At 38.2% G+C, this 144179-nt stretch overlaps 6 protein-coding genes and 1 long non-coding RNA gene across 10 annotated transcripts; 4 read left to right on the top strand and 3 right to left on the bottom strand.

Moving 5' to 3' along the window:
* Window positions 1-58694: 58694 nt before the first annotated feature.
* Window positions 58695-59529, bottom strand: BORCS7 (BLOC-1 related complex subunit 7). The gene is made up of 2 exons (XM_028308124.1): window positions 59281-59529; window positions 58695-59009 (listed from the first exon to the last, which is right to left on the bottom strand). The coding sequence occupies exons 1-2, from the start codon at window positions 59416-59418 to the stop codon at window positions 58830-58832; spliced, it is 318 nt and encodes a 105-aa protein (XP_028163925.1). The 5' UTR covers window positions 59419-59529; the 3' UTR covers window positions 58695-58829.
* Window positions 59530-60351: 822 nt separating this feature from the next.
* Usp20-33 (Ubiquitin specific protease 20/33) lies at window positions 60352-88537 on the top strand. Of its 2 annotated transcripts, XM_028308115.1 has the most exons (21): window positions 60352-60696; window positions 61366-61485; window positions 63370-63474; window positions 64132-64264; window positions 67115-67277; window positions 68308-68395; window positions 69883-69975; window positions 70911-71013; window positions 71631-71718; window positions 72393-72493; window positions 73627-73759; window positions 74293-74419; window positions 75272-75397; window positions 76368-76483; window positions 80455-80633; window positions 81498-81684; window positions 82219-82332; window positions 82779-82922; window positions 85527-85653; window positions 86248-86376; window positions 87017-88537. In XM_028308115.1, exons 1-21 carry the CDS (start codon window positions 60619-60621, stop codon window positions 87635-87637), a joined length of 3075 nt encoding a protein of 1024 aa, XP_028163916.1. In that variant the 5' UTR covers window positions 60352-60618; the 3' UTR covers window positions 87638-88537. The 2 variants fall into 2 exon arrangements, with proteins under 2 accessions (XP_028163916.1, XP_028163915.1); XM_028308114.1 differs by lacking the exons at window positions 60352-60696; window positions 61366-61485; window positions 63370-63474; window positions 64132-64264 and having other exon boundaries at window positions 67119-67277; window positions 75272-75406.
* Window positions 83563-85125, top strand: LOC114355321 (uncharacterized). The gene is made up of 3 exons (XR_003656096.1): window positions 83563-83631; window positions 83772-84261; window positions 85084-85125. It is a non-coding gene; the product is annotated as an uncharacterized LOC114355321 (long non-coding RNA).
* A 3756-nt stretch (window positions 88538-92293) lies between the features above and the next one.
* LOC114355323 (zinc finger protein 628) lies at window positions 92294-99707 on the bottom strand. The gene has a single exon (XM_028308118.1). The coding sequence runs from the start codon at window positions 99380-99382 to the stop codon at window positions 97862-97864; it is 1521 nt and encodes a 506-aa protein (XP_028163919.1). The 5' UTR covers window positions 99383-99707; the 3' UTR covers window positions 92294-97861.
* A 3434-nt stretch (window positions 99708-103141) lies between these two features.
* EloC (transcription elongation factor elongin C) lies at window positions 103142-106054 on the top strand. 2 transcript variants are annotated; one of them, XM_028308120.1, is made up of 4 exons: window positions 103142-103277; window positions 103690-103791; window positions 104991-105204; window positions 105736-106054. In XM_028308120.1, the coding sequence occupies exons 2-4, from the start codon at window positions 103695-103697 to the stop codon at window positions 105875-105877; spliced, it is 453 nt and encodes a 150-aa protein (XP_028163921.1). In that variant the 5' UTR covers window positions 103142-103277; window positions 103690-103694; the 3' UTR covers window positions 105878-106054. The 2 variants fall into 2 exon arrangements, with proteins under 2 accessions (XP_028163921.1, XP_028163922.1); XM_028308121.1 differs by lacking the exon at window positions 103142-103277 and adding an exon at window positions 103334-103420.
* Window positions 106055-109351: 3297 nt separating this feature from the next.
* Window positions 109352-141601, bottom strand: LOC114355341 (focal adhesion kinase 1-like). Of its 2 annotated transcripts, XM_028308141.1 has the most exons (16): window positions 141455-141601; window positions 140156-140305; window positions 139470-139568; window positions 138693-138825; window positions 137363-137495; window positions 124687-124828; window positions 124067-124205; window positions 123357-123422; window positions 118811-118938; window positions 118043-118188; window positions 115501-115617; window positions 114956-115061; window positions 114489-114559; window positions 113617-113816; window positions 112084-112194; window positions 109352-111502 (listed from the first exon to the last, which is right to left on the bottom strand). In XM_028308141.1, the coding sequence occupies exons 1-16, from the start codon at window positions 141570-141572 to the stop codon at window positions 110893-110895; spliced, it is 2469 nt and encodes an 822-aa protein (XP_028163942.1). In that variant the 5' UTR covers window positions 141573-141601; the 3' UTR covers window positions 109352-110892. The 2 variants fall into 2 exon arrangements, with proteins under 2 accessions (XP_028163942.1, XP_028163940.1); XM_028308139.1 differs by lacking the exon at window positions 123357-123422 and having other exon boundaries at window positions 124001-124205.
* LOC114355340 (uncharacterized) lies at window positions 126155-131452 on the top strand. Its single transcript, XM_028308138.1, has one exon. The coding sequence runs from the start codon at window positions 126318-126320 to the stop codon at window positions 131094-131096; it is 4779 nt and encodes a 1592-aa protein (XP_028163939.1). The 5' UTR covers window positions 126155-126317; the 3' UTR covers window positions 131097-131452.
* Window positions 141602-144179: the final 2578 nt, after the last annotated feature.

The following is a 144179-nucleotide window of genomic DNA, read 5'->3' as shown; positions in this document are numbered from 1 at the left end:
TACACAGGTAGCGTGTGTAAGTAATGATGATGACTTACAGGATTCCTGTTAAAATGACAGAGACAGAAGACCGAAACCTAATTCGAGTACGGTCGCGGTCTCTACCTATCTTTTGTCTCGGTCGCTTGTCTCTATCGAGACGCGAACCGTCACCTTTACATGTTACAAATGTCTGGTCCTACCTTAATACCTTATCTTAACTATAAACAATAGTACCTTTCCAAGTAACAATAGTTGCACTAACTCGTAACAAACCCGCAGACACCCGAGCCTGGTCTAGTCTACTTCTTACGCAATGCTGTGCCAAATCAAGACTTTCACTCCATCGGTTGGGAACTATAATTGGTAATTCATTTTGTACGCACAAACTACTAACCCGGAAAATTGTGTTATCTTTTAAAATTGACCTAGCAAATCTACTTAAACTATTTGTCAATTGAGATTCTAGTAATCGTAGCCCTTCAATTGGAAGGCAGACGTGCTCGGGGCAGGGCACCGACGAGATGGTCAGACGCGGTGAGGAAGACGGTGGGCAGAAATCTACATCGTGCGGTCCACACAGCTTATGACCGCAGTCTGTGGAGGAACACTATATGTGGTCGCGATCCTCATCAGTGAGGAACCGAAGAAGAAGAAGAAGCCCTTCAGTTACCAGCGAATCGAGACACAATAGAAATAAATTGTAACCGCGGTCTCAATCGACCATAACTTGTCATCATCTATCTACGAGTATGAAGAGGAGAATCAGGGACCTCACCATTCTCCTCTTCGTAGATAGATGAAAATAGTCTTTTGTTTTGAGTTTTGACTGACTGAAGCTATGTTCTGCCCTCCTTTAAAAAGGAAAATTCGAGACAGTTGACAGATAACCTCATAAAGGTTGTATGCAGGCCACTACAAACCAGCCAATCTAGAAATCATTGGGAGAGGCCTATATTCAGCAGTGGACGTCCTGTGGCTGAAATAATGATGATGATGATTTTGATATGTGGAGTGTTACAATAAGAATTGGAAGTTCCTAGTGGCTGAAATATTAGACTATTTGAACATCTATAAAACAAACATGATTTAGTTAGTTAAGCCGTTAAACTAAAGATCAGAAGTAATTAATATTATTGGAAGTGATAATTTATAAATTAATCATAAATTGTTATTGATAATCGTATTTATATAATACAAGAATAATGATTGCTTCTAAATGTGTTATAATTTTTCACGATCGAATAGCGCGTTATTGATGTAACTTTACGATCTATGATTCAATGCAACAATTAAGTAAGTTTAGTTCAAAATAATTAAACGGAAAATGAATTTCTCATATTAAATAACTTTGTTAATTCAAAAACATGAAAATAGAGGTTTCAAATCATACTTAATGTTGTACAAATTAAAAACTAAATAAAAGTATGCATTGCAATATTAAATGAATAGGTTTGTAATAAAATGTGAAGTGAATGTGTCTTGCAGTTGCAAACGAAATGGCTTTCGATGAAATAGTTAACTAACTAACTGACATTTAAACGGTTAGGACTTCAACGTTTTATGAGAAAAAGTAATTTCAGTTGATAGGTGGATTAGAGAAGTATTGTTAAAGTTTAACTTTACTGAAATAAGCAAGCTTTCAATAAGTAGGTAAGTAATATTTAGGACTTTGTATATTATGATAACATCTTAGATTAGATTGTTGAAATAGTATTTCTAATTTTAATATAAAAATTCTCTCTCGTGGACTATTTTATTTTTGGACTTGCCCTAAGGGTGACAAACTTTATGAGCCTCCAATATGTGTAGCACAGAAAGAAACACTACATTAAAAAACTGCCCCCCTAGATAAAACGCACTTTTTGATCGAATCGAAAATCGAATCCGTCAAAACTCCATACAAAAAAGGGGCTTTTCGACCACTTTTCGACTGGTTTGCGATTATAATTTGCACTTCGTCTAGACCCACTGCTTTTAGCAATGATAGGATCGATCATCATAATGTGGTCTCCAAAGCACAGATTATAACAGCAGTCTAACTAGAAACAACACTCAAAGTTATTTTATACTATGTATGTACCATAGAAGAACTGAACTCGTAAACTATGGATCAAATATATCTTTTTCTCTATCTTTATTTATCCAAGCCCTTAAATCCCTTTGATCATCCGAATCATATCTCATGTTTAAAAGCACAAAGGAGCAATTTGTCCATTAAAAAGTTATGGCCGCAATATTTTACTTTTAAATTTTCCGCCTGTCAAGCTTTACATTATGAGTTTCGCTGTTTCGCCACGCTTGTCGGACTCGGTGTGAATAAAATTGGCCGCATCAACACTTTCCTACTTTATTTTGTACCTTGAAATCAATAAACAAATAATGGAATTTTCAAGGCATTTACAGGGCAGATAAGTACCATCCTAGACTGCATCGCACTTAACATCAAGTGCGATAGTGGTCAAATACCTGCCTTGTTATGCATAAAAAAATTGGCTTTTGAATTTGTAAAAAATTGGCTTTTGAAGTTGTACTATGCCTAATGTCAAACAAGTTAATACTAATATTACAGTAAATAATGAACGCATTGAACTGATAAACTCTACTGTCTTTCTAGGTATTACCCTAGACTGTAAATTACAATGGGGCCCCCATATTGCTTCCTTGGCGGGAAGACTTAGTTCAGCTGCCTTTGCGGTGAGAAAGATCAGAAACTTGACTGATGTTGAAACAGCAAGGCTTGTATATTTTAGTTATTTTCATAGTATTATGTCTTATGGTCTTTTACTGTGGGGCTCAGCAGCAGACATAGAATCAATTTTCATTTTACAGAAAAGAGCTGTTCGGGCAATATACGGTCTTAAACCACGTGACTCGCTTAGAGAAGTTTTTAAAGAAATCAATATATTGACTGTGGCTTCGCAATACATATTTGATAACATTATGTATGTCCGTAAACATATACATTTATTTACTAAGAAAAGTGACGTCCACTCATTTAACACGAGACATAAGAATAAACTTGCTGTTCCATCATTTAGGTTGCATAAGATAGGTAATTCATTCTTGGGGAAATGTATTACCATATTTAACAAAATACCACACAACCTTGTCGAATTGCCAATAAACAAATTTAAGATACATATAAAAAATACCCTTATGTCCAAAGGGTACTACAAGGTTCGAGACTATATTGATGACAAGGATGCGTGGTCAGTTCAGTCTGCACATATTTGATGTACTTAAATTTGACTATTCTTACCGTTAGATAATTCCTGGCAATAAGTGGTGACTGAGTTTGTTCCGGCGTTTCTTCTCAGCACTTGCCATATGTTTGTCTCGAAGCGCTGGTAGGGCCCAAAAGATAAGGAGACATGTAAAGTGCCCCATAAGGGCTACCTTTTTCTTTTTTTTTATTATTTTCTATTGACGTTCATAAGTGCCACTTGTGGTCTAAACTGAATAAATATTTTTGATTTTGATTTTGATTTTGATTTTGTAAGAGATATGTATCACTTGTTAGATAAATAAATGCTTCTAACTAATGGGAAAATAAAATAATCTTCAAAGTTTCTTTCAGTGCCTACAGTGGCACATATTATTGTGCCTTTTACATGCCAGTGTGTCATCCAGGTCTTCGTTCCAGGAGAACAAGTGACAACCCTCTCTAATACTAGCCAGATTTGTAAAAAAATACTTCTTCATTTTAGTTTTGTATTTAATATTCGGAAGGCCTTCAATGGCAGTGGCACAACAGGGCCATATCATAAGTGTACCAGTGTTTACCGTATCAGACCTTGTACTAATCTTATTGTTACCAAAATCTACAATAACCGAAAGGTAAAGGTGTGCCTGACCGACTCGAGATCCGAGGAACCCTGCTCGACCGAGGAACTTTGGTTCGAACGTCGCCGCTGGACTATCGTGGTGAACCAACTCATAACACATGCATATTTAGCTTATTACGAGGGGCTTACGGGGCTATTAGTAACTTGAGCAATATAAATTGCTAATGTTCTTCACCACATAGTATAAAACAAAGTCGCTTTCCGCTGTCTGTCCCTATGTACGAGTATGCTTAGATCTTTAGAACTACGCAACGGATTTTGATGCGGTTTTTTTCATAGATAGAGTGACTCAAGAGGAAGGTTTATAAGTATAAAACATGCAAATTACAGAAGAAAAAAGCTGGGAAATTTCATTGCAACTGTGCGAAACCGGGGCCGCTAATCTAATAAATATAACACAAAGGTGACTGACTGACTGACTGACATAGTGATCTATCAACGCACAGCCCAAACAACTGGACGGATCGGGCTGAAATTTGGCATGCAGGTAGATGTTATGACGTAGGGGGATCCCCTAAGGGGATCCACGCGTACAAAGATGCGGGCGGCCGCTAGTTTAAAAATAAAAGTTTTCGTTTCCATTTCAATTTTTTATGAATTTTCTGAAGGTTTTCAGTGGCAGGGCTGTGTCGTAAGCGTTGGCCAACGCGCGTGCGCCACGCTCTACCGCGCAGGCTTTGTGCAAGGTATTAGGGTTAACCCGAATATTGCAGTAATGCATTTCACTTTTATTTTGGCTGTTTATGATTTATTGAGTTGGAAGAATCTCTAGTTACTGTAAAAATATTTGCAATGAAACTATAGGTACATATTCAGGTGTAATACTCGTACCTACCTAAATATCATAATTTCTAATTTTGAAAGCTTTCAGCTTAAATATCTAGCATCATATTTGCCTAATCTGCTTAGTTGTAATAAACGCTATTTAATTGATAAATGTAATGTAAGAAATACATTGTTAGAGTAAATCAAATCGCCTCATAATTTACATTAAAGGACAATGACCAAAAGTGGTCCAAATGTCCACCACTAATGGTCATTGTCCTTTACTAGCATTTTTAGTCATTGGTCTCCATACATTTTTGGTCATTGTCCTTTACTAGCTACCCGCCTCGGCTTCCAATTGCTGAAAAATTCTTTATAATACATTGCGTAGTTTAAAAGATATAAATAAGCGCACAGGCAGCGAGAGTGATTTTGTTTTATTATGTTAAGATATGAAATTCTACATCTACTTTACTAATATTTTATTTATGATAATTTAAGTAATTCATAATTTAAATCTTGGCAATTATAATCTAACTAAACGATCCAGAAAGGCATGTTAATATCGCGTTTATGAATATCTTAACCAAATACATGTAACAAGCATGATTTTCTACAATTCAAACAATACGTAATTCGTACGTAACTTTGCAAAAACTTAACTCCACAATGGATGCCATTACGACACTTATTGCATTAGTGTAACGTCGATAATTGACTGATACGTCTAAAGCCAAGATGGTTGGCAACTAAATGTGCGAAAAATAACAAATTGTCTGCCAAGACTTGGCTGGTTTTCGCCCGTATTCACAAACATTACTATGAGGTCTCACAGTGCGCGTGGATGCATAGGGTGACACTCGAACCAATCACAGAGCTCTATTCAACGCTGTGCGTTCGATTTGCTGCTTCACTTAAGCAAGTATCGTTTGTGGATACGGGTGACAGAGCTCTATTCAACGCTGTGCGTTCGTTTTCCTGTGAAGCAACAGCAAACATCGTTTGTAAATACGGGCGTTTGTCTAAAATCCCGTTTTCTGTTTTAGCACGTGTCTCGGACGTGTAAATTGGTTGATTCGATCACGTGTCATTATTATTAGATTGATATTATTTATGATTTCTATTAAAACCTCTTCGAAATGTCTATTCCACTTTGATCACCTGACCTTGATCATCCAGGTGATCAAAGTGGACTTCAAGCGACAATTTGGTGTCCTTTGATCACCTATGGATAAGATGACCTGGGTGATCAAAGTGGACTCCAGTTAAATTATTATTTTAGTTTCCTTTGATCACCTATAAATTAATCACACATCCTCTGAATTGTCGCTTGGAGTCCACTTTGATCACCTGGGTGATCAAAGTCAGATCAAGGTGGAATAGACCTTTTTGAAATAGAAATTTTATATTAAATCGAGACGATAAAATAACAGATGACAGCCAATAGAAATTGGTAGATCACCTAGGTGATCAAAGTGGACTTCTTATCCATGGGTCATCAAAGGACACCAAAGTGTCGCTTGGCGTTCACTTTGATCACCTGGGTGATCCAATCCAGGCGATCATGGTGGAATCGACCTAAAAATCTTTTAGTAACAAAAGTTTTGGATTAAAAGACCTTTTACTATGGAAAATTCTATAGTCTCATAATACTAACTTCATGGCACGGACGACTTCATGGTTGCAGGCATAATGACCATAAGGCAAAGAGCAGCCTTTGGTGTCAATGTATCTTTGTTTTCCTATTAATTCGCTTAGTGATGACTCACTGTCATAGCAAAGTTTTCCATAACACATATCTAGTCATTCGTAGCGAAAACATTAAAAAATAAGCAATAAAATGGTATCTGACCATAACATTTACATTGAATACGCAAAAGTTGCTTTAGTTAAAATATGTATTATAATACGACTCAATTTTACATTATCACATTTTGATTGTAAAAACAAATTTTTTACAAAACATTTTTCATCAAACAAATGAATATTACTGATTAAAGACGATTTATTATAAATTAAAATGTTAATACTTTATTACTAACTCAATATTAAAAGACATATTTGATTAATCGTACTTAAATTATCATTAGAATTTATCGACAAATTGGTAATAAAACAGTTTTATACTTCAAGTCATCATAATTTAAAACTAATATTGGATAAAAGTAGATAATATTGCATATTATATTCATAGAAAACAAGTTTCTACTTAACTCAATAATACTTATGAGAGTAAAATTACTTACGTTTTATTGTTTACCGCCAGATGTTTCATTAGCTTTTGTATAAATTAAAATGTGATGGATTTTTTATTCACAAAATATGACCCTTAGATGTCAATTTGGCTGACCTTAACTTCATTTGAAAGACGCGAACTTACCTGAAAAGAAAAAAAATACGAATAAGTACAAGAAAATTACATAATTTCAATCTTATTTACATAAAACGTCATGCACACGAAAAATAAATAAGTACCTACCTATCTTTTTTTAGTATTCATAGAATCGCGTTTAAATTTTTTTCTTAGTTGCCAGAATGTAATCAATTGAAAAAATTGAAAATGGAATGAAAATGCTATGTAATAATGGCATTTTTTTAAAGAATGAAATAAGGATTTTATCTTTTGCGGCCAGTATTCTTTGGATTAATATAACGTCACCCCCATGAGAGTCATCAGGAACTAAAATCAGACCTCCATTCAACGACCTACCAACCTTCGACAGGTCATCGGTACTCAATAATCGTCATACTGTCAACTTTACGAGGTACAAACAATTCTGAACCTCACTACCTTTGATTTAACGTTAAAATTAATTTTGCATTACAGTCATACGCGTCACCTAAAGCTTTTATACGACTTTGGACTCTTGAGCGGTAGAGTTAAGGACCAAATGGTCATTTTACCACTTCCTGCTTGTGGTCACTTTAAGGCCTTTCTTCCTCGTCAGTTTCTGTGAAACGTGCGGTCCATTGCCACATAATTTACTAATTTTAAAAACAAATTAAATTTCCTCTGATTGTTCTATCTTTGACGACCTCGGAGTAAGTACGCTGCCTTCAAATTGGAAGCTGCGAACTATTGAAGGTGATTGTCATACATAACATAGAGTCATCGTGATCGAATCAGAAATGAAGAGATCCGCAGGAGAACCAAAGTAACCGACATAGCTCGCAGAATTGCTAAATTCAAGTGGTGGTGGGTGGGGCACATAGCTCGTAGAGACGATGGCCGTTGGGGCAGGAAAGTTCTCGAGTGGCGACCACGGGCTGGAAGACGTAGCGTGGGCATGCCTCCTACTAGGTGGACCGACGATCTGGTAAAGGTCGCGGGAAGAGCCTGGATGCGGGCAACGCAGGACCGTTCACTATGGAAAACCTTCGTCCACAAGTGGACGTCATTTGGCTGAAACGAACATAGAGTCATATTAAAATGAAATAAATTGTAAATACCTACCTATACTTTTATCGCGAAATGATGACGTATCGGTGTTATAGTCACATCAGCGTGACAAATTATCGATATGAAGGTCAAAGTACGTGATTTATTTAAAAACTAAAAATGGGGCACGATAATGATTAGTAGATAGCGCAAGTCGTAAAGATAAAAAGATTCATTATTTTGCACATTTGCTCTATAATTCCGGTATTATTATAGAACCATTCCTATATCGTTTATGGCAGGGTTTCCCAAACTATGGGTCGCGAGCAAACATTGAGTGGGCCCTGGCCCTGTCTGTAGGACGACACCCCACCCTAACCATCCAACCGCTGGGCAGCGGGTTTTCCTATAGGTGGGTCCCGAGTTTGGAAACTAGTATTAGACGAGTCATAGCCCAGACAACTTTGGAAACCACTGGTTTATGGTATCGCAAAAGGGGTCTAAGGAACAAAAATAAATATGCGAACATTATGCCTCAACTCATATGGCCAGAGCGTGTGTAGGCCAGATCATCCAGTTGCCTCTGGTAAATTAGAGAGGATCGGCTTCTGCAGTGCAATCTACTCGTAAATAAAATACGTAATGATGATATTAGTCTACTGCTGAGAATGCCCATAGGTACTTTATACTTCTTCTTTTTCTTAGTGGGGCACTCTTGTTTTTAAACTTACCTAACTTTTTAATGAACAAAATTAAAAGTATGAGAAAGTGACTCGTATCTAAACACAACTAAGTTATGTTATGATATTTTATTCATAACGAGTCATCTTTTAATCTTTACACAAATCAAAATGACAATATACATATTATTTATATCATAATCAGGCTAATTATCAACATTATGTTAATATAAAATCAAATCAAAATTAGAGTATGTGTTTGTCTATGCCTTTAAACTTTGACACGTTCGAGTCGATCCGTCTGCCTGACCTTAAACCTAAAATATCGACAAATTCTAAAACAAATCGATTAATCCGTATAATAAAGATCAAACTTGAATATCGATTTAATTTTTACGTAATCAAGAACATTTATCAACGGTATTAAGCCAAAATAGAATTGTTAATTAGATTATAATGAATAAATAATGTGGCTAAATGTCCACAAGTGGAAGTGGGTACAATACTTTGGGTATGGACCGCCCGTGTCTTTGACATGGGCTCATTCAACTGTAGCCACACCTTTATGACAAATGGCCGTATCACATGACATCAACAACATTATCAAAATTTGACATTTAATGAAGACGACAGCCGAACGGTGAAGGTGTCGGACTGACCGACTCGTGATCCGAGGAACGCTGGTTTGATCCGCCCCGCTTAGGGTTGCCAGGTCAATCATAGCTCTCGAGTGAGTACTATCATCATCGGTTGCCTCATCATCAGGATGGCGTGCGCTTGATATTATTCTGTAGCTCGACTTTTGCTTGGCGCGGCAGCCACTTAAAAAGCCTAACAAAAGCCGGACAGGCCGGACAAGCCAATATTTGGCCGGACAAGACCGTTTAAAGCAAAACATGTCCGGCTCCCTAGTCCCGCTCGACTGTTGTGGTGAACCCACTCGTAACCAAACTCGTAACACAAACATATTATTTATTTAGCTTACCACGAGGGGTTAACGGCATTATTTAATTTTGTAACTAAGTTTCTTGCGCTGCTTCTTCTCAGCACTTATTGTCACACATTTATTGTCCTGAAGCAATGGTAGGGTTAAAACTGGGACGTGTAAAAGTGCTTTTTAAAAGCCTACTTTAAAAAAATAAATGAGTTTCATTAGTTTTTTTATGTAATTTGTAGTTACAAATTGCTAATATTGTATTTTTTTATTGTTAATCAGTGACATTCACAGTTTTATTTAGCCAGTCTGTGATCTGGCATTTTTATTTTTATTTCGGTGGGCAGTATCTTTGCCATTGTAACTATAAAAGTTGGGTTTTCCACGACGACGTGATACGAGTATTATGAGTAATTTTAATTATACCTACCTATTAACGATGGACTTTGGCTCCAGGTGTTAGTTGATATTGCATGCCTATGCTTCCTATAGCCAATAAGTAGGTACAATATGAATAATTCCTTGTTAGAAATCTAAAGTATTGTACATTACATACGTCTACATACAGGGTGTAATTAAATCTGGTTGAGATTTTACTGCTTAAATAAATTGGTACCTTTTTAAATGGGACCCACATAATTTTCCCAATTAATTAATTCCCAAAAATGTGATGTAAAGCTACGACAATGCAAGATTACAAACATGCCATCCTTACAATCTTTTTCTATTATAATATTTATATTGGTAAAGATACATCTGTTAACCTAGATATTATGGCAGCATACAATGTTAACTGCATCATTTGACATTTGAAAAAATCTATTATGAAATAACTTTTGACAGCTATGATATTTATTGTTGTTGCACTAATGAGAAACCGATTAATTAATTAATCCATCACGTATTAAGAAACTAATTAGTTTGTTACATCAATTGTTTCACCACTAAATCAGTGTTAAAGTGAACGGACGGTTCAGATCCGGCGGTATGCCCACCTATAACCTCTCACTTAGGGATGCGACGAAAGGTATGTCGATAATATCGAAACCTAATCGATATATTATTATGCTATATACTTCAATGTAGACGTGCGTAATCAAATCAAATCGTTAGTAATCAAAGTAAGATCGATTTTAATTCATTTAAATGTTTTTTTTTTTTCATGTAAAATGTTGCCATTTTTGACTCGAACTGTGAAAAAGTTATCTCATGTAGAGCCAAGCTTCTAACTTTACACGTCCTAACTTTAGAAACTCTACACTTACTCGTTATCAAAATGTGTTGCATAGTTGCCAAATGGGTCACATAAAAATTAGGGATTGATGGTGAAAACGGGCATAATAGTCCGTAAGACCATTGCAAAATTGTCTGCATCAAAATGGCACACGAGCGCAAAAATCAGCCCTGAGCAAGGATCAAAAAATCTAGTAATTATAGATCAACTAGCGGCCACCCGCCCGCGACTTCCTACGCGTGGACCCCTTTTTACCTCCTTAGTGGTTGAATTTTGCAAAATCCTGTCTTAGTCAACACCTACGTACTGAAAGGAACACCTATGCAAAATTTGAGACTTCGTGATGAGTGTGTGGGTCAGTCAGTCAGTGACCTTTCGCTTTTATAAATATAGATAGACACATGTTAGTAGCCTATTATCGATATTGCATGGTCGACAATTTGTCGATATTAGGACAGTACCACTCTCCGATCTCTCATTATATTAAAGGATGATTCTTTTGTGTTTGTGACGCAACAACTGAAAGTGTTCCGCCAAACTGGGACTTTCTTATTTTATAAGGCCCGATGATTCATGTGCAACAAACTATAGTTGCAAAAGCACTCTTAATACAACGTAATAAGATGCAACAACTTGACATGCTTCCTTATGTACAATTGACAGCACATCACACTATCATTTATGTTACAAAATCATACATAAAACAAAATAAGACCTCTGTATTTGGCAATTGAAGCTTCGAGAATGTTAAAGAAATATTTTGACAGTTTTAAATGTCAAAACGAGCATTTTTATCATGCTAAGTAGAATATAAGTGGGCTGTATTTCAAATGTATGATGAAATGTTGAGAAATGAGGATGCATTTATAATTTCTGCATACAATTTAACTTATTATTAAAAAACTGTTTAAGTATTGCTAGAACTTTTTACTTACCCATTATTTTTAGAGTCTGACACGGTTTTGACTTGACCTTGGCCAACAATCTAAGCGAATAGAAAAAAATCTTTTTTTTTTTACCATCAAGCAATATATTTAATGTCTATTTCAGTTTCTTGAACACTCTATATTAATATTATGATTTGTTTTCAGTCGGTACCGTATTTGCGAGTTTCTTAGCCCTAGAGGGCATCTTTGACTCAGCAAAAAAGTATTGAACTTGAGCAAACTGTCTTGCAACCAACTAAAAATAAATATGTACCTAGGCGTAAATATTAACGCTAGCTAACATTGCCTTGTCGAATTATGTCGTTATCCACATTGCTATGAAAAACTGTTAAGCCTAGGATACGCGCCGCGATAAGCTTTTATCACGCTATTTTATATCGATTTCCTCGATAAGCCCATACGTTTGTCGTCTAAAATCATCGATAAGATTCTATCACGGCGCCATCGTAGCCCATGCCCAGCAGGAAATTAAATCATTTTTGTTTTGAAGTTTGAACCAAAGTTGCCCCCTAGGCAAATTACGGTAACTTTAAAATCTAAATCTATCTACTGGACCATTAATTTGGTATTTTTAGACCTGGCCACTAACATTATTGGTTTCCAAGTTATCATGTCACACCCGGAACTACACGAAAGTAAACCTCATAAACCACGGAATTACTAAAACAACGCGAATAACGATCATTGTATGTAAGTAAATAACATCATCCACAAGCGAACTTGAACCTAAATAGCAAGAGCTTAAAGTTCAAAACGGAACGGCGTGAACCACAGGGCTGTCACCTTGAAGCACTATCCGGAATATCGACTAAGACAATGTAATAAATCTTAACTCGTATGTTTGCGATAATATTATTTATGATTTTTTAATATACATAATTTATGTTCGTTAATGCAATTTGCGCGGAAATCAGAGGTGGCAAAAGTATTTTTATCTTTCTCATTTTGGTAGCATATAAATCTTATTTTATACGTATAGAACGTGGTATTTCACGTAAAAAGCTACTATATTATGAGGTGACATAGTAACACATTATATCAATAAATAGCTTAATAGCTCATTGGTTATAGTAGCTCCTCGCTAAATGAAAAGTTCCTAATACTAAAAAAGAAAACTTAACAACAGGTGCTATTGCGGTCAAATACCTACCTGATTTGTCCTGCATAAAAAAAGCGAAAAGTGCCTATTGTCGTTCCTAAATCAATCACTTTTTTAGCTGACTGTGACCCTAATTCTTACTCCATTTTAATTCTAATCTATCATTCAGGCTGAGTTGCACCACCTAACTTTAACGGTAACTATAACGATAAGGTATGGAATTTGACAGATTTTTGACGTTTGTTAAAGTTAAAGTAAGATGGTGCAACCCAGCCTTAGTCTCCATTGCAGGTGCACGACCTTTTCTAATTTTCCAAAGGCAAATGGAGAATTTGGCCTACACTCCCCACGCTGGGCTGAGTTGGGGAGGCCTGGTGTTCGCATAAATAGGTATCCCTTAGTGACCGACATAGCTTGCAGAATTGCTAAAACCAAGTGGCAGTGGGCGGGGCACATAGCTCGTAGAGACGATGGCCGTTGGGGCAGAAAAGTTCTCGAGTGGCGACCACGGGCTAGAAGACGTAGCGTGGGCAGGCCTCCTACTAGGTGGACCGACGATCTCGTAAAGGTCGCGGGAAGAGCCTGGATGCGGGCAGCGCAGGACCGTGCATTGTGGAACACCTTGGAGGAGGCCTTTGTCCAGCAGTGGACGTCATTTGGCTGAAACGAACGAACGAACGAACGAGTGGTATTTTACGACATCCATGGGGAGAGTGGGGGTGGTCCTAATCTATGCTACTATTAAATACCTAACATTTTATTTACAACTAGCTTTTGCCCGCAGCTTCACCCGCGTGAAATTTAGTTTGTCACAGGTCGTCATAAATTATAGACTATATGTTATTCTGGGTTATACACAATAATACTGTAAAGTTTCGTCAAAATCCGTTCAATAGTTTTTGCGTGAAAGAGTAACAAACATCCAGACATCCAAACATCCAAACTTTTCACATTTATAATATTAAAAGTAGGAAGTAGGATTAAAAAAAAATACAAGCTATTTACAGCCTAATAACATTTATCATCTTTTTCATAATTTCAGGCTTGAAAGACCACTGCCGGACGTAATTTAAGGCTCCCCCAAAAACCTCTACAAAATTTCTCGATCTGTTTTTTCATTTCATTCACTTTCATCACTTTGAGCTTTTCGATCCATTCAGCAGGGATTTAATTATGAATCCCATTCATATTCATTAATTAATATTTATTTAATCAAGTCAAATATTTCCTCAACATAATTTAATTTGAGTCTATGAAAGCAAAAGGTAGGTTAATAAACTAACAAATATCAAGGTCGAAAAAGTTTGTCACATTTAAAAAATATTCACTTCTAAATACCAATAAAACTAAATTAACTTTAGTGTTGCCCTATTAATAGTGATGTAACGCTTGCAAACAAGCTCGGTCCAGTCGACTTACGCCTTGTTAAATATTTATACAGCCGGGAAACCGGCCTGAGAGAAAACCAAGGCTTTCCGATGGATTTACGTTCGGTTCTGCGATAAAGTTCGGTTTTAAAAACGTAAGGGCGTTTGGTGAAATTAACTGTTTAATATACAACTCTCGATAATTATTTTCTAAACATTTGGCAATACCTCATCCTTACAAGACACGATATTTTTGGGTTTGACAACTGACAGTTTTTTATAAACGGTTTCTTTCTTTAATTACTTTTGTCAAAAAAGTTTACTAAAGCTGAGTTGCAGCAATTTTTGTATGTCGTTTGACAGATTTCTGAAGTTTGTTAAAGTTAAGTTAGTAAGATTGTGCAAATCAGTCTAACAGTTAAAAGGGCACTTTGAAATAACTGATTGTTGATGAGGTAAGGCCTACAGTGTCTAATACTTCCGTATTGTTGTAAAGTGTTAAATGATTGTATGACATACATTAATAAGTCAAAAACAGATTTTAAACCAATTCAAAGTTAAATCTACCACTTTTAAATGTACTCTATCTTGTCTATTGATTTGTTCATACACTAGCTGACCCGGCGAACTCTGTTCCGCCTTAAGGCAATAAATAAGCCATCGCAATTTTTCCTTATTTGCTCACCGTTTAGACCTACCCTGGACTACGATAAACATTTTAAAACCAAAATCAACTCAATCGGCCCAGCCGTTCTCGAGTTTTAATCAGACTAACGAACAGCAATTCATTTTTATTTATATAGATTAAAGCTTTGACCAAACAGTAATTACAAACAAACTAAGATGCATCTTTATCCAGAGTTCATATCTTGCAACACTCAATAATATCGATAAATCAAACCGTAGAAAATCGATCACAAACGAAAAGATCATTTTGGATCTACAATGCAATCGATTAATTATAAAATTGGACTCTGATGAAATATACGCCGCCGTCGCCAAGTGGTCGGAGATTTTGAAATTAAAATGATCTTATAATGTAAATGTTCCGTATAAAATTAGGTTAATTAAATCATTATTTTTGGTGGTTCTTTATTTTCAGGTTTCGTAAAAATATGTGATCTGTGATTTTTGAAACATAGAGAAACGTTAAAGTAAATACGGACTAAATATAATAAGGGAATATGAATTAGAAGAAATTGTGTCTACTATGTTAACGATATTATATAGACCCTATATTTGCCATCGATTTTGTTGCTAAACTTCATTTTTAATTGATTTTAATGCATATACATTTTCTAAGTTTTTCACTAAATAAGTTTTTGCTTTTAAACCCTTAATTTGCCACACTGGATACGGTCTGCGGTCAGGTCAAAGTCTGACATCCAATGTGGCAAACACTTTATTCTATTATTTATAATTGTATATATTAGTTTCGAATTAAGTTGCCGTACGGTTTTATTGACTTCATTAAAGATCTCCAAAACTCCATGCGAAAGGCACCGGCGAATAGTTCAAAGGTCGCCATACTGGTTTGTCGCGACGCCGTAAAGTATATAAAGTATATAAATAATGTCAATTGGCAAAAAATACCTATTAAGCTTTGGGAACCACAGATGTGTAATCCTCTATTGAATATTGAATACTATGATGCTGTTGGTATACCGGTTTGATATATTAACCCATCGCATGTTGGGTGGTTACTGTCGCCACCATATTTTTTGAAAAAAATAACATTGTAAATGTATGAAAATTTTTCTTCTTCATCGAAAGGGTTAAGCAGTTTCGAGCTTGAAATATACCAGCTCTTTCTGTCTCGTTCACACATAATTATAATCCAGTTTGAACGAAAGAGTCTGGTAGAGTCGTAGTTGAATATGTAGAGCCTCAATATTCATTCAACCAAAGCAAAGTATTGGTTTAGCAATCAGAACCAATGCATATAAACCTGTACACACAGGAGTACAACAAGCTAAACACTTATGTCTCTTATGTCGTTATAAATAGATGCTATTTTGCAATGAAAATCTGATGTGCTATCGTCTGTACAAGAATAAATCAATTTGGCACCTCAATTGAAAAAATCTAATCCAAGCACTCCATCAAAGGTCAGAAATATGTTTTTTTTTACAGTTGTTGACTCTTATGCCCTTGGGATACGATCCAAATATCCGTAAACTATTGGTGCTGACTGTACCGATAGAGTTTATGTCCATCGAAAACGACGTTAAAAGGCAATTCGAAATCTAATTGGTCCTTTCGTGGCTAGTTCAAAAGGTTACGTTACATTCAAGTTTGTCAACGGACTGGTCGCTTGTTGGTTGAATAACATTCGCGTTTGACTACCTAGCATAATATTACGATTCACGATACATTTTTGGATCGATTCTTTAATCGATGTGTTGGCGATTACGAGAAACCGAGATGCTTTAGGTTTTAGGGCCGGTTTTAAAAGGGTTAAAAGGTGAAGCCTTTTTTGAATATTAATAGTTATTATTTTTATTCACAATGAAAATATTCCATACAAGTTTTGCAAAAATGGGTTTTTTACTGACCTTCTTGAGCCATAACTAATTTCATCTCTACATATTTTTTTCACAAAAAAGAGAGCGTTTTGAGTAAAAGGGTATTTTAAATTATCTTTATTATTTAGTCAGTGAATGCAATAGTTTGAAATACCTATTAAAGGAAAGAACTTATAGTGAAGATCTGAAATCATTTTAAGTATGCCTAATAAATTAAAACATCGAAGTTTTCCTAATATCAGCTGTCCATAAAGCCTTTATTGAGACCTGAATGCAATAGTATTTGAGTAATAATTGGTTATTATTAAGATTTTATGGTTTAAATTCTAATCAAACGCAATTAAAGGCATCGTAATTTCATTTCAACACCATAACCCCTGACACAAAATCCCAAATAATCACTAAATCCGTACTTTACCTAGTCTATCGCCATTACCATCAATTTTATGGTTTGTCGTAGGGGGGACCGAGGAGAATTGTAACACAGGAGAGTTGTAACATTGTCGGTTTTTGGAAACCTGTTACACGCAACTCGCAACAGCGCGTATTTGTTAGCTCGAGACTTGAACCAAAACCCGCACTGTTACGAGTTCGTGAGTTAATAATATTAAGCTTCAACCAAACCAACGAGTGCAGATCGCCATCGCCGACGTGATCATAGGCCAATGACAGGTCGCGTTGTATTGGTTGTCTTTAAGAATTCACTATGTCACAATTCTCCTCTGTTACAACTCACCTCGGTCTCCCCTGCCATCGCTAATTTGCTTCATGGTATCCGCAAGCATATTTTAGTAATTAAAAATTAATTAGCATCATCCGAAAAGATCACAGCTCGTTGGCGAAAAATTGCACAATGTCCGATTAATGGTGGAATGGCGTGAAATGACACATTATGATTATTAGTACAGTGTTAATTACAATTCAAAGGTGAACAACCACTTTGTATGAAACGTTGGTAACAGGTACTAAGTACTAGGTTCTTTGTACAACTATGTACAAAACTTATGAAATTTTAAATCTACCTCTCTATAAGTATGGTCTTCTCTGTATGGTCTCTTTTATAAATATCCAAATTTTTCTGAAAATAAACTACTTTAATGAGGCCGCTACCAACCGTGCGATGTGGAAGTCATTGGGGGAGGCCTATGTTCAGCAGTGGACGTCCTGTGGCTGAAATAATGATGATGATGATGAATGACGTTTTGTCTAGGGAACTACCACAATAATTTTTGTACAGGAGACTTCATTAGAAATTGAAACCGATAGAAGGAACATGGAAAAAGAATAAAATGTAATACCTTTTAAATACATAAAACAAAGTTATGATACTCCTATACTCGTACTATAATAGTTTCTGTTTCCTCAAACTAGGGCCAGCGACCAATGATTTTGTTAATAGCTACTTACTATTTAATAATACATTATATTTATATTTTACTGCTCAATAAATCAATTTTAAATAGACGTACTAATCATCTCCAATTTTATTTCATTACAACGCTCCATTCGTTTCTGGGCGTGAATATTAAAACAAATTAATAGAATTAATTAATATTTAATCAATTCATTGTGTTGACAAATCAGTGATTTAACGACATAAATTATCTTCTAAAATGGAATGAACACCCATTTGTATACTACAAGGTCAAAAAATAGTCCGTTAGATATAATAAAGACTTTTTTGTAGAGCTAATTTAAGCAAAAAATAACACTGGCACTTGTAGAATGTCCTAATATTATGTAGAAGTGAAAAAAATAAATGAGTAAAAAACGCTACTACTATCGAGAAAAATATAAACTCAGCATGTAACAGCATATTATTAACATACATATTATGTTGTAGTACCAATAAGCATACCAATGTACAAAACTTCAAAATAAAAACATTGAAATTAGACCCATTAAATTGCTATCTATTCACATTTATTTTAAAGCTTACAATATCCTTAAAGCTATTTTGTAAAACATTTAAGAACTATTTGTTTAAATAATAAATGAGCTCTACATATTATTATTTAATCAAATGAAAATCAGTTTCACAGGTCACACAGTAAAAAAGAAATAGTTCTAATTCCAATAAGATAATTATTTAGTTTGAAGTTTCAAATCATCCTAAGCTATTTCTATTAATTTAAATCCTAGTAGTTCACTGACTCTACTTAATAAAAAAAACTTGAAATTAATAGGTAGCTACGTACTAAATGACAATCAATTTTGACTCTCCTTCTGTTGCTAGGTTTGGACAGGTTTTTCTAAACTATAGAATAACGTAAGCATCTAAACAGCGTGTTTAGAATCAAGAGAATGCAAATTAAGGATGTTTCACTATTATTACCATACATCACATGGCATAAACGTTTTATAAATTCAAATTACATATCATTTATAAGTCACTAATAGTTTATATTATTAACGGCTTTTGTATTGCAAACGTATATGAATTTCCTGAACCTTGCAAATAACAATTATATACTACGACTTAACTTACATACCTATTATTTTCTCGTACAAACAAAATCTAATTACGAAAAAAATAATGTATTCAGTAAAGCCCCATAGTCTATTATAATATTTAAGAATAGGTATCACAAAAAGTAGTTCATTTGGTAGGTGCTACCACTCAATTTGTAATAATATTGGCACTAATTAAAATACAATACTAAATTACAATAATTCTCACGGTATTGTCCTCTATACTCATTTAAAGCGAATAAAAAGTTTGTGTTTATTTTATTATTTTAATCTTCACTTTGACGCTATTAAAAAAATGGAACGTAACTGATATAGCAGTTTAAAAACGTGAAAAAATGCACACTGCTTCTCGATAAGATTATCTGCCGCGCGTTCGTACAGAAACGTCACGTCAAGCTTCATACATTGGGATCTTATGTAGTTGTAATAAATGTTATTTTGTAACTAAAATTTATAGTCAGATGGGCTGTCAACTGTGCAACTGACATTTAACACAGATTTAAATGTTGGACTTAATGCATTTAAATATGTTATTCGCACGTCGCGTAGATAAGGAGATGCACGAGATTTAATGCGATATAAACGTTGATTAAGAGGCACGTTTTTAATCTAGATATTTTGAAATACATATAATATTCATACGGTCACTGGTGCGTCAAAATATTTTATAATTAGGGTTGTCGAAAAATCTCTACATATCATTACAAATACCTAAGTCTAATAGGAAAGCTGTAAAAAAATCCAAAAGCATACGTGCACATTTATTTATGGAACTACTAAACACTGATATTTGTATTTAAAAAAAAGTATTTTATTTTATACTTATTAATTTTATTTCATTTAGCATAATACATTTAAAGGGCCTTCTTCTTTATTGATGTAGGAAGGAAACAACAATAATATAAGAATTACCATCGTAAAATTCTTATTATAGTATATTTTTGGAATAAACGGCTCGAGTATTGATAAAAAGGTATTTCCTTGGAGTATTAGGGGCACCTTTTAAGTTATAAAAACAAAGTCAGGGCTCACTCCGAACTCTACATCAAGTTGTTAAACCTATAAACACATAAAAGTACTTTATTATTATTACAAAATAAAGGAGCTTTATTGGAATGTGGTTCACAAAACAATATTGTTGTGTTTCTTTGCGTAAAAGAACTAAAAATAACACTGATACATTTTTCTTATTTTACTTGGGATCAGTCTGCAAAAATATTATGTTCCAACCGTCAGATAACTTTTACCCAAAGAATAAACTTTGGAGGACATACTTATACGAGTACCTACATAAAGCTGTTTTGATGTTCAACTTATAAAAGCAGTCTTTAACCGATCAAATGCCGAGATTGTCTCGTCAAGCAAGTAGGAGCAAAACTTAAAAAAAAATACTAATAAAAAAAACTTATTTTTTTTATTAGTTAGTCTTTTTTTCATTTAACGATTTGTAAGCACTATTTAAAATCTATACAAATAAAGGAATCTTGACTTTGACTTCGTCCCGATCGGTGCTAAGGCATGCAAAAGGTAAACCCCAATACTAGAAGTCAGATTCATCTATCTCAAAATTCTGTAAGGTTTAATTTTCTTCAAACAAATAAACCAATTACAAACCAGATCTAACATTACACAACGAAGGAAGCTGACCATAAACACAAAACATCCATAACTATTCCGCAACACTTTCAGTTTTCAATGCTGATACTCGGTTTGCGTAATGGCCACCGGACCAGAGATCTGTGATGTATAATAAATAAGATAGCGAGCGCAGATGACGGTAATGGTAGAGATTGGCTTGTTACTTATCACGGTTGTAAGATAGATAGATAGATTAGATACTTTTTTGTACACCACAAAAACTGTGGGTCTAGACAAAGTATACATTTTAATCGCAAACCAGTCGAAAAATGGTCGAAAGGCCTTTTTTTGTATGAAGTTTTGACAGATTCAATTTTCGATTCGATCAAAAAGTGCAACTTGTTTAGAGAGCCAGATGTATCGTAATTTTTTTCTCAAACAAATCCATGAATGCTGGGTTCAAAAATAACAATTACTACCTTTTTCTCGTCTACTACACAATAAAAATAAATATTACAACAAAAACTGATATACCTACCTATCTTATATTTTTTCAAGCAAATCCAGTAGTGCAGTAAATATGATATGACGTTGCATTACAAATAACGATAAGTATTTCTCGTGTACAATATAATATAAAACAAATATTATCAATCATAAATGTACATAAATAAAATTACAAAATAATAAAAAAAATGTAGGATAGTTAAAATGATTTATGATTTCTGACGGACATCGTAACTTTACGATTAAATAAATGCAAACTAATAAACACTGAATCCTTGCTAATCCACAGTTTTATGTGCATTTATGAACAGTAATTTCACTTTGAATGTTTTAATGCCCATAAAGAATAATACACGAGTCACGTTCAAAAGGACATTCAAGTTTGTATCAGACAGAGAAAGGATTTTTGTCGTCATTACGTACGAAATATCTGCATATTATTTGTATGATTATGCACATATTTCGAATACTATACGCCACTCGTGAGAATCTACCTATATTAGCTAAGAAATATATTAGGCACCAGATGGTAAAGCAGAAATAAAAGGGTGCTGATACCTAAACTTTTTGGTATTATTAACTCAATTTTAGTAAATAAAATAATCGAAAAATAGAGTCTTCAACAAAAAAAGAACTCAATTTAGAAAACGTTTCCTGTGCAGGAAGAGACATTGGAAAATTAAGAAACAAACCTAAAAATATAGGTTAAACTCCCAATTTAATCGGCATCCTCTACCAGCCAACGAAGTTAGCAACGCATTCGCAACCTCCTTCCTACACGGTATACAAGTGAAAATGCCAAATGAAAAGGTTACGCAACTCACCGATAGTTTTCAGAGCGAGGGTGAGCCGGGAAACACTACACTTTTCAGCACAATTTATCCATCACTGTGGGAACGCGAGAGAGAAAAGGGGGTGTGTGAGTGAAACAAAAAAAAGCACAGTTTTTTCCGCTGGTCGCCGCGACGCGCGACAGATTTTTTCCAATGGAAAACTGGTGCCGCGCACGCGGTGCGCAGGCGACGGCTAGCGAGCGACTGGCTCGCATAAGCCCCCCACACGGTTAAACATTCGCTTTTGTCGAGTGGGGCGGGCGTATGGGTTTTTTGAAAAACATCGCTTACTTTTCGGGATGCGCCGTTACACAGGACTTCATTTCCGATTTTTTTTTTTGTCTTTTTTAATCTTCATTTGTTTTTAACACAGCCAGACTTTGCTTAATTGAACCGGCCAAACTAGTTAATGTGCTGGCGTTATGTTGAGTGCAAATTACATATTAATATAAGTTAACAGTGACCTTGTTTTAATAAGTTTGACCTATAATCGAAATTATAATTAAATTGGAGTAATTTTCCTAATTATAATTTCTTTTTAATCTCACAAACAATAACTAATAAATAATAAATTGCGCTTATAACATATTCATTTCGTTTTTTGTTATTTTCATTATAGATGTAGTATGTAGAGCGCGAAATATCCCTAGTAAAATGGATTTTCTCGACCCGCCGCACAAAAGACATCAACGACGTACGGCCCTGTGGAGTCCGCTAGAGTGAATAAACTGTTTCGAAAGTTAACACTAAATTAATTAATGATAATTAATTTGTAATGTTTGTTTATGAATTATTAACGCAAGGAATTAATATAAACTAGAAAAGGGTTTAACTTAGATTTTTAGAGAAATAGAAAAAATCCACGGGCTAGAAGACGTAGCGTGGGCAGGCCTCCTACTAGGTGGACCGAAGATCTGGTAAAGGTCGCGGGAAGAGCCTGGATGCGGGCAGCGCAGGACCGTGCATTCACCTTGGAGGAGGCCTTTGTCCAGCAGTGGACGTCATTTGGCTGAAACAAGCGAACTAAAATTTTCATTATTGACATACCTTTATTTGCTTATAAATAGGGTATATTCACATACCCTATTTATAAGCAAATAAAGAATTTGAATTTGAATTAATTGAGGTAAATATCGAAAAAGCATTATGTACCTGGATATTACTGACTTTAAATGACATAAACAATTTCTTTTCCTATTTATTTAACTTATTGCATATTATACTTTCCGTTAAATAGAACAATTTGCATAGGTAAATACAAAAAAATATTTTATTTACAACTGAAGGCACAACTAGTACCTAATAGGTCAGGTCAGATAATGCAAGTCAAATCACTCCTTTGTGTATGATCGACAGTTCGAACAAAGGGTTAAAATTGCGGTAACATTAAAATGCAGCGTTAACCCACTTACCAAAACGGAAACTGTTTTCATGATGTTTGATGTTTTGATAGTTCACTGTATCAAGGGCGTGGTCTTGCCGGAATCGAAAAATATGTAGGGTCAGAGATTTAACTAGACTATAGACACTTGTTGTTAGGCACTCGGTTCATTGTTACACATTATCTCGAATGAAGCTCGACAAAAGATGCTGGATGCGATACAGAGAGCCGAGTAAGGATTTGTTTATCACCAGGACCTCACTAGTAGTCGCAGTAACTGGATCGCGCTGCGCGAGTTCTGTAGTAATTTGTGCAATACATTATAGAATCGTACGATAGTATAATGTAGTGCACAAATTACTAATAGTCCCGTTAGCCCCTCTTACTAGCAAATCTTTCATTCTTAATGAATAAAGTAATTTAATTCCGTGAAGGAGCGCCCCATTTTTTTTAAGGGATGGAGGCAGCAGACGGATTACCTGATGGTAAATGATTACCGTCGCCCAGACACCCACACTCAGGCCCTCTACTACTATTGCGATTGGTATTGATATTGGTGCGATTGTGGTCAAATACCTGCCTTGTTATGCATAAAAAAAAATATTACTCTACTAGACTACTCTAGAAGATTTTCATGCGCGAATAAGTTTTAATTTTTTCTTAGTTTTAGTTAAGTTTGCGCTAAGTTGTAAAAATACCTGTTTATTTTAATAATTTGTAAATAAAAATACTCTTTGCACGAAGTCGCGAGCACAGGGATGTTTATTTAGAACGATAGGTACAATTTGAAAATATTATTTTACAAACATTTTATATCATTATTTTTACATTTAACCCCAATTGCAGTCTATAATGATTTATTATATTTGCTATCGCAAAGGAAGGACATGTTACAAAATAAATCTAAAAACTTTCTAGTCCCAGTCCCTTTCGTAATTAGGATAGGCACTTTGATATATTATATTATGTATTATTGCTAAATCAATATAAATATTTACATCGGTTAAACTACACATGTACTACATGATGAACAAATATTTGTTGTGAAATAAATAGTTTTTAATTGTTTCTATTGATATTTTAAAATTGTTTATTAAAAACTGGCTTCTGCACGCGGCTGTGTCCACATGAATATTTATATGTATATGTAGTTCAAAAATTTTATCGCGTATCCTAAAAGAAACTCCACTATAGTAGAGAAGGCTCATTGTCCAGCAGTGGACTATGTACTTTTAACCTAATTAATGTTATATTCATAATTTCAGATAAGTAGTTGTTACAACCATTCATTTCCTATTTCATTCATTTTAAGTTTTATTTTTGAGTTGACAAAATCTTAAAATACACTTCAAGGTAAATGCTATGGCACAGCCCTACTATACCTTTAATGTATCAAAATTGGTTCAGCCGATTATGCGGGACATTTTAACAGACTGAGTTACTTTCGCGATATAGATTTATAGATTTCATGTTTCAGGGTAACATACTTTTTCGTTAAACAGGTATTATTAGTATTTTAGATTTAGATCACACAGTTAAAAACGGTTACTAAATGATTGATACTTAGGCATTACATAAAAACCTGTTGATAATTACAAAATCCTTTAAAAAATACTAGTTCATATTGCAATAATATACCTATGTGTGTGTTTTGTCAATGATTTATTAATTGTTCATATCCTATTATGTAATGCAAAAACAATAAGTCCAAAATAATTATAAAGGCTGGTGCTCATGCCCTAAAAGAATTCAAACCTAGAACCACAGTTGACATCGTAGTCTACACTAACGACTAACATGTGACTGTCAGAAGAACGATTTGGAATTTACCCGATGGATTAGTTTGGATACCTACCGGCGCTCAATACCAGTAAGGGTGTAATAAGCAGGATAGCACATCAAGTCTTGTGTGTGTCAACCCTGTCAACTGTTCATCGAGCTATCATCAACTGTCTCATGTGACATGTAATCATCATTTCAGCCATAGGACGTCCACTGAACACAAGCCTCCCTCAATAATTTCCATATTGACCGGTTGGTAGCGGCCTATTATATCCAGCACCTTCCTTGCTGCGTTTTCGGGTACGTGGCCTCCACTCCCATCGGTCGTCAGTTCTGCGTACTATATGCCCTAACTACATATTAAATTGCCACGTGACATGCAATACATAACTTGAATTTACCCATCCATGCTAACTGAACTATCCTCACCCAAATGCATGCAAAGAAACCAGAACCCCAGTTATTCTGCACACTACCTAACTCGCAACCCGCATTCCCAATCTTGTTCTTTTAACGAACTAACAAAAGCTGTTGAGTTTTTAGTAACATCTCCATTTACCGTGAAAGTCCGTAACTTTGAAAACTAGTTGAGGATCCTTATAACTAAACAACGAGGGCGAAGTTATCTAATTCGCGTCGCGTGCGCATGTATCGTGATTGTAATGCGTTTTGGAAGTAGGTCGGCGCTTGGTCAAACTAATTTCGGTGCACGTAACGTCACGCGATTTAGTTTGTACATTAACAAGAATTTGTAACCTTTTTGTCCCAAGAGAACGGTTTGAAGGCTGTATATCGGGAAGTTACCAAAGTAACTACATTATATGCGACGTTTTTAGGCACAAATTTGAAGCTACGGGTAATATTTCTATGAAAAACCTTACATGACGACGTGTCGCTATTTATAACGACTAACTACTACGCGGGTCTACGCGCGGACCCCGTTTTACCCCGTTAAGGGTGGAGTTTCGTAAAATCCGTTCTTAGTGAGCTCCTACGTTCTAAAAGGAACCCCCATGCAAAATTTTAGACTCCCAGCACTTGTAGTTTCTGGGATTTCGAGATGAATGAGTCAGTCAGTGACCTTTCGCTTTTATATTAATTTCATACGTAGAAACCAGTAGTGTCGCGACGACATTTCGTCTGCTGCTGCTGCGTGGAGTCGGCTACGAAATTATATCTGTAGCTACGAAAATCTAGAAGAGGATAACTTTTTGATTAGAATTTGGAGATCCTAGACGGGAAACGCAAGTGAGATATTTTTTTTATTTCACACTTATTTACCTACATTTTATTGCATTCATTAACTATTCACTAAAAAGACAATAGCAGTTAATACGTTGTTTAAGTTTTAATACCATTTAAAACAACATACAAAAAAACAAACAACCGTTTACCATATCTATAGGGCCACTTCCGGAAGAAGAGCAAATCGCTAAGTGCCCGTGAAGGCTCCGAAAGCTTCGCACTCACTAGGAAGTTCTAGGAAGTAGGAAGAACGACCGTGGAGAATGCAAGGCTCGGTTCCTAAGCCTAGGGCAGCACAATCGAAGGAAGATGCGACGGATTTACCGGATTTGCGAAGTAATTTTACCTAAAACACATAAAAAGTGCGTGGTTTAATTTGTAACTTTTTCTAATTACAGGCTTATTGTGTTTTGGTGTAAGACCAGTCGTTGTGGGAATTCTTGAGGGAGACCTTTCTCCAGCTATAAACATCGTCCAGGTAATCAGAAGAAGAGAGTTAATCCTGAAAAAAAAAATATGGAAGAAAGGAAGAATAGTAGGTACCCCGATTATGTTAATTGCAATGTCTCCACTTCATTCGCGCTTCATGTCCAGTTGCACTCCAATTTCATTCCAGCTGAGTCGCTGTGAAAATCCAGCTAACTAGTAATCAGAATGAAATTTCTTGAAAAAAAATATTGAAGGAAAAATACCTAAGATTTATATTCCAGGTAATCTAAATTTATGTTTTGCATGCTTATATCAAATCAGCAATGAATCACTTTACCATAAAATATTATACATGCCTAAACAAACAGCAATACATCATAGTATTATGACGATCATTTGACATCACACCCCATTAACATGTCGGTGTCAAAAGTAAATTGCAGAATATAGGAAATAATAACGTATAATAATACCGTAATTAGTTTAAAATAAGGAAGTCTACATAAGATGCTGGGAGCTGTTCACGTAAAAACTATAAAAACAATATGTTGTGTTTTCTTGTGTTATCTTCTTAAACGTGTATAGGTTTAACCCGCGACTTTCTCCACGTTGAATTTTCTTCTCTGCTTATTATAAAGTTGCAAAATCATACAGTTTGTGAGCATACGACTTCTACTAAATTTTACTACAATCTTAGTTAAATCCCTATGTAAATAAGGATTACTATAATTTCAAAACAATACAATTTGTAAAAAATATTCAATATTTGTCAAATTAACCAAAATATTTATTTAATTTACATAAATGTACTCGTATAATTTTATTTATTTATATTTGTATAAGTAGCTAATCCTGAAGCTGAAATGATGAAATACATGTAGTTACTATTATACTAGTTCAGTCGGCTAAACGAAATTGAAATTCCTTACTCTCACTCATTCTTTATTCAATGTTTAAAAGTTAATGCATTTTCAGGATCTTTAAATAGATTTCTCAACCTTGTTACATTTGTTATCTACTTGATATAAACGTTATTATGTGAAATACAAACAAACAGCTTTCCCATTCATATTAGGTATAGAATAACATCTCGGTAAATTCGCAATGAAGCGGAAACAAATGCAAATAAGCTGTTAGCTTTATTAAAACAAATTGCAAATATTATTAAGCTGCCGTTTGACTCATGTTTTATGCATTCTAACATAATTTTAATTGTCAACAGTAAAAATATTTTGATTAATAACTGAATCGAGGAAATATTGTGAATAGATCGGAACCAGTATCTTAGATTTTAAAGTTGAAACTTTAGTTTTATTTTATTGAAACTGTACCTCTAGTACGAAAAACTTTCGAGTTCGTTTCGTTTGCGTATTCAAAGTGTCATCGAAAAATTTTGTATGAAAAATTAAACAGCGCCCCCTAGGGCGGCTATAATATAGGGGGCGCTGTTTAATTTTTCATACAAAATTTTTCGATGACACTTTGAATACGCAAACGAAACGAACTCGAAAGTTTTTCGTACTAGAGGTACTGAGTCTTCGTTTGACGTCAATAATATGTGAAATGAGATCACTCAGATGGGATCATCAGATGGGATTGTAGAGTCATAAAACTTATAAAAAGCCATTATTTTTTTAAACTAGGATTATAAAAAGCACTATGATTGAGTTGAAAGGTACTACAAACTACAAGTGCATCCCCAAAAGGTTTGGGAAGCGTGGGGAATGTAGAACAATGCACCATTTTCCTCTGGTTCTAAACCAAAATAGAGACTAACGCCCGTATACACAAACGATGCTTGCTTAAGTGAAGCAGCAAATCGAAAGCACAGCGTTAAATATAGCTCTGTAATTGGTTCGTGTGTCACCCTGTGCGTCCGGGCGCACAGTGAGACCTCATAGTAATGTTTGTGAATACGGGCGTAAATGACATTACTCAGTTATACATGAACATAGGCAAAAACAAGTTATTTAAAGTCAGTAGAGATGTTAAAACACAAATTCAAACACCTCTACACACAGGACGTTACAAGTGTCTTGATTATTAGTCAATATCAGGAAAAACATGTCATTTGACATGTCAATTTCACGTTATGCAGTGTCATAATCCCTGACATACCTATGTGAAGGCATGTATATTATTATACCTATGTATCGACACTTCGACAGCACATCAACCCACACATTTTTGATGCAAAATCGCTACTATTACAACGATATAAGATCCCACATTGTTTAGCTTGATGTGCTATCATACTCCTCCAAAGATTATCATTATGTTTTTGTATTATAGTTGACATGTACACATCGTTAGTGAGATTATAACATGGTTATATTGAATTTATATTTCCTTGCTAAGGCTAAAACACATAGTGGGTCTTCCTTAATAAAAATTAACAAGAAACCATTTTAAATGAAATCGAAACTTTTACAGGTAATTGAATTAAATGGCAATGCCAGATTTTGTATGGAAGGTGGCGTCTTTTTTTTTCGCGCGGCCATCGACCAAACTTTGTTTTTTGATTACAAAATAGTGTAATAAACCAAACTTACTATGACATGTATACCTCTAAACTCAGTCTGAACTGAGTTACGAGCATTAGTAGTTTAATGATTTTCATACTAGATTTGGTTTTTGCGCGCAAGTTTTGTAAGAAATTGCAACAAAATATTGCGCTATTTTTTTATTGCGCTGATTCTGCTGCATACTGATGTCTGGAGCCTTTAATGGATGGTATTGTTTGTTTACACATACAATGTCATTATTTTGTTGCAATTTCTTACAAAACTTGCGCGCAAACAGCAAATCTAGTATGAAAATCATCAAACTTCTGATGCTCGTAACTCAGTTCAGACTGAGTTTGGAGGTATACATGTCATAATAAGTTTGGTTTATTACACTATTTTGTAATCAAAAAACAATTGTTTTTTGATTACAAAATAGTGTAATAAACCAAACTTACTATGACATGTATACCTCTAAACTCAGTCTGAACTGAGTTACGAGCATTAGAAGTTTAATGATTTTCATACTAGATTTGGTTTTTGCGCGCAAGTTTTGTAAGAAATTGCAACAAAATATTGCGCTATTTTTTTATTGCGCTGATTCTGCTGCATACTGATGTCTGGAGCCTTTAATGGATGGTATTGTTTGTTTACACATACAATGTCATTATTTTGTTGCAATTTCTTACAAAACTTGCGCGCAAACAGCAAATCTAGTATGAAAATCATCAAACTTCTGATGCTCGTAACTCAGTTCAGACTGAGTTTGGAGGTATACATGTCATAATAAGTTTGGTTTATTACACTATTTTGTAATCAAAAAACAAGGTTTGATCGATGGCCGCGCGAAAAAAAAAAGACGCCAATTTTCGGCATTGTCTTTTAAATTATAAGCATTTGAATGTGCATAATTATATTAATTACACACAATTTTTACAAAATCCTTACCTACTTATACATTGTGCAAAAAAAAACAATTTAACTAGGTAGGTACAGTCAATAAAAGGATTCACGAACTCACGATCAGGAAAACCATTATTTGTTTTAAGTTTTAAACAAAACACATTACTTGACTTTATTAACTACATAAGTTTCATTTGAAGCTTTTAGCACTTTTAGGCTGAGTTGCACCGTCTTACTTTAACTTAGACAAACGTCAAACTCCATATAAAAAGCACCGGTTACTGTTATTGTTACGGTTAAAATAAGGAGGTGCAACTCAGCCTTAGTTCAACGGGTGCGTGACAGTTTATATAAGTTTATATGATATAAATTCATTTCAATAACGTTCATATTTTATAATAAACGTATGTTATAATAACACTTGATATAATTTTTTAACATATAATGTTTACTTCATATAATGAATCATTTCTAATAATGTCATTTCAGATACCAATCAAAACGCATAAAGACATTTGATATAAACCTTACTTAATCTAAGACTCATTTGATGTTATTTTGTTTAATATAAATAATATTTCATATAATCATTACATAAAATAAATATTATTTGTTATAACGACTATTTGGTATACTCTTTAATTGATATAATTTCTTATAGTAGGGAATTTAGTGCAAGAACCCCTCCACTTTGGTATAGAAGGCTCATTTTTGCACCAGTTGTTCTTTGGGTGCTCCTGAGTAGATTTCCGTCGGTAGACATCGGGAGCCCCCCCTGTGGTAGCAGGGGGAGGGGGGGCAAGTTTCCTTCTGCCGCGCTTCACTTTAAGGCCCATATCTTCAAAACTATGGGTATTAGGGCAAGTGTGGTGTCATTTTCGGATAATTAAAGGATGGTGAATTTATTTCTAGAACAAACTTTTTGGCTTTTCATACAAAAAAATAGAAATATGGAGTAAAATTCACAAAAACCAAAAAGTATTTTTTTAAATAAACGTCGTTTACTTTTAAACCACTGGAGATAATCTAATAAAAAAAATATTTCCTGAAAGCTACATTTATCAGGATTATAAATATATACCATTGTATGGTACTTTTTTTGAAAACAGTAGGTGAAAAAAAATTTTTCTTCAGGACACAGCGGGCGAATTTTAATGCGCGTCGGAAAAAAATATTTATTTTATCCATGAATTCATACTATTTGGTTCATAAGCAAGTAAAGATTATTATTTAAGAATTTATTTAGAGTTTCTGGCACATCATGCTACCATGATTTGTATTTTTTCTTCAATTAATTTTGAACTCTATGTGTAAGACATAAGGTTGAAAATAGTTTCATTACATTGTATTAATGAAAATATCATAAGAAGAAAGCACTAAATAAAGAACTTGAATATGTCTAAACGTCTAATGATGATTATTATTATTTTAATTAACATTTTTATTTCTACATACTATTATACCAGTGCAGTGATAACGGAAAGGTAAGTGTGAGGAAAGTGAGGATTGATATTATCATAGTACGGGAGATTATTTTTAACACAAAGGCTACGGCTGTGACCATTATAGTTGATTTTTCAGACAGCACCAGCTTCTGCACAACTTCTTGCACTTACATCTCACCATTTCCAGGCAAGCTTCGGCAGCTACTGGCAAATCGGTCCATGTAGCCTAGGCTCCATGTTGCTATCGACACCCAACCAGTCGGATAAAGGGAAGACTGAGTCGGTTGCTTGCAACTGATCCTATACGCGAACCCCTTGATATACTGCCAGTAGCCAATGCTGATACAAAGCTGTCTGGGTTAGTCTATTCTATCTGGGTTATATGTAGGGTCACACCTAAGCGTACTTGTAAGTCAAGACACCTAAGCGTAGTCCACAGCGACCCATTAGGATCTTTATTCTCCCTTTTTTAGTCCCTATCATCCAAAAAATCCTATCCATTAGTTAAGTGAATTAAGCGTCTGAGTGAAAGCCACCTAATAGTCTTCTGATGCCGGATATGCTGACCCAAGCATACCCATCCTTACAGTATTAAGTGTTTCATGGACTCCACATTGTATTCCACATGCTCGAGAGCTTCTGTTGTTAGGCCCATTTTGTGGGACATGTGATTCGTTCCATAATGCCCAGTTTGCGTACCTGTAATTGCTTGGGCATACCGAAAGAAAAGTTTTCTTCATGACCCTGTATTTCCCTTTAGGAATGATTTGGAGAGGCTTATATCGTTGAAGCTTTCCCATTCAGCCCTGTTATTCTTGGATATGGCCATATTATGGCCATGAGGTTTTTAGATAAAGGTACTATCAGTTCTGACCCAATAGGTATCGTCTCTGACCCTTGTCTCGCTAGACTGTCGGCTCTCTCATTGCATTCGATCCGTGTATGTCCAGGTATCCCACATTAGGGACACTTTGTCATGCCTTCAGAGTTTGTTCATCTTTAAGGTTGTATCTNGTTTATTTAAAAAAATACTTTTTGGTTTTTGTGAATTTTACTCCATATTTCTATTTTTTTGTATGAAAAGCCAAAAAGTTTGTTCTAGAAATGAATTCGCCATCCTTTAATTATCCGAAAATGACACCACACTTGCTCTAATATCCATAGTTTTCAAGATATGGGCCTTAAAGTGAAGTGCGGCAGAAGGAAACTTGCCCCCCCTCCCCCTGCTACCACAGGGGGGGCTCCCGATGTCTACCGACGGAAATCTACTCAGGAGCACCCAGAGAACAACTGGTGCAAAAATGAGCCTTCTATACCAAAGTGGAGGGGTCTCCATACAAATCATTGCACTAAATTCCCTACTATGATAGATATAACTTTTAGTATGTTCTTCTTTAGCTTGAGTTATAAATGACGTTAGTGTCAAAAACGAATCGCCGTAAAACCGACTCCACGTAGTCTTGTCTGCCCTACCCCTAGAGTGTAATTTAGAAGCGCGTAGGCACGGAGGGGCGAGGCGGCCCGCGGGCTGAGGAGCAGGTGGCTGGAAGCGAGGCGCCGCGGCTGAGGCTGGCCGGCGGCCAGCAAGCCGAAGACGCGGTGTCGAGCGAAAGCCATCTGCGACGATTAGCACGCGAGGGACCGCCAGAGCCCCGCAGTGCCGGAGCCGTGACAGAAGTCTCAAGTTTTTAGTCAAATTTGCATGCCTGCTTGCTTGCTTGCCTGCTTGCCTGCTTGCATGCTGCATGCCTGCTTGCCTGCTTGCTAGCCTGCTTGCTTGCTTGCCTGTTTGCTTGCCTGCTTGCTTGCCTGCCTGCTTGCTAGCTTGCTTGCTAGCTTGCTTCTTGCCTGCATGCTAGCTTGCTTGCTAGCTTGCTTGCTTGCTCGCTTGCTTGCTTGCTTGTTTGCTAGCTTGCTTGCTGCATGCAATGCTTATTATAAGAATTGAACTTCATATAAAATTATTATTTTTATATGATTTAAGTTTTATAGGAAAAGAATTTTATCTCATTTGATTGTTAGACATTTTATTTTTATATTATTTGAATGTTATTTGTTTTAAATAGTATACATTGTAAGTTTTATAGAAAATATTCATTATATCAAACCATTTTATTAAATATCAGTTGTTAGTTATTTGTCTTAAAATTATTCGTTTTAAAATTATATTATTCGTTTATTATAGTAAATAATTATTATATTAAATGATTTTATATAATTTGATGTTATATCCTCTAAGTATTATATGATATGTAGTTATATCATACATTACACACCCTAGTTCAACAATGTTGAACCAAACTTGACCCTATTGTTTAAAATGCTAGGAGCTATTATAGATTATTGAATATGGCGCAGTGTAAACTGTCCAAGGATATGTATTATTATTAAATTTTTAACATTGATTTGTTATTCGTGAGATCATCACTGTCAATATATCCAAACCTCTCATCTTAATTTACATTTCACTTCCTACATACCCATAAAGGGTCATTTTATTAACATACCAATTAAAACCAATTCCCATCCTCACCGTAAATGGTCAATATATTTTTACATGAACGTCAATATGGTGTGTACTTTTCTTAAAATATTATTAATAAACCGCTTGGTTATTAGTATACTACAATGTACGTTTCCGCACATATCTTCCGAAGCCCGCAGACGCTGGTAACATTGAGTTATAATTATGGGTAATTATTTAAATCTCGATGTATCCTGTCGATGGCAACATATAGTACATTAATCATTTTATAGAAGCCACCTATGACTTGAGGTTGTATGTAAACAAGATGTCGTTGAGCTATGATACTAGCTTCAGCAAGCGGCTTTGCTTGTTACACGGATTTCAGTTGTCACAGAAGATCGAAAATACTTTTCATCCTACCACGATGAAAAAAAATGCCTATTTCATCTCTCCCATCTCTATACTTCTATACTAATATTTTAAATGCGAAAGTAACTCTGTCTGTCTGTCTTGCTTTCACTGCTTTCACGTCTAAACCACTGAACCGATTTTGATGAAATTTGGCATAGATTTATTTATTTTATTTTATTTATTTATTTATTTATTCAGAAACTCAACAGCTGTTTTACAATATTCATGTTAGTTTGATGAGCATTAAATCTAAGCCAATTAAAGAGTTTCATAGCTGCTTAAATAAGTTCGTACATTATTACATTTTATCAGGTAATGAGTACCAATAAACGCTGCATCCTCAACCATAGTTTTAGTCCCGGGAAAGGACATCTTAGGATAGTTTTACAGGTTTTTGAAACGCGTGCGATAAAGTTTTTCTGTGACAGACAAAATTCCACGCGGGCGAAGCCGCGGGCGGAAAGCTAGTATTTAATAAGTTTTCTTAAGCATGCATTAACGCAAAATTATTAAAAGATTAAAAGAAATGTCAAGATATAGAAATGCTACATGCAAAATAAAAATAAAATAATAACGTTACATAACAAAATGATATGTCAAGCAATAATAATGTCATAATAAAAATATGAATTGGATAAATTAACATTACCAATTGGAGTGTATGACGTAGAGTGAAATATACAGATTGTAAAAAGTCGTTAGGTGTACAGTCAGAGGTCATTTTTAGAATACAAATTGGACTATTTGAACCTATGTGAGCTACTTTTTTTTGTTTTTATTAAATAATTTAATTATTCCTAAATGGCCAAAAACGCCCCATTATTTTTCCCACGTGCTTATAACTGATTATAATTATCAAAGTAGTTTAGTTATAAGTTGCCAAAGTTTAACAAAAGCTATAACAAACGCGACTCGACGAAAAATTTAAAACAGGTATTAATTTACATTCAGATACGATATAAGCACTTCAATAAAGCACAATTAAAAAGTTTCACCATAATACATAATTAATACTTACTCGTACCATAACATTACTTGCATTTCGTATCATTTGACATTTCCTATAACTTACGTAATATCGGATATTACGACGATGTCCTCAAGATTGTCCACAAAAAGATCTCCGACCATTACTAGAAAAATACCTAAATGCTTCCATTGTTACAACAAAAACATATGCAGTAGCACTATGTTAAAATACTGAGTAAAAAACAACCATGTTCTTAGAATAGGTCTACGAACTTAGAATTTTATAGAAAATTAATTATTCAAATTCAAATCGGGTACCAATCATAGTCATAACAGACTCTGTGCTGTAATTGGTCTAAGGGAGGATTGATATTCAACCAATGAAAGTCTTTAATCTAGCTTGAAATTCACAACTAAACTGGCTCTCGTATATCTGGCTGGTTGGATAAAAAACAGGACATGGAATTAATGTCATTGGACGAGGAACGCCCGCGTGATATCAATCCTATGTTTAAAAGGTACCTAGTAGGCATTTTTTTTATCCAGAAGGTGGAAACTTTGAGGCTTCCGGAAAGTGATCATCAGGTCGAAGGTGGAAGCGAGCTTCACCCAGAATCCTGAACCACAGAAGAACTGGCTATCTTACGTCTAACTGCCGAAATGTTGACAGTTGTGAGCGAACCCACCGCATATTTTCCTCTGTCCAGTGTTCATGTGATGTGAAGCAAGAGGTTATTAGGGCAAATAAAATCAGTCGCAAATCATATTCACGGCGGCGTAAGCGCATTACCTTGTATTCATGTATTTACAACGACTTTAACCCAAATCTAGCACGTCGCAAATCTGTCCTGCATGTCACAGAGTGACTATGATTCAAGGGGAATTTAGGATTTTATTTGCAACTACCTGACCCGGCGAATTACGTACCACCATATTTTTTCATTTTCTCACCTTTTAAACCTTCCCTGAATTACCACAAACAATTCTAATCCAATATCAGCCTAATCGGTCCAGCTGTTCTCGAGTTTTAGCGAGACTAACGAACAGCGATAGATTTTTAGGGTTCCGTAGTCCTTACAAGGACTGACGTTTCAGATTCTGCAGACAAACTATGTGAATAATAATACCGTTTAGTTTAATATATGTAGATGTGTAAGAATAAACAAATAAAATAAAAATAAATGTTTAGGGATCCCCTTTTTAAATTGTTATCAAATCATCATTTTATCATTTACCAGGTCTTTAGTCTCTGCTGCAGGAGCACGACCCTCTCTAATTTACCAGAGGCAAATGGAAGATTTTATTTCATTTATATTTTTTATTCTAACATTGACCCTAAGTGACTTGCAAATATAGAGTCAATTTGTGTTGAATTATTTTTATTTAATTTTATAATTCATTCAGCTGGAAAAACACCTGAACCTAAAACTTGCCAGAAACGAAAACAATCAACTCGAGTATTACAATGGAACAGTTAGTTAATTATTTGTAGAGCAGATTTGTTCTCTGTTTCTTCTTAAATGTGTTGAAGTAGAAGAATGATTATGGACTCTTCTGGAAAAGTTTGTTTAATATTTAATATTTACCAACCATTAATAAATTCAGTTATGTTTTTTTATGTAAAATTATTATTTTTGTCTCTTTTTAAAATTCAGTCTGTCGGAAAACCAGTTGAACTCTTCGATTCTCTTACTTTTTAGGGTTCCGTAGCCAAATGGCAAAAAACGGAACCCTTATAGATTCGTCATGTCTGTCTGTCCGTCTGTCCGTCCGTATGTCACAGCCATTTTTTAAACTTGATCTAATCCGTCCAAATCCGAAGCCATGGCGACCCTACCCCTGTCCATTGTGTTCCTCGGCCTTAACCCGGTACTATTGGTCGTTAAATACCCGATGCATTATGCATGCCCCGCGGTTTCGTTCACGCGAGTCCTGCGCAAACGCAGCTTCTCTGTAACGATTGACTTTTAAATCGGATTTGCGAAATGTTAATGGTTTTGATGGAAAATGATGAATGGGGAAAGAAACCTTGATAAGTTTCATTCATTGGTCGGAAAGTGTTGAAGAAATAATCGGTCAACAATGATCGTGCAAGAATTATAATTCTTTCATCAGAAACAAATAAGCCTTTAAACATGAACTGCCTACGTAAATACTTTAGTAAAGTTATAGGTATTCATAGATTTTCAATTACTTATCACATTTACCGTAACATACCTATACTACTTATACATATTTTGAAGTTGTCGAAGTGTATTATTATGAACAACTTTAAGTACAGGGAGTTTAGATTTGTCGCATATTTGGGTAAGCTACAACGTATCTATCATGAGTAGAGTCTGATGATTTAAATCCCCCCTGTATATTTAAAATTAATAAAATACAAAAGATTTTACAGATTTTGTATGATTAATTTGCATTCGTAACAATTTTTACGTAGGTACTCTCTTATCATCTTTAATTTTTTTCTAAACTAGCCATGGCCATGACCATATCAACATAATAACATACGGACAACGGCCATTATGTACCTATAGGTATGTATTAAAGGTAAAACTTTTAGAAGGCCGGAACTTCCTCTTATCGGTTTGCTTACCAACATCATATTTGAACTTCAAGAGAATATAAATGTGCAAATACATCGGAGGTCCGATGCGTCATCTGCCCTTAACCTCGCGCGACCGGCTCGAAGGATCTGCTGACAGTGAACTGGCCAAGATCAATGATAAAACTTGTAATGATTATTTGAAGTGGATTTGGCCGAAACCACCACACCTTTATTGATAAGGGCCTTAATTTTATCCTACTAATATTATAAATGCGAAAGTAACTGTCTATCTGTCTGTGTCGTTTTCACGCCTAAACAACTGAACCGATTTTGTTGAAATTTGGCATAGACACAGTTTGAGTCATGGAAAAGAACATAGGATAGTTTTAGCTCCGGTTTTTGAAAAAAAATTTCACTCGGGCGAAGCCACGGGCGAAAAACTTGCATGGATTAAAAGGCATCTGATTCACTAACCATTAGCCTACTTTAAATCTACTTTGTACCGGAGAGACATTACGCCTAAAATGTTATGGTTCATAAGTGCATTAGAGACCAAGTTAGTCTAGTAAGGTAGCATAGTAGTCTAGGCCTTTCCCAAGGATTTCTGCGACTGGTCCTGCGCTGCCTGCATCCCAGTGCTTTCCATGATTCTCATCATCGGTTCACCTAGTGGATAGTCTACGAACACTACGTCTTCCAATCCGTGGTCACTCGACAACTTTTCTATGCAATTATATACTTTTATTTAAAAGCGGATATTAAGCTTGAGAGTCATATGATGGTAACACCACCGTATTGATATCAACACCAGAAGCTTCGCTACATTTCCTACCATTTTCATTGCTACTTCAGTTTCTTCTTCAACCACGTACTCAGCCAGTCAACAACAAAGCAGCTTTTAACGCAGTCTTTAACATACCAATCGTATCAACAGGTCCCCACAATTTCACGGCTGGGGGCCCACACAAGTGGAGCATACTGCATCGTAACGTGGCTGTAACCCGATCTTGCATCACTGCATCGTAACGAGTCACCCGTCGAGGAAGCGACAATCATCTTCGCATGTAACGTTCTGGGCTTGTTTTTAGAGTTGCGTTCTGCATATGAGAACCACTGAAATCAATACAGGGTGCCAGGGAGTTGATGTTCAAAGCTAAAATTTAGATTCCTTACATCAAGGTGTATCTTAAAATATTAGGCCAATAATAAGAAGTAGTTTCCTCATCAGCCAGACAGTTTTGAAAGTTCCAACACCTTGCCAGACATTTTTTTAGGATAGCTGCCAAAGCCACGATGACCCAAACTTCATGATTCACCAACATTCTATCCGGAAGCATACGCTGACAAACTTTCAGCTTTTATAAAATGACGTAGGGTCTGGCGTTCACCAGCTCTTAGTCTATAAGCAAAATCGTAGAACATACATGGGGGAAATTAAGATACACCTTGATGTAAGGAATCTAAATTTTAGCTTTGAACGTGAAACCCAAAAGGTTGAACCCTGGATACATTTTACAGGGTTGGCACCACTAGTGAAGGATAAGCTTATGTTTATACGAATACTTACTGCCACTCTTGATGTAAATTATCGTCGTGCTCGTCTCATTTGCCCCCGGTGGAGTTCGAACCTGCAACCGTTGTGTTGTTGTTGTCTGGTAATAGCAACTGGACAACGCATCATCATCCACTCGCATCAGCCATGCGTAGGTATGCAAAAGGTAGGTACCTCTTTTAACTGTCCTAACTATCTATCATTACTTATTCTTACTTACTTTTTCTGCAGTCAGATAAAAATGACCGGGTGACCAGATATATCGTTATTATTTTTGCCTGACTCAGTGCATCGCAAAAAGTTAAATATCTCGAGGGTCATCCCTGACTCATCGTTGATTACAAAATGATAATTCTGAACCCTTTTTGGTGATCATGCTACGCTTAAAATTCTAAAAACCTGACCGGAGTTCAAATGATTTGCCTCCAGTCAGGTTTTTAGAATTTAAATTCAATTGATTAGGATAAACATGATCTGAACCTTTTCAAATCAGATTTCTAGCAGAAATTATAAACTCTTGTAGAGGTTAATATAAAGATTTAGGTAATACTTATTAATGCAATGATTTTTGAGCTATTCAGTGGGCGATTATCAATAAAACGTCGTTTCAGGTACTTATTGGTGACACAATGACCCCGTTAGTTAAATTAGGAAACTATAGTATGTCTTAGCCCAAATGGCCCTGGGTTCAGGGTTCAACTAGGTCGACGTTTCTTGTAGGTATCTTTTAATACTATACAGGGCGTATAAAACTGGTTGGACTGAAAAAGTGGCAGAAGTGACATTAAACCAATTAAGCCAATTGTTCATGTTTCAGACTGTCGATTCAATTCTTGAAACTCTTGAAGTGTACAACTCAATGAAATCAAATTACTAGTATTCTTTAAAAAAATTGTTTTAACTACATTCGAATTTAATCAATAAATAAATAAATCATGGGTACCTATGTAATACGGTAACAGATCTAATTACTGACTGAGTCAAGCAAGACTTGGATTAGTCTAATTGCTTTATTTAAACCAATCGCAGACTTCATCGGTTTCAATAGAGGTGAATTGGGATAAAACGAAGCAGTCATATCAAAAGTCCCTTTTTCCATAAAATAAATTCATGAGAGAGCTTTGTGTGTCAACACAGTCCTAGTGTGTCCACTTCCTTATGAAAGAACTTATTGACAACAAGTCTCTTATTCACCCTGTATTTCTAATCTACAGCATAAGTTACAAGCATTGTCTACAACCGTTTTAGATACAAAGTAAATCTTGCAAATGCAAGCACGTTAACATAAACATTTCTGTCACTTCCGGGACACGAAGCGCGGACCGCGTGGCGAAAGATGCGCGTACGCAACCAATAAATAATGGCGGAGATAGGTTTAGTGATTAGTGACTTATAAGATAGGAAGCTAGTTTTTGACCGCGGCTTTACCTGCTTAAAAATCGATCTATAGAAAGACTCTATGGCGAGCGTGTCCCTCTTTCAAATACACAGACAAATAAGTAACTTTGTTGAATATTTTAAGCTTTTTCCTATATTTCATCCAAACTAGATCAGTGGTACTTAAGTATGACAGATAATAAGTACCTACCTATTAGCGGCCTCTCTAGATTGAGTTTCAATCTGTCACAGAAAGATAGAGAGATGAATTGTTTATTTGCAAACACAATAACCGTAGCCAGTTATACTTAGTTATGGTTATTTTCATGGTCCACCTACATGGTGGACCGACGACATCGTAAAGGTAGCAGGGAAGCGCTGGACGCAGGCCGCTACCAACGTGGAAAGCATTGGGGGAGGCCTATGTTCAGCAGTGGACGTCCTATGGCTGAAATGATGATGATGATGATGAAACACAATAACACACAGTATGCAAAAAAATAGAAGTCTTTAACTTATGAGTACCTATCCCATATATCAAATTTTCCCTACCTATTTCATGCCTATTCATCTGAATTGGTGCAAAGACAGACACACAAAGTTACTTTCGATTTTATATTATTAATATTAGTTTATTACCTAGGTACATTTCCTTTTATCCAAAGGTTGTATGTGTATGTATATGGTTACTAATGAACATCATAAAGCATAACAAAAGGCTTGAAGGATGTTTGTTGTTTATTTACAGAAATAGCTATAAAGTAACATTAATGTGTTTACTAATCCTAACTTATATGATTACCTGTGCAAGCATTTCCGATGGCAAGTAATTATCTGCTAGTTCTAAGGACTTTATAACCTTCTTCTGCTTGGGGTTTGACAGACTTATTATATTCGTATAGGTCTATGCCGTCTATGGGATTTTTTCATCCTAAGATTATAGTTAAACTTGACCAAATAGGCAATATTATGACCGAACGACTCATCAAGCTAGATAAAGAACCTACGTTATTGTACAGTCAGCGTCAAATAGTTCGTGACATCCAAAGTGGCTAAACAGTTGACAACACAACCTTATTCCACTTGTAACAAAGACGTGTTGCGAACTTGCGTACCTACTTTGGGTGTCAGGAACTTTTTGACGCTGACTGTACCTTATCTAAGACTTTTCGTTATCTAATTCAGTTAATTTGCAACAAGTTGTATTTAAATTCTAATGTACTAGCTACTATACTAATCAAAACCACTGATTTTCACCTAACCTGTCAGGTAACTGCTTTATTTGCCTACGAACACGCTACTACATTAGACATGCCATGCCTTGCTCCTCACACACACAAGTCCCTGTCATACAAGTTATTAACAGTTGCGCACCGGCTGGACGGACTGTGATGCAACCGATGCGCAGACAATAACCTTTCGTTGCGATACACTGGTCTATGTGTCTATGCTAACAGGCATGGCACAATGTTTGGACTTCAAACGTTCAAAGGTATAGGTACTCGTACATACAACTACAAGTAAGTATACTCGTAGTATATACAGTGTGAGTCACGTTAAAGTGTACATATGAAAATAGATGAAACTAGACCTATTTTTATCGACAAAAAAGAGGTCAAAATATTTTTGAGATTTTTTTTTAATTTATTATAGAATTTTTTTTCTTCCAATTACTTATTTTAAAGAAAACGTAATAACTTTTAAACTAAGAGGCATATCCTGATAAAATAAAAACAGTAATAATGCTAAATAACAGAAGATACTAAATAAATACATAAAATACTCAGAAAATGCCAACAAATAATAAAAAATTATACTTTTTGAAAAAAATCTGCTTAAAAATTCGTGTTTTTTTGGTTATTTGATAAATTTCTCCAAAAAATGCCCCTATAACCGGTGGTTTTTATTACTTTGTATTATTCTCTATCGTATTACCTTCGTAAAACCAAAAATCGCATGTCTCTATCCCTATCACAACGTTTGCAATGATCGTTTGAACTAAGCCTCTCCGGGCGCGCCATTCAACGCTTCGTTAACAACAAAACTGAAAATGGCTCTAGATTTGTAATTTTGATAAAGACAAGTTAGATTTCAAATAAAAACAAAAGATTTCGAAGTAAAATAAGCATTTTAGTTAAAATTAAAATTGTCTCTACCTGTAGCGGAGAATAATGTTGTGGCAGGCCTTTGTTCAAACGATCATAGCAAATGTTGTGATAGGGATAGAGACATGCGATTTTTGGTTTTACAAAGGCAATACGGTAGAAAATAATACAAAACCATAAAAACCACCTGTTATAGGGGCATTTTTTGGAGAAATTTATCAAATAACCAAAAAAACACGAATTTTTAAGCAGATTTTTTTCAAAAAGTATAATTTTTTATTATTTGTTGGCATTTTCTGAGTATTTTATGTATTTATTTAGTATCGTCTGTTATTTAGCATTATTACTGTTTTTATTTTATCAGGATATACCTCTTAGTTTAAAAGTTATTACGATTTCTTTAAAATAAGTAATTGGAAGAAAAAAAATTCTATAATAAATTAAAAAAAAATCTCAAAAAAAATTTGACCTATTTTTTGTCGATAAAAATAGGTCTAGTTTCACCTATTTTCATATGTACACTTTAACGTGACTCACACTGTACAGTGTGTCCGGGCTTGTAGTGATCAAACTTTAAGGGCGTAATCTATGGACAATTTTATCGATGAAAATACTTCACATTTGGGGCTTGACCCATTTATCGCAAAATTACAAGGATTTAAGTTTTTAATTTTTAGTTTTCACCGCTTCCTTCAAAAACAAGTGAAAACGTGGGTAGCTTAACATTAATAAGCAAATATTTTATATCATGCGATAGCCAATAAAATTATCTTTCAGTAGAAGTAGATAACAGACACAAGTTTCATACATTCTATGGGAGTAAGAATGGATTTAATTAGAAAAATACAAGTTTTTATTCACTTCTTTTTCAGTTATTTTCCAACACAAGAAAAACCAGGTCGTTAAAGTATGTTTGATTTGCATTGTATTATTAGTGTTTGAACTATTCTACAAAAAAAATGTAAATTTATTAGACTACGTCTATTAGTTTCGACGCAATTGTGGAACAAAGATACCCCTACCGAGCCGGTTCCATAGCGCTGCTAACATGCGAAAATGCACTGCTGAAAGAATCACACAACCTATTCCGACGCGCTATGGAACCGGCTGGGAAGGGGTATCTTTGTTCAACAATTACGTCAAAACTAATAGACGTAGACTAATAAATTTACATTCGTTTTGTAGAATAGCTCAAATAGTAATAATACAATGCAAAAAAAACATACTTTAACGACCTGGTTTTTCTTGTGTTGGAAAAGAACTGAAAAAGAAGTGAAAAAAATCTTGTATTTTTCTAATTAAATCCATTCTTACTCCCATAAAATGTATGAAACTTGTGTCTGTTTTCTATTTCTACTAAAAGATATTTTTATTGGCTATCGCATGATATAAAATATTTGCTTATTAATGTTAAGCTACCCACGCTTTCACTTGTTTTTGAAGGAAGAGGTGAAAACTAAAAATTAAAAATTTAAATTCTTGTAATTTTGCGATAAATGGGTCAGGCCCCAAATTTGAAGTATTTTTATCGATAAAATTGTCCCTAGATTTTGCCCTTAAAGTTTGATCACTACATGCCCGGACACACTGTATATTAGGTATAGGCTATAGTAGGTACAGCACATCGGAGTCTTCCAGTGACTTGGCCCACTTGTGGAAATCCTTGGGGGAGGCCTTTGTCCAGCTGTGGACGTCATTTGGCTGAAACTAACGGACGAAGTTCGTTGGTTCGTTCGTTTCAGCCAAATGACGTCCCACTGCGCTCGATCCTGCGCTGCCCGCATCCAGGCTCTTCCCGCGACCTTTACCAGATCGTCGGTCCACCTAGTAGAGGAGGCCTGCCCACCAGTGGCGTAGCTTGGGGGGGGCAGGGGGGGCCATGGCCCCGGGCGGCATATGAAAGGGGGCGGCGGATAAGAAAAAAAACATTACATGAACAAGAAAAAAAAGGTCGACTATGTCTACGTTGAGACTAACAAATCTAGCTATACTGGCAATTGAAAATGAGATACAATTTGATATCGACGATTGTGTAAAAGATTTTGCTTTGAAAAAAGCACGAAGAGTACATTTTTAATCTATTTTTTTAAGTAATAGTAACAAAAATATTTAAGGAGTTTACTTACCCCTCTAAAACTTGCGCCACAGATAATCTTTCGTGATTTCTCTTGTTACAAACCGAAATAAAAAAGTGGTTTGTAAATAGTTAAAGCCATATCTAAGCTACTTTTAAAACCGTGTATTTATTATATTCTGCAAGTTCGAAATTCAAAATTAGCTAAAATGGTAACTGTTAGCAGTAATTAAATCTGTAACTTGCTGCAAATATCTAATGAATTCAAACAAATTATTTTAAAAAATAGCTTCGATACATAAGGTAAACGGCTACTAGTTCGTGATAGTACGTAAGTTCGTAAGTTTTTTTTCTAGCTCAAATAATAAGCAAATGGAATATTATTTATAAAAATTATTCATTACTACAAAAACTCTATTATTTAAGCTATCTAAAAACCCAAGTACCAACATTGTGGTGCCAAAAATGAGAGCAATACGAAGCTTCAAACTCACAGAGAGCCAAAAACAGCCGTGCGGCTTGCAAAGGTTGCTCTCACCGTAAGGTTAGCGCTCCAACTTCTTAAGCTTATAAAAAGGCGAAGGAACGTCCATTTAAATAAAACTTGTAATAGTGGTTTCATGTGTTTCTTGACAATTGATTTAGCTTAGAAAAAAGTTATATGAAAACGTAGAATTCCTTTAAAATTGCGATTAATTGACTCACGAAATAGCGTACATATTATTTTTCGGGTGTCCCCTATTTCGTGACACTACCGATTCAAGGATATTATGGATAACATTTTGATGCTTGGTTTTTAAATAATTATTTATGATAATTTAAATGTAAGTTATGAAACAAATAATTCATTTATTTAANGTACACTTGTACCTAATCTACTTTGCCAGTCTTTTGCTTTCATTTATTATTAGTCAAACATAACTACGCTATTATAACTTCAAAATATGATTTACTAAAAAAAATGTCAAAATCCTTTGGTAAAGTTCCATACAACTTGATGTGGTACAATTTAGCCGACTAGGTGATAGTGCTTTTAAAAAATCGGTAAAAAATATAGCTTATAAATACCGAAAAATGTTTCAAATAATTGTAATCCACACTAATTTACGCTTCTAAATAATATATTAGAAACACCCTGTGATTAAATTTAACAAAATTACAATCTAAATATGTATTGTCAAAAGTTACTTGAAAACAATGAAAAAATACTTCTCAAAATAAAACACACGTGTTTGTTGTCACGGCAAAAACCACATGGCCGATATTAATTGATTTTAGTTGTGTATCGCTGAGTGTTGCAATTACAGACATTTAATAAATACTTTACGAAATATGAGGGTGGTACAATTTACCCGGCGGTACAATATACCGAACTCTCCCCTATTTCTTGCTTTTTAGTTAACTAATTATTACCTTGATGTTACCACTGAAGGTAGGCAGTACATTGAGACCATATTCTTAATGTATATTATAAAAAAGTTCATCCCCAATTTTCCACCCTTGGGGGTGAAATATTTTCTTCAAATTCACATGAAACCACTCTTTTGATAATACCTATACAACAAAAAAATAATCGTTCAAATTGGTTCATAATCGGCGAAGATATTGCGTATAAAAAAGTTCATCCCCAATTTTCCACCCTTGGGGGTTGTTTTTTTATTATTAAATTTAAATGGGACCACCCTTGAGGTATTACCTATACGCTGAAAAAAGATTTGTTCAAATCGGTTCATAATTGGCGGAGTTATCGCGCCCCCCCCCCTAATTTAGAATGACGTAATATATGGACGGCCCCAAATCAAAATGTTATACTAGACTCACATTATTTCTTATGAATATTTCAGGTAAGCAATATCGTCAATTTCACATAATTATTTTATTCTAATTTTTTTTATCGTTTTTAACTTTATTAAACCTTTAATCATTATTTAAATATCCTAACTGGATGCATAAAACCTTATCCCGAAATAGGGGACATGAGTTCACGAACTTAGAAACAGAGCAAAATTTTGTCACGAAACAGGATCCAAACATGAGGTCCGCAGAAAAATTAATATAAAAAAAAGTTCAAACTGTATAACTATAAATTATGTATTAACTTACTGTCAAAAGACCAAAGTTTAGCATACAAAAGCTTTCATACTGATATCATGCTTGGTTATTTTTAAATAAAATGTTAAAGTCGTAAGAGCCTTAATATACCGAAGTAGGGGGCACTTACCTTATTATACATTTTTCAAACCACTTTTTTAATTTCGGTCTATAACAAAAGTAATCAAGAAAAAATATGGTGGCGCTGGTTAGCTAGGGTAGGTACAACCCTTAATAATATTAAGCNTTGAAAAAAGCACGAAGAGTACATTTTTAATCTATTTTTTTAAGTAATAGTAACAAAAATATTTAAGGAGTTTACTTACCCCTCTAAAACTTGCGCCACAGATAATCTTTCGTGATTTCTCTTGTTACAAACCGAAATAAAAAAGAGGTTTGTAAATAGTTAAAGCCATATCTAAGCTACTTTTAAAACCGTGTATTTATTATATACTGCAAGTTCGAAATTCAAAATTAGCTAAAATGGTAACTGTTAGCAGTAATTAAATCTGTAACTTGCTGCAAATATCTAATGAATTCAAACAAATTATTTAAAAAAATAGCTTCGATACATATTATACATTTTTCAAACCACTTTTTTAATTTCGGTCTATAACAAAAGTAATCAAGGAAAAATATGGTGGCGCTGGTTAGCTAGGGTACAACCCTTAATAATATTAAGCACATAATATGTTATTCCTTCTAATTCAATGAGCACTATTAGTCCAGTAGAATTAGATTTTAAATCGGAAATAATTCCTACAAAAGATTTTATTGCTTTAATGGCTTCAATCATTGGTTGCCCATTAAGACTCTCCTAGGTTTTCGACTTCAACGGAGTTGTGCTTAAGTGGTGGGGGCCCCCGAAAGGGGCGTTTTTTAGGTTTTCCGGTTATACCGCGTAAAGGACTTACCCTATCGAAAAGTGGTCTTTCTGACGGTTAAAGGGTATTTAATCCTGCATTAAATAAGACCAAATTCATATGTTTTGGACAAACCGTTCTCGTGCAAATGTTTACAGTGTGTCCGGGCTTGTAGTGATCAAACTTTAAGGGCGTAATCTATGGACAATTTTATCGATGAAAATACTTCACATTTGGGGCTTGACCCATTTATCGCAAAATTACAAGGATTTAAGTTTTTAATTTTTAGTTTTCACCGCTTCCTTCAAAAACAAGTGAAAACGTGGGTAGCTTAACATTAATAAGCAAATATTTTATATCATGCGATAGCCAATAAAATTATCTTTCAGTAGAAGTAGATAACAGACACAAGTTTCATACATTCTATGGGAGTAAGAATGGATTTAATTAGAAAAATACAAGTTTTTATTCACTTCTTTTTCAGTTATTTTCCAACACAAGAAAAACCAGGTCGTTAAAGTATGTTTGATTTGCATTGTATTATTAGTGTTTGAACTATTCTACAAAAAAAATGTAAATTTATTAGACTACGTCTATTAGTTTCGACGCAATTGTGGAACAAAGATACCCCTACCGAGCCGGTTCCATAGCGCTGCTAACATGCGAAAATGCACTGCTGAAAGAATCACACAACCTATTCCGACGCGCTATGGAACCGGCTGGGAAGGGGTATCTTTGTTCAACAATTACGTCAAAACTAATAGACGTAGACTAATAAATTTACATTCGTTTTGTAGAATAGCTCAAATAGTAATAATACAATGCAAAAAAAACATACTTTAACGACCTGGTTTTTCTTGTGTTGGAAAAGAACTGAAAAAGAAGTGAAAAAAATCTTGTATTTTTCTAATTAAATCCATTCTTACTCCCATAAAATGTATGAAACTTGTGTCTGTTTTCTATTTCTACTAAAAGATATTTTTATTGGCTATCGCATGATATAAAATATTTGCTTATTAATGTTAAGCTACCCACGCTTTCACTTGTTTTTGAAGGAAGAGGTGAAAACTAAAAATTAAAAATTTAAATCCTTGTAATTTTGCGATAAATGGGTCAGGCCCCAAATTTGAAGTATTTTTATCGATAAAATTGTCCCTAGATTTTGCCCTTAAAGTTTGATCACTACATGCCCGGACACACTGTATATATAGCCTTCCTCAATTTATGAGCTATTCAACACAAAAATAATTATTTCAATCAAACTAGTAATTCTTGAGATTAGCGCGTTCAAACAAACAAACAAAATCTCTTCAGCGTTTTAATATGAACTTGTTGTTGTTGATTTTTGGCGTCGAACTTTAGACCAGGCATACGGCTAGGCAACGTAGTCGTGCAGGAGGATACAAGGAAGAGGGGCAGCCACAGTAGGTAACACAGAGTCGTTCAGGTAAGTGCCAGGAAGAGGTGCAGCAACCGCAGTTAAGGAACGGCTGGAACGTACAAGGATAGGCGCATCCAGCTCGTAAGCCTTGATAGGGTTACACTGGTTGAGGCACTCCTTTTAAAGACTTGGAAGGCTGCGGGTAACGAGCCATTGGCCGTGGAGAGGGTCATTAATTATACACATATTTTCTACTTTGCCGAACATTTGCACGAGAACGGTTTGTTCAAAACATATGAATTTGGTCTTATTTAATGCAGGATTAAATGCCCTTCAACCGTCAGGAAGACCACTTTTCGATAGGGTAAGTCATTTACGCGGTATAACCGGAATACCGAAAAAGCGCCCCTTTCGGGGGCCCCCACCACTTAAGCACAACTCCGTCGAAGTCGAAAACCTAGGAGAGTCTTTATGGGCTACTAATGAAGCCATTAAAGCACTAAAATCTTTAGTAGGAATTATTTCCAATTTAATACATTTTTGTGTTTAATTCTACTGGCCTATATATACTACTAGCTGACCCGGCGAACTTTGTTCCGCCTTAATGGCAATAAATAACGGGATAAAAAGTATCCTATGTCCTTCTCCTGGCTCTAAACTACCTCCCTGACAATTTTCAGCTAAATCGGTTCAGCCGTTTTTGAGTTATAAGCGAAGTAACTAACACGACTTTCTTTTTGTATATAGATAATTTAAGATAATATTTACTCTCAATTGACAAATAAATACTTTAATACTTGTTATTATTGTTTATTGTTATACACCTAGTGTTACATAATAAAGCTGAGCTATTTAAGAAAATCAAACTTCCTGTGGGTTTCAAGCAATTGCTTCTCTTTAATGTATTTTCCTTCTGAAGCAGTGCGTGGTAGTTTATTTTGACTTTCAACAAATAAGGTGAATAGTGTACCTGAAGTCCATTCAATATAATATTTAAACTTTAAAATATTTATAATTAAAATAAAGGGCGGCGGATTTCCGGACGGCCCCGGGCGGCGAAAAGCCACGCTACGCCACTGCTGCCCACGCTACGTCTTCCAGCCCGAACGACGGACAAAGTAGGTAGGTACTTCTACATTTGGAAGGCAGAGGTAGGTGTAAGAGAATTTTGTTTTGTACTATCAACACTAGAATTTCCGAAATACCTACTTAAAATCTATTATTTTTTATTATGCGACGAAATAACGCAAATTGAATTAGGTACAAATTCCTAATACAGTTAGCTAGTGTGAGTACGAATGCAACTTCAAAATCAAATATTTCAAAAATTCTTAAGTCGTCTTATCATTTTTTAAGTTCATTTTATTACCCATATTCACATCACGAAGTTTCCAAACAATATCTTACTAATCCCACTTAGTTTAGAATGGCGAACGAAATCTATCTACAAGAGATAAAATTTTCGTAATCATCTTGCACTCTTTCAAAATAACCAACGAAAATAACTTTTTGTAATATTGTTTGAGTAACGAGTGAATGAGACTGTTAAAAGGTCACTAGTTTTACGGTTTGCTAATTACAAATGAAAGACAATAAATGGGTTAAGTAGGTAGGTAGGTAAATATTTTATTTTCAGCGCCACGAAAGGCATGATATAAAAGTTAACCTCTTCAATTTCATTTAATATTCGGCACATTTGACCGTAAAACTTCTAAGTTTTCATGGTTTTACATAGGTATTTTTATCTTTTAAGTTAATTAAGTAATGCCTTCGCAGCGTAGGACGTCCACCCACAAGGTGGACCGACGACCTGATAAAGGTAGCAGGAAGGCGCTGGATGCAGGCCGCTACCAACCTTGCGATGTGGAAGTCATTGGGGGAAGCCTATGTTCAGCAGTGGACGTCCTATAGCTGAAATGATGATGATGATGAAGTAGCTTTGAGACAAATTGTAATTTGTTTCTAGTTCGTAAACCGTAAGAATTTGTTCCTCAAATTTTTTGATATTTCCAAAAAAAAAAACTGTACCTATGGGGCGCGACTTTCACTGGTTGGATTGCAGGAGTAACATATAAAGCCGTAGCAACGATTGAATAACACTATGTAAAGGTCATATTTAAACTTAAAATACTTGCAATAGATTGTAGGGCACCAATCACATATTCAAACACATCTCTCCTTTTCGCTTTAGTGGAAACCGGGCCTTACTGCTCCACAAGCTCTGACCTCTGTCTCAATTGTACGCCGTGCCTCATCGCAATTTCATACAACAGGTGTTTATTTTGCTAGTTCGCTAATTTCGCACTTTCCACAGATAATTATAACTCTTTGTTGCGTAATAGACCCGTCTCCTCTGCAGCATCTGCAGTCACGACCAAAATGTTTCATCTATGCAATAAAGTTATTATTGAATTGTTTGCCACTTCAAACTCAACTCTAACTTGTTCAAAATAAGAGTCAAGAATGTTGGCTGCGACTTTTTGCGAGCATTGTTGTTCTCAGAGCACAAAAGTAGTAAAAATTATATCAAACAGTCAAAGGCAGCCATTGCGCAACCTCGTTCTCAATACGGTAATGGTGGATGTCGCTAAAAAAACGAAAGTAAAGGAATTGGAGCGACCAATGGATACAATGGCATGGCAGACACGATTCTGAGGGAAAAAACGAACACTTCATTTGTTAGATACGAGTATGTTTAGGTATAGTTACACTTCATAATAATATAATATTTGCTAAGTAGGTACTATAGTACTTACCAACCGGCCGCTACCAACCGGGTAACATGGAAAGCATTGAGGGAGGCCTATGTTCAGCAGTGGACGTCCTATGGCTGAGATGATGATGATGATGATGATAGTAGGTACTTACATGAAAAATTAATAAAGAAATTCCTAAAAAATAGGTGTTGCCCACTACACAAAATGTTGGGTCGACAGGAGGTAAGTAGGCGAGTATTTTTGTGAGATTGGAATTCGCTTATTGGACGACAAAACCAATTGCAGTTACAGATTCAAATCCTGCTGGTTTATTCCTGAGAACTGATCGGATAGTTGTATGTTCAATTGTTCATCCAATGAATTAGGTACATAAGTCACATTAGTATTAAATTCAAGCTTAATAATTTAGAGGCCTAATAGTAGGGTTAGAGGCCCAATTGGTAATAAAAACACCTGACATTTTTAGAGATAACTAAGTAGGTATAATATTTTTTATTAGGTCGAAGTACTCTTGAGTTGAGACAAAGATTATAATAAGTACAACCTTTGTTTCAACTCCAATTTTCGAGCAATGAAACTCCTATGAAATGAGGTTGAATTGCCTTGAAGGTTAATGTATCTTATTGCCCATGAAGTTAGAGGTTTATGTTCAGTTGAAAAGCCATGCTGATAGTCTTACAAAGAATGCCAAATTGCCAATAAATACAACATAATATTAATATAGAGCTTGTATTATGAACGATTCCTGAAAAAATACTGAAGCAGTAACACACAGTACAGTGAAAAGTAAGCATAAGTCAGTCAGTCAGTCAGTCATAAAAACCGAAATTCTTAAAATTATAAGCTTCAATTTCAGCTTTTCAGGTAGACTAATTTCAGTTTTTAATCGGGACATCTTCAACATATCTTAATAAGATGTCCTACCTACTCTCGACACTGATTTTCAGATGGATCTTTTACCTCCCCACACGTTATGACTTAAATTATGTAGAGTCAAAGTACCCACCCACAAGTTTTTTACTAAGTAAGTAAGAACTATCATAATTAACGTCACAAGACCCTCTAGTCCAGGGATGGCGAACCAATGGCACGCCACAATATTTAGTGCACGCCCACCTATCGCAAAATTCACTATAAAATAATGTGTTTTATTGTATAAGGGCTATCGTATTTGCCCTCATCAGTTAGTGCCACTGTTGAGTAAGGTCCTGTCATTCGCCAGTGGCACCACTTGTACTATACGGTATAGTATCAAATATCACCTAATGCTATCAATGAGGGGTATAGACTATACCCCTCATTGATAGCATTAGGTGATATTTGATGGCACGTCTAAGACTTTATCAAACATTTTTTCGGAAAAGTGGCACGTTGATACATAAAGGTTCGCCATCCCTGCTCTAGTCTGTCATGAGTCTGTCATGAAGAGATAGCTTTATGAGGTAACCACCTAAATTGTGCCGTCTCTTTTGTGTGTTTACTTCTTTCTCTTAAGAGTGTGGTGTATTAAAGTTGTTTCTACCTACCTATCTAGCCCTGGAGAAGTCGTGGAAATCTTTAGGGGAGAGCTTGTTCAGCAATTGACGTCATTTGGCTGAAACGATCAAACCTAAGATACCTACTTAGCTATAGTGAAGTAGTTGCCTAATCATAACACTTTTTGAAGAATCGTGAAACTTTAAACAGCAGTTTTTTTTACATTTGTAGATTTCTAAAATTGGGCTATTGTAAACAGCCGAAACTCAGGTCCTTTTATCAAAAGCAGTCCAAGGCAGCACGTTTCCAATCCTTTGCAGTAGGGGGCAGAGCAGCTGATAAAAAACATAAACTGACTGAGTTATGAAAATGCATGCCCACGTATCTAGGTCAAAATGGAGCCTTGGAATGATTGAAAATAGTTCGCCCTTTTTTGTTTTAACAGACATACAGGGTGTCCCAAAAACAATGGATAACCCTGTAACCATCGATAGGCTTCACCATGGTCTCCCTAACGTCCAATTTTGACCCCAGTAAAAATATCACCGTTTTCAAGATTTTTAACTTTTTGTGCATTTTTAGAAAATTTCCACCTGCGAATACTTTTTCTCATGCCATTTCTACAAATGAGGATATTTTTCAATCTAGTTTTTTTCCTTATCACAAGGGATAGTTGGGCTATCAAAAGAAAAGATTAAAGTTCAACAAACTAGTTTAAAAGTATGAAAATTTTAAGAAATTGCCGAGAAGAAGAAAAAATTAATTCATTGTCTTGCACTTTTGATCAGCCACCGTGTAAAAAAAATGTAGGAAGACCATCGTGCCCATTACCTTAAAAACTTCCTTGGTTAATTGAGATTCTAAAAAGGTATCACAAGCCTATGTATTCTGTATTATTTTTATCTTATGGCTACTTGAATAGCAACAAGTATGAAAACTGCATAAATGAGTTTTTCTCGTAATAGTTAAACTAGGACTGCATAGTGGCATTAAATACAAATGGATAATTTTTAGCGTAGGAATTTTAATAAAGCAACATTTTATCATCATCATCATCATCATTTCAGCCATAGGACGTCCACTGCTGAACATAGGCCTGTACCCCAATGATTTTCATAATGACCGCTTGGTAGCGGCCTGCATCCAGCACCTTCCTGCTTACCTTTATGAGGTCGTCGGTCCACTTTGTAGGTGGACGTCCTACGATGCGCTTTCCGGTACGTAGCCTCCACTTTAACCCTGCCGCCTCAGTTCTGCAAAATACTGTGCCCTGCCCATTGCCACTTCAGCTTGCTGATCCGTCGAGCTATGTCAGCGACTTTAGTTCGTTTACGGATCTCCTAATTTCTGATACGATTTCGTAAAGAAACCCGAGCACAGCCCCTTCCATAGCACGCTGTCCAAAAAATCCACGTTTCCGAGCAGTGTATTATCACGAGTATCTGTCTATAGGCACATTTATAAGGTTTAAAACAAAAATTAAGTAATCACAAAAACGCAGAACGGACGGCCAATGGGGCAACAGGGTTCAAGTGGAGGCTACGTACCGGAAAGCGCATCGTAGGACGTCCACCTACAAAGTGGACCGACGACCCCATAAAGGTAAGCAGGAAGGTGCTGGATGCAGGCCGCTACCAAGCGGTCATTATGAAAATCATTGGGGTACAGGCCTATGTCCAGCAGTGGACGTCCTATGGCTGAAATGATGATGATGATGATGATAAAATGTTGCTTTATTAAAATTCCTACGCTAAAAATTATCCATTTGTATTTAATGCCACTATGCAGTCCTAGTTTAACTATTACGAGAAAAACTCATTTATGCAGTTTTCATACTTGTTGCTATTCAAGTAGCCATAAGATAAAAATAATACAGAATACATAGGCTTGTGATACCGTTTTAGAATCTCAATTAACCAAGGAAGTTTTTAAGGTAATGGGCACGATGGTCTTCCTACATTTTTTTACACGGTGGCTGATCAAAAGTGCAAGACAATGAATTAATTTTTCCTTCTTCTCGGCAATTTGTTAAAATTTTCATACTTTTAAACTATTTTATTGAACTTTAATCTTTTCTTTTGATAGCCCAACTATCCCTTGTGATAAGTAAAAAAACTAGATTGAAAAATATTCTCATTTGTAAAAATGGCATGAGAAAAAGTAATCGCAGGTGGCAATTTTCTAAAAATGCACAAAAAGTTAAAAATCTTGAAAACGGTGATACAAAATTGGATGTTAGGGAGACCATGGCGAGGCCTATCGATGGTTACAGGGTTATCCATTGTTTTTGGGACATCCTGTATAAAAAGGAGGAGTGGTAAAGGAGGACTTTTAAAAAGGTGGAGTACCGAAAGGAATGTTTCAGAAAACCTAGATAGCTACATATTTTCCTGGTGAGTGAGTTTCTTCCGCCACTTCTTCTTATCACCATGTTGTCCCGAAGTGGTGGTACACAAGCTATATTTGGGACATGTACTGTACAAGTGCCCTGGAAAGGGCTTAAGTAGGTACTGAATAGATTATTTGATTTGTTGATTTGATAAAGACTTGAGTGAACAACTTAAATTATACCTACTCAAAAATCAATTCAAACTCAAGTAAATAATAGCCAAGTAACACCGCACCGATACCACGGTAAAAATATAAGCAAAGGTAGGTTGGTAGGTAGGTAGTTATGTAGTTATCAATCCATGAATTACTTAACTAGATATCACGTTTTATAATCTGCTTGGGTAGGCGTGAGAATAACAAATGATTACGATATAATACTCAGTAAGTACCGTAATACTGTTGCCCACGACTTGGTACGCAGGGCGAAGGTACTTAGTGTACCAATTTTTATTTTGTAAGAGCAACGAATTTTCGTTAACCTTTGAACTGTGATGTGACACGGTCTAATAAAGGTAGGCCTCTACCGTTTCAGTTATTTTGCAACGGAGCGAAGTTGCTATTAGTTATTATAGGTAAGTACTTCGAGTTGCCACTGTGGTCTAGTGGTAAGACCACCTGACTCAGACCCAGAAGTCACGGGTTCTAACTTCTATTCCTAGTGGGGGCAAAATTTTCTCAGTTTTGCTGGTGGTCTAAGTTAGTCTGGCTAGCTACGTCTATTGTAAGTCTTTCGCTATACAAAAATATCAACAGCGTTGTTGTGGTCCGAAAGTCAAAGGAAGGATAGCCAGTTTCTGTGTGGTAGTGGATTTCAGGTGAAGCTCGCTTCCACCTTCAGTCTGATCATCACTTTCCATCACGTGAGATGCAGTCAAGCAAGAGCTTCTTCTTTGGAAAAAAAACTTTCAATATCCTGTTATACTTTTAATTTCATCCGTTGATTCACCAAAACAGCTGTTTGGGTTTTATAGACACCTTACTTTATTAGTAAGCATGGATCTATAAGGTTCTGGCTTTACAACAGGAGTCGCAATGAAGTTCCAAACGAAATTCATAGCTACCTGAAAATATCCAATCTTTCAAAACTCAGTAGATAACTTCTGAGCTATAACTACAACCATAAAACTGTTAATAAATAAGTAGATCAATCAAGACAACCGATTTTATACATAACCGTAGATAATTTGAATTCCTCACTCATAAACCATGCTCTACCTAGCAGCTCCAGTGCTCGTTACTAAACAAAATATCTAGATTTAGTGCAGCCCTCGAGCACTTTCACCAGTGATTAGAAGTAGCTCGTGATCCCATCACTTCCTGGCTACCGACTGAGCAGTCACGAGCGCTTTGTACAGATCTATCTAACTGCTTTACATGTCTGAAATAGCTAAAAGGGATTGTAAAGTTGTTGTTAAATATTAACATTCGTAACGTTTCGCTAATGATATTATTAAGTCATTACTGTAACATAATTATCTAAACTAGAATAACTTAGAACGCAGAGCGCAGTTACAAAACCATTTTAACAGACCAGACCCGTAAATGTTAGGATTAATTCATACTAAGCAATATGTAAGTAGTCATAAAAAATATGCAAGTTTTATTTATCGTACTACGTACCAAATTAATTACATTAACAAAACAAATTAAATAAGAACCACGTTAATTAATAAACAACGCCTGAATTGATAAATTAGCAAAGTCATAGCAACAGACCTGTGCCGCTCTGAAATTAATTGCTCATTCAGCATTTTAACACTACCAGTCTTCCTACTATTTTCAAACGTGTTTCTTGTTTAAATAGCAATTTAAACTTAATTAATTGGTACTAATAATTAATTGTAGGAGGAAGTAAGCTATTTGCTTCTGTTACCGGCCACCGAAATGTAATTTAGCTTAGTTTTGTGACACCGAAACATAAATAACGACGCTGCGGAACGGAACGCCTCCTTTTTTTGTCATGTGTGGTTAGAACATTGGGTTAGAATAAAATGCCGCCTACTGTCTTTCACATTTGTCTGAATGCGCCAATAGAAACTGGCAGTGTTTCTAACAAATAAAGCAACTTATTTAGTAATGATTTGTAAACTTATTTTTGTAATACGTAACCACTGTGGGTTCTTGTGCGGTTGTAATAGGGGCGAGTTTGCAACAAAAATGGGTAACCTCAGGTGCTGTCGTGTGTACTTAATGTATAAAATACAAATAAAAGCGTTATCATTTTCTTATTACTTTATTTTTGTAATAAACAATGTAGCAACATAAGGTACAATATTAAGCAACTTCATAACATATTCAGTTTCAGTAGCATACAGAAAAACTATTTTATTTTATTAATTATTTGCTTAAGTATACGAAATAATAATAAAAATTAAATTAATGTCTTTAGAACTTGCGAATTACCTGACAACAATAAAAATACTGATTCTTTGAGTCAAGCAACGAAAAAACATATTAGTTGCAAATTAGCCTCTATCACAACGAGACAAGACAGTAATTTGTTCAGCTTGATGTGCTGTCGTCAGCAGTACTATAATAGCAAAATGAAAGCCTTAATATTCAACAACATCATCATCTCTGCATAGCAGCGACTTGCTCACTAATCTGCGTGAGCATCTGCGCAGACTTGTGAATGTTCTCGAACTGGTAGCCCATGTGTACGGAGATCAGTTGCATCTTCTTCAAATTCTCTTCTGTGCTTTCCATGAGGTGCTCTGTGGTTACAAACTCCCGCGCTGCTTTGGAAAGGAGCTGGAATCAGAGATATCAAAATTGTAGAGATATATTAAGGACCTTAGAAATATAAATATTGTCTTTTTCTACATCAAATCAAAGTATGTAGGACCTTTTCAAGGTATTTTACGTCTCCTAAATCTAATTGTCCTAACATAAAATTCTATTCTATTTATAAGTAGGTAAATACAAGTGGGCCATTCAGTCAGTAAGTTATGCACTTATAATAAGACATTTTGCAATGTGGTTGTTATAATTAATATTGTTTGACATCCTAAATAATAAATACCTCATTAGATTTTGATCCTCGCTGGATCTGGCGGGCCAGGGATGAAATATTATTCATGTTCACTTGCACTCGCTCAGCTAACCTCTGTTTGGACTCGGCAAAAAGACATCGCGCACTGCTCGACGAAGCAGAAGTCATTGCGAAATTTAATAAGGTTATCGCAGTTTAAATTATATCTTAAAGCCTAATTACGAGGCGAAATTTTAATTAGGAAAATACTTGGTAGGTGCTGACTGACAGGTACACAAATCAAAAGTCAAAACATTACGTCATTTGACATTTGACTGTACATCAAACGTCAATGTCAACGTCAGACGTCAACTTACAAACCTTTTTTTTTAAATGGCAACCACTAACTAGTGCTGCCGATCAACATTAAAAGATCGATAGTATACCGATAGTACTTAAACTATCGATATAGTCCATTTGTATTTTGTATCCATATAATCGATACTACTAATATTGATGAACCTACAATCGATACTACCGATATAATGTGATGTTTTTCGAATTATACTACACTAGCCACCACAGATTAAAATATTTCAAACAAAGGTAAAAGCACACTTATAGATGACCCACGCTGAACTGTCCCGCCAAACTCAATGACAGGGGGGCGCTACCATCGTTCAACTATATGGTTTCCAACATGGCAAAAATCGGAACCAGCGATTCGGTATTGACGGTGGCGCCCCGCTGTCAATGTCATCGATAGGACAGTTCAGTATTTTGGAACTATATCCATATTACAGAGATAATTGATTTATCACAGTTATATTAACGAGATGAAATGTAATCAAACCTTTTTTTTAGGTTATTGGGTTAACCAACTCTACGCTTTGGAATTAATGCAATAAATACAAATGTATTATCATAGTGTACACTAACCTTTACAAAATGTCAAGTGGTAAATAATCACTTATGGCAACACTACTAGTAACACTGAGGCCCCTATTCTGAAATTGTACAAGGGTGAATTTGAATTCCATAAATCGAAATATTTATGTCTCGCTCTATTCAAAAGTAAAAAAGAGAGATAGGCTTACAAATATTATAAACTTAATTCAGACTCTAGGAAAAAAAATACAGAATAGGGAGCTGACTTTTCGCTCGTCACGGAAGGATTTGTGTTGAAGGAAATTTCTGTAATCTAATTCAATTATTAGCCTTTTATTCAAAATGTTTTCATTGTATACTTATTTTCTGTCTCTATTTCATCTGTCCAATAAAATTGTAATGTTTCGGCCCCCTGTGCTTTAAAATAATGTCCATTATTTACAAGACTATTGTGGATCAGTGAAGAGTTGTATTTACGGTTTTAGTTAATTATTAGCGACAATGGATAAAGGAGTGACTTGTGAGCACTTGAATAAGCTCGCGGATGTTTTGGAGAAGGAGTTGTGGCAGTCAAAAGAAGTAAGTGGGACCGATTTTGTTGATTCATAACCTATATCGTAATGTCATTGTAATAATGTAAAGTAATTAACATTCTTTCGTCCAGTTGTGATTGTGCAACTGATAGAGTAAGTACGCTCGTGCGTTTTCCAGCTATGTAACAGTTTATTTATGTATGACATCCTTGCACTACCACCAGCCTACACTTCCTTGTAATTCTTGTAATTCTATGAGGTTTTGTTAACTTTTGTGCATTGTAATAACAAAAAAATCATAAATATTCGATGACTGTTCTGATGTAAATTGGTGCAATATTCAAATTTAGATTCTCTCGAACACTTTTAACATGTCCGTCTAACTTGTAAATTAAACTTCATTAGCCTTGGAATTAATTTCAGAATTTGGCAGTTAATTTTTAAACAAAATTATCTTTCAATTCCATTATAATCTTGAGCCACAGTAATATTCAAATGAGGAATGAGAAAAATTATTCCTTCTCATCATTACATTGATTTCGTTCATATAAAAGGTTCTGTAGCCAATAAAAACCAACCAATCGAGGCAAAGTTGCTTCGGAGGGTTTTTCCGAACTTTTTCCTATCAAACACTTGCAATCTTATTAATCGTAACCTTTATAGAACTTCAGTTTCATGAATAAAGTTAAACGTAAAAGGTGTTGTCGTTTTACAGACATTAACCTGTTTCGACTGCGGTTGTCCGGGTCCCAACTTGTGGATCTGTCTGCAGCCCGATTGTCACCACATTGGTTGCTCGGAAGTGAAGAATGACCACAGCACCATTCATCAAAAGGTAACGTAAAAATATTTTTACAAGACGCATTTCAGAAATCTTGATTGTAGTGATAGAATTTGCCACTACATATTTCTATTATAAAGTGTTTAGCAGCTATTTATTTCATATTTACAGTTGTGTTAATAATTAGTGATTTTTTCAATAAAGATTGTGCAATTATTAATGAGAGCAGTCTTCAGACTTTCAATTAGCCACAAAAAATAATATTTTTCACTTCCAAACAATTTTAAAGTTTCCCTCAAAGAATTTCTTATTTTTGAAGCCAAATCGTTGCTAGCTTTATATGACGTTTTGTAGCATTTCATGCGCAATTAAAAGCAAACAATTAGTTCAACTGAATATTATTGGAACAAAGGTCTTTGTTCCATGAGTAAATTCTTATTTTAGAACTCCTTAGTCACTTAGCTCTTGATATCTGGAATGTTTATAGTACAAAGAGAATAAAAGTTAAAATTATCATTTGAAGAAAAATAAAACAACTGAAACCACGGCTCAATCAAGGTTTAGGTACCTACTTCATACAAGTATGTAAGGGTATAAAAAAAAATTACCTTGTCAATAATTTTGATGACCTACAACTTAGTGTATTAAAAATAATTATTATGAAGCCTATTACGAATACACACATTACACATATCGATTATATTTGAAGGTTACTTCTCTCTTTGTAGTATGTACACAGGATGTTATTGTTTACATTAGTACTAGAGATGAGACGTATTTACTAGAACAGATCCACACACTAGGTATTTTACAGTACTAGGCGGCACCTATTCCAACTTTTTAAATACTTGATCCACCTAGTATTTTATAAATTACACGATTTCCGACCCTATCATCAAAGTAATAGAGGTTATTATTGCGTAATCCGTAGTCGTGTATTACGCGCACCTAGTATTTCTCGCTAAGCTTATGTGCGAACGTAGAGATTCATTCCGTCTCTGTCTGACCAAACAAATTTGAGCGCGACGAAGCAAACGCACACAAGCGTAGTCAAACCATATTCATGTAAATAAGAAAAAATATGTAAATATTTTTATGAAATTGATATCTTTTAAATACGCCAACTTTTAAGTTGACAGTCCTAGAAGCCTGTTGAAGTATGAAGGGAGGAATTATTATTCAATTTCAAATTGCATTATTCATACTACGGTTGTATCTTTTAAAAAAAAAATGTATTTTAAAGTCATATTACGTGGATTAGTCCGCACTAGTCGCGTCAAGTATGCTAAATTACTACGTACTAGGTGGAATAGGTATTTGGATCGAGTATTAATAAATACTAGGAATAGGTGCACCTAGTATCAAATTTACCTAGTATAACCCATCTCTAATTAGTACTATACTAAAATATTGTTCAAAATATGACTTCTTATTACAAATACAAAATATTTTATTTCAATATAAAAGTACTTATATAACATACAGTGTTTGGAGTTTCCTTTTATGCATACAGTAGCTTGTGTTAAGAGCTTTTTATGTTTTCATTTAATTTATTGATGGCTCATTGAGATAAATACAGTGGAATCTTATGTATAAAGGAAGATTTCACTACAAAAATTAATAACCCTCTGTGCTCTCGAATGTACAGATGACAGCACATCAAGCTAAAAACTGTGGTGTCTTATCTCATTGTAATAAAGGCTATTTGGCAACAAAAATGTATAAATCTGATGTGTTCTCGACAGTACTTGACTTGCTCTCAATTTAATTGCATAAAAATAATAAAATAATTATCAAGTAAGCTGCATCATTAAACAAGTATTGCATCCATGATACCACTTTCTCGCAAAAAACTTATCTCAACAAATTATTACTGACTGATATATTATTTACTGTTTTTTTATCAGCCCTTTTAGTTAATCGTTGAATTGTTTTCAGAATTTCCCATCGCACTGCGTGCATATGAACATATCGACTGAGAGGATATGGTGTTACACGTGCGAGAAGGAAGTTCACGTCAGGGCTGCATTAGCACAATCTCTGGTGAGTTATCGACTCGTGAATTACAAATTATGGATCAACAGTAGCAATGCCTTGCAAATTAACAGCAGTTAATAACAAAAGCCCAGTCCAAACTAACTAAACAAAAACCTTGTCTATTACAAACTAAAGCTGAATTACATCACCTTAACTTTAACCGATGTTTTTGTTTGGAGTTTGACAGACTGACATTTGTTATAGTTGAAGTAAGATGGCGCAACCTACGGTTAGTATAGTTTCACCTATCCCAATTTGAGTGTAGAAAAAATTGATTATTTAATATAACTAACAAACCCACAAGCAACAAACACTTTCAGGAAGCTTGTGAAACATCACAAGCTTCCTGAAAGTGACATCATAATAGGGTGCCCGTTAACTAATTTGAAGCTATCTTAAGCTAGTTCAAAATAATTATTTTCCAATTGGGATAATATGGGAAAGCAATTTCTATTACCATTGCTTTTATTATGGCAAGGCCATTCTACAATATATTAAAATATTCTTCATCCTCTTATTTCATTCATGGCCAGGACCTAGGTCTGGGATATTACGGCCCATAGAGTGGCCTCCCCGAAGAATCCCGCCAGAGTCACATATAGTCTTCGTTATAAAATTGAAAACTCTTTTCTTAAAATCTAATTATAATTTCATCTGTTATAGGCAAGCCCAGATACAACGACGATGGAGGGCCCGGGGGCGAGCGCTCGCTTCGGCTCCGTCGGGCTGGCCCCGCCCTCTGAAGATGACCTGGACCCTGAAGATATGGAGTATGACGACGAATCGCGCCCTAGAGGTACAGACTAATCTATACTAATATTATAAGGCTGAAGAGTTTGTATGGTCCGATTTTGTTCCTATTTTATATCTGCAAATTCTGCAATCGACTTGGTTGGGATGTAATCAAATGTTTTGTCTTTATTTTTTAATGTAGGGTAAGGGGTATTTCAGTAAGTTCTCTCCCTCGGTCGTCATTCATTCACATAGATTTCTAGCTCGCACACTCACTGCTGCCGCCAGCGCGCCTGTCGCACAGTCGCGACAGCAATATAATTACGCGCGAGCGATAAGGATAGGTAGCGTGGGGTCATTGGACAAAATTCAACGTGCTCCGCGACCAGACTTTACCAATTATCATGATATAACTCAAGCAGCGCTCCCCGCAGGGCTGGTGGGGCTTCAGAACATGGGCAACACGTGCTACATGAACGCGGCGCTGCAGGCGCTCAGCAACACCGCGCCGCTGACGTCATACTTCCTCGAGCGCGCCGCCGCGGTTACACTTTTATCGAGACATTTTATAAGCCCATACATTTGTCATGTAAAATAGTCGACAAGATTTTATCATGGCGCGTATCCTAGCACGGCTGAGGGCTCATTCCCCGCGGTTGAAATAAAATGTAATGAGGGTTTCCTTAGTTGTTGGCGCCATTACCGAGTAAGGTCCTATTACTTACTTCTGCATAAGACAGTGGAAGCACAGAAGCTGTTGACTATCGCAATAGCAATCGCCAGTCTAGCACCATGGGCGTACCCAGCTTCTGGCTTAGCCCTAGGCCAGGAGCTGGGTAGATTTTTTATGTCAGATGGTTTGACTTAGTTCCTTCAAAGGGACTTCCAGGGGGCTGTCACCCCTCTGGGTACGCCCGTGTCTAGAACCAGTGCGCCAGTGGCGCCAACTGGCGAGCGCAATTAAGGAAACCCTCGTTGCTTCTCTCTATCTCTCATTGTACTCAAATTCACATCACCAGTGGTGCTATAACTCAAGCAGCGCTCCCCGCAGGGCTGGTGGGGCTGCAGAACATGGGCAACACGTGCTACATGAACGCGGCGCTGCAGGCGCTCAGCAACACCGCGCCGCTGACGTCATACTTCCTGGAGTGCGCCGCGGTGGCTGTGCTGGCCGCGGATAGACTTATCGCGGGGTTTTGTCGTTTTCGCACGATAAGCCCATTTGTCGTCTAAAATCGTCGATAAGATTTTATCATGGCGCGTATCCTAGCACGGCTGGGGGCTCAATCCACGCGGTTGAAATAAAATGTAATTAGGGTTGGTGGCGCCATTACCGAGTAAGGTCCTATTACTTGCTTCTGCATAAGACAGTGGAAGCACAGAAGCTGTTGGAGGACTATCACATTTCCAATTGCCAGTCTAGCATCATAGGCGTACCCAGATTCTGAACTAGGGAGGGGGGGACCAGTCATATCCAGCTTCCTGAGTTCTTTTAAAGTGACTTCCAGAGGGGGGGGGGCACCTTACTCGCCAGTGGCGCCAACAGTGAGCGCAATTAATAAGGAAACCCTCGTTGCTTCTCTCTATCTCTCATTGTACTCAAATCCCCACCACCAGTGGTGCTATAACTCAAGCAGCGCTCCCCGCAGGGCTGGTGGGGCTGCAGAACATGGGCAACACGTGCTACATGAACGCGGCGCTGCAGGCGCTCAGCAACACCGCGCCGCTGACGTCACACTTCCTGCAGTGCGCCGCCGCGGTTACACTTTTATCGAGACATTTTATAAGCCCATACATTTGTCATGTAAAATAGTCGATAAGATTTTATCTTTGCGCGTATCCTAGCCCGGCTGGGGGCTCATTCTAGGCTAGCGGTTGACTTTCTTAATTGCGCTCTCCAGTTGGCAACACTAACCAGTTATAAGACTTTTTCGACAGTGGTGCCAGATTGGTGACTGCAAATGGTGTGACTGTCTTAGCGATAAGCAGTAACAGAATCTTACCGACAGTTTAGAGGCACCACCTGGCGAGCGCAATTACTAAGGAAACCCTCGTTCCTTCTCTCTCTCTCTCTCAAGTCCCTCCCACCAGTGGTGCTATAACTGAAGCAGCGCTCCCCGCAGGGCTGGTCGGGCTGCAGAACATGGGCAACACGTGCTACATGAACGCGGCGCTGCAGGCGCTCAGCAACACCGCGCCGCTGACGTCACACTTCCTCGAGTGCGCCGCGGTAGCCATCCTGGCCGCGGATAGACTTATCGCGGGGTTTTGTCGTTTCCGCACAATAAGCCCATTTGTCGTCTAAAATCGTCGATAAGATTTTATCATGGCGCGTATCCTAACCCGGCTGCTACATGAACGCGGCGCTGCAGGCGCTCAGTAACACCGCGCCGCTGACGTCATACTTCCTGCAGTGCGCACCGCGGTTACACTTTTATCGAGACATTTTATAAGCCCATACAATTGTCGTCTAAAATCGTCGATAAGATTTTATCTTTGCGCGTATCCTAGCACGGCTGGAGGCTCAATCCACGCGGTTGAAATAAAATGTAATGAGGGTTTCCTTAATTGGTGGCGCCATTACCGAGTAAGGTCCTTATTATTTGCTTGTGCCTAAGACAGTGGCACCAACCGATGAGCACAGAAGCTGTTGGAAAACTATCGCATTTCCAATCGCCAGTCTAGCACCAAGGGCCTAGCCAGGAGCTGGGTAGATTTTTTAGGTCAGATGGTTTGACTTAGTTCCTTCAAAGGGATTTTCAGGGGGCTTTCCCCCCTCTGGGTACGCCCGTGTCTAGAACCAGTGCTGCAGTGGCGCCAACTGGCGAGCGCAATTAAGGAAACCCTCGTTGCTTCTCTCTCTTTCGTTGTTATACTGAAATCCCTCCCAAAAGTGGTGCTATAACTCAAGCAGCGCTCCCCGCAGGGCTGGTGGGGCTTCAGAACATGGGCAACACGTGCTACATGAACGCGGCGCTACAGGCGCTCAGCAACACCGCGCCGCTGACGTCATACTTCCTGGAGTGCGCCGCCGCCGTCTCCGTGCTGGCTGCGGATAAAAAACCGGGTCTAAGTCGGTAAGCACAAAACAATACATTTTTTGTCCAATCTTATAGTTTTTAGCCGTGCCGTAACCATAAAAAAGTAGGTCTATTTCACGAAACTTTTCGGTCCTTCGAGCCGGATAATTTTGCTTGATATTACTCGTAGCAGCTCAGATTTGTTTCGCATTACATAAAACACTCACTCAAGTGGTTTCATTGGCATCTGCCATCTACCCTCCATGATGATGCCATAAAAGGTAGCTAAGTGAGAAATAACCACCCACAAGGTGGACCGACGACATCATAAAGGTAGCAGGAAGGCGCTGGACGCAGGCCGCTACCAACCGGGCAGCATGGAAAGCATTGGGGGAGGCCTATGTTCAGCAGTGGCCGTCCTATGGCTGAGATGATGATATAATTTTTTTTGCCGTGTGCTTCCTATAGAACCATAAAAAATAGGTCTATTTCTCGAAACTTGTTGGTCCTTCGAGCCGGATAATTTTGTTTGATATTGCTCGTAGCAGCTCAAGATTTGTTTCGCGTTACATAAAACACTCACTCAAGTGGTTTCATGGGCATCCAACCCCCATGAAGATGCCATAAGAGGTGGCTAAGTGAAAAATACGCAAACATCAGGCCTCCTCAACCCGTCTAGCCAAGTGGCCAGCCGTCTAAATAGACAGTTTGACACCATACCCCAATAATTCGAAACCACGACTGTTTTAAAAAGACCCTACATTCTGGTCTTAAAAACTTAATCCATCTTAAATTACCTGTAAATTACGATTTTTGTTCGCATTGTAATTGAAAAAAGTAGTTTGATTGAGTTGACAAAATAGTGACGTCACTTGCTTGTAATGCCATACAAAATCTATGGGAGAGTTTCATTTTGACAGTTTTAAAAAGTACGTCAATTGAGTGGTGGTGTCAACATGTCTATTACAGAGGTCGAGGAGACAAAATGACCTCGTGATTATAATGGTTTCAGATGAGGTTTAAGAAATACATAGATACTTAGCCAGTTACAATCGGATAATTAATAATTTGGTTTTCTTTTTTCCAGAGCGTACCAGAAGTTAATAAAAGAAATGTGGAGTAGAAAAACCAGAGGCTACGTTGTACCAAACGGTATACTATATGGTATTAGAAACGTAAGTATTTAACCATTAACAATTCCCAGACATTATCTAAAAAATCACAGTTTGAAAGTAACTACTTTTCAATTAAATCTTATAATTGTAGATGGCTGTACTATTATTTTTCCTTTTTTTTCTATTGTTTGAAAAAATCTAACGGATTTCGTTTCATCATCATCATCATTTCAATTACAGTCCACTGCTGAACATAGGCCTCCCCCAATGATTTTCACATTGCCAGTTGGTAGTGGCCTGTATCTAGTATAGTATACTAGCAGCCACCCGCGACTTCGTACGCGTGGCTCCCGTTTTACTTCCTTAGGGGTTGAATTTTGCAAAATCGCGTCTTAGTGAGCACCTACGTTCTAAAAGGAGTCCCCATGCAAAATTTGACACTCCTATCACTTGAAGTTTCTGAGATTTCGTGATGTGTGAGTGAGTCAGAGTTGGATAAACTCACAGGCAAGTTCTCATGTAACTGGCCGTTTGGTGTAGTGGTTCGAAACGGACTACTATTCCGGAGGTAGCGGGTTCGATTCCCGCACAGTACAAACATTTGTGTGCATGAACATATTTGTTTGTACTGGACTGGGTGTTTTCTATGTATAATAAGTATGTATTTACAAAAAAAAGTATTTAAATATGTTTATATCCGTTGTCTAGTACACATAGTACAAGCTTTGCTTAGTTTGGCACTAGAAGCGCAGTGTAAAATGTCTAAGGACATTTATTTTCGTTTAGACAATTGTATAATATACTAGCGCTCGCCCGCGACTTCGTACGCGTGGCTCCCGTTTTACTCCCTTAGGGGTTGAATTTTGCAAAATCGCGTCTTAGTGAGCACCTACGCTCTAAAAGGAGTCCCTATGTAAAATTTGAGACTCCTATCACTTGAAGTTTCTGAGATTTCGTGATGTGTGAGTGAGTCAGAGTTGGATAAACTCACAGGCAAGTTCTCATGTAACTGGCCGTTTGGTGTAGTGGTTCGAAACGGACTACTATTCCGGAGGTAGCGGGTTCGATTCCCGCACAGTACAAACATTTGTGTGCATGAACATATTTGTTTGTACTGGACTGGGTGTTTTCTATGTATAATAAGTATGTATTTACAAAAAAAAGTATTTAAATATGTTTATATATGTTGTCTAGTACACATAGTACAAGCTTTGCTTAGTTTGGGACTAGAAGCGCAGTGTAAAATGTCTAAGGACATTTATTTTCGTTTAGACAATTGTATAATATACTAGCGCTCGCCCGCGACTTCGTACGCGTGGCTCCCGTTTTACTCCCTTAGGGGTTGAATTTTGCAAAATCGCGTCTTAGTGAGCACCTACGCTCTAAAAAGAGTCCCTATGTATATCCCCAAAATTTGAGACTCCTATCATTTCTGAGATTTGAGTGAATCAGTCAGTCAGTGACCTTTCGCTTTTATGTATAAATATAGATTCCTTGACCAGTTGGATAAACAAACAGGCAAGTTCTCATGTAATTAATTGGTTTAGGTCCACCCAATGTTCCGCGGCTACCACCAGCACGACACACAGGAGTTCCTACGCTGCTTCATGGACCAGCTGCACGAGGAACTGAAAGAGCCTGTAAGTCATCATCATCATCATCATTTCAGCTAATACACGTAAACCTTTCCCAAGGAACGCTGTAGAAAATGATTTTACTATATGGGTTGGAGTTTTGAGTCTGCTATATTAAAATCTGAATATTTTATGTTCAATACTGCTGCGATTATTATAGGTCCAGCGCAAAACTGAGTCAGAGCCTGGGCAGCACGTTAGGGGTGACATTGACTTATGACGTGATTTAGCGTACAAATGGCAATGCCAGATTTTGTTTGGAAGGTGGCGTCTTGTTTTGTAAGAAATTGCAACAAAATATTGCGATATTTTTTTATAGCGCTGATTCTGCTCCATACTGATGTGTGGAGCCTTTAATGGATGGTAATGTTTGTTTACACATACAATGTCACTATTTTGTTGCAACTTCACAAGTTTGGTCGATGACAGCGCGAAAAAAAAAGATTGTCTTTTAAAGCACAATTGGAGTGTCGCGTGAGCGACAAACGTCAGTTTGACGTCACAAAAACACCGTCTCGTACCGCTCTCATACCTCAGGCGCTGATCCAGTTTAGCGCTAGATCTATAATAATCCCCTTAACCCCTCGTGATAAGCTAAATTATATGCTTTTGCTACGCGTGGACTCACCACAATAGTCGAGCGGCGGCGGGCATCGAACCCGTGTTCCTCGGATCACGAGTCGGCTATTCCGATACCTTTCTCTGCTCGGCTACCTTTTGAAGAACTTATTAAGACAATCTTCAAGGCACCAAAGTACGGAATAAAAACAATGGACTCTATGGACAATCTATCTATGGGATGGCCAATGCTTGAGATTTAGTTTAGACATTTCTTTTTTTATACACAAGTTAAATTTCATCATTTTTGGACCTTAATATATGGCAAGAAGGTTTAAAATTATGTGCCAACCATGCCCCAATAAGGGTGAAAATTGTTCCAGGTGTGGGATGGCACGGCCGAGGACAAGCTAGGCTCGGACGCGGACGGCGACCATCAGGAAAATAGGAATATCCACGTCAGGCGGCGAGCTGCTTCTTCTGGAGGTAATTAAATACTTTATTGCGAATTAAGTGTACATTGACTCTTCATCATGATCATGATTGTGCTTATCATGAGTCTACGTTAGGTGTGCTCGCTAGCGAGTGCGTCAAAATAATCTTTTAGTTTTTGAAAGTAGCCGCTAGGGGCGCTGTACAACAGTACAATCTGTCATACAACTCATGGTAAGCACACAGGTCATTTATGTGCACACGGAGTTCCCTTGTGCTTCATCGAGAAGGCATCCTGCTAAAAGTGCCCTAAGGGAAAGGCTGCAGCTGTAACATTAGTTTGCTCGCTTCGTGCCCCACTAAGCGTGACCAAAGCGAAGTGCGATTTTTTGTGGATAGGCTCGAAAACTACCTGCTCTATTATTAGTCTCGCGGTCCTGCATGCAGGTTTGCTATTCAATGCATTTTCCAGTCGCAAAAAAATAAAGTACCCATAAACAGGTTATTAGGTTTTATATCTCCATTTAGTATTTAACCCCTTGACTACCACCTGCTATGTTAAGTAGCTGCTATTACGAGTTCGAAGAAATGTTCCAACCTTCTCACCTTGCCCCAAACTACACTACGCCTGTAGCTTGGTATAATAAAGCAAAATGATTTTTCCTTTGCAGCGAGTGACGCGCCTCTGTTCCCGCGAATGAGGCGGAAGTCCCCGGCGCCATCTTCTTACAGCGAATCGAGGGCCGATGGGTATTTGAGGTAACACCTTTTTCCTCTTTAAATAAATTCCTCATGAAGCACATGATGTCGTGCCCTCCGTGCCCAAACGACTGCATGCAGGAAGATTTAATAAATGCTACTGACAACGCCATTTTTCCGTAGCGGAGTTTTGGGCTGACACTGTATAGGTTTGTTGTAGACCCTACAACAAGAAAACTGAATTCCTGACTCAGTGCATAGTAATTTCATTTTATATCCTGTAATTTGGACTGCTTTGGATCCGTATTGCTTATGAAAGAGCTCTCATAACCCGTCTCTGTGTCGCCACTACGAACAAAGATCTATTTCATTTCACCGTTTCAGCGCTCACTATTTGGCACCATATTATTGCACTGACTTGAGATGCGCCACTTCAGAGCAAGGTCTTGTCACTTGCTTCTAGCGCCAACAGGTAAAATAGAGTCTCGAATAGGCGCCAAAATGGAGTGCAAATAGATTATAAACTTTCTGCATATTTACACTTTTTATTTTTTAAGTTAGTAGGTAGTAAGGTAGCAGGAAGGCGCTGGATACAGGTCGCTACCAACCGCCCGATATGGATATAATTTGGGTAGGCCTAGTTCAGCAGCTGATGATTATGATGAGGACAGCTTAGTACTTTCTGCACTTTTCCACGTTGAATTTGTTTTTAAATAATATTTGGTGTTCCCTAGGGTGGCGGGGCAGGAAGCGACGAGGCACCGGCGCTCCGCTAGCTTTGCTGGTACGCAGCATCTGGCCTACAGCGTGATGACTGCGCTCAATGGGACAGTGGGTAAGATAACATTATCACGAAATTAAATAAATATCCTTGGACATTTTACACTGCGCTTCTAGTCCCAAACTAAGCAAAGCTTGTACCTATAGCAGGCCTGTTCATCTCCGCGAGTTTACATCGAAAACAAAACACGCACGATTGCCCCCTACAAGAGTACTATTCGACAAGGCCTCACATACGAGCGAACATTGACTCACGCACGCGTATTCTTGTGTATGATGGAAAAAAATAAAGAAAATGGTGTACTAAATACTGTGCAGTATTTAACTGCCTAAATAATAATAAAAACACAGAATGTACTTTTTTAAGTTGCCTCAAGACACTGAGAGGTAAATAAGTAGTTAATATTATTCATGATAATTCATGCTAAATCATGTATTTCCTCCGCCATTTTCTGCAGATTGGCACCTCACGTCACATCATTTTACCGAAGTCAGCCCTATAGCTTCGGCGCAGTACCGATCACTGACGTTTGTCAACAAAACTTCTGACAAACTTGCTTGACTCTTGAGACAAGCTAAATTACACCATATTGTTAATGACATTGAGCATACATTGTTTTAAATACCTTCGCGAAGTAAAACTTCTGTACGTAGTACTTATTATTATTCTGTGCCTATGGGCACTAGACAACGGATATAAACATACTTAAATACTTTTTTTTTGTAAATACATAATATTGTACATAGAAAACACCCAGTCCAATACAAACAAATATGTTCATGCACACAAATGTTTGTACTGTGCGGGAATCGAACCCGCAACCTCTGGAATAGTAGTCCGTTTCGAACCACTACACCAAACGGCCGACTGTAATTACTGAAATCTGATTAATCGCTACCAGTGGCCCAAGGTGGTCGTGGTCATATGGCTCGCGACCGATTTCGTCGGGAAGAGGAAAAATCTATTCTTGAAGAACGAAAAAAGAAATACTTTAGGTACATGAAAAAAGAAAAGACAATTAACTTGATGTTTATTATGAAATGCGACCCCTAAACTTGTGTCAGTAGATATTTGTAAAAAAAAATATTATCCCAGAGAGATTCAAACCCGATAATTATAAAAAAATATAGACTGCACTATTATGTAAATAAATTAGTTGTTATTTATTTACTATTACTAAACCGCAGGTCCAGATTCAACGCAGCGTGACAATATCGGTTCAGAATCGGAGCTCTCTTGCTCAAGCGAAGCCGAGGAGCGCTATGAGACGTGCTCGAGTGGAGCCAGCGACGCGCCCGACACAAGGCCGGAGCGGACGCAGTGAGTTTATACCTCTACCTTATTCAAACCATTATAAACTTGCGGACTGAAAGTGGTAAACTTGCGGATGCAATGAATTTACCTTTATCTCACTTACAAACTTGTAAAAATTCATACGCAGTGAGTTTATATCACTAACGCACTCGCAAAAAATTGTAATCCTGCGGACGCAGTGAGTTCATACCTTTATCCTATATGTCACAAACTATTTACCTACGGGTGCTGTGAGTTTATACTTCTATTCTTTTCACTTACAAATCATTCCCTGCGCACACAGTGAGTTTATTATACCTCATCGCACTACCAAGCCTTATCGCATATACCATTGTAAGACAGCGAATGCAATGAGTTTGTACCTCTATCTCACTCGTAAACCAGTTTTAACTTGCGGACGCAGAGTTTATACCTCTATATATCACTCGCAAACCTTTGTAAACTTACGGACGGAGTGAGTTTATACCTCTATATCACTCACAAACCTTTGGTTACATGCATAGGCAGTGAGTTTATACCTCGTATCGTTTACTTCGCAGCAAACCGCAGCCAGTCGCGTGCGGCAGCGGCGACGGCGGCTCCAGCGGTGTCAGATATCGAAGCGTGATATCCGACGTGTTTGACGGGAAACTGCTGTCTTCTGTGCAGTGCCTCATCTGCGATAGGGTGAGTGAAATTAAATACTTCCTTGCTTTTTGCATGCTGGCTTTGTCACAGAGTATTAGATGTTGTTATTGGGCCCGGTTTCCATCAAGACGAAGCGGAGATGTGTTTGGAATAACCAGTCATCTTTCCTTATTTCCTGGATAATAAAATCTGATTGGATATTCAACTCTTTGGTGGAAACCGGGCCTAAACATTGCACGTGAACCAAGACGTCCCTTTAACGTCTCAATGGCAGGTGTATAATCTCTTCGTTGAACTTTTTGAAAAGATATTTTAGAGATTAATGTCATGTCGTTTGAAGTGAAACTGGTTCCCTGAATGTGTATTCGTTACACTCCGCATCAGGGAATTATTTTCGATATTAGTATTGGACTAGATCGCAACGACCGTGTTGTGCGAGTGCACATTGAGCGCACTTTTCCTATGGTGCTTTTCATCTAGTCTAGCATAAGCTTTAATGATACCGCCACTTCTCAGTACCAGCCTATATGTTGTCCTGAAGTGGTGGTAGGGAAAGCTACGACGTGTATAAGTGCCCTGGAAACGGCATAAGTACTGAATATAAAGCTTTGACTTGTGTTGAGAAAAATAATTACATTTTATTTTATTCTATAAAACAGTGACGGCCAAGAGGTCGACCGCGGTCTACCGGTCGACCGCGAAGACTATTTTGGTAGCCCGCGTGAGTTAAATGAACTGAACAGAATGATTGAAAATGAAAAATGTGAAATAAAACATTTCTATCATCTAAACTACACCTTGCAGTCGACCGCAAGAAATATTTTCGTGCATAGTAGACCTCACAGGTCAAAAGTTTGGCCACTCCTGCTATAGAATCAACGCTTTTGACAGGTGTCAACCCGCGTGGAGACCTTCCAAGACCTGTCCCTGCCCATCCCTTCGCGGGAGCATTTAGCCGTCATCCGCTGCCAGCAACCGCTGCTGGCCCACGCCGCTCATGGCTCGCAGGAGTCGTGGGTGAGTCCGGTTTGTACTTTATATTTTAACTAGGATACATTTTACACCACATTTACACATTCCTGCGAGGTAAATAGCGAGCATGATACATAAACCTACCCTAGACAAAATGCAAAAGGTGACAGTGTTTACGTCGAAAGATGGTCGAAATGCCTTTTTTGTATGAATTTAAACGGATTTGATTTTCGATTTGATTAAAAAGTGCCAATCGAGTCTTATACTAACCACGTCCTCTGAGGAAGACAACTAGCTAGATCTGACTTTCCATCAGGTCTTACAGGCCAAGAGCCACCCCCCCTTCAAATATGCACATTTCTTTTTATCCACGACGAGGAAGTTCTTGGCCTGTATCTCACCTGATGGTAAGTGATGATCAGGCCGAAGGTCTCAGCTTCGCAGATTTTTTTTTGGATGGGAAGCCTTATTTGTGTAAAAACAATACACAAAGCCGATTACCACGTATTTCCAACATTTGAATTCAATTTAATTACTGTTACTTCAGTTTCTTGATAAATATTTTTTTTAAATACCGCTTAGTACCAAAAAAATTACATTCAAATACAGGGTCATGAAGACCTTCCACATTCTCCACGTGTACTTTTTGTATCACATACTCGCCGGGTTAAAAAGCATTCACAATAATGTTTCTTAATCTTAATTGACTTTTCTTACACCACATAATTTAATTTATTTGTACTATAATTTCTTAATCACGAAAAATTGATTCTCTTGCATGCCGATATGGTATGATGTAGCTGAACAATATTTTATTGAGTGACCTGTATGTACTCTACATTATGCAAGCGTCATACTACAATAAGGCTGGGTTGCACCATCTTACTTTAACATTAACTAGTCTTTTGACAGATTTTTGACGTTTGTTAAAGTCAAAGTAAAATGGTGCAACTCAGCCTAATTCTTTTGATATTATAACATTCCCTCTATATTGACGTACGAACATTTTCTGAAGGTGTGGTGGCTTCTGAGCTGGCTGCGGTCGTGGTTCTACGGGCCCGTGGTGTCGCTGCAGGACTGCCTCGCTGCCTTCTTTAGCGCGGATGAGCTCAAAGGAGACAATATGTACAGGTAATATACACTATAAGCCTTTTTTGTTCGTTCGGTCTTGTTGGTTTTTGTTAGGTCTCTCTTATAAACCAATCAATGCGCGACACTACAGGTGTGTCACAAGAGCATATAATATGAAAAAAATTCTAGTATCGAATGTAAAATCACGAGACGAAAGACACCGTCTTTTCAACCGACTTCAAAAAAGGAGGAGGTTCTCAATTCGACCCGTATGTTTTTTTTTTCTATGTTTGTTACGCGATAACTCCGCCAATTATGAACCGATTTGAACAAATCTTTTTTCGGCGTATAGGTAATACCTCAAGGGTGGTCCCATTTAAATTTAATAATAGAAAAAACAACCCCCAAGGGTGGAAAATTGGGGATGAACTTTTTTATACGCAATATCTCCGCCGATTATAAATCAATTTGAACGATTATTTTTTTGTTGAATAGGTATTATCAAAAGGGTGGTTTCATGCGAATTTGAAGAAAATATTTCACCCCCAAGGGTGGAAAATTGGGGATGAACTTTTTTATATGAAATATTTTTAATTTTTAGTTTTTTTTTGTGTTCACGCATTTGAAGTCGGTTTTATTTTTTAAAAAAGTTAATTATTATATTATTTTCTCTTGGAATAGTTAGAAAATAGTTCCTACCAAGTGTTACTAAAACCTTCCACCTTCTAGATTGAGATCAACCAATCCAATGTTAAAAACCTAGGCTGAGTTGCACCATCTAACTTTAACCGTGACTATAACGTTATCCGGTGTATTTTGTATGGAGTTTGACAGATTTTTGACGTTTGTCAAAGTTAAAGTAAAATGGTGCAACCTAGCCTTAATATGTCATCCGCAACGTAGCAACCTCAATACATATAGAACAGTATTGTAATTAACCACGTAGTAAAATGGTGCAACCTAGCCTTAATATGTCATCCGCAACGTAGCAACCTCAATACATATCTTGGACGAATAAACCACTGGACGCGTAACGAGTGACGTTTTCGTCTTTACCCCTCTAGCACTTACTAAGGCTAAATTAGCCATGGTAAATGTTGTCAGGTTGTCACTTTGTCAGTATGACGCGAGCTCTCGAAGAGTAAAAATATCATGAAAAATGGGTAAATGCGCCGTACTTTATTGCAAAAATTATTCCGGTCACACAAGAAATGTTTCTTATCACGCGTAAGTACATTTTAAATCTATTATAGTAGCTATTTTTTCGTAAAATAAATAAAATTTGATATGTAAACAAAATATGATTACGTCATTTTAAAAAGTACTCATTGTACATGTAAATGCTTAAAACATGTAGCATATTTAATTTGGTTGGATTATAGGTTTCATTCATTCATTCACATCTCATTTTTTATGACGTAAAGGGCTTGAAAAATGTCGATAAGTTTATCGATATACCAAACAAACTGAAACTGAAATTATTCAAATTAATTTCCAGAAGGTCGGGCGACGCCACGGCCACTTTGAACAGTGTTTACTTCTGCAGTTATATTTTATATTTATTCGATTCTAGAATATATTCCCAAAAAGTCTGAAAGGTGTTTTAATTTGTATCACTTGGATATGATTTCTATTAGAAAGTGTTGTGAGTGTGACGCTTGAAGGGAAGGAAGTCAACCTAACCTAACCAACTGCGTATTTCTATACTGTGTAGCTGGAAATTGTGGCGGGAGCTCTTTGACGCGCTGTTTTCGGCGAAGAATTGCGCGCGCAGATTTTGACAGCGCGAAATACCTACTTTAGAAGAAATACCAAGCCTTAATGCATGTCATTTTTTACGCAGTCTCGTAGTCGCTAGCGGATGACGATCGATATAAAGTCGCACTAAGCCCACTGATTACGAATAGATCTAGAAAAACACGTGTAGTGACAGCGGTTAGTACTAGGGTCTCATTGTTTTTTTACAGAAGTACCTAGTTTATTATTGTTCCTTTCAACATAATCTAGGAAAATCGATTTTGATAAAAAAAAACTTGTATATTTTTCTTCATTTCGTCATTTATTCTGCATTTTAGTATTCATACATGCAAATGGAAGCATTATTAGTTTTATTCGTTTACATAGACGGTTTATAATAAAATGTCATTATCATCATAGAAAATATAATTTTTAGGGTCCCGTAGTCCTGACAAGGAACCCTTATAGTTTCGATATGTCTGTCTGTCCGAGGTTTTGCTTGGAAACTATTGGCACTAGAGAGCTTTTTGCGTTGGAGGTATGTATGTTACGGTCAAAGTGATAAATGTGAAAATTATGAATAATCGCCGGTTATTATGAATAATCACTGTGATTAATATGAGGTCATTTATGTGTGTATAAAACTAAATAGGCGGCTTAGGGGTGGCCCAAGGCCCCCCCCCGCCGCACCTTAACCTATTTTTCACTTTAAATCAAAACATTATGTTATAGGCATCATGGAAAAGTAATATTATGCAAGAAACATTCCAAACTCATTATGCCAAATTATATTAATATATGATATCAAAACGTTCAAAAGTTTGGCTGTACACGAGCACGTACACAAGATGTTGTTCTCTTTTATGAAATTTGTTAGTACTAAGGGTGAATTATTAAATAATCACTGTTATATGTGATTAATTTATCACTTTAACCGCGACTGTCGGTAATTATTCATAATAGCCGGTTATTATTAATAATTTTCAATTTATCACATTAACCGTAACATGAGTTTTGCTATGTCTGTCTGTCCGAGGTTTTGCTTGGAAACTATTGGCACTAGAGAGCTGTAATTTTGTGGAGGTATGTATGTTACGGTCAAAGTGATAAATGTGAAAATTATGAATAATCGCCGGTTATTATGAATAATTACCGCATGATTTGGTAAATGTGATTAATATGAGGTCATTTATGTGTGTATAAAACTAAATAGGCGGCTTAGGGGTGGCCCAAGGGCCACCCCCGCCGCACCTTAACCTATTTTTCACTTTAAATCAAAACATTATGTTATAGGCATCATGGAAAAGTAATATTATGCAAAAAACATTCCAAACTCATTATGCCAAATTATATTAATATATGATATCAAAAAGTTCAAAAGTTTGGCTGTAAACGAACACGTACACAAGATGTTGTTCTCTTTTATGAAATTTGTTAGTGCTAAGGTTGAATTATTAAATAATCACTGTTAACTGTGATTAATTTATCACTTTCACCGCGACTGTCGGGTATTATTCATAATAACCGGTTATTATTAATAATTTTCAATTTATCACATTGACCGTAACATGTATATTAATCACGCTGATAAAACAGTAAGATAAAATTTTGAAAAAAAAATAATTACGGTATCTAGTTGCTTTACATCTAGGGGTAGGTACATGTAAAGTGGGGGTGAATTTTTTTTATCTTCTACCTCATCGTGTGGGATATCGTTGGACAGGTCTTTTAAAATTGCTTAGGGGTTTCTAAGGCTATTTTTCCATTTAGAGATCTGTTTGCAAATTATTAAAGTTTAAAGTGCCAATTTTTTTTCGAGTCCCCTCTAAATACTAAACCGTTAGCTTGAAAAATCTGGGAAAATTCATAATAATAATTTATTTTATGAACTTTCAAGGAAAACTATAACGGTTAAGATATATCAGTTAGTTTAGGAGTAATAGTCATTTGACTCATGTATTATACTTAACTAATAAAAATTCCTTAGAAGAAAATACAAAAAGTTACTTTACTAATTAATTATAGTCTTTTAATTAAAGAAACTTTCAATAATAAATCAATCCATAATTCATTTATTAGGTTCATTCATTCATTCATTTACATAACTATCGATCAAAATTTACGATCTTTCCCAGCACTAAATGTCATTATTTGACAATTGTCAAACCTCTCCCCCCGCAAAAAGTGGTTGATCGTGTTTCCTTAGAAATCTTGTAGGTTTCGTGTCCAGTGGTTTATTCGTCCAAGATACATATAGAACAGTTTTGTAATTAACCACGTTTAACTATTCCCAGTTGTTCCCGCTGCAACAAGCTCCGCAACGGCGTCAAGATGTCTGGCGTGGTGCGCCTTCCAGAAGTGCTGTGTGTACACCTGAAACGTTTCCGCCACGAGCTCATGTTCAGCGCTAAGGTGGCCGCGCGCGTGTCCTTCCCTCTACGGGGGCTGGACATGGCGCCCTACACGCACAAGGGTAAGTACGGAACGCTATGGGCCCGTACGGGGTGCAACTGGCCCGTACGGGGCCTCTACGGGACACATACAAGTACCACATCTAAAGCGCTTCCGCCACGAGCTGCACGAAGCACTAGGGTGAGTACGAGGCGCTACGGGGCCCCTAGGGACTGTACGGGACGCTACGGGTCCGTACGGGGCCCCTAGGGACCGTATCAGAGCTGGAACACCTGAAGCGGGACCGCCACAAGCTGCACAACAAGGCACAGAGGTGAGTACGGGACGCTATAGGCCCGTACGGAGCCCCTAGGGAACGTACGGGGCGCTACGGGTCCGTAAGGGGTCCCTAGGGACCGTGACAGAGGATTTTATACTTGAAACGTTTCCGCCACGAGCTTATGTTCAGCGCTAAGGTGGCCGCGCGCGTGTCATTCCCTCTACGGGGACTGGACATGGCGCCCTACACGCACAAGGGTACGTAAAAGTATCAACAGCTCAACCCCTTCAACTCGACCCCCGATAACTCACTCTTGACCCCCGGTAACTCAATCTCGACCCCTGATAGCTCAATCTCGACCCCCGATAGCTCAATCTCCACCCCCGATAGCTCAATCTCGACCCCTGATAACTCGAATCTCGACCTCCGATAGCTTAATCTCGACCCCTGATAGCTCTATCTCGACCCCCGATAGCTCAATCTCGACCCCCGGTATCTCAATCCTGACGGGGTGCTAAGGGCCCTTACGGGGCCCCTAGGGATCGTAACAGGGGGTCAACGTCTGAAGCGCCCCGAAATACCCGGATTGTCCGGGTGGTCCTAGGGGAGTGTTTATTAGACCTTAATCCAGTAGTAAATAATTCTAAATTGCTTGCTTCATTCCAGATTGCACGTCAAAAATAACCCGCTACGAGCTATGCGCGGTGATCTGCCACGCGGGCACCGCGGGCGGTGGACACTATACGTGCGTCGCGCGTAATGGGCGAGGCTGGTACACCTTTGACGACCAGAGCGTGGTGCCGCTGCCGCCTGCACAGCTAGCGAGCGCTGAGGCCTACGTGCTGTTTTATAGGTGAGCTTGACGCCACACGTGAGTCACGCGTGGCACTATAGGTGTGTTAGCAACGGATGCGGCTGGTACACCTTTGACGACCAGATCTTGGTGCCGCTGCCGCCTGCGTAGCCAACGAGCGCTGAAGCCTACGTGCTGTTCTATAGGTGAGCTTGACGCCAAATGTGAGTCACGTGAGAGCATGACGCCGCTTGTGAGTCAGCAACGGATGCGACTGGTATACCTTTGACGACCAGAGTGTGGTGCCGCTGCCGCCTGCACAGCTAGCGAACGCTGAGGCCTACGTGCTGTTCTATAGGTGAGCTTGACGCCACATATCAGTCATGTGGCACTATAGGTATGTCAGCAACGCATGCGGCTGGTACACCTTTGACGACCAGAGCGTGGTGCCGCTGCCGCCTGCACAGCTAGCGAGTGCTGAGGCCTACGTGTTGTTCTATAGGTGGGCTTGACGCCACTTGTGAAAGAAGAAAGAAAGAAAATACATAGCTCCAAATCTCGTACATACAATTTGTTTTATTATTTTGTTCACAGGAAAGTAAACCCACAAATGACAGTGTTGCGGCAAAAAGCAGCAGAGATCCTGGAGTCCACAAATGTTGAACCCAACGACATCAAATTCTACATTTCTAAGCAGTGGATCAACAAGTAAGTCAATTTAAAATCTATATTTGATAGTGCGAAAGTTTGTCAATAAATAGCTTTGATTAAACTTTTATATATTATAGTTTTGCATGTGGAAAGCATAAGGCTACTCGTATAAACAGAAGTAGCTAAACCTAAATGTCATGTTTCGTCATCAGAATGCATCGCACATAACCGAGTCCTGGGACTAAACATCACTAAGTGTGGATTCGACCAAACAAGAGTAAATAAATATTAATCTCAGAATAAATCTTGAGTTTTGACACATTTTCCATACTGCAACTTTCAGTATCAGTAATACCAGGAGTTATTCTCGGATAAAAGATTGATCGAATCGGGCCTAAATGATACAGACGAATTGCGAATCTGAATCGCAGCCAAATGATGTACCATATTGAAAATCATGCACTATAATTTTCAATCTGGTACATCATCATTATAATCCATAGATTCAACACGTGGGCGGAGCCAGGCCCCATAGACAACGGCGACTTTGTCTGCTGGCACGGCGGCGTACGGCCCGACCGAGCGCAGCATTTACACCATCTAGCGGCTGTCGTGCCGCAACCGCTGTGGGAGTTCCTCTACGCACAGTGAGTAGACTACCTTAGTAATATCCGGCTCGAAGGACCAGTGTCAAGGGAACTTTGCTAGTTCGCGTCGTCTAATATAGAGGGCCTCGTCCGGAGATACACAAAGAAATCATAGCGGCTATGGTAGTTCCTCTACGCACAGTGAGTAGACTGTTATCTGGCTCAAAGGCCCTGTACAACATGTGGAAATTGCTTGTGTGAAAAAACTTCCTGCACCATCTATAGTCCGGTCGCCGAGCACGTAGAATTTCTCTCGCTCGCACACTATCTGCGGACGCCCGTCGCACAGTCGTGACAGCAATAAAATTAGGCGCGAGCGAGAAGGGTAGCTTGGGGTCATTGGACGAAATCCTACGTGCTCGGCGACCGGGCTTTAGTCGCTTTTATGCCCCAGCCAATGTGGTAGTTCCTCTACACCCAGTGCGTAGAATAATGTGCTTGTACATCGGGAATTATCCGGCTCGAAGGACTAGTGGCAAAAGCATATTGCTAGTTCACGCCTGATATAGAGGGCCTGGGAGTTCCTCTGCATACAGTAAGTAGACTGTGCTTGTTTGTCTATGCCGATCATAGACAACGGCGACTTCGTCTGCTGGCACGGCGGCGTGCGGCCTGACCGCGCGCAGGATTTACACCGCTGTGGAAATTCCTCTACGCACAGTGAGTACACTACCTTAGTAATATCCGGCTCGAAGGACCAGTGTTAAGGGTCCTATGCCCGTTTTCACCATCAATTTCTAATCTTTAAGTGACCCCTATGGTAACACATAACAGGAACTTTGTGTTCATAGGGTCACTTAAAAATTAGGGATTGATGGTGAAAACTGGCACTAGACTCTTATGCAATAGGAACTTTGCTAGTTCGCGCCTAATTTAGAGGGCCTCGTCCGGAGATACACAAAGAAATCATAGCGGCTATGGTAGTTCCTCTACGCACAGTGAGTACACTACCTTAGTAATATCCGGCTCGAAGGACCAGTGTTAAGGGAACTTGCTAGTTCGCGCCTAATGTAGAGGGCCTCGTCCAGAGATACACAAAGAAATCATAGCGGCTATGGTAGTTCCTCTACGCACAGTGAGTAGACTACCTTAGTAATATCCGGCTCGAAGGACCAGTGTCAAGGGAACTTTGCTAGTTCGCGCCTAATATAGAGGGTCTCGTCCGGAGATACACAAAGAAATCATAGCGGCTATGGTAGTTCCTCTATGCTCAGTGAGTAGACTATATTCTCTGCTTGTGTTGTCTATGCCGACCATAGACAACGACGACTTTGTCGCAGCACTTACACCACCTAGCGGCTGTCGTGCCGCAACCGCTGTGGGAATTCCTCTACGCACAGTGAGTAGACTACCTTGGTAATATCCGGCTCGAAGGACCAGCGTTAAGGGTCCCACGCCCGTATTCACAAACATTAGGGCTCACAATTCCAACACAGCTTTGGCAACGCCCCGGCACTATATTGAGCCCATCATCGGGGACGGCTCGTCGATAAGATACCTTATTACTATAACACTAAAGTCTAAATTACTGCAGCTTCGGCGGCGAGCCGGCATTGTCTCACGCACACGAGTGCGGCGTATACGCGCGCGCCGCGCAGCGTCTCCAAGCGATTCCATAGTTTGGGGGGACTCTTAATATTATAGCACTAAGGTTGTAATTTCAACACAGCTTTGACAGCGCCCCGGCACTATATTGAGCCCATCATCGGGACGGCTCGTCGATAAGATACCTTAATATTATAACACTAACGTCTTAATTACTGCAGCTTCGGCGGCGGGCCGGCGCTGTCTCACGCGCACGAGTGCGGTGTATGCGCTCTAAGGCTGGGTTCCACATCGCACGGTTGGTAGCGGCCTGCATCCAGCGCCTTCCTGCTACCTTTATCAGGTCGTCGGTCCACCTTGTGGGTGGACGTCCCACGCACTGGGTTGCACCATCTTACTTTAACTTTGACAAACGTCAAAAATCAGTCAAACTCCATACAAAATACACCGGTTATCTTCAAAGCTACGATCAAAGTTAAGTGGTGCAACTCAGCCTAAGGTTGTAATTTCAATGCACAGCTTTGGCAACGCCCCGGCACTATATTGCGCCCATCATCGGGACGGCTCGTCGATAAGATACCTTATTACTATAACACTAACGTCTAAATTACTACAGCTTCGGCGGCGGGCCGGCATTGTCTCACGCACACGAGTGCGGAGTATGCGCACGGGCGGCGCAGCGTCTTCGAGCGATTCCATAGTTTGGGGGGACTCTTAATGTTATAATACTAAGGTTGTAATTCGAACACAGCTTTGGCAACGCCCCGGCACTATATTGAGCCCATCATTGAGACTGCGTCAAGATAAGATATAGTCCGATCAACGAAGCTGTCGTAACTCGAATAATTCCTTTGCCTATGAAACTTGGCACATGATGAAAATAGTTAATACAGATTATAAATATACAATAATCCAACTACTTTTATTTTGGGAAGTTCATCATAATATGCCAAGTTTCATAGGCAGAGGAATTATTCGAAAGTCTCCATACAACGAATCTCCTCGTTGATCGGACTAAGATATCTTATTACTATAACACTAACGTCTTAATTACTGCAGCTTCGGCGGCGGGCCGGCGCTGTCTCACGCACACGAGTGCGGCGTATGCGCACGGGCGGCGCAGCGTCTTCGTGCAAGGCGAGCGCGCGAACTAGCGGCTTTCTGCGACCTGCACGCTATATTCCAGGTGAGAAGTTTATTTTATTTTGTTTTTATGGCTGCGTGCGGGCTGTAAATGTCGCCAGTGTTAAGTAAATTAAATATTAAGTACATAATCTTGTTAAATAATAAAATGGTATAAACTATTTTTGACCGACTTATGCCCGGATTCTGAATTGAAATTTTCTTGAGCACACTTGTTGTAATCGGGTCACTTCGGAGTTAGTGTCTACTGCAAGAGCACACGACCCTCTTTAATTTACAAGAGACAAAGTGATTATTTGGTCTACACTCGACGCTGGCCAAACGGGTTGAGGAGGCAGGTTGGGTCTAGACAAAGTGCACATTATAATCGCAAACCAGTCGAAAAGTGGTCGATATGCCTTTTTTTGTATAACGTTTTGACGGATTCGATTTTCGATTCGATCAATAAGTGCATTTTATCTAAGGGGGCAGTTCCCATATTTTCCCTTCATAGCTTGTTACGACATTCGCAGAAAGAGTGAGAGTGAAGCCGTTGCGTTAATTGCGTGTTGTTGCATTAATTCAATTAATATGATTACATTTTATGTTTTATGCCTGCCACAAATGGTTAAACCTAACCATTCAACCATAATTTCAGGAGCAAGAGCGTCCTCGCGCAATATACGCGATCAGTATGCACTGGTTCCGGCAGTGGCAGGCCTTTGTCCGCAACAAGACGCAGCAGCCGCCGCCGCCGGTCGATAACACGGGGATAGTCACCAAACAGGTACTTATTGCTATAGAGATAAGACTTATAATCGTATACACTGGTTATATCGAAAGAAATGTTCTAAAGTAGGGATGCACGGACTTACTGGGGCCACTCGGGCAAATTATGAGCTAAAAGAGCGGGCAGCAAGAAATAAAAACAACTCAATATAGGTTCAGGTTGTTATAATTTTGCTAGTGGGCCGCATGTGACCCGCGGGCCGCGGTTTGTGCATCCTTGTTCTAAAGCTACATCACAGTGCACCACAATACAACAATGCAGCACAAGAATATACTATGGAAGTACTGAATAGTGCCTTTTGTTGAATTGCGACGTGGCAGATTTATCTCTATTAATTCTTCTCTAATTTTTAGTATGAACCTACAAAATATATTTTCATATAGCTCGCCGCATTTGTATAACATTGTTTATACAGGTTGTGTGTACAAAAAAAGGATGGTCCAATAAATATTGCAATATTGAAATATTTACGAAATCGTAAACGACCTCCTCTACTTGGGAATTTGCTATGGCGAGTCTAGTTCCAGTCACACTGTATTTACAAGGTTTTTTAGATCAACAGTTCCAACATCACATTTGTTGCCAAAAATTTCGTTTCTGTTTTATAAAATGTCTAACAACTACTCAAATTTTCCAGGAGAACGACGGCAACACAACGTACCTCCTAAAACAGGGCTCCGACCACGCGCAACTCAGCGAGGAGCTGTGGAGGTTCTTCACCGACATCTACGGCGGCGGCCCCGAGGTGCGGCTCAAGTGCCCCACCCCCGCCGTGCCAGCCGCCACCCTCGACGCCCACAAACCCTTCGACCGCCGGCTGTCGCGGAAATACTCCGAATCCGACAAGGAAGAGTATTGCACCAAATCCACCTCGGAAATGAACATCCGAGACACGATTCACACCGAGCTGCAGAAAAATCAATCTCTTCAAAACATCAACAGAAGATACAAGGGCAAAGCGACAGCCGATTCCGACGAAGATATCAACTACAGACATTTTCAATACAAACGCCATGAGCCGAATGGAAACTATCAAGATTCTGACGAAGAAATGGACGTCAGCCCTCCGCAAAGCTACGTTAACGTAGTCAGAATGGAAAACGGCGTCGACAGTTCGGATCACGATGCGAACGACAACCCGGTGAAAGTTACGGACAAAGTTACCGACGCCGATCTACCTAATTTGGACAGCATATCGCTGAAAGCGAAACCTAAACGCGGCAAAGTGAGAAGAATGAAAAGTCGGACAGTGAAATGATTCTTTCTTGCCTTCCAGTTTGTGCACAGGCTGAGGCAGAAAGTCGCTTCTCACCACGTCTAAAGTGCCGCTGTGAAAGCCGAGGATACACTAGCGGACAAAACGACCGAAAAATGTCCCGATGTGTTGCCGTGCAATATTACACGCGTTTACGCGATGAAACATTTTGAAACACCGCGGGACATTGATTTGACACTCGGATTCTCTTGTCCATAGTGTATCCAAAGCTTTAGTCAAGTCGATAGTGTTGTGATGTGTGCGTCGATATTCAATGAGTTTGCCAAAGCCATTATAAATATATCGATAAGAAATGCGATTAAATTTTCGATACTGCTATCGGTCTATCGCTCTTTTTTTGTTTCTCAACGATATCGAAACGTCACTGTGCTACTCGATGGAGATACCTACTATCGATGGTTTTCAACACTAGCGTGAACTGAACATTCCTCTGTGACTGTTGTTTAGTGCATTTATGGTTGAGCCTAACTGGACTCCTCTTATTACGAATGGATATTTTTCTAAAAGCATATTATACTATAACCTGCGGCCTTCAGGCCCACTCCGGGGGGGTGTTAGTATTTTTAGTACAATTTTAATTTAGTTCAAATTCAAGTCTAGATAAATTAGATACTTGAATAACGATGTTATCCTGAATAATCATCAAACTGTATATTTACAATATTGATGTATATCTTGTAAAATTACGATAAAGTTTACCGTCACTTGTCTGTGTATAGTAAATTCATGTTTATAGATAGGATGACTATGTTTCTGACTGCATTTCTTTCGTTTTCTGTTTTACCATGTGGATTAGGTTATTTATTTTGTTATTTCTGGTTCTAAGTCTATGTGTTACTTGTTAATGGATTGATCAGCAATAAAAAATATATTTCACCGATATTGACTGCATATTTTTTTTACTATCACACCAATACTCACTCTACCTATCCCAAGTATTTATAAACGTAGTAATCGTATAGGTTCAACAGGTCACAACTCTTGTGCCAGATTCAATGAATGGCTTAATTAAAATGGACTTTGTTATTATAAAAAAATAAACAGATAAAATTAAAATTTCTTAGCGATAAGAGTCGCATCTCAAACTATTTTATATATATTTTTCAAGTTATTTATAGATAATATGTATCAGAAAAGGATTACTAATGTTTAGCCAAAAAACGTTTCCCAAATTATCACATCGCAAACAACGTTTCGCAAATTTTCATTTGGCAAATTCTTATTTGGCAAAACAAACTTATTGCAAACTTTTAATTCGCAAATGTCGTTTTTGGCATATTATTGTTTAGCAAATTATTGTTAGGCAAAGTATGTTTTGCCAAATGTTTCATTTGGCAAAAATATTTCACGATAAACTATTTACAAATTAATTTGATTGGTGCATAGAATGGAATACAAATTAGCTTGTGGTTATTATTTTGTTTAGTGAGTAGGTAGTTAATATAAACTTTGTTCTAAATTAGTTTTCATATTTCATTCTTTTTATCGAAATGTCCAAATGATTTATTAACAATAGAGGTGATTCTAGCGTTAAGGGTCACTGTTCTAACCTAACCTAACCTACTATTTGTGCAATACCTACTTTCTGCAACCATACTATTTTCTGCAATCTCTTTGTTTTACATAAAATTCTCGTGAAAACCATGATCATCTATCTATCTGCCTTATGCTTTGATTAGTGGGTAACGGTGGGTAATTAAGTACCTACCTATATGAAGTGTCAATTTGACCAAACAAATTATTTGGGATAGAATATTTGGCAAAATGAAACATTTGCTAGATAAACATTTGCCAAGTAAAATTTTGCCAAATGATAATTTGACCAAATGAATTAGTTGCGAAAAGTACAGTTGCTAAAAGTTCATTTGGAAAATGAAACTTTGGCGATAAGTTGTTTGCGAAGTGAAATTTGGCGAAAAGTAATTTGGCCAAACGGAAGGATACCATCAGAAAAACTAAGCAACTAAGGCTCTGTTCACACTGAGTCGTCTTGCAAGAAATTTCCTCAGTATTAGTTTAGAAAAGTGGCATTAGATTAGCTCTCGTAAGTATTTTTGGAGTGTAAACTATGGTTAATGTAAAAGACAATAATTTAAACAATATTTTCGTGTCATATTACGATTACACAGGGTAATTTGAACGAAATTAAATAAACAAAATGATGTTCAAAATATTTATTACTGAAGACCATAATTACATCATGTTATTACAAACCAGGTACAATGTTTATAGTTTAATTATTAACTTTAACCTGCGAGGGGTACTTACATTGTTTGTACAAACACTCGAAAAGATGGACCTGGCCAGGAAATTAACCCATTCAAGATCACTTATATCGATTATAGATCTTATTATTTGTGCGAATTCTTTAGGCCATTTGATAAAAGTACAAAAAACCTGCGTAAGTTGTATCTTTCTCAACTTTTTTAAACAGGTACCAAAGATTTATTCTGGGACCGCAACATAATGCAACAGGGGGCGTAGTGTGAGTTTACCTCGAACACATTCGATGTCGACTGCGTAAAAAAGTGACATCGAATGTATATCGGATTGTACAGTACAGCGCCCCTAGCAGAAACTTTCGAGAAATAAAATCTTCATACATTTTTTTATGCGCGGCAGCGTGGGACGTCCACCTACAAGGTGGACCGACGACATCGTAAAGGTAGCAGGGAAGCGCTGGATGCAGGCCGCTACCAATCGATCAACGTGGAAAGCATTAGGGGAGGCCTATGTTCAGCAGTGGACGTCCTATGGCTGACATGATGATGATGATGATGATGACATTTTTTTAACACGCTCACTAGTGACGACGTAAACTCACACTAAGCCTTCAGATGTTTTATGTAGAGAGAAGTCGCTGAAAACCCTTATTTTCCTGTGTACCCTTGGCTGTTCCCTTGATGGTACAGTGGAAAATAAATTTTAACCGCTGTACCCTTGGCCGTAAAACCCAACCAACTTAAATTGTACACGTGACCAAGAGGACTAGGTTTTCTTGAATTGGGGCAAAAAACAAAAACAAATGAACATCGATAAAAACAAATGAAGTAACATGGATGTAGATAAAAGTAAAACCTAATTATAATTAATTAAGTACATTATAATTAATTTAGTACATATAATAAAGACAATATTACGCTATTTTAACCGACTTCAAAAAAGGAGGAGGTTATAAAATGTTCGGCTGTATGTAATGTTTTTTTTTTCTATTTATATTCACCGATTACTCCGTCAATTGTGGACCGATTTTCAAAATTCTTTTTTTTGTTCGATAGGGTACACTTCTGTAGTGGTCCCATTGTCACCAAGACAGGATCTGATGATGGGATCCTAGGGAAATCGAGGACAACCTTTAAATTTTATAGGCATGTATATCGTTTTTAATATTTATTATAAAGATATTCAAGTATATGCATCTGGTAGTCATCATCTAATGTTGATGAGGTGATGATGGAAGGTAAAACTCCTTAACGGTTAGGAGTTGGAGAATAATTCTTTAAATATTTTAGGTACGTATGTACACACAGTTGTATTACTTCAGGTTTTTTAGGTGAGCTGATGATGAAAGGTCAAACTTCGTAATTTAGGAGTTAGATGATACTTTTTAGTTGCCCATATAACCCATATTTAATGAGATTTAATATTTACCTATGTTTAATGAGATTGAGACTATAGTTTTACATTTCAAGTGTAATCCTGTACCTATTTTAGGATTGATATTGAACTTATTTAATGTTACCGTTTCTTTTTAGAGTAATAGTCATTTAACTCATGTATTATAAAATTTCTTAACTAGTGAAAATTCCTTAGAAGAAAATATTTAAAGTGATTAGATTAAGTAATTGCTTGGTTTTTCTGAAATATATTGTGTTAACGACGGACAACTACGGAACCCTACATTGCACGTGGCACGACACGCACTTGGCTAATTTTATTATTCTGAAAAAGAAATATGATATCTTGATATTATTCTTCTGCCCAATTGTCCCTGTGAATGTTATTTCATAACTGATTTTACAATATTTTTTGTGAATTTTATCATGGAAGCTAATTGCATTGACGATGATATACCTTGTTTTATTGAGAGGAATGGCGGTATTGTTTTATTACGTGACGGTCGACAGTACTACAATTTTGACATTTCAGAAGTGGTACAGGAAAATGGCGTAATATTGTCTTTTATTATATTATGTACTTAATTAATTATAATTAGGTTTTACTTTTATCTACATCCATGTTACTTCATTTGTTTTTATCGATGTTCATTTGTTTTTGTTTTTTGCCCAAATTCAAGAAAACCTAGTCCCCTTGGTCACGTGTACAATTTAAGTTGGTTGGGTTTTACGGCCAAGGGTACAGCGGTTAAAATTTATTTTCCACTGTACCATCAAGGGAACAGCCAAGGGTACACAGGAAAATAAGGGGCTGAAAATCGTATTTTTTCCCACATTTATGAGTGATAGATGGTCTATTATAACCTTCGCGCCATATTATAGTGCTTCTCCTCGCTTCCAAATGGAAAATTTACCGTAAGGCTGGAATATTTTTGGAATAGCCGGTAGGTATATTATTTAGTTTTTGATTCTAAATACAAAAAATGTACTATAACAAGTGGATAAAGCAGTTTACATGGCCGCAGGTAAAGTACCGCTGAAATAATAAAATCGCACGCACAGCACACTCACATCGACTAAAGAGATGACCTTATATGGTAACGTCGATAAAATTGTGAATTCGGTTACATTTCATTTGATATCATTCATGAACGATGACGTAATTGTCATTATCAAGACCAGTGTGACATTAGGTCAAGTTAACTCTACGATGGGACATTTTTACTTCCTGGCCCGGTTATTATTCAATTCGCAGTCGGAAATAAGCTTTGCCACACAACTTTATTAATTTAAATGAAAATATAACATTCATATTTACAAAAGAAGTAATAAAATGCGACGTAAGCACTCGTGCTTAGTCTGAACGAGTTAAATTTTGGAAAAGTTAATTTTGATTCTATTAACCCTTTTATAGTTTTCAACTAAACTCCGCCCACTTTTTATAGGGGTTTTTAATGTGGAAAAACTATTCCGACGCGAACATGGTACTTCTGATTAATGAAACATTAACATCCAGTATAAAAATGACATAATTGAAAAAGCGTAACAAAAATAGATCATTTCTATTAAAATATCATTTCTAAAAATATTTATTTTTTCCATTATAATTCAAACATTCTATTTTTTTTTTTATTATTATTTAAGGCCCCTATGTTATGTACGAGAATTACGTATATCTATTGATCAGAGTCACATTTTTGCTACGAGTAAGAAATATACATTATTTTAATTTAACCCCTTAGCTGCTGGGTGAATTTTGCTACCATATTTTGAAGTTTTCCAAAGAAAATGTTCTTCTATAAAACAGTTAAAGAGTTAACAAAATATGGAATTTAGGTCTAAAATACAATGACATTGTTTAATTTTTTACTTTTTATAACATAACAAAACGGATGAAACAAACCAAAAATAAAATATAGGGAAATAATAATAAATGTAGATAATTCACAAAAATGCATGCTTTCTTGCTCATAGCAATTTCGTTGCTGATAAAAAAAGACAAAAATATTCGAAAACTTACACAAAGTAAGCCAAAATAAAAGTAAAATTATTTGGTATTACACAACATATTGTAATTACAAAAATTAAGGTAAATAACATGAGTCACACTCATTTACCTGATAAAATATAAGCTTATAAATATTAAACTGGGGTGTACAAATTAACAATTTAATTATGCATAAATAATGTCCCCAATAAAAAAGGAAATGAACACTTTGTGTTTCTAATATAGCAGATACAATATTTATTGTCAATTGACATTCGATAACTAACTGTTAAATAAATAAACAGAATAAACACCAAAATGTATGAACTTCAATATTACATATTCAAGACAAAACGTAACAAAAACGAGTGTACAATCACTACCAAAAGCCAACGAATAAATTGATTTCAACTGTACAACCTTTGGATGGTGTAAAATTGTCAAAAATATAGGGCGTAAAGGAGAGGTTGATAAAAAATATAAAAATAACTAGGTATTTTTCCCTTGTACTTAAAATCTAAGTTTCCTATGCTCTATCTACGCTGTGCGTCTGAATTACTTGGGTTTTTTATACAAAAAACATTACCTACTATATTTTTTATGAATATTTTAATGTATTTTCTTTTAAAGACTATAATGATAAACAATGTTGTGGGTAATTTAATAATTTTTATATTTTAAAATTATGTATGTCATTAATTTAGCAAAATAATTAATAAATATGGGAAATCCATTACCATTTTTTATAGATACATATTTTACTAGTTTTACATTCGGAAGTGTGAACCTATCCCATACACCCCTTATACATTTTTAATCCAAAGGTTTATGTCATCAACTGTAACAATTTTAACACATTCATGTTTCAAAACTGCGAATACCAAGTCAATGTACTGAGAAATATAATTTACTTTCGTATTTTGGTTGTGGTTACTTGGCATCAAAAATATGTATTAATATTATGTATTTAAAAATTTGCCATCCATGCCTTCTTATCAAACAAGGATTAGTCTTTGATATGTTAACAATTAAAAAATACAGTTACAATCTAAAATATTACAAAAATATATTGCATATGTCGTTGTATATTTCTGTATCAATACTAAAATGAGGAAATATAGTTTATTATAGTAAATACGTGTTATATTATTCATATCTGTATTTGTACTCATCGGGTTTGCACCTTCGTGTAAAAAAACTATTGTAAAATCAGGTTTATATATCACTCAGTTTAACTGTCTATTTGAGAATATAATTATTATGTGCTGCTATTGTATATGACTAGCGGACTAAGGATATAGACTGAATGAGCAGACTCTGAAGTTCTGACATGTTTTAAGATTATAATTTCAGTCTACAACCTTACGAGTGATTTGGCAATTATGTCCAAATCCATGCACACATCAGAAAAAAATCTAATTCACTTCTAAAACTCTGCTGGCGCACTTCTATGGACATACTGCGGAAATCTTTTCTGATATTTGCTTTAATGAAATATGTACAATGCCAAAAACCGACCTCTAACGTGTGTGGCAGCGATGGTCCTTAAAAGATAGCATAAAAAATATTTTTTTGAATTTTATTTTTTTCTTTCAGTAAATATTATATCCCAGATCTTTTGCGAATAGCTATTAATCGACTTATCCCATTTGAATGTATCTCTAAAAGAGCGTATTAAAAGAACATATTAAGCAAAATCATACATATTTTTATAGTATATCAATAAAGATTTCTTTACTTCAGCACAAACATTAAAAGTTATAACACAACAAAGATTGTTGTAAACCTGGCATGGTTTACTTCTCCTGTGATTTCTCTCAAATAGAAAAAAAGAACCTAACATTCTCACTAATCTAACGTAGTATTACATTTCTAGCCGTAAGAATAAGTTGCGTTTGAGGTAGATAAAATTTTTTACAGTCCTATTAACCTAACAAAAGATTAGAATTATTTACATATTCTATGTATGAAGCGTTTACAACATTGGATCTCACATCTACGTGTACTTTCCTCGCGATTCTCCATTACTAGACGCCAAACATTGATCGTAACTATCATTTATGTATTAAAAACCATTATATTATTACCAAATAAAACCTAATATTTACGTATTACAGTGTGCACTAGTGTCAGGAACGAAATATACTATGGGTTGTTCGTAAATGCCATCGAGGAGGTTTCCATAGGGCTTCTTAAAAATCCTTCTAACTCTTTTAAGCATCCAGTAGCAATATAGGGACATAATAGGACCGTACTCTGCCTTAAGGTCCCAAAACCACTTATAGATCCTTCGCAGCCAGCTGCAGTGACATATAATGACAGAATAAGCAGATGCAAGTGGTAACCCCACTAACTGCGGCTCTTGTAAAAGAACTTGTCGAAAAACATTGATACAGAAAAGCAAGAAATATCTATGGATCGTTATAGATAAGCCAGTAAGGTAAGGTTGTTTCCTGTTGGTATTCGTTTCTACTAATTCGTCCTATTGTTGAAATCAGGAGAAAGCTACATTCCTTGTGGTTCTATCCCCTGTATGATGCATCCAATTGGACACCAGAAAACCCATTAAAAATCAAAAGATTTTTTTTTAAATCTGAGTGATTTAATAGCAGGTCCGATATCTTATACAGTTAGGTACATACATTTTATTTCTGCTATGATCCAGTATCATTCGGCTAAAGCTGCAGGAGGCGTCTAGTCGCGCGGTGACCACAAAATAGTCGCTATCAGCGGAAACTAAACGAGCGAGGGGCGTTTTTCGCAAGCCTATATGACTTTATGTAGTAAGCGAGATTACTACGGCGATTCCACCGCTAATGCTTAAGAGTAGTATTCTTCAGAAGTTTACTGAACCCAAAACTGGTAAACACAAGGTTCTTTTTGATGAAGTTACGCACAAAAGGATACGACGATGCCCAAGAAAATTTCCCAAAACCAGTCTCAATGGCATTTACGAGCTTTTCTTCCTGATGGTAACCACAGCAATTTTACTTCTAAATTAAGTGTAATTTTATGATGGTAAGAAACTCGTAGTCAAATGGCTTAAATACTCAATTTACAGTTAACAGGATACACTTTCGTACCAGAGAACTGTATGTCAAGTATCTATAATAGAAGTAAACATTCCTAATGGCCACTAGAAATGCAAGGCACCTAATAATCCAGCTGTAATTACCCTTCCATTTCATCCAACCATTTTTTAAATTCTCACTATTCCGCCTACTATCTGACACTCACATCATCATTAAAATTTACAGAATTTGGCTTATTATCCTAAAAAGAATGCCAAGACATTGTTCCAATAAGATTTTTTTGAATTTATGTTTTCAATTGACCAGTCAAAGGAAAAAGCTATGAATAGATGATCTAATGAGCAATTCAACTTGCATGGAAGTACTCATGATTTACGGATCTTTTTGGCACATTTTCTCAACAAGGCAATGGTAAGGCTGCATTTCCATTAAAGCGGAGCAGAGAAAGTACGTGTAAAATTGACCAATCACATTGCTCAAAACGCGCATTCCTTCTCTGCTCTGCCAGTGGAAAAACTTGTAGAAGTATTGAATTAATGTACGGCGTGCATAGCTGAGGAGCAGAGTAGAGCAAAGCTCAGCAATCCGAGTGGGATGGTTGGTGTAGTAAATAAGTTGAACTGAAATAAAGTGGGGTAAGTCAGGGCGACAGCTGCTGTTTTGTTGCAGTTTGTCCCCCAGCTTAAAGTGTGTCGCCCCATTTCACTCGTCTCTCTGTCACCTTTTTTCATTGCTCTACTCGGCTGCTCTTCACCGCAAACACGGTGTAACAGCCATCAAGCAACCTGCCCACTTGCCCATCAGAAACGGATCCAATAAGTGTAACTGTCTTACTATTCTAAGGAGACACAGGTGCCTCTGAGGTATATTATTTCGCTTTATTGCATCTGATTGCTAGCTCATCTGTTGAGTTTATGACTTCAATAACATTCTGAAAAATAGAACGCCATCGAAAACTAGATTACTATGTTCAATAGTCTAACTCTGATCAGAACACTTACAACTTAGCTATTTCAATCTAGCTTCAGACTCTGAACAGACAGATCTGATGTTATATCTAGCAGAATTATTCACTTTACTGTTAGACAAAGAGTATGCTCCGTTGTATTATCATTCGCGTCAAAAGCAACCGGCTTCTCTAAAACATATTGTACAGTCGGCTGCTTTCAAGAGCATACTATCTACCATTCTGCTCACTCTACTCAACCCACGCACGAGTCAAAATCTGAGTGGTCCAATCATGAACTAAGCACTGTTGGTCCCTTTAAACTCCATAAACGTCATACGTGTACGCTATAAATAAACAATATACAATTCCGAAAGTACATACACGACTAGATCACAATTCATGTAGAATTCGGAAACATTTTGGTATACCTGAAACGTACAAATATACAATTTGGCAATTTAAATCCTGGGCGTGCGCCCCTCACATATGACAAAGTCATCAAGTCCAACATTACAATCGAATACTAGTTCACTCCAGACTATTTACAGCTTAGACCAATCTTACCTAGTGAGGTAGCTCGGTATTCACATAAGCTAAATGCAGGAAGCTCGGGGCACGAGGCTAGTGCGGCGGAGGGGGCGGTGGCGGCGGCTTTGTGCTCTGCGCCGTTTGGAAGGCCTGCGTGAATGCCGGCAGCCGCTGCTGCTGCCGCGCTTCGTCCCCAGCGTACGCAGGCTCGCTCTCCTCTAACAAACCCCTAAGCATCTGACTCGACAACCCTGAAGGCCCCTCCCCCGGATCCATCAACAGGGACTCCACGTGATGACTCCCGGGATGCAGCAACTGCGCGTCCGTCAGCGGCTCCGTACTCAGATACGGCAAGTCCATATACACCACGGGGTAATCCACAGGCACGAGTTCACATCGCGGTGATTCGGGCTGCTCCATCTTTATATCTAACGGGTCTTCCAGTTCTATATCTAACGGTTCTATTTTTATATCGAGGTCTGCTGGCATTTCTACAATTATATCGGACGAGGGCACTCTCGTGGGACCCTCAGACGTACTCTCTGATGGCGATGTGGGATTGACGACTGGGGGGGATGTCCATATGGCGTAATCTGTATTAAATTCGGTATATGTTTCCTCAAATGACGTTGCTTCTGGTACTGGTTCCCTTGAGGTACCCACTGCCGCTGATCGCCACGACTCATCTGGATGAGCGTTCTTGACATGCCTGACCAAGTGATCTTTACGTCCAAATTTCTGTGGGCAGTAAGGACATAAAAAATCACGTCTACCCGTATGTACAACTAGATGCCTCCTTACATCTTTAGCGGTGAAGAATCTTCGATCGCAAAAATTGCAAGTAAATTTCTTGTCAGTCTCATTTTTAACAGTGCGACTTCCTGTATGAACTTTGAGGTGGTAGACAATGTCTTGGCGGTTGGTAAAAGTCTCATCGCAAATCTTACATTGTAAATTTCCTTCCTCGGCAGAATGTAATGCAGCATGTTTACGGTAACTCAGTAATGATGTGTAAGATTTTCTGCAGCCGGGCCTTTCACAGGTGTATAGCTTTTTAACTGGATTATGGACTCTAACATGGTTGGTGAGATGATCTTTCCGATTGAAACTTTTACCACAGACATTGCAGGTAAAGGCACGAGCCTCGCTGTGTATCAAGTTATGGCGAACGAGTTTGAATTTTGAGTTGAATCGCTTATCACAGAGCTCGCAGGAGAAGGGTAGCTCGCCGGTGTGGGACAGTACATGCTGACTAAGTTTCCCGGGGCTGGAGAAGCGTTTGTCGCAGGTGGTGCAGACGTGCCGCTTGCCGCGGTCGCGGCGCACGCGGCGCTCGGGCTCGGCGGGCGCGGGGTCCGAGCCCTCGCCCTCCTTGGGCCGGCGCGGCAGCGTGGGCACGCGGCGCGCCGCCTTGACCGTGCGGAAGCACTGCTTGATGCCGCCGCTGGGCCCCGGCGCACCCAGCGCCACGTACTGCAGCTTGCTGGGCAGCTGCGACGCGGGCGGCGCTACGAACGTCTTCTGCGGGGCGGGCGCGCGTTCCCCGGCCGACTCCTCCGCGAAGTCGGAGCCGCCCTCCTCGCCTTCTCTAGGGTTCGGTGGCGGACTGGCCATCTCGCGCTCATTTTTAACGATCTTACCCTATATCGCTTCTCGTTGAGCACGCGTCGCGGTCGTGGAGGCTCCGAGGTGGCGGTGGCTCGTCGTGATGGCAGAAAACATTTCTGTCACATTGACGGTCTGGAAGCCCTTTTTCGTATTCGTGTCACATGTTTCTCGCGGAATTTCTGGGGCTCGGAGTATTTTTGCACTGTTTAATGTAACGCACTCGTGTCAGATAAAGTGTAATCGTATTGGAAAAGTGAAGAATTAATCAAAAACGATGAATAATTGACTTTTTTTCAAAGAAATACGTAGCGCTTGACATCGAAATGTTCAAATGTCAAAATAATCAGGGTTGCCAGATATCAGCTAACTCAATTCGCCTAATTTTTCCTACCGAGTAGCCTAAATCGCCTAATATTTTTTTTTCCTGAAGTAGCCTAATTCGCCTAACATTTTGAGGTAAGTATACAAAAATACATATCAAATCGACACATTAATGACAAACAGCTGTTCATCTGTTTATCTCTTTCTTACTTACCCATGGTGACGTATGAAAATGAGATAGATAATGTTTGGTTAGCCTACTCAACTACTCTGGCAACATTTTTGTGACGTCACTAACTACCTGACTTGTGCCGAGTACATACAATTGTATTTAAGAAATCAACATGGCCGCAATATAGGCAATCAGCTGACAACTACACAACACACGCACACACACACACACACACGCACACGCACACGCACACACACACACACACACACACACACACACACACACACACAAAACCTGTCATTTCCTATATTGCGGCCATTTGTTTTCTTAAATCGTGTATTTATATTGTGTGTAAGTGTGTGCGTAATGTTATGTGTTAGCGGCAATTTGTATTATTTAGGGATTCTATACAATCCCTAGTAAATGTGTAAAATCAATGCCTGGGGCGCGTAGGCAATGTATAAAATATTATTGTTCAATAAATACTTTACCTAGGCAGGTGTATGTAATTCCTAGGCATTGTATAGAATACCTACGTCCAGCTGGCCCACCGGTAATGTGTAAAGTAAACAGATTTTGATCATTATTATTTATTACGGTTAGGGTGTAGCAAAGGGGGTGCAGGACTTAGCCAAATAACTGAATTTTCGAACGTAATTTGTATGGAGCTGACACTTAGAAAAAAAATTACGGATTTAGTATAGAGTTTGGACTTTCATGGAGTAGTAAAGGGGGTAGGGGTCATTTTAAAAAACTAACTGAATTACAGAATACTAGGTTAGGATTTATTTTTCCAAGGTAATCCTGAAGTAGCCTAAATAGCCCGATCTTATTTTCTAGGTAGCCTAAATGGCTACCGGTAGCCGTTTGCATTTTTTGGTCGCCATTTGACCCCCAGAGGTAGCCTAAATGGCGATAATTCGCCTAATCTGGCACCACTGAAAATAATGAAATGAAGCCAAAAGCCATGTCAAAAAAGTCCGCTGAATTTATCGAATGTCGACCGACCGACAATTACGTCACTAGTAAATCGATACCGGTAAAGATTACCGATTACATGATTTTCCGTTTCCGTTACCTTACTGAAATCGGAAGTAGTGTCGCATACTGTTTCCTGACCAGGAAATTTATTTTTTTATGATTTTTACGTATTTAGGGAAGTTGAGTGCCTAAACAAACACCTTTAATACCTTTTTCGTTTGCATTAGATTAGTAACAATTTATCTGATCCTGTGTGTTACTCTTTGTTAGTACCAATCTGCAGTGGTGAGATAGCGATTGAATATAAATATTGATTCACACCATTGAACCGCACTTCTTGACTATTCATAAGCACAATAATCCATTTCCAGAGCCCCGATTGCGTTATTTGTAATGTCTCCAATTCATTGGCGTTTCATCTCCGGTCTGCACACCAATAACGCGCTAATTTCATTCCAGCTGATGTGCAATTCGGTATCGTAAAATTCACACGTAAACAAAGACGAAACAACGGATTTAGGTATGCACTTTTCATTAAAAGTCCGAACACCTTTTGAAACTAAAATTACTAGAATACCTACAGCAAATTTTGACTTTGAGAAAGAAAGTAGTAGCTTTCTGTCAGCTTTTACGTAAAGGTATAGTAGAGCTATGTTTACGTTTCAGCATCGTTTGAACTAGCTGTCTTTAAACGACGACTTTAGCGCAATCGGGGCCGTGCTTCGTTTTCTTATTGCATCGTTTACAATTTTGATCTTAGGTTTATTGAATATTTCGAGGAAGGGGACTGAATTCCATGTTCTTGTAATTAAATATAATATATGGTCAGCAGAGCAGTTGCTAGACTTTTTTTGAGATAATTTTATTTTACAAACCATCCAAAGCGTTTTCATATTTAATTGTACTTCATTTTCATTTTATTAAAATGTATCCCACCAAAAACATTCTGTAAAAAACTAGCCAAGTCTCGATGGACCTGCTTGTTTATCTCTAAAAAGTAATGAAATCTAGACAAAGTCGTGCCAAGTCTATGGTTCTTTACTGCAATTTCTTTATTATTATAGTTAATGTTGTGTGACTTGGCCGTTGAAGGGTACAAAACCAGGTGGTCCATGACACCATTGCACCAATCTGTCGCCAGAACCGCTACCCATTGACGATGGAAAATTGCCACTTTGAAAACGTTGATTCAATAACCAGTCAAGTAGGCTTGATAAAGCTGCGTATTTCAATAATACTTTATGTATGATTATCTTATAAAGATTGTTTAACGGCCAAGTCACAAAACATTAACTATAATAATAAAGAAATTGCAGTAAAGAACCATAGACTTGGCACGACTTTGTCTAGATTTCATTACTTTTTAGAGATAAACAAGCAGGTCCATCGAGACTTGGCTAGTTTTTTACAGAATGTTTTTGGTGGGATTTCACTTCTTTTTGTAGAAAGTGGCATAATTATTTAACGTATTTTCTTTTCAAATTATCGACATTTTTTGTACGATATTAAACACAAATAAACTAAACGACCTTTAAAATTGACAACAAAGCAGAAGTTGTTTTAATAACCTTAGCCAACCTCACCATAAACGAAATCAACGAAATTCAAATATTTACACAACATTCAACTTAATCGACGGGGGGATCTAGAAAGGAAAAATAATCTGGACACCGCGGTGCAGAAAAATGACGCTCAAAGTGCTAGCGCCATCTAGCGGTGAGCGGTATAGGCGAACACCACGGTGCCGGTGTGGCGCTAGTAGTATTGTTTATAATGTGGTGTTACTCCAGATCTTCAATTTTCCTAGTTTTTATAGTTTTCCCTTTATGTAGTCATTAAACCCTAACTCTGTACCAAATTTCAGCTCTCTGAGTTTATGGGAAGTACTAGTTCTATTTTGATGATCATCAGTGAGTGAGTGTCATAAATGCGAAACTTTGCTTTCGCTTAACTTTGAAACTAAATGACCTACAGACTTGAAATTTTGAATTTTAAGTATGTGATTTATAGTTTACTAGATAACGAAAATTTCAGCGTTCTGGTCTTATCCAGAGGTTCTCAAATAGAGGCCTGAAAATGCGGCGAAATGGTTCCAGTAAAGGATGGTACGGCAGTGTTTGCTACGCGCTCGACTTGGCGGGGGCACTGCCGTGCCCCCAGATCCGTTCGCGTTACTTAGTCCCATACGTTAGTCCGTTACACACATCCCTATAATCGGTACTAAAATCAACAATCGAGTTGATAAAAATAGTGCCCATTATTTATGCTCAGCTGTCTAAATTCTATAATTGTCTATTTCTTCTGTCATAAAAATAACCTCAAACAAATCCTTCTGACTGAATTTTATTTTTAACAAACATAAATTGTGAATTTTATTGCGTAAAACTACACAATTAATATTTGAAGTATTTCAGTTACTTCTGTAAGGTTCGTATATTTAAATCATTCTGCATTTATGTCAATTTAATATGGTTTTAAGATTGTGCTTGTAATGTTTAGTTGGATGATACATTTTCATTGTATTTTCCAATAGAAAAACTCTCGTCGAGTGTGTTTCTAACTATCCATTAGTAAGTAGAGGATCTCTTTAAGATAAATAAGCATTTAGAAGTATACTTCGTGGTGTTATTTCTCAGTAAAATGATCATCAATAATACCATGACCTTTGTGATTCCTGCTTGTGATAAAAAGTGCATCATGCAGTTTAATCTAATGATTTATTTTTATTAGCTTTATGTATCAGATAATATATAACCAAATGCAGTAGGTTGGAACAATGTCCATAATGTTGATGCCAATAAAAAGCCTTTGTAAATGTAGGATTTATTTTTATTTTCAGATAAAATGTCCGATCAAAATGTCGCGTCTGCCCCGGCCTCCGCCGCCCAGTCCGCCACCAGTGTGGCTGAAGAGCAGCGCTCTGGAAGTGTTGCTGGTTCAGGTATAAAATACTCAATAGTAATTTCAACATTGGAAACATGGACAAACAATGTTTCCAATGTTGAAATTCATTCAGCATCAAAATCTGTTAGAATTGCTAATCTAAGGCTGAGTTGCACCATAAACTTTGTCCGTAACTATAACAATAACCGGTGCTTTTTGTATGGAGTTGACAGATTTCTGACGTTTGTCAAAGCTAAAGTAAGATGGTGCAACTCAGCCTAAGAGCTGATTTTTTAATCGCTGGTTAACTTTTAACTGAAGAATAAGTTTGGCACATCAACAGCTTCATTAAGGGAAATATGTTAAAATGACAATTTAATTCTTCAGTTAACACTTAAGGACTCGCGCCTTAATTTGTAACATCCATACTCGCTACGGGGTGCGCTAGACCCAGTATATAAAATCCTATGTATTTTTCAAAAACACTTAGTAAAAGTGAAAACTACTTCATTAGAAGGATAATATGATATAAACAAAGACAATAGTAAATCAAATGGTAATATTTATTGCCTTTTTCTAAAATAACAAATTATTTAAGAAATTGAAGGTTTTTTGGTAAAATTAAGGTTATTTTTGAAAATTTCTGTAATTAATTATTTAAAAAAATGCCTTGTATATTTTCGTAAAGTACTATGATTTGCCTACTTATACTAATTAACAATTAATGAGAAATTAGTATAGAACATTAAATAAATCACCTTATTTACTGGGTCCAGCGGACTCAAAAACACCTTTTTCGTCTGTAGCACCCACATGCAGTGGGCTATTTGTCGAGTACGACCGCTATTGGCCGTGCTACAGTGTCGTGGAAAGGTACTAAGAGCGACAACATCGCAAACGTCAAAACTTAAAAGTTATAACACAAAAATTGAAGGACTGGGTCTGTTAGACCCATTAGCGAGTCCTTAAGTGTTAAAAGTTATCTGATGACGAAAAATAAATTGCCCTAAGAAGTTGATTTGCTTCATGTGTTTTTTCTTATTTATCTTCTACTTCTTACAAAGAAACCAGTGTGCTTCAAATTTGCACCATTGAAGCCATTAAACAGAATAATAATAATACAAAGAATTTGTATTTTCCCGTTGTAAATTATAGCTCCTGTGTGTACAAAATCAAAAGCTAGTTTCTAAATAACCCAACATTTTATACAATAATTTAATTTAAATATCAGAAACCTTACTCAAAATTAAATTTCAGGTGCCGTAAGTGGTTCCGTGGCCTCCGAGGAGAAAGTATACGGAGGCTGTGAAGGCCCAGATGCCATGTACGTGAAGCTGGTCTCCTCTGACGGTCACGAGTTCATCGTCAAGAGGGAGCACGCTCTCACATCAGGCACTATCAAGGCTATGTTGAGTGGACCCGGACAATTTGCGGAGAACGAAGCAAACGAGGTCAACTTTAGGGAGATTCCGTAAGTGTATAAAATATTCATATTAATGTTAGTAATAAAGGACTCTGTCTGGTTTTTATGTTGTTACGCTCAAAATACAGATTTTGGCTTAAAAGCTAGCTATTGAATTTGGGGGAGAAAATGGGCATCTTTTTCAAAATAAAAAATATGGTAGTTAGGAATGTCTTGAAAAGAAACCAGTATTGCTATAAAAATCATGAAGGAAAACGGGGTCACAGGTTTGCTTGAAAGGCGGTCAATCTGTAGATCCTGGCTACACAGGAGTTGCAGCGGTAGGAACGAGAGGTAGGAATATTCCCGTATTGAAACAGCAAAATTAAGCAGCAAGATTTGGTACTTATGTGTAATAGTTCTTTAGAATGTATCTGCCAGGCCAGATTACAGCAGTTTTTTGATATTTTAACGTTTTCTCATATTATTAAAGATAAGCAGACATGTAAAGTGCCCCTTGAGGACTACCTTAATTGACGTTCATATCATAAGTGCCACCAGTGGTAAAAATTGAATAAAATATTTTTGATTTTATTCCAGGTCGCATGTCCTGCAAAAAGTGTGCATGTACTTCACATACAAGGTCCGCTACACAAACTCTTCCACCGAAATCCCTGAGTTCCCGATCGCCCCCGAAATCGCTCTGGAACTGTTGATGGCTGCTAACTTCTTGGACTGCTAAACGTATGGGCAAGACGGAGTGAGTTTGCAATTTGTATGAGTTGATTATACGTCACTACAACGGTATAGATCGTTTTATCCACGAAGACGCGCCCCACCATTCTTCCGCTAATGTTTGAGTGTTATCGGTACACGCTAAATCATCCATGACTTCACACGCAAACTACAATAATGACGCTCGGATTGCTCGGATCAAACTAACCGCACCCCGCGCTTCCCTCGACCATAAATTGGTGGGGCGCGTCTTCGTGGATGATACGATCTATAATTGTCTGTCTAGTTTTTTGAAATTAAAAGCATTGTGACTGTCTTGCACTTGTATTAGCTGGTGTTAATAACAAAAAAAAACTCAATGAAGAATGAATTAATTGAATTATCACCAGGCAAACCTCAAATTCCACTGTCCAGGTGTCTCTTTAAACAATCGACATTGGCGAAACCAGTGTGTTTCAAATACGCACCATTGAAACCATTAAACAGAATAATAATTAAAAAGCATAACTCTTCAATCAAGTATTAATAGAAATAAATACCGCTTAAAATAAGTTAATGCGGTCTCATGCCATCTTAGGGTTCGCGTAGTAATGTTTGTGAATACGCCCGTATTCACAAACATTACTATGAGGTCTCACAGTGGGCGTCCACACACGAGCCAGTCACAGAGCTCTATTCAACTCTGTGCGTTCGATTCGCTGCTTCACTTAAGCAAGCATCGTTTGTGAATACTTGATAGAGCTTTTTGATCTTAATTCGAGACACCATTTGTGGTTAACCATCTCAAACATTTTACTATAATTTGAATTTTTTAAATGTGTAGTATAATCAACTCAAGCAGCTCAAACTCACTAACATACTTTTTGTGCATGGTAACAATGTCTAGAGATTCTTTTAATTCAATAAAATAACCATAAAATACAATGTCATTTTAGATAGTTACTTTTTGGTGCAGGAACTGTGGCACTGTATTCTCTTTGTGTGAAGTGTATTCCATAATAGTTAATGCCACTTTCAACCGTATTTATCTGTACCATTAGGTTCAGTATTATGTAGCAATGTGGGGAGGAGATATCTAGCAAGGAATATTTTATCTCAACAGTTGGAATCTTTAGACATTTGACAAGAATTGTGATTCGGGAGATGTAGGAGCATCATTTGCTTTCCGATTTTAAATGAAACTGGAAAGTAATTTAAGATGTTGTAAAAACGACCTTACTCAGGTCTGGATATAGTATCAAATCGATTTTTATATGCAATAATATCAATATGGTGAATAATTTGCGCTATTTCAATGTTCTACGCGAAATACTAAGGGGTTGGCTATAGAATTTGATGTTTATTTTTACTAAAATCACTGATCAACTGACAGGATTGAATCTCTGTCAAAACTTCATTGTACTCTGAAATATTGAGTCAACAAGTCTAACAACATGTATTGAGTTATATTTTTGTCTTCTAGAACTACAGCTATGGTATTATTATGGCATTACCATTGATCGATGATTTTCGATACTAACATGCAGTAACAATTTGTAGCGATTATTCATATAAATTATAATAAGTGGTCATAGCATCTGTAATATTTTAAAAAAATATTTGTGTCTAACTTATCTATCGGTCTAGCGCTAAACTCAAGTCATTGCCTGAGATATGAGAGCGGCACGAGAGGGTTGACATTGACATATTATGACGTGAAAGAGCATCTGAAGTCTCGCTGTCGTTTGACGTCTCAAAAACACCCTTCCATGCCGCATACCTCAGGCACCGACTCAGTTATGCGCTAAACACAAAACTTATCTATAGTCTGGTCGCCGAGCACGTAGAATTTTGTCCAATGACCCCAAGCTACCCATCCTTATCGCTCGTGCGTAATTATATTGCTGTCGCGACTGTGCGACGGGCGCCCGCAGTGAGTGTGCGAGCGCAACAGCAACATAATTACGCGCGAGTGATAAGGATGGGTAGCTTGGGGTCATTGGACAAAATTCTACGTGCTCAGAGACCGGGCTTTAGTTTACCCAACCTGTTATATTGAAAAAACGGGTTAAAATAATTTCGATGTGTCTGTGGAAGTTATGTACCTATTTGATTAGAATAAACTTTGCGATGTAGCAATGTTAGAATGAGACTTACTAGGCTCACATGTTTCAATTTACTACACGATAGAGGTACAAAAACAATATTATTATAAAACACTATAAATGATGTAAATGAAAACAAAAGATCTCATTATATCATCAACTATCATATTCTAAGAGCAAAGTAAAATAATAATAGTAATGTGTATAAAAGGACCCATTATTATCAATTGCCAATTATTGCTCGCGAGCCGAATACTGTACGCTCCCGTTCGCCGATTACTGATGACGTCATGTGTGTGAGATTCATGTAATACTTACCTACGCTACTAGTCACGTGAATCCTTAGATTGAAGCGAAATTGTGTGATTAATTTAATAATCATAAGTTGGACTCGCAAGTAGGTTACGAACGTTTGTGCCGTATCTTCCATTTTTGTTTTATCTGGCTTGAACGACTTGAAATTCGGGTGTAAAAATAACAGGGTCTAAAATAGCATAGGTACTACTTTTATTTTACTGTGCTCAGGGGGTATTGACCACATCGAGTTAGTTTCCTAAGGGTGGAATCGACCAAACGAGTAAATATTAATCTCAGAATAAATTGTCAGTTTTGACATATTTCCCATACTGAAACTGTCAATGTGCCAGTTATACCCATGAGTTATTCTTGGGTAACCGTTTGGTCGAATCGGGCCGAAATGAAAAACTTCTAGTGAATTGTTTATTTTGTATAAGCATTATTATTTGTGAGGGCTAACTGAATAGGTAATTTATTTGTCAAGTGTCACTTAACTTTAACCAATTCGCATTGTCGCTTTGTATTTTGTTAATAAACCAAATTGATTGGATACATTTTGCTTTTTATTCACACGTTCCTTATAGTAGGAAGTCCTACCTATTTCGAAATCATAAATATTGTATCTTTTTCTACCCTATGTAGATTCAAATGTTAGAGAAATCTGATATTGTGATTATAGCTTCATTACATTATAGGTAGGTATAGCACTTAACTCAGTGTCTAAGGCAATATGACGTTATTTTTGCGCTAGAACGCACCGTTTTCGAGATACGAGCTATTTTAGAAAAAAATCTAGGCAGCGCTCAGCGGCCGCTGTCCGCGGCACGCTCTTCGCGCTGTGTAAGGTCACTAAGGTCACCAGTAAAACCTAACCTGGTATTTTGTAATCCATCTAGTTTTTTATAAGTCCATCCATTCAAAATGCGTCCGAAAATTCGGCTATGTCCTGCACAGCCTTTGCTACGCCCTTACTGACTTAAGTATTTACAGTAAAAATATTCAGAAAGTTATACAGTAGATTCTAATTTTAGGTTTTTTCTTCATTTAATTACACTGTGCAGTGTGTATGTTGTAGATACGTAAATAAATAAAACCATGTATAATGTTTGACCTGTCCTTTATTCAGTTATACATAAACAGAATCCGGTCTATCCAATCAGTATATCGGCTCACTACGATACGTGGACTACGCGAAACTTATATTACCGTACTTTGGAATGACATCCTGCTAACACTAATATAGGAAACACAACTTTACAAACCAAAGTTAATAAATAAATTCTGAATTCATTAATACACTAATCAAAACGAAGCGAAGCAGATGGCCGATTTGACGACGCACTTAGCGTACAAATTGACTTGGTTCATAAGAAATAGTGCCAGATCAAGTTAACAGAGAAGTGATTAGAAAATCGAATAGAAAAGAAGACTGTTTAAGAAATAAGTCGGTCAAATCTGTCACCTGCAACTCGAGTATAAGAATTACTCTAAAAATTCCTTTTGAGATCTAAGCTTATAATAAAACTTTGGATAAAAATTAAATAATTATGGACAATTGATTTGATTTGTACATTTTTACAAAGAAAATCGTTTCAAAACCAGCTGAACATCTAACAAGAATGTAGAAGAAACTAAATGCAAGTTACAAGTTGTGACTGTATATGCACCTTAACTAAAATGTACATTGTAATAATACAATTTAGACTACAAAATTAATACTTTATAATTAATTTCAAAAGTATATTTAATCATAATTATTGTTTTATGGAAGAATTCATGTTATACTTATACATACCAGTAATGGTTCAGTATAAAAACTGCATTACACCAAAAATATAAAATTTGTATGAAAATAATTACAACTTACTTTTTACGGTGCGAATTATTCAAGGAATGTGCTCTCATCTGTACTGCAAGCTATTTTATACGAATTATGTAAATTTATTGGCAATAATATCACAAATCAATATTATCCACCGGTTCACGGTCCGTAGTACCTATTTATAGTTTTAGAATTTTCAAATAAACTCAAAAATGATTAACAGTATGTAGGTACTTGTGTCAATTGGTTCAATATGAAGAAATAATATTGTAAATATGTTGAATAATATTTGAGATAGTAGGCAACACGACAATATTAATTTGAAGCACAACAATGCCGATGATATGTCAATAGATATTACGACTAAAACGACAAAACACAATCGATATAATGCTTGTGAAGTCATATGTTTTTATTACTGATTTTCGTTAATATATTTGGTACTCTCTCGAGATAAATAAATTCAATATTTCTACACATTTTAGATATACATAATTCAATAAATGAAACTGGATACATGGATGGATATGATTTAAACGCATAGACAATATTTGGCTCAGGACTTAAATTAATTTGACATCTATTCGCTATTAGAATATTGAGCATTATAGAGTTGTCTTTTAGAAAAGCCTGCGACTACTTTCGTAAAGTAAAATAAGCGGGGCAAAAATTAAGTATTACTAAATGCTGTCGTTCTAGCATATACCAGTAAGTACTAGTCGTTCTAACGTCATAGCATTAAAGCTTCGAACCTCCGCAGAGGCGCCGTGAAAAAAAAATTGCTCCTACAAGCGAACTAAATTTGATAGCTGGCAACATTCAGCCCTGGTCAGCGTGGCCGATCTGTTCGACCGGGATCATTTTCTTGCTGACCGAGTATATCGGGGGCGAGTCGATTTTGCCGGATATCGCTTGGACTCTGCTTTTGACGGATTCCATCGGGGCATTGTCGATTTTTGTTTCGTCTACGCTGGCTGAGTGTTGGAAGGACCCGCCCACTTCGGTGTTGCCATATATGTGTTGGGGTTCCCTGACGTTTCCGTATAAGTTGTAGTTGTGGATTAAAGCTGAGACTCTATTTGAAGTTACGGGGAGGCTGCTGTGTTCTTTGGGGATATGATCGGTGAGTTGACCAGTGGTGACGGGTTGGTTAATTTTGAAGTCTGGTTTCGGGGGTTCGTCGTCTTGGATAGAGGATTGGGTGCTGAGGGGGTTTTGGGGGATGAACGTTTGGTTTTGTGTGGCGAATATTTGGTTTTGCGAGGTGAGCGTTTGGTTCTGGGGGACAGCCTGGTGGGCGGCGTCTTCGGACGCGGGCGCGAGGGCGGAGCGCCAGTCGATGGTGGGGTGCCGTTCGCGGATGCAGTCTACTACGTCGAGAAGGTTCTTCGCGTCCATTGCTAGGACATGCGCTGCTGCTAGCATGCTCCTGTTGATCGAAAAGTGAATTTAATATCCCAATTTGAGTCCGTAACTCATTGTTTTGTTTTATACTGTATCTTCGTTTCCATACTAAACGTCTCTTAAAACACTTTTCAACGAGCGTGTAAGTTTTATTAGTAATGGGGTTAGGATTTAAGGGAAAAATTCTTGAAAAACTGAACTGTGGATGGGAAAATTATGGTTAAATCATTACGATAAAAATATCTCAAAATAATCCAAGCCGAATCCACGTATAGATTGAAAAATTTAAACATTTTTATCGAAATCAGTCCCGATCAAGTAGGTACCCTTGATCATTGAAATTTCTTAAACCTTTGTAGTGCATGAGAAAAAGTACTTTCATTCGGCTTTTAGTCTTCAAGTAGTAGTAGTACCTACTGCTAGTCTATAGTCTGGTCGTCGAGCACGTAGAATTTTGTCCACTGACCCCAAACTTATCCTTATCTCTCGCGCGTAATTATATTGCTATCACGACTGTGCGGTCATTGAACAAAATTCTACGTGCTTGGAGACCGGGCTTTAGTTAAAAAATATATTTGAATGTAAATGAATGTAATGTGTACTGACTTGGTGTACTCGTGGTGCAGCGTGGTGTTGGCGTATGTGAGCGCGAGGCGCATGGCTTCCACCAGCGCCGCCATATCCTTGCTCAGCACCTGGTGCGCCATCTCCACCTCCCTGGAGAAGAGATAATATACAGTTTAAGTTAACTGGGAAGGTATATTTTAATAGAAACGTAGAACAGAGCGAGAGAGTAGAAAATACTATCATTCATTGAGTCGTAAAAGTAGTTTTTGGAATGAACCTTTTGCATGTCCCCAGTAAATTTCAAAAAACTTTATATCGACGCTGCAGTGAACAAGAGAATCGTCAATGATTGTTACTGATTCTCGCCTTAAGAAACATAAAGTTCATCGGGGAAACGATATAAAACAGTTGGTGTTTACTTCTGTGCAAATAGAGAACTTTACCTATACCTTTCCTGCTTCAAGTTTTGAGGAGCCCTGATACTAAAAGGTGCTCACCAAGGTGCGGACTGAGGGAACGGCTCCAGGTCCACAGTGGCACACAGCCCCTAAGATCCGCGTCCACTGCTCTCACAGCGGATAACGTGTCGTGCGGCACATCAGCGCGTCATAACTACTAGTAGTCTTCCCGACCCCGCTTAAAGGTTTAAAAGTACAAAATATTTTTCTCTTTTTTGTTGGTCTTACCTCTGTGCAGACTGAGGGAACGGCACCACCAGTAAGTCCACAGTGGCACACAGCGCCCTAAGATCTGCGCCTACCGCTCTCACAGCGGCTAACGTATCTTGCGGCGCGGCGGGCGCATAATACCTTCCCACCTATGATATAGTAAGATTCTTGACACAAAAAGGTGCTCACCTCTGTGTAGACTGAGGGAACGGCACCACCAGTAAGTCCACAGTGACACACAGCGCCCTAAGGTCCGTGCCTACCGCTCTTACAGCGGCTAACGTATCATGCGACGCGGCGGGCGCGTAATACCTTCCCCCTTAAGATTTTACTATGCCTAATAGATACAAAAGGGTTCTTACCTCTGTGCAGACTGAGGGAACGGCACCACCAGTAAGTCCACCGTGGCACACAACGCCCTAAGGTCCGCGCCCACTGCTCTGACAGCGGCCAAGGTATCGTGCGACGCGGCGCGCGCGTAATACCTTCCCCCTTAAGATTTTACTATGCCTAATAGACACAAAAGGGTTCTTACCTCTGTGCAGACTGAGGGAACGGCACCACCAGTAAGTCCACAGTAGCACACAGCGCCCTAAAGTCTGCGCCTACCGCTCTCACAGCGGCCAACGTATCGTGCGGCGCATCAGCGCGTCATAACTACTAGTATAGTCTTCCTGATCCCGCTTAAAGGTTTAAAAGTACAAAGGTTTTTCTCTTTTTGTTTTTCTTACCTCTGTGCAGACTGAGGGAACGGCACCACCAGTAAGTCCACAGTGGCACACAGCGCCCTAAGGTCCGTGCCCACTGCCCTAACAGCGGCTAACGTATCGTGCGACGCGGCGGGCGCGTAATACCTTCCCCCTTAAGATTTTACTATGCCTAATAGACACAAAAGGGTTCTTACCTCTGTGCAGACTGAGGGAACGGCACCACCAATAGGTCCACAGTGGCACACAGCGCCCTAAGATCAGCTCCTACTGCTCTCACAGCGGCCAAGGTATCGTGTGGCGCAGCAGGCGCCTGCGAGCCGGCTGCCAGCCGCATCACGCAGCGGACCACTGCTGTGGTCGCCGCGTATACTGGATCGCTAGTGTTGCCGCGGCCCTGTACAACGATAAATGGGGGTATTTGAAGTACTAATTTGAAACTGGTAGGTCCCAAAAGATAAGGAGACATGTAAAGTGCCCCATAAGGGCTACCTTTTCTTTTTTATATTTGACGTTCATAAGTGCCACTTGTGGTCTAAACTGAATAAATAATTTTGATTTTGATTTTGAATGATTGAAATAACTCTTACTATAGCATATTTTTGGTCTATTCCACTTTCATCACCTGTACACCTAAGATGCACGCCGTAATAACTTTTATCGACGCCAAAATGTATTGAAAAAATCGATAAAATGGCGTGATAACCGCTTATCGCGGCGCGCATCCTAGTCCTACTGGCTTGATCACACAGGTGATTAAAGTGGACTTCAAGCGACAATTTGGTGTCATTTGATCACCCATGGATAAGATGACTAAATTCCTCCAGTTAAATTATTATTTTAGTTCAGACATGAACTCGTATGTGACTATTCAGATGTGTGATTTATTTTAGGTAGGTGATCAAAGGAAACTAAAATAATAATTAAACTGGCGTCCACTTCGATCACCTGGGTGATCAAAGCCAGGTGATAAAAGTGGAATCTATTTTTTATTTAGTTGTAGTATTCATGTAACTGGGGTTATACAATATAAGAACTACATTATAACAAAAATTAAACAAGCGCTTACCTTGGTTTCTTCGACAGGTTTATCTTTTGGTTTCACTGTGTTCGCTGGACTTGTTTCCAATGAATTTGCCGCTGAAAAAGGAAAATTTTTTTTATGCTCAAACCAAAGGCTAATGAAACAGATAAGTAATTACCTTATAATTACTTATTTGTTAATAATAAGGAAGTATGTAACAAGTATAATTAGTACTAATGGCCAAAGTGGTTACTCCGTGACCATGCCGCTTGCAACAATGCCGTAATATCGGAAACTCAAAATTAAGGTACATGGTAGCAATCCCGTTAATATTAATTAATTATTATGTTAGTGACCATGAAAGTTAAAACAATATATTGGGAAGGATGGGTCAACAAATATGCCTCTAGTGAAATAAAAGAGGTGTGTTCTTAGGAGCAAAAATAAGAGAATAAATGAGGGGATAATGATAATGATGATGTTGTACTAGGCGTTCTAGAATAAAATCTTACCAGAATGCGGCTGACTAGAAGTCCTGGGTTCGGTCGCGGGCGTCGCTTCCACTTTCTGCTCATTTGCTTCCATCTCTGAAGCTAATTGCACGTTTGATAGCCGCTTCTGTAAAGGGAATTCAATATTATAACTACATTACGTATCAACCCGCATTAATTATTACAAACACCAATTTATTTTAACTGTGCTTATTAAATTCAAATTCCTAATACATAGTTAAAATAAATCTGATGATTTTTTTTATGTTGATGGGGCCTAGGAAAAGAACACAAGGTATTCTTACGCAAAAATATTGAATCTTAAAGGGGAGAAAAGTTTGTAATATGGAAATAATAATGTCAAAAGGAAGAGATCAGACGTATAATAGATTGATCAGAAAAATAGAGGTATCATGTTGTTGACACAGTGATTCATTTTGACACCTGCACATTCCAGTCGTTGAGCGTTTTTTCGCTTTGACTACCCACTCCCAGAATGTTTTCGTAGTGTACAGCGTATTATTTTCCCTATTTATTCATAATTTGGTTTATTTCTTCATGCTCACCAGATTGTCTTCCTGCATTTGAAGCCATCGTCTGTCCTCCTCGCTCTGGTGTTGCTGTCTCGCCAGTTCGGCGAGCAGTCGCCTCTCCACGGCCTGCTCCGTGTCGAATTCTGGACTCTGTTGCGTTTACAATAAAGGTCATTTTCGCGAAAAAATAAATGTGATTGTTACACACTTCAAGATTGTTATTTTTTTGTGAAAAAGCCAGAAGAACTTTAGAGTTATTTTTAGTTTTGTTTTTTGTAATCAATATTTGAGAGATAGAAAGAGAGAACGACTTTACTCTCTTAAATCTATTTTTGTCAAATAATTCTAGCTTTTTCGTATCCATCTTAAGAACTAACTTTGTTGTTAGTACGAAAATGCAATTAAGAATTTTGAATTTTACAATTCCAATATGCCAAACGATTAATTTACAGAAAATAATTTGGAAAATTTAGTAAATAGGACGTACACGTTTTGTTAAACTTTACCAAACACCGGATCCGATTTTAGAGACTCACAAAGTTAGTTCTTATGGGAAGGTTAATTTAGGAGCCACTTGTGAAGTATTTATTTAATGAAAATCCTATTAGATTGAAAATCAAAAGTTTTGTATAGGTATCAGACGTATTTTTTTTCTGATGATCCTAAAATGACCAATGTCCCAAATAGATTTTAAACTTCATCATCCTTGAAGTTAGGTTTAAAATTAACTAGATAAAATTGGTATGAGTGTTGTATCTATACAATTTTAAGAAAAACCTTAAAAGTACGTGCGAACTATTCCTACATAGTGCTTTTTCTACAGTGTTTTATAAAATAATAAGAAGCGGTGAAATAAAATACCAAAATAAATAAACTTCATAAACGGCTCCTAACAAAAGTTAAAAATAAAATAAAATAATGTAAAATAAAGCCAAAAGTCTACCAGAGGAACCCATGGACACACAAAACACTCTGTAAAAAAGAAAATCAATATTTATGTACAGAAAACAAAATAAAATCAAAGTCATCAACATACGGTACGATAAATAAAATATTTAATAATATTTACATAAACGTGATTTCTAAAATAATACGAACCGTGGATTTGTATTGAACATGCGTATCTACAAACATCACAACTACCTAATTTACATGCTAAATTCGATTCTACCAAATAATCCATTAAAAATGCGTGGTCATTCGACGGAAGCGACGGAACGAAAACTGTCACTTAAAGGAATATTTACATTACCACGTGCGGGACGTATCCCATACCTACGTGTATTACTTGCACGAGTCAAGGTACGTGCAAGGACTCGTACAAATGCGCACGTAGGCATGATGTCACGTGATAATGTAAATATGGCCGACGCTATCTTTCAACTGACATTAAAGGTGCAATCACCTGGACGGCCTGCGGGCCCGCGGGAACCACCGGCGAGCACTCCTGCCGCGAAGCGTACAGGCTCTGAGCGTCCACTGACGATGCGGACACGAACTGAGGCCTCTGAGGCCCGTACTGGCCGGCTATTGGCCCGCCGAACGCGGCCTGACTGGCCCCTGGCGCGGCGAACCCGGCCTGCGCCACAAACGCGGCCTGACCGGCCACTGGCGTGCCATACACAGCTTGTCCGGCCACTGGCACGCCATACACAGCTTGTCCAGCCACTGGCGGGCCAAACGCTGCCGTAGCTTGGCTAGCAGTCTGCGCGGTGGCCTGCGGACGATACATCGGCTGCGCGCCTTGCACGTGCGTGCTAAACATCTGCTGCGGCACGTACATCGGAGACCCGCCTGCGAATACCGGACTCGATGAACGCACGAAACCCATTTTATTCGGCTTCACGGGGCTCTGCGAGTATGGAACACCCTGCACTATCCCCACGGGCACCCCATACGAAGTTGGGTGCGATGCTGACATGACAGCGGGTCTAAACGGCTTCGACATTGCTTTCTGGGCAGCGATTGCTGCACAACTCTTTACGTTTTCACCGCCAAAATCGTATATCTCCTCCACCAAAGGCGGGTCTGGTTGCTGCCTCATCTTGTTAACCACACTAGCTGCTAACTGCGCGTTCAACGCACCCTGAACCGAAAACTGTCCTACATCTTGCTCTCGACGGGTCCTAGGGGGAGGGGAGGCGGGGACGGAGTGTTGTCTCGTAAACGGCGCGATCGGGACAGGCGACCCCCTGTGGGACAGACTACCCCTGGCATTGCGTTCAAGCGACCCCATCCTAACCGGCGCGCGTTCCGCTGTCGACAGCGTTCCGCGCGTGTTCCGTTCCAACGACCGGACTCGACTCGCGTACGGTTCCGTATCTTCCTGAGCTTGTACTTCAGGGGACGCGGTGTTTTGGCAGAGGTTATCGCAGCTCGCGCCTACAACAACCGTTAAAGTATCCTCAGTCTGTTCCGGGACTATGGGATCTAGTTTATGGAGGCTGGCAGCTGGGATGGGGACAGTTTGGAGGGGTATGTCGATGATTTCGTCGGGTTTGGGGTTGATGATCTTTTCCAGAGTATCCTCCTCGGGTAGGCTTTCGGCGAAGTCGACGGCGACGGTGTTAAATACCGAGGCGGGGGTGGTGTAGGCCTGTGGTTCGAGGGCCCGCGCTTGGTTCTCTCGGAGGAGGTGTGCGAGGACCAAAGGGTTTTGAGCCACGATGTAGGTCTGAGGAGCAGCGCCGGCCGCTTGCACTGAAGTGGAGTCCACCGCAGCTGAGGATAAGATTATTGATTTAAAATAACACGTCATTTTTTTATTTATAAAGTAGGTTATTGCCAAATAACCTCGCTAGCAGTATTAATCAGTATCAGAATTGTTAGCAGTATTGTTATAATATTAATTAAAGTGGCTTAAAAAGCAATAGGTAGTTTGAATTAGTTTGTCAGTTAACTTTTCCAAAAATACCCGACATTTTTCGCTTTCAAATTTTAAATTGACAAAGATAAAGCGCGCCAAAACACAAAAGTGGAGACCAGTGACGTCATTGCGTGGTAAATACTGTAGCACGGCGTGACGTCATGTTGAAATTTAAGTCACAATAACTTTATAATTAAACAAAAAAAAAATTTATTTCTTGCCTGTTTAGAATATTTTTGATAATACTATTGATGGACTAAAGCCTGGTCCGTGAGCACGTAGAATCCCGTCCAATGACCCCAAGCTACCCATCCCTATCGTTCGCGCGTAATTATGTTGCTGTCCCGACTGTGCGACGGGCGCCCGCAGTGAGTGTGCAAGCTTGGGGTCATTGGACAGGATTCTACGTGCTCACGGACCAGGCTTTAGAAAAATCTTTTATTTTAAGAAATTATCCCATTGTATCAAGTGACTGACCGGTGAGGTTGGTGGGCGGGCGGCTGGGCTTGGGCGGCGGCTCGTCACCCCACGATGCGGCTGCCACTCGTCTGTTCTCGCGTCGCATCGTGTCCCACGCTGTGTTGCGTTCTTCGTGGAGGATGTCGCTGCAATGAAATATGTATGCTATAATATTGGTGATATAAAATAAGAAATCGATTCTCTATAAACTTATAACAGGAATAAGTATTTGGGACGTACGTCAGCTCATAACGTGACGTAGATGGAATTTTCCTACCAACATCGCAATTATTACATATACATAATTATTAGGCTGACAAAGATGACCGAATTTCTTCCGAGACTTCTTCTCAGCACTGATGGTGATAGAATGATGTCCCCAAATGGAGCATCAAGCTAGGAAGATTGCAGCGACGTGGCGTACACACGACTAGCGACACAATAAGGTCTCTTTCAGCGTGCGCTCTAGCGCTGCGAGCGTGTAGTGCGCAGGACTAGCGACTCTGGGGCACTCACAATAAGGTCTCCTTCAGCTGGTGGGCGGTGGGCCGCTGGGAAAGCTCGTAGGCCCAGCAGCGTGACATGACGGAGTAAAGGGGCAAGGGGAACGCGGGGGAGCGAGACGTGGAGCTTGTAGCGACGTGGAGTACACACGACTAGCGTCTCTATGGCACTCACAAGAAGGTCTAATTCAGCTGTTGTGCGGTGGATCACTGCAAGAGCTCGTAGGTAAAGACACAGGGGGAGCACTACGGGACTATCGACTCTATAGCACTCACAATAAGGTCTCCTTCAGCTGGTGGGCGGTGGGCCGCTGGGACGGCTCGTAGGCCCAGCAGCGGGACATGACGGAATAAAGACGAGGAGGGCAGTGCGGGGGGAGCGAGACGCTCGTAGACCGATAGCAACTTAAGAGTACGCGGGATTTGCGACTCTATCGCACTCGGAAGAAGGTCTATCATTCAGCGCGCGGTGAGGCGAAGCGAAGCGCTCGCAGGCCGGTAGCGACGTGGGGTACACACGACTAGCGACTCTATGACTCTCTCAATAAGGTCTCTTTCAGCTGGTGCGCGGTGTATCGCTGCAAGAGCTGCGGTAGAGACGCAGGGGTAGGGCGAGGCGTTCGTGTGAAGCGACGTAGAATACGCGGGAGTAGCGACTTTATGGCACTCACAATAAGATCTCCTTCAGCTGGAGCGCAGTGGGACGTTGCTAGACGTGGCGGAATGCAAGGGACTATATACTCTAAGGCACTCACAATAAAGTCTCCTTCAGCTGGTGGGCAGTGGCTCGTAGGCCCAGCAGCGCGACATGACGGAGTAGAGGGGCAAGGGGAACGCGGGGGAAGCGAGACGCTAGTAGGCCGGTATCGACGTGGAGTACACACAACTAGCGACTCTATGACACTCACAATAAGGTCTCCTTCAGCTGGCGGGCAGTGGGCCGCTGGGACGGCTCGTAGGCCCAGCAGCGGGACATGACGGAATAAAGACGAGGGGGGCAGCGCGGGGGGAGCGAGACGCTCGTAAGCTGACAGCGACTTAGAGTACGCGGGACTAGCGACTCAATGCCACTCGCAATAAGGTCTTCTTCAGCTGGCGAGCAGTGTACCGTTGCGAGAGCTAGGTAGAGACGCGTGGAGAGAGCGAGACGCTCGTAGGCTGACAGTGATTTATAAGGGACTAGCGACTCTATGACACTCGCAATAAGGTATCTTTCGGCGCGAGTGTGTAGTGCGCGGGACTAGCGACTCTATGACACTTACAATAAGTTAAAGTTTAGCTGGAGCTGGAGCGCAGTGGGACGTTGCTATAGACGTGGCGGAATGCAGGGGACTATCAACTCTAAGGCACTCACAATAAACTCTCCTTCAGTTGGTGGGCGGTGGACCGCTGCAAGAGCTCGTAGGAAAAGACACAGGGGGAGCACTAATTATGGGACTATCGACTCTATAGCACTCACAATAAGGTCTCCTTCAGCTGGTGGGCAGTGGGCCGCTGGGAAGGCTCGTAGGCCCAGCAGCGCGACATGACGGAATAAAGACGAGGGGGGCAGCGCGGGGGGAGGGCGAGGCGCTCTTAATTTTACAGTTAGCGACTCAATGCCACTTGCAATAAGGTCTCTTTCAGCGCGTGGTGTACCGCTACGAGCGGTACAGCACATCTGGAGCGCAGTGAAGCGTTGCAAAAGACGTGGCGGAATGCACGGGACTATCGACTCTAAGGCACTCACAATAATGTCTCCTTCAGCTGGTGGGCAGTGGGCCGCTGGGACGGCTCGTAGGCCCAGCAGCGGGACATGACGGAGTAGAGCGCGGGGGGAGCGAGACGCTCGTAGACTGACAGCAACGAGTACTCGGGACTAGCAACTTAATGCTACGTGGAATAAAGTCTCATTCCGCGTGCGGTAGGGCGATGTAAGGCGCTCGCAGGTCCGTAGCGATGTGGAGTGCGCGGGACTAGCAACTCTAAGACACTCACAATAAGGTCTACTTCAATGGTGGGCAGTAGGCCGCTGCGACATGACGGATTCTAGCCGCGGGGGGCAGCGTGAGAGGAGCGAGACGCTCGAAGACTGACAGCGACGTAAAATTTGTGGGACTAGCGACTCAATGCTACGTGGAATAAAGTCTTTTTCAGCGCGCGGTACGGCGATGCGAGGCGCTCTCAGGCCGCTAGCGACGTGGAGTACACACGAATATCGACTCTCTGGCACTCACAATAAAGTCTCCTTGAGCTGGTGGCTCTCCGAGCGACTTGACTATCAACTGTACGGTCCTCGTCATAACTGGTTAGGGACTAGCGACTCTGGGGCACTCACAATAAGGTCTCCTTCAGCTGGTGGGCAGTGGGCCGCTGGGATGGCTCGTAGGCCCAGCAGCGCGACATGACGGAATAAAGACGAGGGGGGCAACGCGGGGGGAGAAATAGCGACTCTATGGTACTCGCAATAAGGTATCTTTCGGCGCGAGTGTGTAGTGCGCGGGACTGGCGACTCTATGACACTTACAATAAGGTAAAGTTTAGCTGGAGCTGGAGCGCAGTGGGACGTTGCTATAGACGTGGCGGAATGCAAGGGACTATCAACTCTATGGCACTCACAATAAGGTCTCCTTCAGCTGGTGGGCAGTGGGCCGCTGGGACAGCTCGTAGGCCCAGCAGCGCGACATGACGGAGTAGAGCGCGGGGGGAGCGAGACGCTCGTAGGCTGACAGCAACTTAGAGTACGAGGGACTAGCGACTCTATGGCACCACTGCGAGAGCTAGATAGAGACGCGCGGGGAGAGCGAGACGCTCGTAGGCTTACAGTGATTTATAAGGGACTAGCGACTCAATGCCGCTTGGAATAAGGTCTCTTACAGCGCGCGGTGGGGCGATGCAAGGCGCTCGCAGGCCGGTAACGACGTGGGGGTACACACGACTAGCGACTTTATGGCACTCACAATAAGCTCTCCTTCAGCTGGTGCGCGGTGGATCGCTGCAAGAGCTCGTAGGTAAAGACTCAGGGGGAGCACTACGGGACTATCGACTCTAAGGCACTCACAATAAGGTCTCCTTTAGCTGGTGGGCAGTGGGCCGCTGGGACGGCTCGTAGGCCCAGCAGCGCGACATGACGGAGTAGAGGGGCAAGGGGAACGCGGGGGAAGGGAGACGCTCGTACGACTGAAAGCGACTTAGAGTAGGTACTTGGGATTAGCGACTCAATGCCACTTGGAATTAGGTCTCTTTAAGCGCGCGGTAGGGCGATGCGAGGCGCTCGGAGGTAGGTAGCGACGTGGAGTACACACGAATAGCGACTCAATGACACTCACAATAAGGTCTCCTTCAGCTGGTGGGCAGTGGGCCGCTGGGACGGCTCGTAGGCCGAGCAGCGAGACATGACGGAATAAAGGCGCGGCGGGCATCGCGGGGCGAGGGCGAGGCGCACTTAAGTTTACAGTTAGCGACTCAATGCCACTTGCAATAAAGTCTCTTTCAGCGCGTGGTGTACCGCTACGAGCGGCACAGCACATCTGGAGCGCAGTGAAGCGTTGCAAAAGACGTGGCGGAATGCACGGGACTATCAACTCTAAGGCACTCACAATAAGGTCTTCTTCAGCTGGTGGGCGGTGGGCCGCTGGGACGGCTCGTAGGCCCAGCAGCGCGACATGACGGAATAAAGACGAGGGCGGCAGCGCGGGGGGAGCGAGACGCTCGTAGGCTGACAACGACTTCAGAGTACGCGGGACTAGCGACTCACTGCCACTTGCAATAAGGTCTTCTTCAGCTGGCGCGCTGAGTACCGTTGCGAGAGCTAGGTAGAGACTCGCGGGGAGAGTGAGACGCTCGTACGACTGAAAGCGACTTAGAGTACTTGGGATTAGCGACTCAATGCCACTTGGAATAAGGTCTCATTCAGCGCGCGGCGAGGCGAAGCGAAGAGCTCGCAGGCCGGTAGTGACGTGGAGTGCGCGGGACTAGCGACTCAATGGCATTCACAATAAGGTCTCCTCAGCTGGATCGCAGTAGGGCGTTCCAAGAAATGTAGCGGGATGTATTTGCTATATCGACACTATGACACTCACAATAAGGTCTCCTTCAGCTGGTGGGCAGTGGGCCGCTGGGACGGCTCGTAGGCCCAGCAGCGCGACATGACGGAATAAAGACGAGGGGGGCAGCGCGGGGGGAGAAATAGCGACTCTATGGTACTCGCAATAAGGTATCTTTCGGCGCGAGTGTGTAGTGCGCGGGACTAGCAACTCTATGACACTTACAATAAGGTAAAGTTTAGCTGGAGCTGGAGCGCAGTGGGACGTTGCTATAGACGTGGCGAAATGCATGGGATTATGAACTTTATGGAACTCACAATAAGGTCTCCTTCAGCTGGTGGGCAGTGGGCCGCTGGGACGGCTCGTAGGCCCAGCAGCCGGACATGACGGAATAAAGACGAGGTGGGCAGCGCGGAGAGAGCGAGACGCTCGTAGACTGACAGCGACATAGTACGCGGGACTAGCGACTCAGTACAACTTGGAATAAGGTCTTATTTAGCGCGCGGTGGAGCAATGCGAGTCGCTCGCAGGCCGGTAGCGACGTGGCGTACACACGACTAGCGACTCTATGGTACTCACAATAAAGTCTCCTTGAGCTGGTGGCTCTCCGAGCGACTTGACTATCAACTGTACGGTCCTCGTCATAACTGGTTAGGGACTATCAACTCTAAGGCACTCACAATAAGGTCTCCTTCAGCTGGTGGGCAGTGGGCCGCTGGGAAGGCTCGTAGGCCCAGCAGCGCGACATGACGGAATAAAGACGAGGGGGGCAGCGCGGCGGGAGGGCGAGGCGCTCCCCGTTCTCGAGCTTGCCGATGACGTCATTGTTCTTCACCCCGCTAAAGGGTTTAACGCCAAGCATCAGGATTTCCCACATGCAGACGCCTGGAACAAAAAAAATAGGTTTAATAGTCTTAATAATAGCATAGATTACTAAATAATTTACTGGAAATAAACTAAACTCCATAAGTCCCATTTCATAATGCATGAAATGATAAAATTCGGTTCACAAAATATGTAGATTCAAAGCTGTAGCTGTAACCGGTCTAAGTATGTATTTGAATTAAACGAATCAAAGCCTTGATTTTAAGCCCGACGTTTAAACATATGTTCTATTTTGAGATTATCTATCGGGAAGGACGCTATGTACAAAGATAGGAGAAATAATCAGCCACCAAGAGGCTCTTGTATTCGGAGTTCTTCAAGGGACTATACTGGGCCCTATATTGTTTCTTACTTCTCATAGTCAGCTCTGTGACTTACAACTACCTTACGCTCATATAAATAACCTAAACAGATACCATGGTGCTGGTTCTCTCGGGAAATATTGAGGTTATGGCTATCAATATTAAAATAATAATCTCACCAAACATCCAGACGTCAGAGGCGGAAGTAAATCTCCTGAAGTTGATGGATTCCGGCGCCATCCACTTGATGGGCAGCTTGCCGCGCGACGCTTTGTAGTACGACTTGTCCTCCACCATCTTGGATAGCCCGAAGTCTGCCAACTGGACAAGAAAAAAAGCGAGCAAATAAGACTTACAAACATTGTTATAAATAGGACTCAATTTACAAGCTTTTGACTGACTTCAAAGTAATTAAAATGTAATTTAAAATACAATTATGTACTTTAACATTCAAATGTTAATTTCAATTTCAACATCTTAGATATATGTGGTAACTTCCGCCACTGTACATATGTATGTGCAAAAGTGTCCAATTTTGGTACTAAAATGTAAGTGCAAAACTAGTGTGTTATGCTTAAGCAATGTAATAGTTAGTTCTCATCGACACCAAGAGATGGCGCTGTACGGTTTTAGATCGCGGTATCGTTTTATTTTTTCTGATCTATATAAGCATTTGGTGTCATGAGGATTTCGTTCGCTCTTTGAATAAACCTGGTGTTGTTTTCAAAGCAGTTGGTTTTATTTAGTAGATTTGGGCCCTTATTTTACATGGTCCTTATCGAGTCGGATTTAAGACACAAGTTCGTGTCTTCCGGCGACTTTTTGCAACACTGCATAGAAACCAGTGACGGATCGTTACTGAAGTGCAGACCAGTCTCGACGGGTGGAGGTGTACTTTGGTGGACGGGCGCTCACCGGCGCTAGAGGGCGCTGTTGCTGCAAATTGGTGTGCAAAGGTGCCGGAGGAGACAATTTGGGCGGCGTGGCGGCAATATTGTGACGTGCGTAAATAATCCAAGTGATCAGTGTGAGTGAGGTGCATAACTGTGAGTACTTTTAAATTATTTGGAACTTCAAGAATATTTTGCAAGTTGAGAAATTAACCGGACTTAGAAAAATTTGGAGTTGTTTCAATCAGTTATTGGACTTTGTAATATTTAGAGTAACTTTAGTTAAGACTTAGCAATAATTAAGTAAAAAGTGGTGAGACGGGGAACCTATGCCCGATTTTATATCGATTTTGCATGTTTAAAACACTTGTAAAAATTTTAGCTTCATAACTACTTGAAAATTATAATTTTGTTTATATTGTTAACACAGTAATTGCTCCATAATGGAAGAATTGTATAAGTTACAGTTTGATAAATACAAGTCAATTGATAAAGCTAGAAGTAATTACAGAAAATCACCTAGAGACAGAATTAAGTTATCATATTTGCAAACTAGGTTGGAGGCTTTGGACAATCAATGGTCACAATTTATTTCAACGCATGAAAACATAATTCGTTTAGTCACAGAAAAACATTCGGGAGATCAGTACTTTAAAGATAACGTTTATGAAAATGCCGAGGAATTATATTTTGCTTATAAATCTGAGTTAAAGGAAGCCATTGATTGTTTAATACCAAATCAATCAACATGTAAAGGACAGGTTCCATCCGATTTGAGTCAATCTAATGAAAGTTCATTTGTAAAACTACCACAAATATCCATCCCTAGCTTTTCGGGCTTATATAGCGAATGGACCACATTTGAGGATTTGTTTTTGTCATTGATCGATAGAAATGCCCGCTTAGATGATGTGCAAAAAATGCATTATCTTAAGAGTCTCTTGACAGGTGAGGCAGAACAGCTTGTTCGACATATACCAATAACCGCTGGTAATTATAAGCAATGTTGGTCTCAGTTAAGCAGCAGGTACAAAAACAAGAGATTTCTATCAAACACCTTACTAAAGCGACTCATAAGTCAGCCAAATGTCGTAGAATCTTCGACAGCTATAAAGGGTCTTTTAGACACAACTGTTGAGTGTTTGAATGGTCTGCAAAATCTCAGTGTCGACATCAGTACGTGGGACATTATAATTATTTATATAATTGGTTCTAAATTAGATGCAGAGTCACGAAAGCAATGGGAATCGAAGATAAGCTCAAATGATAGTTTGCCAAAGTTTTCTGAATTTAAAGAATTTTTAGAAGCCAGATTTCGTGCTCTTGAGTTTTTAGATCCAAAAGCTAATATTAAGTCTAAGCAAAACAGCACTTCTCATTATAATAAACCAAAAGTTATGCATGTAATCAACAATGATGATAACTCTAAGTCTGTAATTTCATGTTCATTTTGCAAAGAAAATCATAAAATCGCCAATTGTAAACAATTTGCAAAAGAGAGTTACGATTCGCGTCACAGTTTCGTTCAAAACAATGGACTTTGCTTTAATTGTTTGGGGAGTAATCATTCAATTAAATACTGCCGCACCAATTCAACTTGTCGTATTTGCAATAAAAAACATCACTCACTATTACATCCCAAGTCTAATTCAAACTTCACTGCAACAACAAAGAAATTTAATTCAGCAGTTGAAGTCAATACAGCAGCCGTGTCTACGGTTCAGGCACAGCTGTCAGAGGGCGAACCAACCACTTCCAATGTAGTCACTCACTTTTCTAAAGAGTCGATGTCCGTGCCTACTCAAGTTTTGTTAGCAACAGCTCTAGTCGAAGCACAGACTAGCAGCGGCTATGTTCAACTGTTGAGGGTGTTATTGGATCAGGGATCCCAAGCATCATTCATAACCGAATCAGCAGTTCAGTTATTAGGGCTGAAGAAAATACCTGTTAAGTCAGTTATAACAGGAATAGGCGGAGATCAAAGCTCCTTAGCTTCCAGGTTTGTCGTAATGGTAACGATTCAATCCCGGTTAGATCCAAAGTTTAGCGTCCAAGTAAGAGCTTATGTGCTAAGCACTATAACGTCTCTACTGCCATCAGAGAAGCTTCACCAGTGTCAATGGCCAGAGTTTCAAGCGGTCACATTAGCTGATCCAGAGTTCCACACGCCAAGTAAAGTGGACATGTTACTTGGTGCAGAAATTTATGGCCTAGTCCTGAGGGAAGGTATTATAAAGGGACCTAGAGGGACACCTACCGCTCAAAATACTGTGTTAGGCTGGATCCTATCTGGACAAACCGGATATGAACAGAATAACATTCACTGTCATCATGTCGTAAGTGGCTCTACTAATCAGGCGGATGATGATGAATTACTTAGGCAATTTTGGGAGATAGAAAGCATTGTTCCCAAAAGGATTCTGTCTGAAGATGAGCAACGTTGCGAAGAAATATACAAAGCAACTACAAGCAGAGACCAGAGTGGGCGCTACGTTGTGAATCTACCATTTCGCAGTAGAGATCCCAAATCCCAATATGGGAATTCTAGAGAACTTGCAATCAAAAGATTTTTGCTACTTGAAAATAAATTTAAAAGACAACCTCAAATCAAGGAACGTTACTCTGAGGTAATTCATGAATACTTAGAGCTGGGACACATGCAACGTATAGACAGCCGCGTTGATTCAAAGAGAGATACAGCCGTCTATTTGCCCCACCACGCTGTCATACGTGAAGACAAGTCTACGACAAAGGTCCGAATTGTATTCGATGCGTCAATGAAGGGCTCTAATGGGGTGTCTCTTAATGATGACCTTTTAGTAGGCCCTACTCTACAACCGCCTCTACGACACACTATTATGAGATGGAGAATGCACCCAATCATAATTTGCGCTGACATTATAAAAATGTATCGGCAAGTTAAGGTTTCGGATGAACACAGCGATTTTCAGCGGATAGTTTGGCGAGATAATCCTGATTCTGAGTTAGAAGAATACAGATTGCAACGTGTTACATTCGGTACAGCATCTGCTCCTTACTTAGCAGTGAAAACACTGCAGCAAGTAGCAGAAGATGACGGTCAAAGTTGTCCAGAGATACGCGAAATAGTGAAGAGAGATTTTTATGTCGATGACTTGATGTCAGGGTGTCAATCAATAGAACAGGGACTTATGATCAAGGAAAAAATTACAGAATTACTTGACAAGAGTGGTTTTCAACTGCAAAAGTGGATTAGTAATGATCAGGAATTGAATCAACAAATTTCAGACACTAAAGGCGAAAAGGAAACTCAATTGGGAAAGGATATCAAGATAGACGATGTTATAAAAATCTTAGGGCTGTCTTGGGATCGAGATACTGATAAGTTTAAGTACTCAGTGCAGCTGCCGACTCAACAAACACCAATCACAAAGAGAAGGGTGATTTCAGACATATCTCGTCTGTATGATCCGCTAGGTTGGGTGTCACCATGTGTGATTGTCTCTAAGATATTTATTCAAAAGCTTTGGCTTTCGGGAATTGATTGGGACGAAGAGTTGCCAGCGGAATTGTTGGATGAATGGCAAGCCTACAGATGTGAACTAGAGCACATTAGTAAGTGTCAAATTCCAAGATGGGTTGCAACTTGTCATGACGATAAGGTAGTCGAATTGCACGGGTTCTGCGATGCATCTATAGCGGCATATGCAGCTGTAGTATATGTCAGGGTCATAGATGTACAGGGTGAAGTGAAAGTAAGCTTAGTCACATCCAGAACTAAAGTTGCACCTGTGAAGCAGCAATCCATTCCCCGACTAGAGTTGATGGGAGCCGCTTTGTTAGTTGAGCTAATCACTGAAGTTGCAGAGGTAATGAACGTTCCGAAATCAAGTGTACGTGCTTGGACGGACTCATCAGTGGTTCTTGCTTGGCTTAGTGGTCATCCCAGTCGATGGACAACCTTTGTAGGAAACAGGGTTTCTCACATTATCTCCTTATTGGACAACACCCATTGGGCTCATGTGACGTCATCGCAAAATCCAGCTGACATTGCTTCTCGGGGATTAACTCCGCAAGAGCTTCATTGCAACGAGTTATGGATACAGGGACCGTTATGGCTTCAGGAAGAAACCATTACGTACACGCGGCCAAAATCAATCAGTACCAACATGGAAGAAAGAGCACTTAAATCACATGTAGTTACTGATAATGTCCCAGAGGACAAAGTTTGGACGAAGTTTTCATCGTTGCACAGATTAGTACGGGTCATAGCATTTTGCAAAAGGTTCTTAAATCTAACGAAAAAAGAAAATAAAAAGAATCAACATAAATCTTACCTAACAAGTGATGAAATATCAGAAGCTTTGAAGATATGTACGAGACAATGTCAACGGAAAGATTTTTTGGAAGAAATAGAGGACCTTAAAAGAACAGGAAAAGTGAAGAATAAAAGTAAACTAAAATGTCTAAATCCAATATTAGATAAAGATGATATCTTGCGAGTAGGCGGAAGAATTACAAATGCTCAACTGGACGATGATGTAAAAAATCCGATCATCATCCCTCAGAAAAATCATTTTACATACTTACTTGTTGATGATGCACACAAGAAGACCCTTCATGGTGGTCCATCCGTAATGCTCAATTACTTACGTTCAAAATATTGGATAATCTCAGGAAAGAACGTAACAAAGGCTCATGTGCGCAAATGCGTCACTTGCGTGCGACATGCTGCTGTGACGAAGCCACAAATCATGGGTCAGTTACCGTCTTGTCGTGTAACACCAGCAAGAGCATTCTTGAGAAGCGGTGTTGATTTTGCTGGACCCATCAGCATCAGAATGTCCAAAGGTAGGGGCAGCAAGTCTTACAAGGGATACGTGTGTCTCTTCGTTTGTATGGTTACCCGGGCTATTCACTTAGAAGTTGTAAGTGATTTAACTTCTGAAGGTTTTATTGCAGGATTCAAAAGATTTGTTTCAAGGAGAGGACTTTGTAGAGAAATATGGAGTGACAATGGCACAAATTTTGTAGGTGCGTCCAGAGAACTACATTCTTTAATTGTGCTTGAAAGGTCATCTGTAGCTCTTGAAATTCGGAGTTGGCTGAACGACAACAGTGTTACTTGGCATTTTATCCCTCCTCATGCACCCAACTTTGGTGGACTTTGGGAAGCCGGAGTTAAGTCTACCAAATTTCACTTGAGAAGAGTGATCAGTGATTCAACGCTTACCTTTGAAGAGATGACCACCCTACTCAGCCAAATCGAGGCTTGTCTTAATTCCCGTCCGATCTCCCAATTACCGAGTAACTGTGAGGACCCTATGCCCTTAACACCTGGACACTTTCTTATCGGTGAGCCCCTTGTCACTGTGCCTGACCGAGATTATCTCGAAATGAACATAGGAAGTCTGCGACGCTGGCAGGTTACACAACGTATGTTGCAAGGTTTTTGGCGGCGATGGTCAAATGAGTACCTTCTGCATATGTTGCAACGGTACAAGTGGACAAATCGTACCCCAGAACCAGTTATAGGCGATATTATTTTAGTAAAGGAAGATAACCTTCCCCCGGCTCGTTGGCTCATGGGCAAGGTTGTCGAAAAGCATCCAGGTTTGGACGGAGTTACGCGGGTCGTATCTCTCAAATGCAATGGATCCATAATTAAGCGGCCTACATCCAAATTATGTATTTTACCTGTTAAATCCGAAACGTTTTAATTAAGTTTATATGTATGTATGGTGAAGTTAGTGTACCTCATGATGATGGCCGAGTTTTGTTTGTATAAGTTTTTTATGTTTTATTTGTATAAGGACATAAACAGATGTCCTTGGTGGGCGGTATGTCCAATTTTGGTACTAAAATGTAAGTGCAAAACTAGTGTGTTATGCTTAAGCAATGTAATAGTTAGTTCTCATCGACACCAAGAGATGGCGCTGTACGGTTTTAGATCGCGGTATCGTTTTATTTTTTCTGATCTATATAAGCATTTGGTGTCATGAGGATTTCGTTCGCTCTTTGAATAAACCTGGTGTTGTTTTCAAAGCAGTTGGTTTTATTTAGTAGATTTGGGCCCTTATTTTACAGATATTATTAGTATACCTAGATTGATATTTCACACGTCACAGCCAACCAGCTACGACGGATTTCTCAATCCCGGCGATAACACTGTTCCGTTCTACAAAGTATGACTTTCTCCAGCGTAATAAAGCGGAAAGAACTTTCGATGGAAATATTTGATAATAATTATAATTTATAAAAAGTGCTGCAAAAAGAATTAATAAAAATTGCAAATAAATAAAAAAACTAAAAATGTATCCGCAATTAATATTATTTTAACGTAAAATTCTTATGTTCTACATTAAACGATAAATCAAGCTAATATTGGCATATTTTAAGTTTCAGAAAAATATTTAGTATTTTGATAATAACAATAGGTGGCAATTTGTAGAATTATCAAAATATAACAATGATTAATCTTTTTTTTTTCAGTAGTCTTCCGGGTCGATAATCTTGATCAAGATATTATTATGAGATAACAACTTAATTTACTGAACACATTTTCAAACAAAATATTTTTTTAATAAAAAATCTATTTAGGTACCTACAATAATTATAAATATAATTTAAAATGATTTCTTTATTGTAATAAATCGGTCACAAATAAACTCATATTCATAACTAGCGGCCGCCCGCNTATTTTACAGTTGGTTTGCCAAAACTCAAGTAGAGAGAGATATTAGCTTTCTTCATAATCGCTTTCAGATTGACGTAACATTGTACATCTATTGTTGCGGCTATAAAAATCACTATAACGCCTGTCTTTATGAAACAGTGATGAATGATACGAACAGTTCTTAGCTAAATATAGTTGTAAAAGGAGAGATTTTAAACTAAATAGTAAATAAATAAATAGTCGCATCGTCTGTCGGTTCTAATGGTCTCAACTCAACGGAGAATCAAACACTGAAAACACAATTGGTCGATGTGACTTCAGGTATTTGCTTGTTTACTTATTTGTATTTATACATTGTAGAAGTAGTACTAGAAAGCCATAATTTGATATTTCTTTAATGCTTGCTTTCACGCGACGGAGGCTAGCGAGATGAGAGACAAGCTAATTACATATTCGGGGTACAGTTTTCCAATACTTGGAAAAAGTTACATTAATCTTAGCATTTATTTGTAAATCAGCTTCCAAGAATGGAAGATGAATAAGCTCATCATCCTACTAATAATATTATAAATGCGAAAGTTTGTATGTCTGGATGTTTGTTACTCTTTCACGCAAAAACTACTGAACGGATTTTGATGAAACTTTACAGTATTATTGTTTACAACCCTGAATAACATATAAGCTATAATTTATGACGATCTGTGACAAACTAAAATTTCACGCGGGTGAAGCCGCAGGCAAAATAAATAAATAAATAAAAAATGTATTTATTGCCTTCGAACCATTAGACATATGAACCATTAGAAAAGCTAGTTACAGTCATAATTGTGCTTAAAAAATATAAACATTTTTTTTATATCTTTTATCTTTACTCATACTCGTAACATCACCACCCATTCAACCTAGGATGCGCGCCACAATATAATCTTATCGATTTTAGACGACAAAGGCTTATCGTCTAATATCGATAAAATGATAAGATTACATCCTAGCCCTACGGCCCTTATTTTCACCCTAACACAGGTTCTATTTCGAGTCCCATCTGTTGTGGCACAAGACAATGCCGCTAAGGGTATCGTTAGCAGACCGTGCGGTCAAGGGCGCGCCCAATTGTGGGCGTCTTGACCAAGTGTGTTACTGGTGCTCTATGTTTTTGGGATTACAAAAAAGTAACGATTTCAACTGCACATTTTACAGTAGTACTTATCTTCTGGATATTTAAAAAGACGTCCTACAGACGTCCTACAATCGTTTGGGTTTATTAGTCTGCTTCTTACTACACAAAAGATAAATAAATAAATAATTTATTTCATAACAATGGGTACATTATATTATATTAGTGACCGCAGCGCCCTTTTATAGATAAAGCATATTGCTGTATAGATTAGGAGCGCTTCAGATTAAACTTTTAATTAGCACAAAAACTTTAATAGGCGACTATACTCACTAAAACCAACAAGTATTCACCAAAATATATCTTACTAGCTTTCCGCCCCCGCGGCTTCGCCCGCGTGGATTTTTGTCTGTCACAGAAAAACTTTATCGCGCGCGTCCCTGTTTCAAAAACCGGGATAAAAACTATCCTATGTTCTTTCCCGGGACTCAAACTATCTCTATGCCAAAGGNTATTTTACACTTCTAAAAAAAAAACTATATAAAACGTGAAATGAGATGTGATGTGAACTTACTCTGACGCCATGATGAAATTGATGAATAGATAACTTTGTAAATAGGTTAAGATTTGTAATTATTTTTTTTCTGTTTACTAATGTCAGGTTACTTTACCAATACCAAGTACGAGTACATCTAATGACGGTTCCCATTCCCAAATACAAGAGATGAACGAAATTTCTGCACATTCTCCAAAAACCCAATTCTTCAAACAAGCCGCGAAAAAAAGAAAGCCATCACAAGAATTACAATCTACATTACCAAGCTGTTTTGAGAGAAGTTCAAGCTTTGAAGGTTTTTACAAATATATATTTATCTTAGTATTGATAAAAATAACATTCATATTTCATATATCCGATAATCGGAGTGATTTACAACAAATTTTAGTGATGGTCGCCAATCAATTTGTAAATATATCGATAGTTTAGATGTGAATGTGACTTTTTCATATTTGTTTTTTTTTCTAAGTAAATGTCAATTATATTAAATTATTTACCTATTAACACAATTTGTATATTTCAGAAGGTGGACAAAAACATTGTGAAATTACACAAGCGTTAACTTATATGATATGCAAGGACAATTTACCACTGTCATGCGTAGAAAAAAAGGGACTAAAAAAATTTATTCGCACAGTTTGCCCTCTCTATAAACTGCCTTCAAGAAAAAAGGTTGTCTCTAAATAACTTTTGTTTTTATTTATATTTTTAATATTTAATTGCAGTCAAATAATTGGTACTTTTTACATTCAGGTAACTCACTTAATAGAAAACAGATACAATACCACGAAGGAGATTATAGTAAAAAGATTGAAAGAGACCACATCATTATGTTTCACGAGTGACATACTAACAATTACAAACTCTACAAGAAGTTTCTTAGTATTGACGGTTCACTTTATTGACATCGTAGACGGATCGCCTGTAATTCAGAGCCTGAACTTATGCGCCCAAAAACTTTCTCAGGTATATTTGATGTACTTTATAATTTTAACCACACCTCTAAAGTATTTGGATTTGCAATTATTACATTTTACAGTGTACAAATATACTTTTAGGGCCATACCGGACAGTACATTCAAGAATGTTGGAAAGAAATATGTGAAGAGTTTGAAATTGACAAAACCAAAATTGTATCAATTACCACTGATGGCGGCGCAAATATAGTATCAGCGGTACGATTGTTTTTAGGTGATAATCGTCGGATACCTTGTATGGCTCATGTCTTAAACCTGGTAATTGACGGAGTACTGAAAGAAATTAAAGAATTTTCTGCACTTACTGATCACGTCAAAAGCATTGTGACGTTCTTTAAGCAGTCAGTCAATGCTATGGACCAATTACGAGCCGAACAAGAATCGTGTGGAAAAAAAGAAGGTGAGGTGTTGACATTAATACAAGCAGTCAGCACTAGATGGAATTCTTGTTTTGACATGTTAGAGAGATTCGTTAAACTGTCTGCACTAGTAGCTAAAATTTTAGCCACAAAAAGCCAAACTAACAAAAATACACCAGATATGGTTCCATCGTCGCAACTTAATGTGATACGAGATTTTATTGCTCTTCTTGGCCCTTTCAAAGAAGCGACTGAGGAAATAAGTGGAGCGAATTATGTAACGTCAAGCTTAGCCATTACAAATTTAATTACCCAAGTAACAGATCAAGCAACTCCATCAACCTCTTTAGGAATGATTGTAAAAAAGGCTTTACTCAAAAAAATTGAAGACAAACTGGCTCCTTTAGGAGGAAATATTTTTCTCTCAGTTGCTACTCTTTTGGACCCTCGGTTCAAGCGTATCCACTTTACCTCGCCAATTGTCGTGTCAAATGCTATATCGAAAATCAGTGCTGAGATTCATGCAGAACATCGGCGTAGAGGACAGCGTTCTCCAGATAAAAATCCTGATCAAGCAGCATCAGAACAAGCTAGTGGGTCCTCTATCTGGTCCAGACATGAAAAATTATTAAATCAGAGCATAGCTTCGTCTGAGGTTCCAAGCAGTGGCTGTGTACCAAATGAACTGAAGCAGTATTTGGACCAACCAGTTTTAGNTATTTTACAAAAAGTGTAAATAAATAAATAAAAATATTCTAGCCCTTTCAGCACGAGAGAAAAATTTGACGATTTCTAAAAAATCGCGTTAGTTTCTGGGGTCTTTAGAATCTTAGTAAATAGAGAAAAATAGCGAAAAAATTTAGGGGGTGACTTTAACCCCCCTAAACCCCCCCGCACGATCGTATCAATTCGTCATGAACCTATGAATAGCTATTTCATTACAATTACAATTTAAACTAATAAAAAAAGACATTTTAGATATAAGGAGCTTTATTATTTTTCATAAAGACATGATATCGTAATTAGATAGTAATTTCTGCAAAACAATTCAAAAATAGCTCATGGCCCTAACCTAGAACTCTGTCATAACCTGAATTTTGGGGGTAGTAGCATCTTAAAATTGAATATGAGCTTTCGTTTTTAGTAATAACTTATTTTTTTTAATCCCAGATGTCGAGGCTATTATTCAATAATACATGGGGTTAGATATTTTCATAAAAGGGATCATTTTGGTTCATCTATTGGTACTTGAATCCTGGTATCCTCTCGATATTTTCACTGGTGGCTGTATTTTCTACAGCGGATTTGTACTATTTGGTGGTTATGTGTCTCGGAGACATTCTTGAGTTTATTTTAGAGTAAATCTGATGTTCAAGCCTTTAAAAGATTCGAAAGGTTTCCATTACTTACATTACCAAAAATTCAAACATCGTCCCGACATGCACGCTCGTGCTGTAGAACTTTAGGAGTACCTGGTACTCGGCTTCATCTAACTTTTTATAAAATTAAAGCGAATTATATTTTTTAAGTATATAATTTAAATTAATACGCACAAAATTCATTGAAATCCACAAAAGAAGTGATTTAAATAAATTAATACTTTTCACGCCTCCCGTAGTCAGGGACACGTCCATCTTTGTCACTCAACACAGCACCGACTGAACGCCACTGAAAGTTTTTGTATGAAAAATAGCAAATATATCGAACCGTACGATCGATCGGAAGCGTCTCGGCGCGGTAAAATTGATTTACCAATTCACTAGATTTTTTCAAAGTCGAACGCACTTTCGTATTATTCTGTGCTGAAAGGGCTAGGAGTAACGATTTGACAGCTCTTAAAAAGTACGTCAATTGACTACGGTGTCCATTTCCCTCAGAGATTTTTGATACCCACTTGGATAGAAACACTATCTTTTCTGCCTCTAATGTACACACGGCCTCACTGTTAACTATCCATTTCCGTTTTTGCTCTCGCTCTCATCAAATGGTGATTCTTTGCGATAGAACGAGACGACATGGCAGGCAATGGATAGTTAACACTGTTGCCGATGGTAAAGGACCATGCCAAAAATCGTCCCCACCCAAAACCAGATTACTAAGGTTAACTCCGATGATATTTTGCTAAACGCCTAACGAACCTTGACACAAGTGGGCGTGGACACCAGCACGTTTCTGGCCGCGATGTCCCTGTGCACAAACTTCTTGCTCTCCAGGTAGCTCAGCGCCGTCGACAGCTGGTAGATGTACAGCACTAGTACACGTCTCAAGCCTGGGAGATACGTCATCAGTACACATTGTACCAACCTTGACACAAGTGGGCGTGGACACCAGCACGTTTCTGGCCGCGATGTCTCTGTGCACGAACTTCTTGCTCTCCAGGTAGCTCAGCGCCGTCGACAGCTGGTAGATGTACAGCACTAGCGTACAAGTCTCCAGTCTGGGAGAAATACGTCATTATTAAACGTCAAGCACTCATCATCATCATAATCAAGATCGTGACGTCACTTTAAGACTGATATGGCAAATCATTACAGATATAATAGCACAAATAGCATTTAAATAAGTAGGTTCTTGCTGAGCTGTCACCGCATACAAATCTTAAAGCCCCTGGATCACACACATCGTGCGTGGTGATAATCATTCGGGCGACAGCGAATGAGTCTTGCTACTATGCAAAACAGCACCGGAGTATTCGCAAATATTTTCTACACACTTGGTAATAGCGCGACTCTTCGGGTTATCGCGATGTGTGTGGTTCAGGGGTCAGAAAAACACAAAAAACTCATTCTAACCCACCCTTATGGAAGTTTTGGATATACACTGGATGATTCGGCAATGCCAAGGTTAGAAAGAAAAAAGAAATCCCCTATGGTCGTTTTGGAAATCCTCGACTGATAACTTTGTTCAGCAGTAGACGTCCATTTGATGAACCGACATCCTCTAGATAATTGGCTCCCAAACTTATTTACCGCGCCCCCTTTCGACCATACAACCCCTCCCTCCTCCCCTCTAGTCAAGATTATTTATTGGCCGTATCGAGCAGTCTGGAATGCATTTTGTATACTTAAGTACACAGATGGCCCGCGTCCCCCTTTAACGGTCATGTGCCTCTCTTTGGGGGGCGCCCCCCCACTTTGGGAACCAATGCTCTAGAGCATTCATCTATGCATTGTTGGTTTTCAACCGACTTCAAAAAAGGAGGAGGTTCTCAATTCGACCCGTATGTTTTTTTTTTCTATGTTTGTTACGCGATAACTCCGCCAATTATGAACCGATTTGAACAAATCTTTTTTCGGCGTATAGGTAATACCTCAAGGGTGGTCCCATTTAAATTTAATAACAGAAAAAACAACTCCCAAGGGTGGAAAATTGGGGATGAACTTTTTTATACGCAATATCTCCGCCGATTATAAATCAATTTGAACGATTATTTTTTGTTGAATAGGTATTATGAAAAGGGTGGTTTCATGCGAATTTGAAGAAAATATTTCACCCCCAAGGGTGGAAAATTGGGGATGAACTTTTTTATACGCAATATTTTTAATTTTTTTTTGTGTTCACGCATTTGAAGTCTGTTTTATTTTTTTTTAAAGTTAATGATTACTACTAAATTAGGAAGCAGAGCGAGTGTTACCTGTGCGCGTTTTGCTGCAAATAAGCGCGCATCTCGCCTAGGGTTGCCAGCTCCATCACGATCCAGATGGGCGGCGCGCTGCACACACCCACCAGCCCGATGATGTGTGGGTGGGAGAATTGCTGCATTATGTCTGGGAAATAAATGAATACCCTCGTAAATAATATCGGAAAAAAATTGGTAGAAAATGTTAAAGTGTAGATTAATGAAAAAAAAAAACATTTCGTTAGAAGAGTGGATCCGACAGCGTACCACATTATTATTTCTGTAGAGGTGGAAAAACTAACTAAAAGTGGTTTCAATCTACGAACTCGAAAATACGAATCTAGAAAACTACTGGAGAAATCGGATGACATATAGTAGTATGATACTTTACGTACTAGATCATCGGATCTACACATATAAAATATATCATACTACTTACTCAAACGTATATTGTTTTTATAGGCTCGTAAATAAAAAAGTACATGGTATTAATCCCGTAGATAAGTATTCTAATACTCAAACGTATTGTCACGGATTCGGATCGGACGTAGTGCGAAACCGCTCTAAGGAAACATCAGGGGTCCCCATCCCCTCTGGCCAACGTGGGGAGTGTAGGTCAAATCCTCTATTTGCCTCATGCCCGTTTTCACCATCAATCCCTAATTTTTGAGAGAACCCTGTGATGAAGTTAACAGGAATTTTGTTTTCATAGGAGTCACTTAAAAATTAGGGATTGATGGTGATAACGGACATCAGTTACTTATAAATAAAAGAGATGATCAATTTACTTACAGGCCTCTTCTAGGAACTTCTCAGCCGTGTCCAGATCTGCGTCCATTTTGCAAGTCTTCACAGCCACGGGCAGGATGTATTCACCTGCATTGCATTTGCCTGAGAACGAGAAAATAGTAAATATGTAATTGGAACAGTACATGAATGATATACTAAGTAAGTAAAAACAATAGGAATTGGATAATTAACAATATTGTCAGGAAATAATAGAACAACAATCATCATCAATCCAAATTGTTAGATTATACGCGTTTTTGCTACAAATCGATGATACGAAGGTGATTTTATGACTTCCTCGTATCTATTGCAACATCAACGAAAGGTGGAGAAAACAGGTTCTCGAGGAGACCGCGTCTCGGCAAACATAGCTTGGTGGACCAACAATTTCAAGAAATTGATGAAAATAGTAGAATTCGCTATCTTTGCAGAGGCAGACGATGTGTATGATGATGGTGACTTTTATTTAAACTTTTACTTCGTACGCGTGGATCCCGTTTTACCCCCTTATGGGTGGAGTTTCGTAAAATCCTTTCTTAGCGGATGCCTACGTCATAACATCTACCTGCATGCCAAATTTCAGCCCGAACCATCCAGTGGTTTGGTTTGCGTTGATATCACTATGTCAGTCAGTCACCTTTGAGTTTTTTTATATTTAGATACATAGTTTGGTAATTTGTTTTCTTTACCTTGTTGCTTTAGTGTAGCCAGTTGCCGTCTCAGCGAGGGGTGGTTGGCAGAAGCCACCTTGCACGTGCCCTTGTGTACGTCTCCAAACTGGCCCTCGCCGATGATGCCCGTCAATTCGATCTGGTTACGGACTAGTTCGTAGTCCCGAACTGGAAGAAGACATTTAATATGAAACGGAAGAAAGAGACAGAATTTTTTAAATTACATTGGAAGAAAGACAGAAAATTGTCATGTGCTTGAATCAAAGCGTGATTCCAGCGGAGAATATTAGGAGCTCATTCCGATGGAAGAGACGACTGAGGACCAAATATGTAAACATCGGAACTCCCTGACCCTTCTGGTAAGCGTGAGGAGAGTTGGCCTAATCCTTACTTGCCTCTATTAAATTAGAAGGCCGTGGTCTTGTAGTGGAGACTAATGCCCGTTTTCACCATAAATCCACAATTTTTAAGTGACCCCTATGAAAACAAAATTTCTGTTATGTGTTACCATAGGGGCCACTTAAAAATTAGGGACTGATGGTGAAAACGGGCATAAGCGACTTGATGATGAATCATTTTGCGATATGTTATAGGTACCATTATCTGCATCAAGCTATCGATTCAAGAGGTCACCTTTACGATGTGGTTGCGATTCATTTAGACCACTAGATTTTTTTGTTTGAACCTAGCTTCGGGAGAGGTAACAGGAATATTAGCGATTGTTCTTATACCACAAATACTATCCTTATGCCATCAAATTCTATTATCTATCTACACTTAACATCAAATAAACCGCACCTTCAGCGACGCGAACTTTAAAGATTTTCTTCTGACACAATCTTGGTGTCCCAACAATATTGGTGTTATTTGAAAGCCCAGTAAATATCCTTAAAGAAAAACACATTTAATTTCTAAATAAATGATTATCATATACCATAAATGTGACTTGAAACGAGACCTCACTTTGGGCTCACCTCTGGGATCAATTAGACCAAATTTTATGGTTATAAAACCAAATAATGATCACACGTGTCCTCTTTAACAGATGGATACCGATTAATCCCAACTTAACAGTTTTATAGCCATAAAAGTTGGCTCAAGCGTAATAGCCTATTTTTTGAAGAAGTGACTCTGGATCCTTCTAAAGACACATTTTTGGGGTAAAAACCTTTCCTTTAATGAAATGAAGTTTAGAACTAGGCTTTTAAATGGTGCCAATATTGGTGGGAAGTGGGGATGCATTAGTTTGAAAGTGCTTGTTGCGGGAGGTGCGATTTATTTGATGTTGAGTGTAGTTATTATGGGATCTAAGCTCACCAGCAGGCGTGGAGTAGTCCGCATCATCATCAACGATTTCCGCGTAGTCTTCCGATAGAAGAGTCGCTGTGTTCGCCTCCCATGAGCTCGTCTTGCCTTCAGACGAACTGCTGCTCATTTCCGCTGCAGAATTTAAAATGTAGGTGTTAAAATAGTTTTTAGTTCAACCGGACTTAAGACTTAAGGCATCAGCGAATCGAGACTCAATAGAAAGCAATTGTTACCGCGGTCTCATGCGACCTTAGGGCAAATTGCTCAAAGTAAGTTTAAAAATGACTGTTTTACTTTGAGCACTTTAATACGTTTTAAATGTTTATTTCACGTTAAGCGAATGCTGATATCAGCTTTATGTACTGCTATAGGCGTTAAACATGGAACATTAGATACGTGCACTATTTAACAATATAAGCTTTCTAAGCAGATAGTAGCTCTCAAAAGGAATTTATACTAAATCACTATCCAAATTATGTATTANAAAACGGCTTTCAAAGCTTTTTAAACGTATTTATCAAACATTTCCAAGGACTAAACGACACAAGCGTCCTATTTAGCGTTTGAAAAATTTTGTGACATCCAGCTAGAAAAAAACGTATTAACCATAATATGGTCATACAATATTTAATTACTGCTAGTGGAATTAATGCCTAGGATTATCTCAATCCTACGATATATCACATGACGCGGTTTCTCTTCCATTTTTCTGACAACATCAATGTTTTCCGCCACTATTAGTCATTTTGGACGACTTTCGCAAAGTTCACTGGTGAGCCAATGACATACAATATTATACTTCTTAAACTAGCGTTTTACAATGGTAAAGGACAGATCTTTATCACCAAAAGTGAAATTTAGCTGACAGCTTCAGTTTTGTATTGATTAACCACGTCGAAAGTCACAATAAATCTTCGCGCGAAAATTTCCGCAAGTCAATTCCATGTTTTTGTAGTCAAGATAATTTTCAATTCAATGTTAATAATACAAAACGTGCTCAAATGATAAAAAGTTTTGAATAAGGTGGTAGTCAAAAATGTCAAACTTTTCATTAAAAGTATCAGATGTCGTCTAACAACACGTTATGTTGTCGAGGCTCACAACTTATATAGTGCCCTAGTATTGGACAACATAATCAGCCAGCTTCAGCTCATAAGTGGTCTAAAACTAGGTAATTATTGCAGCTAATCAAGAACAAGTCGTTGAAAATCTGGATCAATTGTTTTGAGCACTTGCAGCAATTACTGAAGATTATTTCATTGCACAAAAATGTTCATATGTCTCTGTTAATTTTACATGCGACTCATGGGACATGATGTCCCAAAATTCAACGAGAAGCCGGCGCCGTAGGGTGGACATGGTCATGACTAATTTTAGGAAAAATAAATAAAGTTTTTGTCTCTACGGCGCCAGCTAATCGTTGAATTTTGGGATACATTGTATAGTTAGATAAATTCGTGGAATTTGAAGAATCTAGCTGAAGCGATTGAAACAGTGATTAAGTTATAACTAGTTTCGCTCGAAGTCACGTACAAACCAATACTAAAATCTGAGATGATTCAGCCATGAATAAGGCATGATGATGATGAATGACGTTCTGTGTAAACTGAGGTTTTAATCAGGGTTCGAAAATATCCGATATTTATTATAAATATCAAAATATCGGATATTTATGATATATATCCGATATATATCAACTTTTATATATATCAATTTTGTATGAAAGCCATACCATTATTTTATTGTATTATTTATGAATACTATTGCATATGTGTTACTTATACATGCTTTTAATGTTTTTAAAACTTAAAATCAGACAAATAAAGCAAAAACGTAAAATCTTGTTTCAAATGCGGCAAAATCAACTAAAAAATAAAAATCTTATATCAAAAAGTACAAATACAGTAACAAATTTTAAAAATTGATATATATCGTCAAAACCAGCTTGATATATATCGGATAAATATCCGATATATATCTTGATATATATCCCTTGATATATATCCTCGAACCCTGGTTTTAATACAAAGTTTTATTTGCGGAACAAAAACGGTATTTCCATTTAAAATCTTCTCAAAATGGCTGAATTCTCGTCATTAAACATTGTAGGAAGTTGCTACTTAAGTATTATTATTGATTTCAATTTAGATCTACCTAACCTAAGCCTAACCTTTGGTGATGACACTTGACAGTCATTTGTAAAAATTTACTTTTAAAATATTCTCATAACCACTGTAAAAGTCTTACAGACTCTTGAAAAAGAGACTGACAATAGTGACTGAGTTTCTTGCGCTGCTTCTTCTCAGCACTGGCCCATTTATTGCCCCGAAGCAGTGGTAGGGTTAATACTGGGACGTGTAAAAGTGCTTTTTAAAAGACTACTTGCATAAATAAATGAGTTTTTTTCTACTTAACCTAGTGATAATCGCAGCGTAAATAGAATAAAACAATCATCATGATGAAGTAAAAGTATATCACATAACTGCTTCAATAACAATAAGACCGTGGTCATGAAATGGAACGTATAATTCCATTCCGCTTTTGAAATGTTGAATCTATTAGTGTAATGAAAACAATATAAAAACATTATGAATCCGCTTCTAACAGGTTTTGTTGGATATCTCATTCTCAACCTATCGTATTTCAAGAAGAATGCATTGTATTTTGTTAAGTTTAGTCTTTAAATTGACGATATTGTAAATGTTAACACAAATGTTAGCTTTCTATGAGAAGA

Source organism: Ostrinia furnacalis, unplaced genomic scaffold (genome assembly GCF_004193835.3).
Source record: "Ostrinia furnacalis isolate ACB-3 unplaced genomic scaffold, ASM419383v2 OfSCF2392, whole genome shotgun sequence".
In the NCBI taxonomy this organism is placed as follows: domain Eukaryota; kingdom Metazoa; phylum Arthropoda; class Insecta; order Lepidoptera; family Crambidae; genus Ostrinia; species Ostrinia furnacalis.
This window is presented reverse-complemented; position numbering and strand designations above follow the sequence as displayed.

What these genes read in the sequence shown, in the direction of transcription:
- LOC114355340 (XM_028308138.1), top strand. Translation starts at nt 126,318, where the DNA reads ATGCATTATCTTAAGAGTCTCTTGACAGGTGAGGCAGAACAGCTTGTT.
- Usp20-33 (XM_028308115.1), top strand. Translation starts at nt 60,619, where the DNA reads ATGGATAAAGGAGTGACTTGTGAGCACTTGAATAAGCTCGCGGATGTT. An exon ending in ACAAGGCCGGAGCGGACGCA is followed by an intron (nt 73,760 to 74,292) that starts GTGAGTTTATAC and finishes TTTACTTCGCAG; the next exon opens with CAAACCGCAGCCAGTCGCGT. An exon ending in TCTAAGCAGTGGATCAACAA is followed by an intron (nt 82,333 to 82,778) that starts GTAAGTCAATTT and finishes TATAATCCATAG; the next exon opens with ATTCAACACGTGGGCGGAGC.
- BORCS7 (XM_028308124.1), bottom strand. Translation starts at nt 59,418, where the DNA reads ATGACTTCTGCTTCGTCGAGCAGTGCGCGATGTCTTTTTGCCGAGTCC. An exon ending in GAGGATCAAAATCTAATGAG is followed by an intron (nt 59,010 to 59,280) that starts GTATTTATTATT and finishes CTCTGATTCCAG; the next exon opens with CTCCTTTCCAAAGCAGCGCG.
- LOC114355323 (XM_028308118.1), bottom strand. Translation starts at nt 99,382, where the DNA reads ATGGCCAGTCCGCCACCGAACCCTAGAGAAGGCGAGGAGGGCGGCTCC.
- EloC (XM_028308120.1), top strand. Translation starts at nt 103,695, where the DNA reads ATGTCCGATCAAAATGTCGCGTCTGCCCCGGCCTCCGCCGCCCAGTCC. An exon ending in TGGAAGTGTTGCTGGTTCAG is followed by an intron (nt 103,792 to 104,990) that starts GTATAAAATACT and finishes ATTAAATTTCAG; the next exon opens with GTGCCGTAAGTGGTTCCGTG. An exon ending in GTCAACTTTAGGGAGATTCC is followed by an intron (nt 105,205 to 105,735) that starts GTAAGTGTATAA and finishes ATTTTATTCCAG; the next exon opens with GTCGCATGTCCTGCAAAAAG.
- LOC114355341 (XM_028308139.1), bottom strand. Translation starts at nt 141,572, where the DNA reads ATGAGCAGCAGTTCGTCTGAAGGCAAGACGAGCTCATGGGAGGCGAAC. An exon ending in CCACGCCCACTTGTGTCAAG is followed by an intron (nt 124,829 to 137,362) that starts GTTGGTACAATG and finishes TTTCTTGTCCAG; the next exon opens with TTGGCAGACTTCGGGCTATC. An exon ending in AACCTGTCGAAGAAACCAAG is followed by an intron (nt 113,817 to 114,488) that starts GTAAGCGCTTGT and finishes ATCGTTGTACAG; the next exon opens with GGCCGCGGCAACACTAGCGA.